Source organism: Lycorma delicatula, chromosome 6 (assembly GCF_047948215.1).
Source record: "Lycorma delicatula isolate Av1 chromosome 6, ASM4794821v1, whole genome shotgun sequence".
In the NCBI taxonomy this organism is placed as follows: domain Eukaryota; kingdom Metazoa; phylum Arthropoda; class Insecta; order Hemiptera; family Fulgoridae; genus Lycorma; species Lycorma delicatula.
In genome coordinates, this window is record NC_134460.1 from 380863 (window position 1) to 525041 (window position 144179).

Here is a 144179-nt window from a genome sequence, read left to right on the forward strand (position 1 = left end):
AGGTAGAAGAATTTTGTTATTTTTTAAGTAAAATTGCTAAAGATGAACGAAGCAGGAGCGATATAAAATGTCGAAAAGCACAGGTGAATCAAGAATATAATTTCCTTACATCAAATATGAATTTAAATGTCAGGAAATGATTTTTGAAAGTATATATTTGGAGCATAGCTTTAAATGGAAGTGAAACTTGGACGATCGGAGTATCTGAGAAGAAAAGATTAGAAACTTTTGAAATGTGGTGCTATAGGAGAATGTTAAAAATCAGATGGGTGGATAAAGTGACAAATGAAGAGGTATTGCGGCAAATAGATGAAGAAAGAAGCATTTGGAAAAATATAGTTAAAAGAGGTACAGACTTATACTAAGGCATCCTGGAGTAGTCGCTTTAATATTGGAAGGACAGGTAGAAGGAAAAAATTGTGTAGGCAGGCCACGTTTGGAGTATGTAAAACAAATTGTTAGGGATGTAGGATGTAGAGGGTATACTGAAATGAAACGACTAGCAATAGATAGGGAATCTTGGAGAGCTGCATCAAACCAATCAAATCACAAGACAAAAAGAAAAAACAATTGTTTCCATTCAGATTTGTTAATTTATTTTTTAAATTTTGATTAAAAAAAATTCCTATTTTATTAAATGCTGTGTTCGACCGAATATAGGTAGAGGTTTTCCCTTCATTTTTTCCTTTTAAAATGGAAGCTCACTTAACGTAGGATTGGACAGGGCTTTTAAGTTGTTTCGTAGTTTATTTTTGTTTCTATATTCTTGATGGCAGACTTATTACAGATTTTGTCTTCAGTTATGCGACTGGTTTGATGCAGCTTTCCAAGAATCCATATCTAGTGCCACTCATTTCATTTCGGTATACCCCCTACGTCCGACATCCCTAAAAATTTGTTTTACATATTCCAAACGTGGCCTGCCTACACAATCTTTCCCTTCTACCTGTCCTTCCAATATTAAAGCGGCTATTCCAGGATGCCTTAATATGTGGCCTATTAATCTGTCTCATCTTTTAACTATATTAATAATTGAAGAACATAAGAAAGAAACCATAATAAAAAAGGGAGTCGGACAAGGATGTTCCTTATCTCAGTTACTTTTTAATCTTTACATGGAACTAGCAGTTAATGATGTTAAAAGATGAAAAGATAAAGATGCTAAAAATTAACACCGTAATTTTTTGAGTATTTATTGAATAAATTCGGTAATTATTGCAATTATTTATTATTTAAATAATCAAAACACTCCTGTTAATTAGTCAAGGTTAGCAAGCATAGGTTAAGTTTGGTTAAATTATAATTATAAAATAAATAACCATTTATTAAAATTAATAAAGCCTGTTTTGAATCTATGTTAAACTATATCGGCCCATTTTCCACCGAAATCCGACTGACTACTTTGTTTTTAATTAAATATGTAGCTGCGGTGGCGTTAATATGCAAGTACCAAAATTGTATATAAGTTAGTTATGTTTGTTTATCATATTACTATAATTTTTTTTGGAAAAAAGTCTGTGTAAAGTTCAAAAAATGCTTATCTGAGAAATATATATATATATATCACTTGTAGGGTTAAAGCAACATTAAAAAAAAAATTACAATTTTTATCTTTTCAAAATAATAATGTAAATCTAAATTACAATTTTTAATCTTTTCAAAATAATAATGTAAATCTAATTTACTTTACCAATTATAGTAATTTTTTACTAAATAAATTAAGAATGAAAATGATAATTATAAAAGAGCCAGTATATGTTTTTAATTTCAAGCAAATGTAGTAGAAACAAAAGATTTATTTTTTACATCTTTATATAATTACCTAAATCTTACATTAACATTTAAATACTAAAACAGTGGTAATAAGCCTCACACACACGTATATGTGAGCATGCTTTCAAACTATTGTAAGAGGTAAATCAAAGAAAAGTGGAATTGAAATATATTCATAACACTGGTAACAAAAATCATTAAGTGTAATCTAAATATTGAATTGGTAAATGGTGTTATAGAGGAAGTTGAAGAGGAAGAAATGGGAGAAACAATACTGAGATCTGAATTTTAAGAGAGAATTAAAACATTTGAATGGCAGAAAGGCTCCTGGAATAGACAGAATATCTGTAGAATTACTGCACAGTGCAGGTGTGGAAGCATTTGATAGATTATACAAACTGGTGTGTAATATTTATGAAAAAGGGGAATTTCCGTCAGACTTCTCTTCATACATGGTCTTTCAAAAAGGTCTTATGCATTTGTAAGAAATTTTCATAAAGTCTTTTATTAAAAGATTCCACCGATCTCCTTGGTGGAATGATAACATCTCAGCCTTTCATTCAGAGGTCCTGGGTTTGAATCCTGATAAGGCATGGCATTTTTAATATCCTACATAATTCGATTTCCATATCCCATGCACAACCTTGAAGCTTATGTGGCGATATCAAGCAACAAAAAAATGACCTATACATAATTGCGACCATTCATGAATCTTTGTGAATGCAAATTTACTATAATTCAGTACAATATCTCAATGGAGATCACTCGAATCTCTTTTAAATCCTAATCTTCAGCTAATTAATAATATGAGGAAGATATGAGACAACTAATTTTTTTAAAAACCTTAATTAAATGAAATCATTTACTCAAAGACTTAGTGATCCTCCAGCAACAGGTTAAATGTTCTCTAAAACAATAATATATGTTCTAGAAAGAAACATAAAAAACATGATACCAACTTGATAAAAGTAAAAATATACGTAGATGCATACACAGGTTCAACTGAGAGAATCTTTGTTTGATGCATTAAATAAAAATAATGTGTTCTGACACAAATAATAAAATGGGTGCTTAAATAAGCATGCATACCTTTCTGTTTAGTAGATTTCTTCTTTTGCTTTTTATCGCTACGTTTATTATTAACAATATCGTTATCATAATTTAGACCTGATGCATTATCATCGACTAATAATTGGTGATCGTAACATGTTTGTTCACTGCTAGATTGAGGTGGAGTAAGTTCTTCTATCGACATCCACTTATGAATATTAGAAATTAATCTACTGCCAGTCGAACTGTTATCATCACTGCCTCCTGAATGTTGTCTTCTTAATGAAGAAGCATTGTTCTTTGTATTACTTGCGCTGTCTTTATTTCCACCTAAAAAAAAAGAAAAAAATTAATTAACAGAGACAAAATAAATTAAGCCTTTTGATTTCATACTTTACAATGTCTTGTTATAATAACCGAATTCTAATGATATCCTTAATTTATCGATAAAAAGATGGAACGAGCATGTTCAGCAAATAGTGAAAAGTTTATTGCCGACTACTCGATTGGGGACTGGAACTGGCCCCAGAAAAGATTAAGGTGTTGGTCACGGCTGGAAGACAGAAACTGAGATACATTGCTTTCCAAGTATACGATGTGCTTCCCAGTACTTTGGTGAAGTACTGCGACACGGTGCTCGGTTAAGAGCATTAAACACATAGCGGTAACTGACTGACCCTTGATTGGGTCCAGAGAAGGATGTCTACAAGTCTGCTTGAGTTACAGAACTGTCTCCTCTTAGGCGGTGTTCATTATTGGCAGTATGGTGCCGACAAACTTGCTGGCACAGTACAAGGGTGACTGTTACCGTTGGGGAGGGGGTGATATGGCATTGTCGTATAGTGTTCTCCTAGACAGGTAGCAGTCCAGATGGGATGCATCTGACAAGGGAAGATGGACATACAATCTAATTAAATATGTCATGCTGCTGGTTAGTAGGGGATTTAGAGAGGAAGACTATTTCCTTACTCGGTTTCTGTTAAGTCATGATTGTTTCAGGTGCACTAGGATTAATCTGTACACTAGGAGCTCAGAAAAAATGACTTGTGCCGAAATTGTGTCGCTTTTGACATCGAGCAAGTGATTTTTGTATATTTGTATATTATAGGTGCGTAATGATAATGGGCCTGCTAGAGACAGATAAAATAATCGGTGTCATGCTTGCCGAGAGGTGGAATGCAGTCTCTGAGATGAGAAGCATCATTATTGGGAATGGGAACTAGGGAATAGGATGGGAGCCAGCCTGTGCAGGTGGGGGTGTTTTTATCTGCATCAGTTAGATTAGATTAACCCACCGGATTGGTCTAGTGGTTAATGCGTCTTCCCAAATCAGCTGATTTGGAAGTCGAGAGTTACAGCGTTCAAGTCCTATATTTTTACACGGATTTGAATACTAGATCGTGGATACCGGTGTTCTTTGGTCGTCGGATTTCAATTAACCACACATCTCAGGAATGGTCGAACTGAGAATGTACAAGATTACACTTCATTTACACTCATACATATCATCCTCATTCATCCTCTGAAGAATTATCTAAACGGTAGTTACCGGAGGCTAAACAGGAAGAAGAAAGAAAGAAAGTTAGATTAGATTAGAGCAGATTAGATTAGATTAACCCACCAGGTTGGTCTAGTGGTGAATTTGTCATCGCAAATCATCTGATTTCTAAGTCGAGAATTCTAAGGTTCAAATTCTAGTAAAGGCAGTTACTTTTATACAGATCTGAATACTACTAGATCATGGATACCAGTGTTTCTTGGCGGTTGGGTTTCAATTAACCACACATCTCAGGAAAGGTTGACCTGAGACTGTACAAGACTACACTTCATTTATATTCATACATACTATCTTCACTCTTCAACTGAAGTAATACCTTTTGGTGGTTCTGCAGGCTAAGCCGAAAGAGACAGAGAGATTAGGTTAGATTACACCAGGCTGAGTTAGGCCCAGATGTGAATGTACATGTTCCGTCGATACCCTTGGGAATCGGCTGATTTCCTTGCTGCCCCTTTCTGATAGGTGACCTGTGATTCAGAGACTGTGTTGTGCTTATGGTATTCTTCACTTGTCATAGAAGGGAAAAGGTTTTAGTCAGTGAGAGCTCGACACTATCATCTGTGCAGGCAGATGTCTGTTTAGAGATTTTCCCTGCTCCAACATAAAAAAAAATTTTTCTGGCAAACACAGAAGATGAGAAGGGATATGTAGAAGAAAAATCAATACCTCAACAGGAAGATGGCAAAGAAGAATAAGATGATGAGATCAAGAGTGAGACCACCATTAGAATAAGAAGTAATGGAAACAGTAAATTCTCTGTCAAATAATAAAGCCCCAAGATTGGATGGGATGGAATTAAAGCTATAAAATGTATACTGCAGAGGTGCATATAAAATGGATCCGAGAGCTTTTTGGAAGAGGTGTAGCTCGAGAGAGAATGTTAGTGTTGGATGTTAAATGATCACTCCATTCATAGGAAGGTAGATAATATGGATGTGAGAAGGAGAAGAACCGCAAAGATATTATGCTGCTGAGCATAATATGTAAAATAGCTTGGAGGCTGGAGATGGTGGAAAATATTTTCAGAGAATAAAGGAGGATTCCGAAAATACCATCTTAGAAGTCTCATTAAAATGATATCATGAGAAATAACATGTAGAATTACAATGTAAGGTGAACTATGAGAGAAGTTTTGTACTGCAACAGTTTTGAGGGAAAATGTATTTTCAATCCCCTTATTTAACTTAGAGCTTGGAAAGGAAGTTAGTAACCGAATATACAACCATGAGGGATAATTTTTAATAGAAGTATCCATGTATTAACTTACAGATGATGTAGCTTCGTTATCTAGAAATTAAAGAGACTTAGAGGATTTTAATGTTTGATATGGCAGCAAAAGTAACATGACTTCTAGTCAACTTGGAGAATACTTCCTTCTGTCTTACTACTTCGTTCTGGAAGTAGTAAGAGGAATAAAAAAAGGGGAAAAAATCAAGATGGAGATACAAGAAAAGGTTGCAGTGGAAGATGCTGCTATTATGCTATCTAAAGCATTTCTGAAGAAAAAAAATTACGAAGATGCTCTGGGTCGTACGCAATGTTACAAATCGTTTTCAGATTTAAATGTGGTCATCAGTCAACTGAAGATGACCCTTGACCAGGAAGGCCTTTGACTTCAACTGATAAGACCTCCATTGAGAAAATCAACAAACTGGTGCACGCAAATCACTGACTGACTGTCAGGGAACTTGCAGAAGAGGTTAACATCTCGACTGGATCATGCCATGACATTTTGACTGAAAAATTGAATATGCATTGAGTTGCAGCAAAGTTTGTTCCTCGTTTGATGACCGAATAATAGAAAGAACATCAGGTGGATATTTGTTAGCAACTTCTTGAACAAACCGATAACGATAAAACATTCACGTAAAGGATTGTAACGGGAGATGAAAGCTGGGTTTATGGCTTGACACTGAGACAAAAGTTCAATCATCACAATGAACTGGAAAAGGATCCCCATGGCCCAAGAAAGCATGTCACTCTCAATCTGTCAAAGTGATGTTCCCTGTTTTTTCAATTTTAATGGAACTGTGCATACTGTGAAGGCGTTTTAGAACGGTTACGTGAAAAAATCTGCATAAAGAGACCAGAGTTGTGGGAGAAAACTCATGGTTCATTCACCACGACAATGCACTCTCGGCTTTGTCAATTCATCAGTTTTGTACCAAAAATCAGATGACTGTTCTCCCTAAACCTTTCTACTCACCAAAACTGACTCCTTGCAATTTTTTCTTATTCCCAAAATTAAGTCAAAGATGAAAGGATGCCATTTTGAAACTACCGATGGCATTAAAGCAAATTAATCACGGTCCTTAAAGGTCATTTCAAATGAAGCTATCCAGGGAACTTCACGAAGTAGGAACACTGCTGGGAAGTGTGTGAATTGGGGAGGGGAGTATTTTGAAGGGAACAAGGACAAATAATCTGTAAAATTAATAGTAAAGATTAAGAAAATAAAGTTCGGTTATTTTCTGAACAGAACGCATATACAGTTTTTCAGGAAGTTTCTATTTTACTTTATAGCCTACTCAAATAATAAAAAAAATATACAATAAAAAAGAAAAAAATATTCAATAAAAAATATAAAGAACTAAAAAGAGTATAAAAGATATAAAAAAAACTACACTAAGATGTGCAGGATTTCTTCTGTTTTACATTACTGATTTTTTTATCAGTGGTTCCAAAAATTTTATTCAGAAAACATGCTTTTTAGATTTTACATAAATTTATTTTGCTTGTATTAATAAAAAAAAAAATCTGCCAAGTATCTAATTAGGAGAAAATTTATGTAATAAGTCAATAAAAACTAAATAAAATTTTTAATGATTATTTTTATCGAAAGCCAAACACAAACACGTACACTAAGCTAAATGAACATCAAATCTATTCCAAATATGAAAATAATTCTCTAAATTTTATTGATAGTCTATTTACTTGATCAACAAAAAGGCTCATCAGCCTTGAAACCAAGAACACGATACACTAATTAAGTATACAAACTGTTATGTGTAATTTTTTCTGTGTACATCGCATTGGATTTATACACAAAATATTAAATAAACAAGCAAAATAAAATTAAAAAAAAAAAATCTGACATCATACCTGATTTATTAGTTTTATTGTTGTGCTTTCGTGATTCAGATTTAGGTGTAGAATTACCACTTTGTGTCGTACTATTGGATGATGGAGTCGATGTCGCTTTTGAAGAACTGTTATTGTTACTTATTGGTGGTGGTGATTTTGTTAAAACATCTGAATATGTCAGACGCATAGGACGAACTTCAGCTACAGCTCTCGGCTTTCTATTCGAGTTATTCGATGAAACAACTCCTGATGTAGTAACATTTGAACCAGCGTTATTTAAACGTATTCCTACATTATCAATACCTAAAAAAAAATGCAATATAAGAAAGGTATAAATACTACAAAAAAAATTTTTTTTACATAATATAGGTAGTTAAATTTACGTAAGAATACTAATACTGTCAAATAGAAGTTCAATAAAACAAAAAATGTTGACTAAATTTTTATGCAAGTGCTATTAGAAATCATAATACTACTGATTGCTTAGTTACTTAAGTAAGTAGCATGAGTTAGATTAATAAGGTCTGTTCAAAAAACATGATTACTCGTCTGGTGCTTATACACATTTTGAGATATATGGTTGGTATCGCTACATATAGCAACTAACAAACATACCCCTACCGCCTGAATGACCATGACGATTAATTTTTATATAGCATTTTTTGAAGTAGGTGTTGTTTGGTACCTTCTGTGATTTTTCCAATGAGTAACTTAGATGTTCATAGAGTTGTACGGAAATATTCGGTTAAGTTTGGCAAAATTTTTATTAAAACACAAAATGATTCAAAAGGTTTATGAAAAGCTGTCGCTTGCACATTCTGGTTAAAATGCCTAAAGCGATCGAGAAACTACTGAAGATGATGCTCGTCCAGGAAAGCTATCGACGTCAACAAACATGTCCCATGTTGTTACAACGAATGATTTGTGAGATGAAATTGATATTCAATAGTACACAAGATGGCAGAAAAGACTTAGATTTCAGTGGATTTATGTCACTAAATCATAACTGAAAAATTAGGAACGCATCATGTCCAGTTAAAGTTCATTCTTGGAACTCCTCCTGACACAAGAGCAGAAAGAGTGGTGATCTGTCAAGAACGTTTGAATCATTAAATGTTGATGAAACCTTCTTGTCAATAATAAATGACAATCAAACATGAATACATGGAAATGATGTGGAAATACATCTCGGGTATTACAAGTCATAAAATTGTCACAAAGACAGGCAAATAACACGAAAAAGTCATTCAAACACAAAGCGTGTTGTTGACAGTATTTATTGTCATCAAAAGATGTGTTTTACTACTTGGAGGACAGAGAGTCAACTACCAATTCTATCAAGAAATCATCAAACAAACATCTCCGCCAAAATTCGAGGAAGAAAATTGAGTCTGGCAAAATAACTCGTAGCTCCTTTACAATGACTATATCCCAAACCCATGTGTTGCTGCTAATTTGAGTTTAGTTTAAAAAAAATTTGCCGAGTCTCATCCTCATCTGATTTAGTCCCCATTAAATTTTTTTATTCAAAAATTAAAATTTCTATTAAAGGAGACAACAGATTCATAAAAAAAAATTGTAGAATACCCTGAAAGCTATTTTGAAAAGTTTTACAGCTCTTTTCAAAGTATAAGTGGTGTTGGGAGAAGTTTTGCGATGGGGAAAAAAATAGGATGTTATTTGTATAATCATCCTATAAATACTCAATAAAATGAAAAAAATTATTCAAATTTGAAAAAAAATTGTATTTTTTCAGAACATGAAAACATTTTTTACTTCGCATATTAAAATTGATTAAGCATATCATCTTTTAATGAGAATCTTCAACTTTAATATAGCTTGATTAGTATTTTTACATCAAAGTTATAAATTAAAAAAAAAAAAATCACACATCTAAGGAGAAAATCTCTGTTTTTATTCTATTAAAATGGTTAATATAAATTGATGAATACAAAAGGCAGAATTTGAAAGTTAACTAAATATATTTTATGAAAAAAAAATGGGCACAAATTCATTTATCACATTTTAGAAGATAATTATTACTAACAAGAATAAAAAAATATATATGTAGTATAATTTTGATCCCCATATAATTTTCATAATACAGTGGAATGCTGATTATTGAGATTGAACTATGCACGGGTGAATCTGAATAAACAAAAATTTTGATATTTGGAAAATGAAAAAGAATTGATAATACATACTGAACATATTTTAATGTTCAATGGATATCATACTTAATAAAACGACAAAAATATTTAAAAAAATAAATGTATTTTAGTAAAATTAAAACGAACTTAGAACATAACGTACAATGTAATATAAAAAAAATACAGATATAATTTGTGAAAAAATCCAGAGAAGAAATTTGCTAATAAAACAATCAGAATTTACAAAAATTACCTGAAAGAAATTGAAATTTACTGCCCCACCTTTTAAAAAACTTACAAAAATGTATTGAAGAGAAACTGAGTTAAATTACTGTACAGTATATTTTTTAAAAATTACAAAAAAATAGAAAAAAAAATGCAGTATATTTAATGGAATAAATGTTAACAGTACTAGAATTAATTATACATTCAGGACTCCTGTGAATTTAGAGATTTCACAGTGTAGGCTTAAAATATCCCAGCGAGTAAATCTGTGTGAATTTCAACACGATAACATAAAAATTATACAGCTTACCAAGCGTAAAGCTATGAAACTTAGACAAGGCAAAGAATATAATAATGACATCATCTGTTTTGACCTTTTGTACAGACACAGCAGAATAAAAATAAATAACATCACATGTTAGTTCACGCTTGACTGGGCCAATTAATGTGTTACCATTAATCATTTGAGAAAGTAATTTTATAATTAGTTTAATAAAGGCCTACATTTACAAATGTTTTGTACTGTATGAATTAAAAAACCCTGTAGAACTAAGATCAATAAAGATAAATTTCTTATTGAAGCAAAAATTTACTTGAATAGTATTTTAAATAACTTTTTTTTTTTAACTGTCTAGTGTGGATGTAAGCAGTTCAGATAGTTTCACGACTGGATAATCGGTATACCACTGTAATTAATTTTTTATTTTAATGTAAAAAAAGGATAATTAATCGTTTGAATAAAATAATTACCATTATCAACATTATGAGATGATCTTCCACTGGTACCACCAAAAGGACTGTACGTTCCACTTTGATTCGGCAACCAATTACCGACTAAATTTTCAATAAGTTAACGATTCGGTTGAATCGATGGATTTGATGTAGAAGTATCTTTATTAAAAAGTCCATAATCCCTTCTTTGGTTAGAATTATTAACAGATGGCGGATGCTGATATATATAACTAATCTTATTGTTATCGGCAGTTGTAGGTATGGTTGTTTGATGTTGCGGTGGTATGTTAGTAGTACTAGCTGAAGCGGCAGCATACTGCGGGTGTATTTGCGGTGGATGTGGATTATCTGTTGTATTAAATACAACATTAACAAAATTTCCCCCTCCAACATCAACCATGCCGATCATTTCACCTCCAGCAGTACCATCTTGTATTCTTTAAAAAAAAATATTTTTTTAAATCATAAAACCACACTACACTAGTAACACAAAATATACTAATGTCATAAAATTATTATTTACAAATTCTAAGCAGAAAAGTAAAATCATACATGTAGCACTGGATTTGGAACGGATAAGGGCATGCAGGATCCGATTGGGGTAATTGTATTCTATATACAGGATAGAAAAAATTCAATTTCATCAAAAAACAAATAATATGAAAATAATTAAATGATTTTTTTTTTATTAAAAAAAATAATTAAAATCTCAGTTACTTATAATCAAGAATAATAATTTAATTTATAAAATTGTACATAATAAACAATTTTAAAAAAAATTTATATGTAAAACTTTATAATATAACATAAATTTGGGCCGCATGCAGCACCTAAAAGATTTTTGATCATGTAATGCTTCAAAAATATAATTAATTAATTATAAATATAATAATTATTCTTTGAATGATTATCACCGACAGATACCTAATTATTTATGTTTTTATTTATTTGTTTTATGGTTTAGCGTTGAGTGTCATGCAGCATCATTTTATTTACAACTTCGGCTGTAACATAAAAACTTATTAACTATACAAACTTGTAAGTAAACTTCAAATACATAAGTTATTTTCTAGCAATGAGAAATGATAATATATACTATTACTCAACAGACTACAATTTAAGAGGAAAATTAAACGGAACATTTAAGTATTCAAATACACAAGTAAAGAATTACATAAAAACATTATACGACTTTTAGAGTACAATTTTGAGGTAGGAGACCATTTGCCCCACCCTCACTGACAGACAGTAACCAAAATTTAATGGCACAAATGATCCATATTCAGAAGTTACCTTATAAAATTTCATAAAAATCAGTTATTCTAGAATGAAGATACAAACAACACAGTAAATAAAATAAAAAACTGAAAAATTAGGTTTATTATCCTCCTGAATGAAATAGGTCAAATACTTAGCTAAGTTTTAATACTAATGTAATGGAATCATGAAATTAAAACATGAATGTTAATTTGAGTATCGAAACCACAAAAAAGAAAAAAGTATATCCCCCAATGGGTATTTGAATAAGCCTAAACACTATCAGAAAGTATTTTAGTTATGTTTAGTGAAAAAATGTACATATTCTTTGAGTAAAATGCTAAAATATGGGACGACAAGGTCCACACCTTCCTAACCGTTTGATTGTGAGCAAAATTAAATGGAATCAAGCCCAATAAATATAAAGCATTATGACAAATCGCTCCACCTAGTCTGGATGGATCAAGCAAAAACCAGGCCAACATACATACATTTTTCTACAATTTTTCCATGGTAAATTTGTTTCTGATTACAGGGGGTCATAAAACATCAGTCTATCATAATTGTTTTGTTAAATGTTTGTTGTGTGGGTATGTAAAGTAAGTTTATAACTAAAGTAACAAGTTTAACAAATCTAGAATATTATCTATTCTTTTGGGAAACTAGTCTATGAGAATTCCAAGAAAACTGTAGCCATGAGTTTCCTGTACGTGGAACTGTTATCGACTTTTTTGGTGTACTTTTACCTATCACTTTCTGGTCTCTGATGCATAATGAATAATCCACGTTTCATTCACTGTTAAAAAATATCAAAGAAAGTAATGTTTAAATAAGTAACACCCTTCTGATGTGTTCAGTCAAATGCAGTTTTGGATTACTGTTGACAAATGCGACACCAATCGAGCGGAAAGCTTTTTCATAAAAAAATATATACTAAAATATTGTGTAAAATTTGGTGGATATGATCAATTAAGAAGTCTGTGATGTCACCAAGCTCACATATTTTCAGTTGGCAATCAATTACTACTTAATAGATTTCTGTAATGATTTTGTTCATCGTAATGGTTTTTGGGTTCATCATATTGAATTTGAACCTGTAGCATCCCACTTTAAATTCAGCAGCTCACTTTTTACTATCAAAAATGAAGGGAAAGAAACCTTTAAATTGGAATCTATCTTTTTTTCATGCTTGTCAAGGGTAAACCTTTAAAAACAAAGTTGTTTAAAGCAGTTCGAACTTCAATTTTCATCAATTTTTCAAAACTTGTTTGCTTTACTCGATCGCAACAAACAAGCCACTAAATGCATGCATCTGTAACTTTACGGCAAGCTACTTAAAGGATCATACTTGACAAATATCACAATTAATTTGGTCACACTTGCGCTATGTGAATGTCAGGCTGAGAACTTTCTGAATGACCCTAGTATGATACGGTAATGTGAAGAAGAGAATTTTTGAGCGAGGTTAAAGCGATAACCAAGGATAGAACTTAAAAAATGGCTACAGGAATTCTGATGTCTTATGACATAAAATGAAAGGCAAAAAAGAACAATCAAATTAAAAACAGAAAATCATTTTAATATAGAATTTATCAAGCATACGTACCTTGCCGCTGGATTAGTATAAAAGAGACCACTGCATTGTTGTGACTGGTAATCAACATTGCGATCGTGTAATTCGTATGGAGCTGGTGGTGGTGGTGATTGTTGTAAAAATATTGGATGATTACTGACTACTTGCGATAACTGAACTTGAGTAACAGTATCAGGTTGAGTTCCATTATTGATGACCGTATTAGATGCAGTAACACTACTAAGATGATTATGGTTACTATTACTATTATTATTATTGTTATATTCAGACCAAATATGTTGTGAATTATTATGTGGAGATCCTAAAACGATATACTGCCCGTCATAACTTTGTAAATCAGCCGTCATATGGTCTATTATGTCATCGATTGAATAATTTTTACTATTATTATTGACTCTAACTGAAGCAGGAGAAAGTACTGCTTGTGCATTGTTAGTATTACTATTATTAACATTTGAAACATTCTTGTCACATTCCTCCAAATACAAAATATATCTGAAACAAAATAAAAAAAGAACTAATTACGATTTAAGTTTAAAAAAAATGCTCATACAATTAAAAAAAAACAATCATTATTAGCAAGTACAAATGATTTTCGATGGTTTATACAAAAAACAATTTTTCAAATACACAAATTATTACTTGTATAGTTTTACAGGAAATTTCTTAAAACTTATAACTGTTTTATATGTGCAACAGATATCAATATTTTAGTCAAATTTGTCCCAAATGCGTGAAACCATATCCTGTATAAAACTAGCAACAGTGTTTATGAAACATTTTTAACTTACAATATTTTCTCATTTATACTTATTGTCTGGATGTAAATGAACATAGAAGACCTTGAAAAGAAAGAGAGAAAAACCATAAGATAAATCTTAAGACCGATCAAAAATAAAAATTAAGACAAGTTTTCAGATCAAACAAAGAACTCTATGCCATAAAATAACTGATGAAATCAGAAAAAAGGATGAGTTATCTTTAACACACCTAGAGAATAAATTTAAAAAAATTTTGAAAAAATACATATTTTTTCAAAACAGTAGTATGCAATTTCTTTGATGACTGGATAATTACTCGTGGTCTATGGCCTCCATGTTGACCGTACCTAAGACCTCCCGATTTCTATTTGTGGGGCTTTTTGAAAGATAGTGCATACTTAAACAACCCGCAAACACTTGATGAACCTAAACAAAATATTGAGGACTACATATAAAATATCACTGCTGCCACACTGAAAAAGGTCGCATACAATGTAAGAAAACTAGTTGATGCATGCACTGAAAATCATGGTGGACATTTCCAGCACTTATTATAAACTTGTAAGTAATACTTTTGTAAATGTTATTATTATTTTGTAAATTAATAAAACAGCTTTCTAAAAAACAATTTGTTGTCTTTTGGGTTGCGCAACTTTACGATCACCTGTTATAATAAATTAAAAAGAAATCTAACCCCAAAAAAAAATCAGTCAATATTATAAAATAGTTTATGCAAAAAATAATGGTGAGATATCAAAGTCATAATTTTGGAACAAAGCATGACAGAGACATGAAGTAAACATCAAAATGTAGTGAAACTTCCTAGGTTTTGATATATAAACAAGTTTTACTATGAACAAATATGCACAATGTTACAAGATGTAACAATGTTACAATAGCCACATGAAGCTCATTAATCACTATGATTATGTTGAGAAGATGATTCATTGTTTTGTGGTTTGCTAAGTTTGAATCGGTTAGGCGTGAATACCATTGTATGTTCATTGAAGAACCACCACACAAAAGTAACATTTACCGAAGAAACAAACAACTCAGAGAAATGTTCTAGTAGGGCAGCCTACTAAAATAGTCACATGCAATAAAATCATCAGTGCTTGATGAGACCAATGAAGCTTTATGAATAAAATATCCGCATACCCTAAAAAATCAAGTATGAAAATTTTCTGTAAAGTTAAGCATTCCAAAAACAACTGCAACGATAATAAAATTCAGTTTTTGACATACAGTTCATCCGTAAGACAAAATTAAACGATTTGAATTCATTGGACATTTTGAATACGTTAGATCATGAGAGGTAATTTTTTAATAAGCTTAATTTTCAATGATAAAACAACATTTCATGTTTCAGGACATCAGCATAATGTTTGAATACAGAGTATTGAACCTCCACATGTCACATATAAAATATTAAAGTAATAACCCAAAAGTTAATGCATCATGCGCACTTGATGAGACAAGAATTACTGGTTACTTTTTCTTTGTTTTGCTGAAAAATCTACAATGGGACAAATTTCCTGAATATGTTAGAAAGATATACTAAGCCCTGAATACTGGAGAATTCCATTTTCAAATTAGATAAAGCTGTATTTGAACAGTTACATAAATAAAATATTTCCTGAGCAATAGGTTGCAAGGTTGTAATTTAACCCGACCCAAAAAAACACAGGTGGGTTTTTTAAAAAACCATCCTTTTACAGTTCACCTTCTGACATACCAGTGATACAGGAGGTTCATCATAATTTTATAATATAACAGTATATTTTCTTCGAAAATCTTTAATACTTATCAAATCTTAGTAACCTAGTAACCATAAAAATTAAGCCCTTTCTAAACAATTTACTGAAAACAATTGTATTGAAACTTTTGCTGGGAATGTAAATAATGAAAAGAAAATGTGTTTTTATGATTTTCGCAAACGTTATTTAGAAAATAACTTTAGGCAATCAAAAAACAACTCCAACGATAATAAAATTCAGGTTTTGACATACAATTCATCTGTAGGATAAAATTACACGATTTGAATTCATTGGACACCTTCCTCAGATGTTACATTCAGAAACATCAACAGGTTCAGGTTCTGTTACATAACATCTGAGGATATCGTCCTTTAAAATTTTTTTTTTTTGTCTTCAGTCATTTGACTGGTTTGATGCAGCTCTCCAAGATTCCCTATCTAGTGCTAGTCGTTTCATTTCAGTATACCCTCTACATCCTACATCCCTAACAATTTGTTTTACATAATCCAAACGTGGCCTGCCTACACAATTTTTCCCTTCTACCTGTCCTTCCATTATTAAAGCGACTATTCCAGGATGCCTTAGTATGTGGCCTATAAGTCTGTATCTTCTTTTAACTACATTTTTCAAAACGCTTCTTTCTTCATCTATTTGCCGCAGTACCTCCTCATTTGTCACTTTATCCACCCATCTGATTTTTAACATTCTCCTATAGCACCGCATTTCTTTAAAATAAAATTTCAAAATAATATATTTATAATAAAGTATATTTCTTGTCATACCTCAGATATAATGTACAGAAACCATAGATATTTCTGTACGTAACATTGAGGAAACTGATTTGGTACACCGAAACAGCTGTAATTTTTAAAATAAATTTTGTGAAAATCAAAAAGTATATCTTGTTTTCATTTTCTCTCTGTTACGATGGATTTCCATCGAGTAAAGACTTTATCCAATGATTATAAATAATAAAAATTTAGTCTTTTTCATATGGAGAAATTTGAATTGGCTTTTTCTTCTCCTGAACTGTTTCCAAAATTTTACAACAAGCCCACAAGTGGAGAACATCCTTTTAATGGATGCAGCACTTCCAGGACGATAAAGGAGGCTTTTTAAGAAAGCGTCTATATACGACTCTTTTGTAAAAAAAACTCCTTTATCGTCCTTTATCATGCTAAATCATTGTAACATACACCATTTTTTAAATCAAATTCCCCTCAATTTTGTTCCTTTATATTAAAAGCCTTAATAAGTGAAAATAACCTCCAATATTTAATATTAATATTTAATAAAAACCACTTTTTTAGAGTACAATTGCAATGAAGGGGTGAAATATTAAAGTTGATTTTTATTATTTCTACATTTGCTACCAGACTCACCGTAGTTAGAATAAGAACATCGATAAGTGTTTCCTTCTTTTTTTATGAATTTTTGAAAATTAAAATTTTTAAAGTTTTTGAAAATTTGAGTCTTAATGTCTGCGATGGAGTTTGGGATAAAAATCTAATTTTTCTGCGTATTATTCATCTATATAAGAACAAACTCAATAAAAATTTCAACTTTATTTCTTCGTTCTGAATTTTCAAACTTTGCACAAATAAAGCATTTATCTTAAACTCATCCGGTACACTCACATTAATAGATCTAACAATATAGTACTACAAGTTTTCAGGAGATATTATTTGCCCAAAAAAAACAAAGCATGCAGAGGGTTTTTCCCTACTCTGCTTGGAGTAGAAGAGTGGATAACTTGGCCTCTATGGTTTCCAGGGATTTTCATTTGTAGTGTTTTGTAAAGAAACAAAACTGTTCTATTTTCAAATAAAAAATTTGGATAAAAAAATGGATCATTGAAACAGTTTCACACCAAATATTCTCTATTGTATATGCCAAGAGGTTGAATATCGTCTTAATGTCTTCAGGGTAACAAAAGAAGCACATACCAAAATCTTCTGAACAAGTAAGATTTTTGGAGAATTTCTCTTATTTTGATATACATACTTCACGTATCATTCACGTTTTGTTTAAAAACTAACTGTTCGAAACCCAATTAATATTTTATGGCTACACTGAATAAAAATTAAGTAAAGCAAATATAAAATGAATATTTTTAATATACGATACAAAGGGCAAATTAATATACTACTATAAAGAATAAAAAAGAATTAGATAACAATAGATTAAAAAATAAGAAGAAAAACGGGCTAATGAATGTAGCTGTTGATGCCCGATCTTTCATTAAAAAAAATAATAATAAATAAATAAGAAAAACATTGCAATAGAGAATGGTTTTGATTAAAAATTAAATAAACAAGATATTCAGAAACAGTTATTACAGAAAAAAAATTAAAACTATTTATTAAATGCGTTTGATAATAATAATAAAAAAATAATAATAACAAACATGAGCATAAATAAAATTATAAATGTATTTGATAAAAGAAAAACTCATACATACATATAAAACAAATAAATACGTGATACATTAATAATAATAATACTGATAAATGCTGACTTGTCAGATATAAAAGACTTGTAGTAATTGCAATAATAAACACAGCGATAAAATGAACAGTACATTTAATATTTGATTTAATGAACACTATACAAAGCATTTCAAAGAAATGTTTAAAATAATTCCGTCAAGCAGAGCCACTAAATAAAAATAAAAATAAAAAATGGTATTACACGCACATTTCAGAAATAAATTATTCCACTTATTCAATGCAAGCAGAAAAATACTATATATATATATATATATATATATATATATATATATATATATATATATCCAGATATATAAAAATTTGAATCGCTGATCACTATAATTTGTTTAAGAAGAGTATACACACTGTTTGATATTTTTAGTAAAACTCTTAATGTCTTCAGGGCAACAAAAGAGTACATACCAAAATCTTCTGAGCGAGTAAGATTTTTGGAGAGTTTCTCTTTTTATGATATATATAATTCTTGTATCGTTCATGATTTCTTTCAAAACTAACTGTTTGAAACCGAACCGCTTTTCATTGTTTCTTTTTTTCCAAAAAAACAATCAGTTAATTTCAAACTGTGATGGAAGGTACATATGAATTTTATTTAATTACGGATTAAGGCAATGACTTCATCTATGCCGTTCATTAAGACAATGAACGGCATAGATGAAGTCCTACGAAAGAACTATCGCATGAAAATAAACAAGAACAAAACAAAAGTAATGAAATGTAGTAGAAATAACAAAGATGGACCACTGAATGTGAAAATAGGAGGAGAAAAGATTATGGAGGTAGAAGAATTTTGTTATTTGGGAAGTAAAATTACTAAAGATGGACGAAGCAGGAGCGATATAAAATGCCGAATAGCACAAGCTAAACGAGCCTTCAGTAAGAAATATAATTTGTTTACATCAAAAATTAATTTAAATGTCAGGAAAAGATTTTTGAAAGTGTATGTTTGGAGTGTCGCTTTATATGGAAGTGAAACTTGGACAATCGGAGTATCTGAGAAGAAAAGATTAGAAGCTTTTGAAATGCGGTGCTATAGAAGAATGTTAAAAATCAGACGGGTGGATAAAGTGACAAATGAAGAGGTATTGCGGCAAATAGATGAAGAAAGAAGCATTTGGAAAAATATAGTTAAAAGAAGAGACAGACTTATAGGCCACATACTAAGGCATCCTGGAATAGTCGCTTTAATATTGGAAGGACAGGTAGAAGGGAAAAATTGTGTAGGCAGGCCACGTTTGGAGTATGTAAAACAAATTGTTGGGGATGTAGGATGTAGAGGGTATACTGAAATGAAACGACTAGCACTAGATAGGGAATCTTGGAGAGCTGCATCAAACCAGTCAAATGACTGAAGACAAAAAAAAAAAAAAAAAAAAAAGGATTAAGGATATATTAGTAAAAATATAAAAGCGCTTTTGAAGTCGAGCCGTTTTAAGAACTAATTAAATTATCTACCTCTTATCGATTAATTATTCATTAAATATAAATATAAAAATAAATAGTATATATAAAAATCAAGCAGCATCTGTAAGTTTGTTACTCTTTTATGCAAAAACTATTCGACTGATAGTGCTGAAATTCTGTATGGAAATAGTTTTTATACCTGGAAAGAACACAGGACAATTGCCATTAGAAAATGTTTCACGGTTTCAAAACGGTGATCATTTTAATGGTTCGCAGTAACAACTGCATTATGTTCCTTGCTGATATTTAACTTTACTATGGCCAAACCGTCGGTCAAATTGAATTCAGAGATTGCTTGCAGTATCTGAAATTAAATTTTCTACAAAAAGTCTTTTTGATATCGTTTTCAATCGTTGAGAAAAGTAGCTTTAAAGGTGCGACGGTGTACAACATACATTCCTTTAGACTTGCTCTTTGCTTTCAAGCATCTCTAGCTTCCATTTGAAGTTGCTTTTTTGATGGTAAAAAATAAGTCACAAGGGCAGATGCTTCAACAACTGACTGATCTCTACTTTTTGGATGGGCAATCATATATGACTTACTCCAGGAAATCCTGTTAGAATAATCTTTATATATATACTCCAGAGAGAAAAGCTGTAAATAAATGTTATATACAAATCTATTCTTTAGACTATGTTGTTCACAAAAAAGTTAAAATCTTAAAAAAAATAAAATAAAAATTGAGAAACAAAGCACCACAAAGACCCTTGTGTTTGTCGGGTAATGTCAAGAACCATGAAAAAATACACTTTTTTACCCACATGAAAGATGGATAACCGGCTAACTTCTATTTTTAAGATGGGGCTGGCTATTCTTGAACTTCAGATCGCTTAACGTTTCGAGTCTTGCGCTGAACAACGGTTGCTCTGAAGAAATTACAGTACAATGACAGTTTTTATAAAATGAATAGTCTTTAGCATGTTGAGTGCCACGTCTCCAATTGGCGCTACTAGCCAGTTATATCAGGGCCTGTCGGCACCACCTGGTGGCCTATACATAAATCATATGGAATGCATTCTACTTATGTTGGCCTTTCAGTTCGATTTCACCTTTATGTAGCGTGTTAATTGAATACTTAGGTGTTATAAAATTATTTGAGGTCCCAAGGTTTTCTGTTATTTTTGTAACAGCTGAAATCCTGTATCCACCTCACTCAAAATGACAACAATTTAATGTTAAAAGAAATTATCCGCAAAAGAACTAAAACATATTTTGGAAAATGAGAGTATTTACACTAGATATGAATATTTAGATGACAGCGATGTCGAATCAGGATGACAGCGATGAAGATGAAAATTGTACCGACACTCAACTGTGCAAACTATACACAGAGAAACTGAAACCGATGATGATGGTATTCAAATGACTGAAAATAACATCGATACAAATATACATCTACCAAAAATCACTCGATATACAACAAATACGAAAGCGGAAAGGAATGTGAATGAATGTGAGTAATATTGTGAATTATGTTAAATTTAAAAAAAAATTGATATTGAAAATCCCAGTTCCAACTGATGGTAAGCCAATTAATTATTTTCAACTACTAGCCGATAAGTTTTTTAACTTGCCTGTGAAAGAAATTAATAATTATGCAGAACTCTCAGAACAAAAAATTAATCACCCTATTCCTCATTTATCATGGAAACCTGTAACAAAAGATGAATTTTGTATGTTTCTGGGATTTGTTTTACACATGGGGAAAATTAAACTGAATAGAATAAAAGATTATTTTGGTGTACCCATCATTTAATGTAATGGCTTTCCGTAATTATATGGGGCTGGAAAAAATATAGGGTAATTATGAGGCTCTATATTTTTGTAATAATGAGCAAGCAGCAAGTAATGCTATGGGTATGCATAAGATAAACCTTTATTTTTTAAATGAAAAAACGGCTAATTTGTACTATCCTAAAAAGGAATTATGTATAGACGAGTCTATAGTTTTGTGGCATAGGCACCTAAATTTTTGACAGTATATTAAGAATAAAAAACATAAATACAGGATTAAAAATATATTAGATAAACCAATAATAATTTTCATAGTAAAGTAATTAATTATATAGTACATAAAATAAAATTAATTATTATCACAACCATTTAATCCGGTTGGCGCCAAATGGCACGTGTGGTCCTACAGAACATGTATTTATTCAGGAGGCAAACAGCGCCAAGAGGTGTTGTACACATATATGGATTTATAAGCGATAGCGTAAAAATAGGCTCCTGGAATAGACGGAATACCTGTAGAATTACTGCGCAGTGCAGGTAAGGAAGCGATTGATAGATTATACAAACTGGTGTGTAATATTTATGAAAATGGGGAATTTCCATCAGACTTCAAAAAAAGTGTTATAGTTATGATACCAAAGAAAGCAGGGGCAGATAAATGTGAAGAATACAGAACAATTAGTTTAACTAGTCATGCATCAAAAATCTTAACTAGAATTTTATACAGAAGAATTGAGAGGAGAGTGGAAAAAGTGTTAGGAGAAGACCAATTTGGTTTCAGGAAAAGTATAGGGACAAGGGAAGCAATTTTAGGCCTCAGATTAATAGTAGAAGGAAGATTAAAGAAAAATAAACCGACATACTTGGCGTTTATAGACCTAGAAAAGGCTTTCGATAACGTAGACTGGAATAAAATGTTCAGCATTTAAAAAAAATTAGGGTTCAAATACAGAGATAGAAGAACAATTGCTAACATGTACAGGAACCAAACAGCAACAATAACAATTGAAGAACATAAGAAAGAAGCCCTAATAAGAAAGGGAGTCCGACAAGGATGTTCCCTATCTCCGTTACTTTTTAATCTTTACATGGAACTAGCAGTTAATGATGTTAAAGAACAATTTAGATTCGGAGTAACAGTACAAGGTGAAAAGATAAAGATGCTACGATTTGCTGATGATATAGTAATTCTAGCCGAGAGTAAAAAGGATTTAGAAGAAACAATGAACGGCATAGATGAAGTCCTACGCAAGAACTATCGCGTGAAAATAAACAAGAACAAAACAAAAGTAATGAAATGTAGTAGAAATAACAAAGATGGACCGCTGAATGTGAAAATAGGAGGAGAAAAGATTATGGAGGTAGAAGAATTTTGTTATTTGGGAAGTAAAATTACTAAAGATGGACGAAGCAGGAGCGATATAAAATGCCGAATAGCACAAGCTAAACGAGCCTTCAGTAAGAAATATAAGTTGTTTACATCAAAAATTAATTTAAATGTCAGGAAAAGATTTTTGAAAGTGTATGTTTGGAGTGTCGCTTTATATGGAAGTGAAACTTGGACGATCGAAGTATCTGAGAAGAAAAGATTAGAAGCTTTTGAAATGCGGTGCTATAGGAGAATGTTAAAAATCAGATGGGTGGATAAAGTGACAAATGAAGAGGTATTGCGGCAAATAGATGAAGAAAGAAGCATTTGGAAAAATATAGTTAAAAGAAGAGACAGACTTATAGGCCACATACTAAGGCATCCTGGAATAGTCGCTTTAATATTGGAAGGACAGGTAGAAGGGAAAAATTGTGTAGGCAGGCCACGTTTGGAGTATGTAAAACAAATTGTTGGGGATGTAGGATGTAGAGGGTATACTGAAATGAAACGACTAGCACTAGATAGGGAATCTTGGAGAGCTGCATCAAACCAGTCAAATGACTGAAGACAAAAAAAAAAAAAAAAAGCGTAAAAAATTTAGTAAATCCCCCATTTTATCCAAACTATTATTATTACTAAAAGAAATTAAAAGTCGGGTTGCAGAAAAATTTTATTTAAAAAAATAATAATTAATCAGTATTAGCTTGTAAGCATGAGAATAATGAACATAGCATGGTGGTCCAGAGGATGGAGCCGAACAAAGCAAGCTCTGATCGGCTAGTAAAAAATATATTTAATAATTATACATGTACCCCGTGCTTTAAAGTTATTTGCTGGCAATAAATAAATCAAATTTAATGCAGATATAACTACTATAAATACATGTATTTGCCTCACACAGTAATATCCTGCTATAAGATACTCTCTCGATGAATTTTCTGAATATCTGTTCAATATATACATAAGTATGTACTCAAATTTTTCATAAATGCTTTCTGAACGGTGAATTATTTTTTATGTCTACTATCTTCATGTATTTAATCTTAACAGTATTTAATGTATTTTTATTTAAATGATAAATATGGCTTTTAATCGCATCAATTCTTTTATTTTATAATTAATTATGTAGTATATTGTGATGCTTCTCTCATCAAAGTTTTACCCATAATTTCCCTTGATCTATCCAGACAAATGTTGGAGAAATTCCTTTTTTATATTGTATTGCCAATCAACCTGTTCCTGACATTATTTATATAATGTGTTATTATGTACTCATCAAAAAAAAATTTATTTGTTAAATAAAAAATAAAATTATTACACGACTGAAATTTAAAATATTTAGAAAATGAAGTGGTTTTCTAAACAAATTTTCTGCAATTAAGGATTTTCTTTTACGGAAACAATATAATTTAATCAAAAGTTTTTTAAATAATACTGATTTAAGTATAGAATAAAACCCTAAATTTTACGCATCCAGTTCAGCGTATATATAAATGTATGTTCAAATAATTCTCATTAGTACCTTCGGAATTGTGTTTTTTTTTTTAATATTTAGTATATTCATGTCGTGTTTATATTTTTAATAATAAATAAGAACTTAAATCACATAAATTTTCTATTTTATAATTGTCTATTTTGTTGTGCTGCTCTGATTAAAATTTTACCGTGGTTTTCCTAAATGCATCCAGGCAAATACTAGCCCAACCTTTTGTTACCTGTGTGTAGAATATCTATTACATTCTTGATGTGATCTACGTAATGTACTATTACACATCGAACAGAATGAAAGATTTACTTATTTAACCAATGATTCCAAAATATCTAACATTTAAAAAAAAATAAATCTAACTACCCAATGTGAAATAACATTAAAGAAATCAAGCGCTGAAATTCATAATTGTCATTACCTACCAGGATTGTAATCTTTCTCTTTCAATTAGCGTTAATTTCTCAATTTACATGATGTGTTTCCAGTCTGATAGGATATTCAAATTTTAATTATTATTTTTTAATATTTACTTTCCCGTCTATATAGCAGCTATAGCTATACAGAAGGGAAAGTGTGGTGATCGGTCAAAATTGGGCAATCCAGTTTCCACCGAATCTTGATGAATTGACCCCTAAGGATCCCATAAAACTGAAAAAATGGCATTGAAATTTCCACGACAAAATGCGTGTACTTGTGTGTACGTATGTTGGCATATAAATTACCTTATACCACTAGAACTATTTCACAATTTTCAACAAATTTAACTATAATATTTCTATAGTAAGGCCATTGATGCTATTAAATTTTCAATTCAAAAGGTCAAAGGGTGGAGAATACATGGAGGAAAACGAAATCATCTCCAGATTTTGCATGAATAAGATTATAAATATTTTTTTTATTATTTTGTTAATATTAATAAAGTAAACAAATTTTGTAAAAAAAACTTTTTGCCAAATTTAACCCTCACCCCTAAAAATGGTTTTCGATGTTAGCTTACAAATCACCTTATGTCTCCAGAACTACTTGACCGATTTTGACCAAACTTGGTCAGATTACTTCTACATATGGGGAATTGATACTACTAAATTTTCAATTCAAAAGGTCTGGGGAGGGGAATTCCCAAAGAAATTGTATCCAGATTTTGCATAATTAAGGTTATACATATTTTTTGTAATAATTTTGTGAATATTAATAAACAACTATTGAAAAAAAATTTTGCTATATTTCACGCACCCCTAAAAATGATTTTAATTTTGAAGAGTTATTGAAGGGGTGATTTTCATTGCACTCTCTTAAAAAATATTTTTGTGAGCAATTATAAAAAAAACATCTTTTGTGTAAATTTTTTTTTCTAATTTGCACCCTCACTCCAAAAAATAGTAATAATTTTGAAATGTTGTACAACGGGTCTATTTTGTTGCAGATTCTTCTATTAGCATCTCATTGGATCCACAAATTTGTTCCGCATCAAAGTGGGGTCTCTACCACCTCCTTATACACCTCACATCCCACTTAGTGGCTGGACTACTGCTGTAGTCGACTGCTATGTGTTGTGAAGTCACAGGGAGGGGGGGAGAATTAAATATACGAATAATATTTAAAAAGTAAAAATTTATTTAAAGTGGATACTAGTACTGCCACACCCGCACAAATGAAATACCGTATGCGCACACACTTTAGTTAGAATCATTGAATTAAATAAACAAAAAATATTATATTTAAATAAAATGATAAATAATTTAAATTAAGTTGAGTGTGTGCATGTGTGTGTAAGCCTTGCATCAGAAAAAAGCTGCATGATGGGAAAAATTTGATATAAGCATCCTTAATTCTAATAAAAATTTTTTAGAGAATCTTTCCTTTAGCAATTTTACTTTCAGCCAACTGATTCTATTCTCAGCTAAGGTCTCTGTTCTTAACTTAAAAACATAAAACTATAAGGACTGTTTTCAATTCATAATATACCAGTGACCTTTACATCAATGAAATTTTTGCATGGGAACTGCAATGATAATACAGGTTTTACGTGGTTTGAGTATAGCATTCATTAGAAATCAAATAAAATGACAAAATTATTATAAGATACAGAACATTCGGAAAATCATTGTGCAATATGCTTTAGAATTATGTGGTGTATTCTGTTCTTTCTGCATCAGATTGGTCGCCCTGTGGGTTTGTTGAGCGTTGCTTAGTAATAAACCATCAGTTGTCGAGTTGTGATTGAACATGCTTAGTTTCATTTTGTGTTGTTTCATTCATCTGAATCAACAGTTGCAAGAAACGTGATGGTTCTTTTGGTATAGGAACACATTTTTCTCGTATGCATCTTCCATAAAATTACAAGTATAATGATTTAATGAAGCACATATTTTTTGAAAAGTTTCCAAATACTCCTGTAACTCAGTACAATGCAGTTTGAACTCTTTATCAAAAGATTTCAGCCTCTGTTGATGGGACTGATCAAAGTGGAAGACTACTTAAACTAAATGAACAGAGGCTGCTAGGTATATCAGATGCTACAGCTGAAAGTCTATCAAAGTCAATGCATAAGTTAGCACAGCAGCAAGACATCAGACTTGCTACCGCATATAAAGCTGTGGGAAGAGACATGAAACTTTTCCCCTACAAAGTAACGTGCGTTCAAGAACCGAAACCTACAGATTATGCCAAAAGACTAAATTACTGTCAATGGTTTAAACGTTTTATTAACCAAAAAGTCTGTAGGTATCATCAACATTAAGGTTTTTTTTACTGATGTATAGTGTCATTTGGAAGGATATATTTAATTTATAAATACACAACTGTGGTCGACAACTAACCCTCGTGAATTACTCGAATGAGCTTTACACAAAATGAAAATTGGAGTCTAGGTCGGTGCAAGTAGAACATACTTTGTGAGTTCAATCTTTTTTGAAAATACAGTCAATAGTGACTGTTTTAACAAACTTTATTTGTCACTTAACTAAAGTCTAAATCAATCACGATTAGTCCCAACAAGATGGTGCCAGAGCGCACACGGCTAACAGGTCAATGACTTTTTTATGAAATGTCTTTGGTGAACATATTATTTTGAGTGATTTGTTCACCAAATAACTTGATGCGTGATTTGGTTACAATGATGATACAGGCTGCATGATCGCCTGATCTGACTATCCCAGATTACTTTCTATTGGGGGCAACAAAACAAGCAGTATATTGCAACAGACTACACATAACTGACAAACTGAAAACTGCAATAATGGCATATGTACGTGACATTCCAGTACATCTGATTAAAGGTCACATCTGGTCAAAGGTGATATAAGGTGGTCAGTGGTCACCATTATAATGTATAATAAATATACATTATAAATGTAAGCTGCAAAAAATAAATTTTTCCTCCAGGTGTTAGTCACTCAAGAAGTATGGCCTAAGAAAAAACATAAAACTGGTAAAAGAAAATTTACTTAAGATAAACTATCATTCAAACACAGAACTGTAAAACACATAGTATTTCTTACTTGGGAAATGCAAAAACACTGAGAAAGAAATATCACAACACGAGAAGACCTAGGATGTTGATACAAGACTATTGAACAGGGCTGACTAAAATTTTAATAATTTACATGAAATGTGAATTGGATGAATAATAAAGGAGATTTTTAAAATATATCAAATAATAGTTTTCAATTGAATAAAGAATCTGAGGAAAACTGACGAGAGAAAGATGGTTAGGTTAAGTAAAAAAGAATAGTAGTAAAAAAAGTTCTTCAAAGAACAGTGGAAACATCAAATTAAGTGAAAGTCTACAGGGTTCCAAAAAGTTCCACACCATAGGAGAAATGCTAATATTTCTGTGGTTGCAAGTAATGATGCTGTCCCAAGAGTAATGTGTGGAAATCATCCTGCTGTACAGCAATGAAGATTATTCACATCATGATATTAGTAACGAGTTTAATCGATATCATCTAGAATGCCAACCAATATCACACAGCACTGTGGGAAAATTACTTTACAAGTTTAAGGGGATGGATAGTGTTGGCAATTTGCCCTGATCAGGAAGGGTGTAGCCTGTTGACTCAGTACAAGAAGCTGTGACTGCCAAGGTTAACAGCAGTCCAAAAAAATCGTACCAACCCGGCAACATATAATTCAACATTCCTCAATCCACCACCCACGAAATCCTTATGAAAGGAAACGTTTTACTCGTTCAAGCTTCAATTCTGGCAATAATTATTGGAAGATAATCCGGTTTAGAATGGAAATGTGTGGGTGGTTTTTGAGCAGAATTGAGAACGTGTATTTCCTATTTCTGTAATGTTTTTTGATAAGGCTAATTGTTACATGAAAGGTGAGTTAACAAATTAAATGTGCACTATTGGTCGCAAGAGAACACCCATCAGTAAAATCACTCCACACAGTGGAAGTCTGGTCTTGTAACAGTGTGGCTTTTGGAATGACTGTATTATTGGTGTTATTTACTTTATTAGGTCTGTACTTTCCTGAAGGAATTGTGGACAGCCAAAAGTAACTGCAAATGTTTAGAGATTGGCTGATGCCCACATTGGTCATCATTTGAGAGGATCTTGAACAGTTCATGCAAGCTCATCACACTATGAAAGAAACTAGTGTTGTACAACAATGGCTGGATCAAACCTATCCTGAACACTGGATCGGTTGCAGAGGGCTTGTTGAATGGCTCCACAGTAACCCGATGTGAATCCAATGAACTTTTCATTCTGGGGTAAATCACAAATGTAAAATGTGAAGATTCACAATGAGACCCATCTACACACCAGGAATGAGCAAAAATGCCACAGCAAGAGCAATCATTATGGCTGCAGGACGGTAAACAATCTGAAATTCCACCTACCACCTACAGACCAGTCTGGAACTTCAGGGAATGCACATTAAGCAAATTCTGTGATTTCACCTATGGTGCAGTACTTTTCAGACATAATGTGTAATCTACACTCAAACCCAATAAAAACTGGATAAAGCGAAAAATTATGATTTCTATATAATTAACAAAGGGATATTTTATAAATTAATGAAAGTTTTGTAAAGTATAATTAATATCTGCAAAAAACATGTATCAATAATTAAATAGTATTGATCTGAAAGTTAATTTGAACAAAATATGACTGTCACACTGGACTATCCATTGGACATAGGATATTGAGAATTGTCCTTAGAGTCTTGGTTTTCTTATTGTTTTTTAATGATCTGGCTAAAAATTTTGTACCATTAACTCTTACTCTCTTCACATAAGAAACAAATGCATCTATACACAAAGATAATTATTTAAAAGGTCTTGAAAATTCTACATTAGCAGTTCAAAAATATATTAATTGAATGGATTGTAACCACCTAACTACGAGTATAAACAAAATCTCAAATTCGAGACGGATTATGCTTCTCGGGTAAATATAACATCGTTAATAGAGTGTATTGATTTCTCATCAGTGATAACTAGATTATTTCTATTGACTATAATGCCAAAAATATAGGTTGTGATATATTCTCCTTATATCAAATTGATTTTGTTTGCAAAAAAATCAGACTATACTATTTTATTTTGAAGCGCCTTAATAAAACGCCAAACTTGAAATCAATGTTAAATATTTCTTATGCTTATTTTCTCATTTACGTATATCATCTTTTGGGGAAAGATGAAAAAAGTCACAAATTTTCAAGATACAAAATGCGCTGTCAAGTAACTGTTTGACGGCCAAGTATGAATCATATAGATTGATATTTAGAAAATTAAAAACATTACCTTTTCCTTCTGTTTATATTTATGAATGTGATTTCTGCTAATAAAAATAATCAGTTGTTCTAAAAAAATGGCAGTATCCAATTCTATCAAACCATATAACCCAACTGTTTTTTTTTTATAACTCAACACAATACTTCACGTTATTAAAAAAAGGCCTTATTATGCTATAATTAATCATTGAATCGTTTAAAAATTCTTCTACCAATTTATTCAAAATAAAATTAAAAGATTTTTCTTTTACAGAAACAATATTATTATTTTACACACAAATTTTTAATTACACTAAAAAAAAGAATTTCAGCATCCTGTTCGTTATGTTCTCAAAATAACTCCCATTAATGCCTTCTAATTTAGAATAATTTTATTCATTTAGTAGTACCTTCACATACTTATCTAAATATTACTTAATGTGTTTATATTTTAAATAATTAATGTAGCCTTTCATCACTTTTATTTTATAATTATTAATTTATTTTTTTGTGATTTCTCTGATCAAAGTTTTACAATGGTTTCCCTTGATCCATCCAGGTAAAAAAATGGACAGTTCCTATTTTTTATTTGTGAGGTACCTTATTTATTAATTCCTGACATGATTTATGTAATTCATTTATATGTACTGACAGAATTAAGGATTCTAGAAGTTGAAGTTAGCAAATTTTTTAGTACTTTGCAAAAAAAGAAAAAAACACACATCGACTAACACCTATTAGCATACGCTGAGCATCTTATGTGCAAATTCTATAACAAAAATTAAGTTCCGCTAATTTGATCGTAAATCACCCATATTTATTTAGAATTTAACCAGCACCCATCTAGTATACTAATTTAGTTATATTCATACAGTTTCTTACATCATTACCTGAGCACACTATTTTAAGTGAACACTTTTTTTAATTTGATATGGTTTCTTTGGTCCAGCTTTTCTGACAAAGTTAATTATGATTCTTACCCTGCTAACAACAGGTCTGTGCTCAATTATAGTCGCCCTATTCTTTTTGAGAACGATTAGAAATTACATATAGCGTGAAAAAATGACAAACTTGACTAGGATTTGATAAAAGAACCTTCTGGATCAAAGGCAGAGATGCTACCACTTTGCCGTAAAGGTCAGCTAATTAATAAAAATAATAAAAGTATGTTTATTTTCTGTTTCTTTTCCCTCTAAATTTATAAATAAAAATGCATTATACTGTCAACAAAATAAAATACTACATACTTCACTGATACGATATATAAATCATTGAAGTCAAACATTTTCTCACCAGAATAAATGATAATAATCGAATAATATACTCGTGGAGATTTTAATATGGTTTTTATACCTTATTTCATTTTAAGCATTTTACGGAAGTTAAATAACATTCAAACAAATATTATTTGTTAATATTCCCTTTACCTCTCTTAATATAATAATGTAATCCATGAATATTGTTTTGGAACGTCTAAATTAAAAAATTTACATTGTAAATATAATTTTTTTGATTGTGGAGGAAGATGTTCAAAAGTCTTACGGTCAAATTATTATGCACTTGAAATAAAAACTACCTTCATTTCTTTAGTAAGAACTCTGCCCACAACAATGACAAATTCATGCTTTCACTTTCTCCAACACCTTTTATAAATCCTCCACCACCACAATTTGCATAAGTACCTTGAAAGTTTAAAAAAAAAAACAATAGTTTTGTAAACCAGAATTTACATAAACTTTATCTAAATAAAACCTAAATAATCAGTAAAGGAACACTAATCTTTAATATAAATCATTTATATACCATTACTTACTAACCCTCTTGGTTTTTTTTTAGCAAATAACAAGATGTTTAAAATAAGTGTAAATGCAACCAACAACATAAATTGTTTGTTTCAGTAGATGCAATATACTAGCTATGCTTGATAAGTACATGCAAAGATGGCAAATGTAGTATATTAATTTTCCACATCTCTACTATGAGTGTACATCAAATTTCAATCAGATAAATTCATAATTTTGTTGTTGGTAGCTGTTTAAGTGTTTGCTTTTTTATAGATCAAGTGTTACCGTAATTCAAATAGTATTACAAAAATCGCTACTAATACTTAACATGTTGCACTCAAATAACAATAACACGAAAACTAAACGAGATATCAACAATCCAAGAATATGCGGTTACAGCAGATGTTATGCGGAACACAATGCTGCCAACCGCACGTGACTAAATATCTCCATTGGTGTGCAATTAAAAAAGTTTGGTTATTTTCTTAACAGACCTTGTACTTTATGGTTACCAAGGTCCTCACTCCTCCTCAGGAGACTACTTTTTAAGAGGAAAATGACATAAACCATTAAAATCTTGAGTGAGAGATCCATGGTGATTAAATCTATCTCCCCGCTCCAAACCAATTATAACCAAAATTTAACATCAATTACCCCTACTCAGATATCATCATAAAAATCAGTTAATCCAGTCTAAAGATATAAAACAAACCGATAATTGATGAAAAAAAAATCCTAAATCTGAATAAAATTTGTCAAATATACATTAAAAATGACACCCTAATGTAATAGAATAATCTAATTAATACAAGAATGCAATTTTGAATCCAGAAATGACAAAAAAGAAGCTATTAGCTCCTACCTATTTACGAGAATTTCAGTAAGACCAAGTGATCTGTATCTCCCTGTCCCTTTGACCAACTGTTGCTGAAATTAAACGGCACAAATGTCCCATAAAACAGAAATCATTATGCCAAATTTTCAAATTGGTCCACCCATTCCAGATATTAAAAAAAACACACAGGCCGACATAGATACATACTTCTTAACTCGTATAATTCCAAAATGCTAAAATTAGATTTTTAGATAAAAGGGAATGATCAAACATGAAGATATGCAAATTCCTGACATGCAAAATTTCACCCTTCATACTTTTCCCTTACATACAGGATGTTCAACTTAAAAGAAGTCCAATCACTTAGTTTGGTCTGTAAATAATAGTTTATTGGCACACATTTACATAAAAATTTACAGCTGTTGAAAATGATGTCCATTCACTTCTACGCACTTGTCAACACATTTGAACATGTTCCTGGCTACTCTTGTTAGCTGTACCATATCTATTTCCTGGATGGAATTGGTAATGTTTGTCTTCAATTCCTGCATGGTGTGTAGATTAACCATAAACTATTTCTTTTAGGTAACCCCAGAGAAAGAAGTCTGGACTGGTCAGATCAGGGGATCTTTGTTACAATCCTTTAAAAATTATCCTTCCACCGAAAAATACTGTAGCATCTCCATAGCAGAGTGAGATAATTGATGGGTGTCCTGTTGCAACCAGCAGTCATGCTCATGCTCTTGCAGTACGACTGAACTGTGCATAGATGGTAGCATCCACTGTTAAAAAAAAAAAAAATGGTCCTATTACTTGTTACCACACATCTTATGCCTATTTTTTGTAGGCGTAGGGGAGATTCAAAGAAAATGTGCGGGTTTTCAGTACTCCAAGTCCAGTAGTTCTGACTATTAACATACCCACAAAAGTGAAACCATGCTTCAGCTGTGAAAAACACTTGATCTAAAACTCCAATGTTGCTGCTAATAAAGTTCTTGAACTACTAACACAGCAAACCTTTTAGCATAATCAACATTCATTAGCTTATGGAAAACTTGCGTTCGATATGGATAACATTTCAGCATTATCCTCCTCATTTCAGTGTGGGCTGAACCTAATGAAATATTCTTTTCCTGTCTGCAAAAATTTATGAGGAGAACTTGCAACTGCTGTTTTAATGTCCTGAACGACCTGATCGCTGTACAATCATTAAAACTGACCTGTCACGCACGTTTGTGGTCTAACACAAACCTGTTTCCCAAACTTTTTTAACCTTTTCCCATCACAATGATCTGCGGTTGATTAGCGCTCCACGAAAATATGTTGATATCTGATTGCCTCCCTACATAGTCTTATCCTACCCTGTTGTGAAAAAAATTTCAAAGAATTACAGTATGTTAAAGAGATTTAACAGATTCTGACAAAAAAACCGTTACGATTGGATATTTTTTATGCCTGTAACAACAATAAAATTGAAACAGTACAAAAATTACGATAATTTAATTGCAGAATTTGTTTTGCACATTTCTACCGCGTTTTTTTATTAGCGAATTTTTTTTTTTTTTTGCTTTGTGTTTATGAAACATAGTTTGCTGATTTAAAAAATAATACTTTCAAGCAAATCGGTTGAAACTGGGCAAAATATGATGAAAAACCCGTGTCATAAATCACAGATTAGTAACATATGTTAGTATAAGTGAAAGTAGATTCGGAAAACTACGTTTTATAAAAATTCCCACCACTTAAAAGGCTATTCAGATTGACAAAAAACCATTTTTACTGTATACTCTTATTCATTACGAATCAATATGTTACATGTTTACCAATATCATTTGTCAGAAAAGATATTTATAGACCTCAAATAAAGTGACGTATTTATGATCACAAATTCCTTTTTTTTTTTGCCGTATATCATAATTTATTATGTGTTTCAATACATCGATATGTTGCTAGTAAGATAAGCTATTTTTATAAATAATAAATAAATCCGTAACCCTCATAGCAATTATAATACACAAGTCACACACAAGCACATTTCTGAGAAAAAAATGGTCATATTCTTTCTAGTCTAAATAAAACATTTTACATCGTATAAACATCATTAATATTGTGTAATAAAACCGATTCCTTTGTGAACATAAAACAAAATAACAAACTTAGATGCCATATAAAATGATTCTGTAATAGCGTTTTAAAACTGACGCCGTACATAGCCAGTTCCAAGGCTACATGATCTGAAAAGATTAACTAACTTCTGAATAACACACGTTTCAATGGTGCTTCCTTTTTAAATTTCTCCCTTTCACCGACATACCTTCAATCATGAATACATGTTCTTTAATAGTTAACCGCATTTTAATAAACAACATACGATTACACAACCTTGTTCAAAAGCCTATGCTCATCATAGACTGGTAAAACTCAAATGTGCAGGCAATAAACAATCCTCCCCACTCCACCATCAGTTGTATCGACATCTTTCACATAATTTTATCTCGCACACGCAATTTAACAAAAATATGCAAACTACTGAGTGATGAGGCCTCTTTCAAGTTGAACACCCAGTAGTACACTACATAGCTGAGAAAATAAAAATGAAAGCATGTATTTATAACCAATGATTCAATGCAAAATGAATTCTGCAACAAAATAACAACCCCTTACCACCTAAAGCCCTTCGGGGCTTCGGGAATTCCAAGGTTAATGGTATGTGACTTCGGTTACTACCAATTCTTGGAAAGTGCAGGCCAATGAAGAACGAAGAGGTCTTCGGAAGAAGAAGAGGGAGAAGAAGAAGGAAGACCAACCACTCGCCTCAACATCACGGACTGGAGTCCGGAACAGAGCCCAGCAGAGATGCGTCCTGAAGGGCAGCCATACCAGAAGCGGATGAAGAGCTTCTACACAACCTCTCCTATTTCAAAACTTACAGTAAGATAAAATAACCTAGCAATTGCGACTCCTCCGGAAAAGGAGATGCATTGCTCCCTCCTTACAGGTAGTGCCCCGTTGTGGCGTATTCCTGCTAGCCTATTAAAGAGTTAGCACCGAAAGGACTTCAGTGCACGGTCTGAAGGGGAATTACGTCGGGAGGACAGGCTTTATAAGCCTAGCCTTCCGCGGTCGGCCCATGAAATGGGTTCGATAACGCTGGTTTAACAACGGATTGGAATGCAATTAAATCCGTCTTAAATTCACTAAAATAATAATAGACAAAACTTGAAAAATTAGATCCGAGATTAAAAAAATAACCCTTTTAAAAACAAGCCCGATTAGAATGATCCAGCAGCAAGGGACTCTGTCCAGGTTCTGCGATAAAGTAGGGAGTAATAGACTCCTGCCAACTTTGCATTCCATTCCATTCCATTCCATTACCACCTAAGTTTCTAGCTTTAGTGCAATTTTTTACTGACTGTACATTCCAAATCAGTTGTTCCATTACTAAAAAAGTAATACTTGTTGCAGTGTAAAATTTAAACATATAATTTTTCTATAAATAAATCTTTTAACTTAATTATTGGACAAAAGGGACTCGACTACCCTAATTTCTAGACCTGAGATCACCTGGGTCGCTAAAGTTTTAATTCTGAAAATTATAAATGTAATAAATATAAAAAATATTTTTAAAATAATAAAACTGTTCTAAGTCTAAAAAAAGGGGGTTCAGGATTAAGATTCGCATTTCCGTAAGTTTTTTTTTTGACAAGTTAAGATCTACACAACAGTAATTAAGTTCCTTTCCGTGAACATATAGATTGGTTAACACAATATATGAGTATAGTCAGGTGATAGTGAAGATTAATCACTTGATTTTATTTATGCAACAAAGTAACGGGTTTGTTAGTAGTTGATGTTATTTCACATGTGCTATTTAAAATTTGATTTGTGCATTAAGTTAAAATGGCAGACACAATTTAAAAAAAAGATGCCAAATTTTGAGTGCATATGTATTAGTGTACAAAAACAACTGAAAATTACAGACCCATAACAGACAAATTCTTTAACATTTTGTATAGTAAGATTAATCAGTAGTAACCCTCCAAAAGCGATTTAAAAAAAAGTTTTTTTTTCTCACTAAATCAGTCCTTGATTTGAAATGATTTAGATCTTCTTCCAGTCAACTGAATACTTATGATATTGTTGAAATTTTTTTTTTATGATCTCTTAAAGTCAACCAGGAAAAACTCTTCAGAGCTAAATATTCCCTATTCAACATTTCAGGAAATAATAAAAACCGATCTTGGATTTAAACTCTTCAAGCCTCCTCATGTTAGTAAGCTTTATAACTGGAACATGAACAATTAACAAGTGGGACATACTGCAAAGCTCTTCTAAGGCGTTTTTCCAATGTTTGAGTACATAAGTCTTCTTCTCTGATGAGTGTATTTACCAAGTAATAAATCTTGCTTGGAACATGCATGTTTAAAAAAAAACAATTTTTATCACGAAATCACAAATTAGCAACCACATGTAATCATGCGGGCATGATATCTATAACACATATGACAGGATCATACTTTTTTGAAATGTTAATAGCACTTCATATCTTAATATGAATGAAAACTATTTTATTCCTTGGGTTTAAAATTAAATGCTGTTTTACAGCAAGATGAAGCTCCAGTACATTAAGCACAATCAGTAAGGGAGTTTTTAAACAAACATTCTGTAGAGGATGGATCAGTAAGAGCTTTAAAATCTAGTAGCCGCTTAGAAACCCAAACTTAATAAGAGACAACTTGCTTTACGTTAAAATCAAACAAAATAAATGTTCCATTTGTGACTAAAGAAACTTAATGAACTAAAAACTGCTGTCATAGACTGTTTTTTCAACTCTGATCCTTCAAAATGTTAGAGAATATCTAAATGAAATAGGCATCTGGTAAAACTGTGGGTAGACAGTGTAGGAGTGTATAAAGATGCAATTTTGTAAATTTTATTTATAAAAATATTAATTAAACTAATGACAAACAAAATGAGTTTTTGATTATTTAAATAATAAATAATTGCAATAATTACTGAATTTATTTAATAAATACTCAAAAAATTACGGTGTTAATTAGTCAAGGTTAGCGAGCAAAGCAAGCGTAGGTTAAGTTTGGTTAAATTATATTTATAATCCGATTGACTACCTTGTTTTTAAATAAAGTTGTAGCTGCGGTGGTGTTAATACATAAGTACCTAGGGTAGTATAGAGTGCTTGGTGTATTTTCAAAACAGGAGAATGTTTCAATAAATATCACCTATTGCTTGAAATTCATTCAACAAATCACTACATATATCAACATGACTATGTCTAGAATTCATGTTGTTCAGTGCTTTGCTACTCAATGGCAAAGACACTTGTAATAGACAGGATTCCAAAGAGATACAATCATTCATCACTAAAAAAGCACAGCTGACTAAATTATTATATTTGGAGTCATCTGTATATACAGTTGACTCTGTAAAACCAGACAAAATTCTTAACAAAAAATAACAGGGTTTGTTTTTATTTGTCGTACCACCTCACCATCAAGTCAATATATTTATAATATCAAATATTTACTTATTTCCAAGGCGGATAAGGGGATAAGTCATATGAAAAGAATAAGGGGAGCTCAAAATTTAACAAAAAAAAAAAAATAGGTGAACAGTTTTAACATTAAGTGGAGCAAGTGATAAAGGAGAATCCTCGTACTGACAATATTGGGAATAGGAAAAAAACTTCAAAGTCTGGATCATCTGGATGAACTTTGATTGACATTACATACAACACCATCAACTGGTCTCGTCTGTTCCAAAGAGATGATTCTCTGGAATCAACAAGAAGGCTATCATCAGATTCAAAAAGGAAGGCGCCTGCAACAAGATGAAGAAATGTTATGCACAGTAACCAGCATCTTTAATGCAGTAGACTGGGCAGAAGAGGCTATATCGCCATAGTCTAATCGGGATCAGAACAAAGCATGTTCAATCAAAATGTCAGTACATAATATAACCCCTGTAAAATAGAGTGTCACAGAGTGATCCATTCACTGAGTGACTGGATCGAGTTCAATCCATTTATCTTAATGTACGCCTATAACAAAAATTACCATGTCAAATTTCATAATTTTAGGTTAACTGCTTCTGAGGTAAAAGACAACTAAATGCATACAAACACATACACAGTAAGTGTTTTAACAAGGATTTAATTTAATACTTTTGGTCTCAAAAATTTCTGAACACCAAGAAATATAAAAGTCTGGTACATCAATTTTTACTAATTGCAATATGACCATCTGTTATACATTATGTGAAAAAGTTACTCATTGAATCTCCAATAATGCTCTTCCACAAAGAAATTAAGTTACAAAATGTATTATCCAGTCTAGAATATTATGCATCATAAACCAATTAATGTTAACAAATCAAATTTTATAAATTATGAATAAATATCGTTAACAGCATACATTTTAATATTTTTAAAAAATCAATCGCAACATAAATACTGATTGCAGTGGAGAATTTTACCCGACAGAAAAATTTACATTTTTGTACAAGCTAATAAATAAATAATCATATTAATCTGATCGCTGATACGATACATAAAACATTTGCTTTAAGGAAACTTATTACTATCTTGGAAAATAACAGTAGCATACTGCTATTACAATTTGGATAAAAAATATATAAAGACAAATAGTTTAATCAAATAATTGGTATTAAAACGGTTTTCCGGTAAAATTAACGTCATTAGACGCACAACAGTAAACTATATAGATTTGGGAACATTGGCAAAACGTACACAATAAGCTTTAAATTTGTCAAATCAAAAACGCTACGCTCGTGTGCATTACCAGAATGAAGTTACGATCAAGATATAAAATAAAACATATAATCAACTGAATGAAAACAATTTACTTAATTTACATGAGGTTACTGACCAACATTTACATTATTGATTACTTAGACGACCACTATTTTAACTTAATAACATTATAACAAATTTAACAACACGTTAAAATAAAACCAATTATCTCACCAGAAAATTAAACTAAAAACATTTATTTCAAGAAACAACATCAATATGTCACAACTACTATCGGTAAACACTGTAGCTCACACCGAAGCCATTTCCTTCTCACGTCTCACAAAGAAAGGGAACGTATTATATTCAACTTGGTTTATTTACACGTTTTACTACACAATCGATATATAAGGATTATCGATAGATACATAATCGCAATATAAAAATTAATATATAGTAATTTTGTTCAGCTCTTCATCCTTGTAAAATCAGTGTAAAAAAACAATGTAAGTTAAATTTTTTACTAAACTAAAAATATTACAGGTTCTAAGTACGGGTCTTGGAAATATCTTTTTAAGTTCTTTGTTAAAGATGTTGTAGATAGCGTTGTTGTCAATGCCGCCGTCTTGAAAAGGTTATAAAAACAAATGTAAATACAAAAAATAGCCAAGTTAAAGTTGAGCGTACAATTTTGGAGATGATGTTAAACTAAATTTTTTTGTGAAATTTTGTTCTCTTATTTATCAAAATGTTTTTGTTAAATTGCGCTGTTCATAACTATAGGAAGCATCCAGTTATAGTTTCGTTTTCTTTTTTAAATAAATTAATTTTGTAGAATGTAAAAAAGGCAAATTGGATTGACACTGCAAGTGACAAACTGGGATTGAAATTCAACGCTTTCCAGATGAAAGAATACTGTTTCTCTACAACAGAAGCTGACAGAAATTAAATTTACAGAGAAATAAATTAGTCGAGAGCTAATATGGTTAACAAGTAAAATTAATCACAATATAAATCCCATGATTTTTATTAATAATTTTTTCAGTCATTTGACTGGTTTGATGCAGCTCTCCAAGATTCCCTATCTAGTGCTAGTCGTTTGATTTCGGTATACCCCTACATCCTACATCACTAACAATTTGTTTTACATATTCCAAACGTGGCCTGCCTACACAAGGTTTTCCTTATACATGTCCCTCCAATATTAAAGCGACTATTCCAGGATGCCGTAATATGTGGCCTATAAGTATGTCTCTTCTTTTAGCTATATTTTTCGAAATGTTTCTTTCTTCATCTGTTTGCTGCAACACCTCTTCATTTGTCACTTTATCCACCCATCTGATTTTTAACATTCTCCTATAGCACCGCATTTCAAAAGTTTCTAATCTTTTCTTCTCAGATATTCCGATCATCCAAGTTTCACTTCCATATAAAGCGACGCTCCAAACATATACTTCCAAAAATCTTTTCCTGATGTTTAAATTAATTTTTGATGTAAAACAAATTATATTTCTGACTGAAGGCTCGTTTCGCCTGTGCTATTTGGCATTTTATATCGCTCCTCCTTCGTCCATCTTTAGTAATTCTACTTCCCAAATAACAAAATTCTTCTATCTCCATAATCTTTTCTTTTCCTATTTTTACAATCAGCGGTCCATCTTTGTTACTTCTACTACATTTCATTACTTTCATTTTGTTCATGCAGTAGTTCTTGCGTAGGACTTCATCCATGCTGCTCATTGTTTCTTCTAAATCTTTTTTACTCTCGGCTAGAATTACTATATCATCAGCAAATCGTAGCATGCTTATCTTTTCACCTTGTACTGTTACTCCGAATCTAAATTGATCTTTAACATCATTAACTGCTAGTTCTATGTAAAGATTAAAAAGTAACGGGGATAGGGAACATCCTTGTCGGACTCCCTTTTTTATTATGGCTTCTTTCTTATGTTCTTCAATTATTACTGTTGCTGTTTGATTCCTGTAAATGTTAGCAACTGTTCTTCTATCTCTGTATTTGAACCCTAATTTTTTCAAAATGCTGTACATTTTATTCCAGTCTTCATTATCAAACGCCTTTTCCAGGTCTATAAATGCCAAGTTTGTTGGTTTGTTTTTCTTTAATCTTCCTTCTACTATTAATCTGAGCGCTAAAATTGCTTCTCTTGTTCCTATACTTTTTCCTGAAACCAAATTGGTCTTCTCCTGACTCTCTCATCTCAAGATTGCCTGATAAAACACCTTTAGATTTTTCAAAGCAAAAATACATTCTTGTGAGGAATTAATTGTCCGCATTACAGATGCGGCTTAACAACGTAAGGGCAGTTCAGAAGCGTGCCATGGAATGTGTTGAAAATGGTGGCCCCATTTGTGGACATTCATTATAAACTGGTGCATATACTGCACTTGGGTTTAGTATACCATTTCTAAATAAAATTCAAATTTTTCTAACTTCTTTGTTTTATTTTACACATTTTTTTCAGAATTAAATTCTCTACAAATTTTGTTTAAAAGTTTTACATTTTTATTACTCATTTAACAGTTGTTGTACATAAAAAACAGAGATTTACCCTAATTTATTGGTTTTCACCCATGATTTCTCAAAAACTACTGCAGATATGATTCTGAGACCTTTTATTCAAATTTTCAGGTCAAAAAAGATAATAAATCACTAATCCTGCTCCTTAATTAACGTCCTAGAGATTTCAGTACGACCTCATTTCACCAGAGTAGCTGAAATCTGAGCAAAATCTTTCACTAGTTGTAACCTGCAAACCCAGCATTTTAGAACATATGTTTATTTGAACTTTTTTAATTATTCTCACAAAGTAGAGGATGTTATGAAAGTTCTCGGAGAACTTTCCGTGATACGCTATGTATATAAAATTTTAACTTTCGGCTTTATATGTAGGATATGAAAATTTTACTTGAAAAATATCGGTTAATGCAAACAGTGTTTGAGGTTTTTAAATATATTTGAAAATGAAAGCTCTCTTATAAAGCCCACATCCATTTTTAGGCATAGAAAATCCTCCTTTCTCTGGAAGAGGAAAAGAGTAATATGTAGTATTACTGATTACATTATTACCTGTTGGTTTATTGACACCGTTTTAAATCAATTTATTTTTTAGTCAAAACTCAAGAGTGAATTAAAAGTTCACCACCAAGTACTGATCGGTTCAAAACTAATGCTACACAAAAAATACTAAAATCAGTATATAAAAATAAATGAGAAAATGTGCATTTAATTAACGGGGAGAATTTTATAATAATTGTTGGAAATATCCATATCACCTACCTCTAGTTATACTTTTACTCTTTCAATCAAAGTAGATACCTTTTGTAATAATATAATTCTATTATTTTTTAATTAATCTTTTTACTACACTACAGTTCTTTAATAGTATTAGTTTAATTATTATACACATTTTTTTAAAATTCCCAAGGAAAAGATCTGGTTACGTGTGATAAGGGAACCTGGAGAAAAAAATCTTTTTAAAATTAGATGGTCATTAAAAAGTTCATCGTTTCAACTGTTGTATGTGCGGTAGCACCATCTGTTAAAAAAATTCTTATCTTCAGGCTGTAAAACAGCCTGTTAATATTTTAGTTACAGTGTCCTGGTAAATATGTTTTAAGAATTAAAAAAAAAAATTGGTCTGATAATTTTCTTCAGTAAAATGATGCCCTAACATAATTTTTTTCACTTGGTAAAGGCTATTTTTAAAATGCGTCTGGGTTTATGTTATCAAAGTTTGATTTTTCTGTATGTTAGAAAAGCCACTTAAATGAAACCATGCTTTATCACTGAAACGTGTAATTTAATACCTTCTAATTAATCTGTGTTTAAGTTAAACATGATTTTATAGTTATTATTTTAATTATCATTTTATTCTTATAACTGTTTGAGGAATTCTGACCTGAGCAAGTAGTTTTCACAATAACTTTATAGGAGATTAGTATTTAGTTTTTATAGCTATGGACATGTAATACGACATGACCAGTTTATATTTCAGGGCGAGGTTTTGGGTAAAAAATCTAGAGGTAGACAGAGAGCAACCATCATCAATAATGTTAAAGAAGAGACGGACCTTGGTTCATATAATGACTTGAAGAGAGAAGCAGAGAGAGAGTAACGTGGCTAAATCGACAAGGCATAGCCTTTAGAGAATGAAGATGATAGCTTTTATCAACTTCAACCACTGGAAGAGAAGGATGACTAGTATATACATTACTATCTCCTAACCTAACATTTTAAGAATCTATTAAACTGAGCACCATATATTCAATTGATTTGTCATACAAAAGTGTCAGGAAACATATTCTGAAATAGAACTTGTTTCTGCAAGTAGGAATTTTATTCACCGATAGTGTTCTAACATAAAAAGAGCGCATAGTTTGAAAAAAAAGATTTTTAAAGACTCTTGAAATAAGGCAAAAGCACAGCAGAAAATTTGGTTGAAATTGTCTAAAAGAAAAAGTTGAGATTTGTTTACAAACCAAAGTTTGGGAAAAAAGATCAGATGATAGCGATATAAAAGATCATTACCAAAAAAACACAAAAGATTGAATTGCATGGCTAAAGAAAAATAATAAAAATTGTAAGAAATATGGAGGTAGGGGAGCACAATGAGCAAAGTTAACCCCTTAAGTTTTTAAGGAAAATGAATCATAAATTAAAATAATGTTTTGATAAGCAAGTAGATTACTATATAGTTTATTGATTATTTTATAACAATTATTGTTTAAGCACTTTACACACACACACATACACACACACTTTATTTTATTTTACTTTGCATTTTCTTTTCTCAAAGAAAGTAACTGATCTCTTTTGCATTAAATATAATTCTTTGTATATTATACATTTAGAATAACTTTTAACAGTGTAGACTGTTGAAATGTGTTTACATTGTTAGTTAGCAGTGGTTAAACTTATTTTTTTTTAAGAGAATGATATATGTAGCTTAATTGACATTTATGATTACATGCTATTTTATACGTTGCAGCTTGATTACAGGATGTTTGATGTCTCGTCAAAGGATACGTCTACCAAATCCATCCGCTTGCCATATAGATGAATTCTATGATGTGATAGATCTTAATATTGGAAGAAATGTTTAATTTCACGGTAGAATTTTCAAAATTACAAACTGTGATCATTTTAATCAAAATTTTCTTAATCGTCTTGGAATTCCTGTAACTGATCCAATTGAAACACCGGCTGATCCATATACAGAGAAGCGAGCATATGAGGTAAATGCTCTATTAAGAATTTAATGTTATTAATACGTTTTAATTTTCATTCCTTTACAGAGCGGATGAAAAAATAAAGTAAGATAGATAGAGTAAGAAAAAATTAAGTAAATAATTTAAGAAATAAAAATAGGTATTATTACTACAATAATATAAAATAAAATTATATGTAATTTTTTTCTCTGTACATCGATTGATTTTGTACAGTATTTGAATTTCATATGAACTTTTATTTTGAATTTTATGAATTGTTTTTGTAATTTTGAACTGAAGACTTTGACGAGAGGTAGATTTATTACATAGTTTATTACTTGTCTGACTGTTTGTTCTGATACTGATTGATTGTAGAGTATGTTTCTCGAATTATAGATAGAGTTTGGCTAGGCACAGTACATTTTTGTGCTCTTTCATCAGTTAAAGACAATAATCATACGCTGCAATATCTCCCAACAATTCCTGAAATTGATGGTGAAACAATATTTATACAAATCATAAAGGGCTGAAAATTCCTACAACAAAACTACAACAGGGGCTGCTAACATAACTAAGGAGATCAATATTACCTCATTTGCTTGAATTATAACATTTTTTGTCGACGTTTCATTAACAAAGTTGTAATAAAATTACTATCTAATATTTTGTTTCCTGTAGCTATTATACTTATACTTATACTTTGGCAAAATAAGAGAAGAGAACAACAGTCTGCAATGGTGTTTCTAACCTTTCCCAGCAAATAATTTAAAATGTGATCCCTGTTCACATCCAAACTTTATAGTACCAATGGTCTGTTAACCCCCCATCAGAAGCCAAAATTCTCTTATTTAAAAACAGTATATAATTATTACATATAACAATATGAATGTTTAAAACAAGAAATGTTTCAATTCATATATAGAAGGTGAACTGGAACTTTTTATTTGATTTATAAGAGAAAATGAATGATGTTAAAATTTTATTTTGTATTTTTTAACAACATTTAAATATTATTTTAATATTGTTTTCTCTTAGCGGTATAGGTAAACTAAATTAGTCATCGGTAACTAGTGGTAAAGGTGATAAAGTTTGGATCAAACTACAGTAGGTAATTCTTGTAATAAGAAAAGAACTATATAAATTGTGTAAATCTAACAACAATCCTTCCTTCATAAATTATTTACAGTTATATAAAAAAATGTTAAATATGTATATTTATACTGCTAAAAAGAGTTGTATTAAGGTCACAGGATCACTGACTCCAGTAACAAGGCTAAAGCTTCCTCAGTTTTGTGAAGGGTATTAACCCATCTTGCCTGGAAAGAGCAATGACATTTCTCAACTACTGCTATCGGATAAAAATTTTAATGAGAATTTGCAGGAACTTAATAAAAATTTTACATCCATTTACAACTTTGCAACCTAAAGATAATAACTGATCTTGCATTTCCAAAGTATAAAAAAAAAACTGCTAGCTTCTTTCAAATCGGTCTCTTAATCTGAAGTGTTTTAACATATGCTCATGGAAGGTTTATGACAATAATGATATTCCTTGATTTCTTATAATAAGGTGTGCTAAATTCACAACAAGTCCTTCCTAATAAACACCTCATTTAATACAGTAGGTTTTTCTTGCTATAGGTGCGTTTTGTTCAAGCCTTGTGGTAACTCTACTAGTGGACAGTGGATCATTGGTATAGATTATCTGTTCCTACATAGCCTGCATTAAAGCGCAACCAAATCATCCGACTTTTGACTGGCGTTCTTCAAACAATATCTTAATATCGGGAATGGCCAAGATCTTACCTCTCCAGTTACGTGTTTGGCCTTTCAGCAATGCCAGTGTTTTTGACATAAGTTGTTTGCTGTTGATAAAGCCGTAAATGTACTTAGCCTGACATTCCGACATGTATTTGTCTGCTCAGATTCTCTGAGTGCCTTGCAGGCGATTGGTGATGTACTCCAGACGCTTCATGAGTTACAGTCTGTTATTTATGAAATGACTCAACATAATAATACATTTGTGAGCTTCTGTTGGTTTTCCAGCCGTATTGGAATTTCAGGCGATGAGTGTGCGGCAAAAGAGCCTTGTTTTCAGCCTTCTTTCTCTGATTGTGTTTTTTCTGATGATCTTAGCTGTTTTCTGAAGAAGTTGGTTTGTCAATAATGCTACTATCAATAATAAACTTCGTTCAGTTAAGGACAATGTGTCACCATCGGGCTCCTCATCCAGGAAAAACTGATAAGGGAAGTTATTATTTTCATTAGGCCATGCATATATATTCAAATATTTTGTTATTATAATGTGTTCCTTCACTTTTTATCTGTTTAGCATGTACAAGATAGCAGTTTTGTTGTTTTAAGTTAGATTTTTAATATTGATTTTTTGTTGTTTTTGCTTTTAGCATATGGAATAGGCATTTTAAATCAGATAAATTTTTAAGTTAATTTTTACTTGCTTACGATAATATTGTGTCTGGGCACTAACAACGACATCATTTTGTGCCCAGGGAAAAATCTAATAAACATCTCATTTAAAACTGTACTTTTTCTGTATTATAGATATAATAAAATTATTTAAATTTTTAAAAGAATGATTCTTTAGAATTTAACAATTATTGCCACTTATTTTTTTGTCAGTTTATAAAATTTTTGCTGATAATACAATTGACGTTAAAGATTTGTTTCATTTGATTGGTTTGAGAGCTATCTGATCAACAGGTGACAGTGCGTGAGAATAAAAAAAGTAACTTTGCTGGGGTACAATATGGAGTCCCACAAGGATCCATATTAGGAGCCACACTATTCATAATATATGTAAATAGTGTCTGTTCGGCACCGCTTAAAGGTAATGTATATGCGTTTGAAGATGATACTGCCTTGTATTATGTCCGCAACACCTGCATAGAAGTGGCTGAGGACATGCAATCAGATTTGGACGCACTGCGGTTATGCTTTTCAAATCATTATGATCTTGAGCGTTGAAAAAACTTTGTATATCAACTTCTGCTTAAAGGGGAAAATAAAATTGCCACTTACAATAAAATATAAATGTAAAAAATGTGTGATAAATAAATCCGACTGTTTAGAATGTAGCGAGATCAAACAACGTGATATCTGTAAATACTTGGTACTTGGGCATTGTGTTAGTGGTCTAACCTGGAAGAATTATCTTACGCTATTAAAGCAAAAACTTTTAAGCTATCTTAGAATATTTTATTTTTTAAACAAACTATTCCAAAAATAACCATGAGAAAACTTTATTTTGCTATTGCGCATAGTCGACTAGACTACGGCATCGGCTGTTGGGGAGGAACTTATGTTACAAATTTAGATTCCATAATCAAAATCCAAAAAAAGATTCGTTAGAATGATAAGTAAAAAAAAACTACGGATCATTCTTTGCCAATATTTAGGGAATTGTCTATATATTACCGCTAATAAAGTAATGAAAATTTTCTTTATCAGAAGCGGTCATAGAGATAGTACGATAACCGAGTACAAACTTAGAAGTAGAAGGAATGTATATGTCCCCAGAGCAAATAAAACGAGTTGTATGAAGTTCTTTTCAAGTACTGCTCCTAAATTGTATTACATACTTCCTAATCATAAAAAGACCAGTAGGAACATAAACACTTTCTTAAAGCTACTAAGACGATGGCTGATTAATATTGATGATGCTGAAAGTATTTTCCATGGAATTACATGATTTATGATTACATATATAATTAATTATAATGCTTTATACTATTGGTCTTAACGTAGTAATAAATTTTTTACATATATAACTTAACGAGTAGCACTGGATGAAAGGTTTATTAGTAAACATAAATATTTGACGACGATTGATCTTCTCTATACTTAACCGCAGAAAAGATGAGTTTCCACCAGAGTAAATCATGAATTGAACCAAAACTAAGATAAAACTGTTTACTTTTCCCCTTACTCTAACTAAAAAGATTAATAGAAAAGGGATGGTGCCACAAAACAGGCAAGACCCTTGTAGACACCTAATCTTTCATCTTTTACAAATAATATAAATTAAGTATAATTAAGTTAAGTAACAAATATTAAATTGCATTTTAAAACAATGTTAAATTAAGTATGATTAAGTTAAGTAATATTATAATTAGTATTAGGATTACTCCATTAATTATTAATTCTGTAAAAGTGAAAAAATAAAAGAAATAAAAAAAAGATGTTCTGATAAAGACAATTATTTTTTATTAATGCATCGTTCCAAATTACCACCTAAGGTGTGAATTTTTTCCCTTTAACATAATCAGTTGATGAAAAAAGAGTTGTAAATACACTTTTTAATGGTGTGTAGATTTTAATTATATATCTAATGAAAGGTTTTTTTTTCATTGTTTTTCATATATGAGTACCATGTGCCATAATAATCACAACCAGTTTAACTTATATTTTTAACATAAATTTATGTAGTTGGATTAATTGATTTAAGTCGCTTTCCTTTGTGCACACCTACATATTTCTGAAGGAAACATAAAAAAGTAGCAAAAGAGGTTTTATTACATATGTAACATATACATGTTACTTCTCTGCCAAGTTGTTGCAGACATTTGACGCACATTATACTGCAATATCAGCTTCTGCAGACTCTTGTGGAAGAACTCTAATGCTTGGATTCCCAGCCTCGTTGTTAACTGTATGAGTTCCTCATATATTTCAAAATGTTGTGCGGTAGCTATTGAGATCTGTAGATCTTCTGAGTTCCATCACAGCCAAAGATCTGAGCTCAAAATTTTTTTCTTGGCAAAGAGATTGTTGTATCACTTTGCACAAAGATTAGGCAGCTGGAAGATGATTGAAAGTCTTCCACTTAAGCCAACTGCTCCAGTTGAGCCCTTATTAGATTTGTGGAATTTTGTCTTCCTGAAGAACAAGGTCCTTTGTGAGCAGATTGTGCTGTTTGTTTTTTCTGCTTTGAATCTTCTTTAGCATTTCAGAATAAATTTCTGATATAATTTAGGTTTCAGGTTCCATGAATTTTGTCAGAATAATGTCTTTGTGGTCGAAAATGCTATAATCATAATTTTTTGATTCATAGTGTCCAGTTGAATTTTTTTACATCTCATTTGAATAAATATGCATTCACTGAAATGTAAATATCACAACTGTTTTCAGATCCAGCGGTCATTTTGGTTACAAAAGAGAAATCATTTCATTCATTAGCATGATTTGTCTTAGGTGAAGGTGACATTTACAGGTTCCATACTTCATCGACTGTTGTTTTAGCATTACAAAAGAAAAAGGATATCAGATGGCTGTAACTAGATTTCAAATTTACTGGTGACTTTGCACTCGCACTATATAGATATGGCTTATTTCTGATTTTTTGTATTTTTTTTGATTCTTTTTTTTTTGTATCTGTATCTTGTTTGTACATATAAATTATTGTATACAAAATGTACACCATTGTACAGTGGATAATATGTTTGAAAAATTTAAGCTTCTTTTTATGTTATGAGACTCCATTTGTCAGCTGCTGAAATTTATTAACCATCATATATTAGTAAGTCAGATCTCCATTTTCCTGGTGTAGTGGCATTAACCTCTCCACATAAGATCTTAACAGGCTTTCAAGTGCATTTGTATCAAATTTCTTGTCTTAAGGAATATCGGTTCTGATTGTGCGTGAAAGATGCTTTGTGAATAAAGAGTACTCTTTCTTTTTTCTTCAGCCATATTTTTAATGTATCTTTGAGAAACAGTGTAAAATGTATTGTCATATTTAAGCCAAGAGAAACTGTGGGCGAATCAAAGAGTTCTCCATTTTCAAATAAGTCAGTCCTACGCCGTAGGACTGACTTATTTGAAGTAGGACTCAGTTTTGCCTATTACTACATTTTTATTTTCCAGGTTTTGGTATTTTCCAATCGCTTACTCTGGTACAATTTTCTGACATTTTTAAATGTTGCACCAGCCTCTACATGAATTAGCATTGTCTCTGTTGTCATAACTTTTATTTTTTTTTACTTTTATTGATAATGTTTACTATTCTTGTATGCCTGCAACGAAACATAAATTTATATTACTAATCAAAAAAAGATTTACCTACAAAAGAAGTAATATATACTATCTAGTTTGCTAGCATGAAGCGGTTAGTTATAGAGGATACTGTATATTTGCTCGGCTTAAATATGAGCACCGGTAATGTAAATTAATGGTTTATATAACATAAAAGATTATAATTAAAATAATATTTCCAAGTTATTATAGAACATACAAATTGGTCAAATGAAAAAAAAAATGGTGGAGTTTAAAATGCAGTTTTCATTTTAAATTACATCGATTGCCGTGCCATGGTCATTTATAAAATTTGTTAAAAATCATGACATGTCAAAGTATTTACAAAAGTTCATCTGCATTATATCCTGAAGGCTGTTGTTGGCCTTCACTTCCTTCAGTTATCTGGATGCTACTTCGTGAGATGTTAGAGGAAATGTTAAGTATTTAAGAGATGAAATTTACAATTTTTAATATGCGTGTTTAGATGAGGAGGCTCAGTTTTAGCAAATAAGCAAGCCCTGGATTGGGATTTTAGTATAGCACATAGATTAGAAAGTGTTTCTTGGATAGCTCTGTGGACAGAACCGCTTCCTCACAAAAACACATAAATGCAGTAACTGACAGGTCTCACGTGCTTGGAAATAAATCCAAGGATGTTTTGCCAAAATCCACAGATAAGTTTGAAAAGAAGAAAGCAAGATTTAGAGAAAAAGGTTTGATAGTAGGAAGGAATTATCTGCCAGCTGTGGAATTAGACAAACACGTTCAAAGGAGTACTACTGCAAGATCCCTCAGATTGTGGGTGGTTATTCTACCCACAATTCATCAGGAGATAGGGGTAGTTGAATAGTAGAAGCACATTAACGATTAACTATTATGCACTGATCACCCCAAAAATGTACTTCAACAAATTGTTTTTTTTTCCGATTAGAATCAAGAATGAACTGAGTATAGGTTCATACAAGGGGGACTTCGGCCATCACTGAAATAAATATTCTGCTCGACTAAGAAACCATTCGGTCAGAGTAAGTAACTATCGTTTCAGAACCCAAAATTTAGCCAAACTTAATTTTCAGCAATTATACAATACAGTATTTTTCATTTGAAAGTACGTATTTCAAGTTTTTTGGCTCATTACTGACACAATATGATCAAGAAAGTCGTCATGTTATGTTGGAACATTTTGATCGTGAAGCCAGTACAACATACGGTCCATGTAAAGAATTTATGCATCCTGCGAAAAGTTTTTCAGTGTTGGCTTTTTTTATAAATGGAAATTTAAAAAACCTTAACACGTCACATTAGTTGTTTTTTTTTTTTTGTAATTTGTTGTACTAAATTATTTACATTTATTCATAAACATAGTTTTTGTATTTAACATTTTTTAATTTTATTACAAACATATACTTTCAAATATCTTTTCCTGATGTTTAAATTAATTTTTGATGTAAACAAATTATATTTCTGACTGAAGGCTCATTTTGCCTGTGCTATTAACCATTTTATATCGGTCCTGCTTCATCCATTTTTGTAGCACTACTTAAATGAACAGTTAAACCTGACCCTCACTAGAAATTTGGTTGAAGCTAGATGATCAGTACAAAAAGGGAGTGTTTGGGAAGTTTGGGGTTGTACACTATCTCATCCAGGACTCGTGTTTAAATATTAAGAAGGGTGATATTTAGGGCAGTTAAACAAAGAAATAATAATAAAAACTAGGTTATTTTAAAATGATGTTGAATGAGAGACATACTTCATACGTGCAGAGGTAATAGTGAGCTATTTGGTTCTGAGAATTCATATTTTTAAATATTATTTTTTTTTAAAAACATTAATGATTTAATACTTAGGAAAGTGAAATAAACTACCAACATGTATGCGGTAGTTCTTTATTACTGAATCATCCACATAATAAATGATGATAGGAAGGTTTTAACGGAACAAATTTTATCTAAGTGATGAATAACATTTTAAAGTGTAACTAAAAGTATTTCATTGTAAATTTAAAAAAAAACAAAAGTAAATTGGCACTTGCGCACTTTAGATGGTACCGCAGTTTGAAATATAATGGTTATATCGGGTGATATTAATAACAAAAAATTTTGCCACTTATAATTATAGATATAAATTAACCAAATTTAACTTCGCTAACTACGACTAATTAATGATTAGTTGAAACTTTAATAAAAAAAAAATTTAAACAATAACCCAAAGTTTGTCACTTATAATTACCAGATTTGACAAATTTCTTTCAAACTGCGGTATCACCTATTGTGCACAAGTGCCAGTAAATTTCTTCTTAATTTTTTTCTTTAAAATATTATTATTTAATATTTGCAAAAAGAAAGCTATCAACAAAACCTAACCGCAAGATCAGCTGAACTTTTTTCCTGCAAATAATTTTCAAGTTAAAGTTTTCAACCGGAGACAAATAACTTGTATTGATATATATATATATAATTTGGTTTTGTAACTGTTATACCTGCAATTTTCTAGCCTATATTATACTAAGTTAATCTTTATACATTAGTAAAATTAGTATAGTTGTCGGATTCTTTTTTTACCTTTACTACTTTTGAAGAAACTTCCATCGTTATTAAAAAAAATAAACTTTAATGTTAACTATCAAACGCCTGTGTATCTGTTACGGTAACTGGTTCGTTGGTATCACCAGTTTACCTTCTTGGTCTTGTTGTATACTACAATTTTATAGGTTTCAGATTAATAACGACTCATCGGTCTTTCTTTACTCTTCTGACTGTGTTAATCCGTTATCTTGCTACATTATAGCTGCAATTTGACTTTAATGATAAAAGTCATTATGAATGTGATAATGATATGGCTCCACAGGGGGCTGTCCGTCGCCCCTGGCACCTTCAACTCACTTGTTGGTGATCTTCAGTCCTCTTATCTCATTCTCTCGCTTTATATCGTTATAGCTTAAATCGTTATTGAAAAAATAAACATACGGCGTACAATCACTACTTTCTTACAAAATCTGATCAATTTGGCAGTATCCTTGACATCGTACAGATGTTTAGAACGAGTCAGAGGTATAAGGAGAGAAAATCATCATCCTTCCCTAAAAGGGAATACCCATTCCTAAGAAAAAAAATCCACCCCCCACTTTGTTACAAATACCTAAATTAAAATTTCCTGTCATATTATTTTTACCTGTCCTGTCTTTTTTACCTGACCCTCCCTTTTTACCCGACCTAGTAATAATCCTATGCTTTTACCTATCCTAGTTTGGGTTAATACCAATGACTCAAGTTTTTTGACTGTTGCAAAAATGATCAGCTGTGAGAAAGAGTGAGTAATACGTCGTTAGTTTTTTAAAACGTCGTACGCGACTTTTCACAAAAGTCTTCAGCTCGGCTAGTCTCTTTTCTAACGTGTGTATATTTATATATATTGATCGACGTAAGGACTTCGTAAATATAGGTACATATAGTTTAAATATATATATATAGATTATAAGATTAATTAGTTTAGAAACATGTGAAAACTCTGCTTCCGTTTAATTTTGTCCGACGAATAAGAGAACAGCCAAAGTAATATCTAGACTTTCACAAATTTATAAAGAGAATACTGAAATGTAACCACGACGGAAGTAGAAAAGTACGAAGAGAGAGTTCAAAGAATTACATAGAAATTTTGAAAGCCAAGAAAAGACAAAAACTTAAAAATAAAAATGGAGATACAAAACTATGATCGTACCAAAGAATAATTACGCCGGAGGGAGAAAACAATATATTATACCTAAAGGTAGACATCCTAATACCCGAGACAAGTAATCTCTGAAAAAATCGTGTAAATAAATGACCGATATATATAATTTCCACTTTTGTTATCGTACAAGAAATTGTCGAGGAGGTAGATTATAAAAAAAGCATGAAAATTGAGGTCACGGACACGGTCATTTTTATTATTCTATTATATGAAATTACAAAAAAAATACAGTTATAAAGAACTTTTCGGCAGGAATATATATGTTACTGTGTATCGTACCGGGTACAAAAAGAAAGTAAGTTATTTGAGCAAAATAATAGCTACTTATAAAAAATAATGATAAAAGTATCAACGGTAATTTTTTTTTAAGTAGCTATTACGGAACGGAATCCAATCCGTTTTTACCAGCGTTCTCGAACCCGTTTTACAGTCCGACCGCGGGAGGCTAGGCTTTTGAAACCTGTCCTTCCGACGTGATTCCCCTTCAGATGGTCCACTGAAGTCCTTTCGGTGCTAGCGCTTCATAGGTTAGCGCAGGAATACGCCATAAGGGGGCACTAGCTGTTTGGAGGGAGCAATGCGCCCCCTTCTCCGGAGGGAGTCGCAAATTGCTCGAATGCTCAAGGAGAAGATCTTCACCCCCTTCTTTAATGGCTTCTTTTATTGTGTCGTTATAACCGATTACTTCTGTAGACCGAACATATTTTGTTCACAGATTGATTCTTCTGCCTATGAACTTCTTGCCGACTATGAACATGTTTTGTTCTGTTAGATGTAACCAGTTAATATTTTCGTCTAGGTTTTTGCAAAAAGATGTTGTAAACCAGTATTTCCATTAAAGTTTCTTTTCAAAAATGCGTATTCTATTTTATCTACAAATTAACGATGAAAAATAATTCGGTTTTTCAAATTCGTATTTAAAATGTTTTTGACACTTTTGACCATTCTTTTCATATTATTTAAATGAAAAGGTAGATAAGTGGTGTGTGGTGTGGCGTAGCGTAGCGTAGCGTAGCGGGGGGGGGGGCGGCAAAATTGTATAATAAATGTCGTAATCTGAACTAAAAATTTGAATAATCTCTTTTCATATTCTTTACGCACTACAGTTTTATTTAATTATTCAAGTGATTGTAGTCATCTAGCTCGCTCTAACGACTGGCAAAAATGTCTGTTCTAACCATTTCCTTATTCTACCTGTCTCGTTTATTAATTTGTTTAAGCACCCTCGGGGCGACCAGAACCGCCGTTGAGCAGTATATTTATCGCGCCAGGATGCCGTGGCAGTCTATGCCACTAAAACCCATAAAAAGGGGTTACAAAGTTTGGACGCGAGCGGATCAGACAGGCTATATCTGTGACGTTATACTTTATTTCTTCCCTACCCGGCATATCTGCCGAGCGTTCCCCTATCTGCCAACTCGGGACGCGCCCGATGGTGGACAGAAAAACTTTCACGGGTAATAATAATAATAACTCTGGCGCAGGTAAATATAAACTTATAACTGTTTTTATATTATTATTAACGCTACACCGATTGAATATTTTACAATTCTCTTTCCTGATACATTAATTGATTATAACGTATATCAAACAAATTTGTATTGCACCCGACAAAGAGGAAGCTTGCAATTACGTACTAATAAATGCAAAAGAAATTGAAACATTTCTGGAGTTAAACATCTTGATGGGCATAAAAAGATCATCCGGCTATAGGAACTACTGGTCGGTCATCTGACTCTGCTTTACGTTATTGCTTCAGCAATGTCAGTAAACAGATTTGGGTGGTTTTTGACAAATCTTCATCTGAACGATAACCAGACAATGCCAAAACACGGCGACCCTGGACTTGACAAACTTTATAAAATACGTCCTTTTTTAGATACAATATCAGAAACATTTCTTAGTAGTTATAACCCCGAGGAATTTCAATCTACTGATGAGTCTACGATTAAATTTAAAGGTCGCTCAAGTCTCAAACAGTTTATGCCACTAAAACCCATAAAAATGGGTTACAAAGTTTGGACGCGAGCGGATCAGACGGGCTATATCTGTAAATTTCAGATATATACTGAAAAAAATAAAAATGTTATCGAGAAGAGCCTTGGTGCTATAGAAGGATTTGACATCAGATATAGCCGGCTACAATCGTAAAGTTTATTTTGATAATTTTTTTACTTCAGTAGACCTACTGAAAGATCTACAAGGCCAAAAAATCCAAGCCTGTGTAACTATCCGCTAGGATAGAAAACATTTACAAAAAAGACAGTAAACTAAAACAACGGGGTGACAGTGACTGGAGATCAACAACGCCAGACATTTCGATAGTTAAATGGATAGACAACAAGCCTAGTTTTTTCATTTCTAATTATCACGATTCCAGGCAAATCACCAGTGCGACTAGAAAACAAAAAAGCTATTCCCATGCCCTCCACATGTTCGGGAATACAACTGTCATATAGGTGATGTAAATAAAGCGGATCTGTTGAAGAAATGCTATGAGATTCAGCGACGGAGTAAGAAGTGGTGGCATCGCATCTTCTTTTACTGTTTGGATGTGTGTATTGTAAATACACATATTATTATTAATACACTAAAAAAAATTGATTCTTCAAATAATAGAATAATAAAATTTCTGTAAATTTTGGAGCCTAATTTGTGTAATTTTGGGCGGTTGAAAATCATTCTACGACACCGGTATTATCTGATATTGAACAAAATATGAAAAGTGTATATTTTTAAAATTAAAAAGTTTTTTGAAATAAAAAAAAAAAAATAAAATTTTAATTTTGAAAGTATAATTTAGATAATGGATACATTAATTTTGTTTAATTGAACAAAATATGAAAAGTGTATATTTAAAAAATTTTAATTTTATAAAGTTAAAAAGATTTTTGAAAATAAAAAAAAACAAAATTTAATTTTGAAAGTATAATTTAGATAACTGTACGGTAATTTTGTTTACCTTATTCTCCAGTCTTATCAGATGGTGGAACATCTGTCAAAACTGGAGAATCGGTAGTACTTTCCTTATATTCGACCTGGTCGAGAATGTTTTGCACGATACTAAAAATAGAAATGTCATCGTTCATCTCATTACATTCTTGTTTCATAATACTTATATCAGATAATAGGGTGTCTACCTTATCATTTAATATATCATTTTTGGCCTCTAACGCAAGTACTGCATTAGCATGTTCAGTTTTTATTTGCTCAATTTTTAATGTTAAATCTTTAATCGTTTCATTTTGGATTTCAAACTCCCTTCGCAATTCATCGAGATCCAACCTCATTCTCTTAAACTTCATCGGTGACAAGTCATCATTCTCTTGGTAAATTAACCCAAGTCTAGATATTTGTTTGGGTTCTCGTCGACGGAAAATAGAAAACGGAAAACAGCATTTCCACATTATCTCTACCCTAATGTAATCTTAAACCTATATAGATATATTTAACTTAAATAAGTACCTGTATGCCTATGGAGTCTTTAGCGAGTTCTTAGTCCTTTGAAGTTATTCAAATAATAATGAAAATTAGATTTTTTAAACGCAACTTTAAATGTTGCGTTGCGCGGCAACATTTTTAATTAATAAAAAAGTTGATAATTAAGAAAAAATACAAGTAGTGTAGAAATAGGAGTACGGCTTCTAAACCAAGATGGCACACAGTCCACCATCTTGGACGGACGTCACGAATCCAAGATGGCTGCGATCGGGCATCTTGGATTGTGTCGTCAGTGACGCTGTAGTCCGTTACTGCCATTTTGGAAATTCCCTTTTTCCCTGTGGGATTTTCCCTTTTCCATTAGAGGGATATTTAAATACACACACACACACACACACACACAGTAGCAGTAGAAAATAGGCATACGGGCGCCAAATCCAAGATGGCGGCCGTCCCTATCTTGGATCCGCCATCTTGGAATCTAATATTCCAATATGGGTATTTCCCTTTTCCTTTAACGGGATATTTCAAATTTTACAGGGATACCAGCTTGAGTAATATATTCGCTTTGAATATTATTTATAATAATTAATTTAAAGGTTGGTACCGCTGTTGATCAGCTGTTGTATACCGGTCGGTTTGAATTATATAAATAAATAAAATTTGAAGTGAAAAAACTTCGGCTAGGACTCGAACCCAGTCATGACGGGACGCGATTGACTGACGCCTTAAAACGATCGGCTGCAGCGGTTCCCTGATGTAACGAGTAAAAAATGTTCTACATAAGTTGCGAATCTTAACGTCATATCAATCTGTACACTAACACACAAACCTATCTACCTACACACAACTATACCGTGTTCGCGTGCGTGCGTTGACGTAGCGGCACCGAGTTGTTGACATTTCGAAGTGTGACGCGCGACTGACGAACATGACCTAAGGTTGAACATCCTATTTTGAACAGCCGTTACAGTGCTATACCCTTCCGTCCAATCACAGCGTAGGATTCAAAGCGGTTACGCATGCGCAGCACAGATACAAGGCCTTTGACGTTGAAGCAATCGTGTCATTTTACGAGTGTTAATCGTTTAATTCTAAGAAACGACCGTGGGTACTCCGCACTTTTAACAGCGTAAGTAACCGGAAACGGCATACCATGTTACACAAACTAAGAAACGACTACTATCGTAAAATTCTAAGAAAAAAACAAAACTTGACGTCACACACACACACGTCACAATCAATAGGAACATAACCGTCTAAAGTGCCACACCCAAACTGACGTTAAATGAAGCCACTTATCATTTTACGAGTAACCTTGAACAATGTTAATCGTGTAATTCTAAGAAACGATTATGCATAGTCAGCACTTTTAATAGCGTAAGTAACCGGAAACGAAACTTTCGAGATGTTACTGTATGCTAAATCCAACAAAGGATATCGAACGCCGCGTTTACAATTTTAATTAGATGTAGCAATGTCCTTACACGACGTTAGGAGAAATAATCTAATCCGATGCGGCTATATCAACATCCATCTTGAAACTGTACCTATTTACTAGTTGCATTTCCACACCATCCTGGAGGTAGCAACCGCGGCGCGTTGAGGTTTTTTTCACATGAGTGAAATCTCCCCTAAAGGCCTACTATAAAACACTCAAACTGGTTTATATTTCGTTTTTTCCATTTTATATATTTTTTAAAATTTTTATTTTCTTCTTGCGAATGATTGTATGTTATAGACAAAGCAAGCATAACATATAAACTCACTTAACCCCCTCCACTTTTTCTTCTACAAAAACATCATTATGATAACGTAGTAACATCATCATTTTTATGTATATGTAACGTTATGTTAACATAGTAATTTCATCATCATCATTATGTAGATGTAACGTTATGTTAACATAACTTATGTTAATGGTGCAGAAAAAACCAGTCTACATCGTATCGGTTTCATGCGAAAGGTCTCCCATTAATAGTTCGATTTTAAATACCTCCCGCATTACATAACCTTCTTCACTATTCCCGAAAGCGGAGTGTATGTGACGATGGTATCATGTATAATGAGACAGTAGGCGGTCGTGTGGGCTAGTATATTGTTTTTGGTCTCGAAATCGATACGTACATCTACAGTACCTGTTTTTAGCGAATCGTTCTGACGGAAACAGTCGATAACTATTAACGGTAGACTGGTCTTAAAATCTTCCAAACTGTAAGTAGGACACTCGTCCTCCGGTTTGTTGTAATAACCGGACCGAAAGCTGGCGAACATTTCTTACATCATATTCACATCACCCTGTAGATTGTCGTACGGATAGTATTGCGAATTCAAATACAGACGAACGTTTACCAATTCGGACATATCGAAGTGTCAGTGACTTTGTAGCTTTACCTTTTCTGTCCGTCTGTAAACCGAATATCACGTATCTCGGTTTCTCCGTTTGTGCACATGTCTTTACCGTCCATGAATGTGTTTGTTTGTGGTAGAGCCGGATATTCGTGGATTTGCCATGAACGAAAAGCTATCGCTAACGGTCTATCTTGTTCTACTACCTTCAACAACTGCAATCGCATCGTATCAGCAACGTGAACATACGGAATTTTCCACGCTAACTTAGTCGCTTTCAACTTGGAATCGGGTGCCTCCTTGTTAGATACTAGTGCGTTCACGTCGTTGGAAGATCTAAGCAAAACCAATTCTTGTTTGACGTTCAATATTATGTGTGTGTAGTCTTCGGCAAAACCCATCGGCATACGCAACGGTACGTAGAAACAAAATCTTCCCGTGGTATCATCCAAAACGAATTTATTCGTCACATCGAACTTCCACCCGAAATTTTCCAAAATATTTTTTTCACTTTTACGCAACGATAGGATATTCTTTATCGTTGTCGTTATTCCAAAATTTGGACACGACACATATCCGTTCCGTTTATCTCGTATCGTATCTTCTCGAAGAGAAATGGTATCTCGTTGTTTTTTAACTACGATTCTGTTGCCATTTTATCACCTGCCTTAGTAGTTAGCGTCCTTTCGACCATCAAAAAGCTTTCATGCGGTAACGTGTACACATCCTGTTGGTGTATCGGTATCCGAATTTCATCGTTGTTGTTGAAAGTCGACGAAGCGTACGGTAGATGAGTATGATATTCGTACTGGGTGATGTGTTATCGAAAGAAACACTTTCACCAATGTCCAACATATTCGTCCCTATTGCTGCCATTACAGTTCACTACAACTGTAAGCTTTTGAAGAAACAACACGTTACGCGATGTTAACGCTTTGGCGTTTGCACGTCGACTGACCAATCTGCGTTTCATTTCGCTACTACTACTACCATCGTTATTGTATATTATTCCCATCGGTCGGTCGGTATTCCTTTTATTTTGATTTTTCCAGTTTTTTGATCAGTTTTCCGTCTTGATCGGTAAATTTTATAGCGATCTCGTCTAAACTCTTTGTATTTACCGGTAGATATATTATATTCTTCGGCGATAATTATTATTATTATCATAATAATCTTGTCAACGCATATCATAAATGTTATCGTATCATAAATAAGTGGCATTTATGATATGCGTTTCAATGTTTTATTATATCATAAACCATACATCCATAACTTCTTTATTACTAATAAAGAAGTTATGTATGTATGGTTATTGGAAATTCGGGTATAAATGTTGTTATTCCTGATCCAAATGATGTATTTAGTATTTTTACACTTATTATAACTGATGAATCGGTTGATATAATTGCAAACCATGCAGATAATTTTCTGTCAAATAAAGTTCTAAATCGGTTTTTATCATTTCAAGGGTGGAAACCAGCAGATAGAAATGAAATCTTTTTACTGATTGAAGTCTACATTTTGCACGGAATGATTTGGTAGCCCAAAAATTATAAATATTAAACAAAAAAATTATTATTTGCGATCCCAGGTTTTGCAGCTGTTATGGTACACAAACGTTTCAAACTTTATCTAGATTTTTACATTTTACATATAATGTTCCGACTCAAAAAAAAACCAGATTACATAAGATAAAACCTGTCGTAGAATGTAACTGAAAAATTTTCTTCCGTTTACGCACCAGAGAGGAAACTATCTATCTATGAATGCCTTTGTTGTGAAAAGTACGGTTGAGTTTCGTCCGGTTATAAGAATCAAACGAGCTGCTAGATTTACAATCAAAATCTATGTTTTGTCTGAATAAAGTCAGGATTCATTTATAAGCTGGATGTACAGAGTGATTCAAAGAAACGGGATATTTTAAAAATTAAATAACGTAAATGAAAGATTTTTTTAGAAATTGAATTTTATTTCATGGAATTGTACAAATGTTGCCATTTTAGGATACATACATTTCAGTTTATTTTTTAAAGATGATATCTTGCAGGTGACCTCTTCTTCTACGTAAACACTCACGAAATCTCTTCGTTAAATTGTTCATGGTTTGACGTAACATCTCAACTGGAGTTTCCGCATCTTCCGTTGTAGCAGGTCTACTGTGGAACACTTTGCTTTTAAGGTGACCCCGCAAAAAGTAAAAGCGAGTTGAGAGATCAGGCGATCGGGGAGGCCATCTAATGTCACCGTTTCGTGAAGTGACACGTTGTCCAAACAATCGGCGTACAGCTGCCATCGATATTCGTGCAGTATGTGACGTTGCTCCGTCTTGATGAAACCAGGCTGTGTTAAGAATCGGTGGAAATCTCTTTTGTTGTTCCACAACAAAGGTTTCAAGCACGGCTACGTAACGAGCCGACGTCACTGTAATCGCAAGACCGTTGTCATCCTCAAAAAAATAAGGGTCTATAACACCGTAAGGTGACATAGCACACTACACGGTCACTTTTTGGCTGTGCAACGGATCCTGGTGTAGCTGCGTAGGATTTTCTTGTGCCTGGTATCTGAAATTTTGCTCGTTAACAAATCCACTGAGGTGGAAATGGCTTCGTCTGACATCCACAGTTCGTGAACAAACTCTTCGTTATCGTTTATCTTGTGAAGCATTACATTACAGAATTGTGCTCGCACAACTGCATCGTTCTGTTTCAGTTCCTGGACGATCTGCAACTTGTTCGGATGGAATTGCAAGTCCTTCACTAACATTCTTCGAACACTTGAACTATGCGATTGTAAAGATGCTGAGAGACGACGGATTGACCGATGTGGACTTCGTGTGACAGCAACTTGTAAAGCTTGAACGTTCTGTGGTGTACTGACGGTTCGCTCACGGCCTGGAGGTTTCTTTTTCATTGCCGAACCGGTTTCCTCAAAATTAGATATCCATGTTTTAATTTCACGTGCTGATGGAACACGGTCGTGCCGTCCCGGATTAAAATGTCGGCGAAATTCTCTACGCGCTTCTTCCACACTGTCATTGTTTTTGTAAAATGCTTTGATAGCAAATGCACGTTGCGCACCGCTCCAAGGATCCATGACAACTAAATGGCAGGTTAGGTTAGAGAGGCTCGCGCCACTTAACAAGTGGTACCAAATCAAGTGGCTACCAACACAACTTTCAAAATTTCCCGTTTCTTTGAATCACCCTGCATATATCGGAAGTGAAACAGTAATAAACAGTAAAACAAAAATAGAAGAAAAATTAAATGATAGCATCGAATGAAAAGTCCGATCAAATGATGCTATTGAAGTGGTGTAAGACAAGGGATGTGCTGTGCTTGTCTCAGCACGAAGTTCTTCCAGTTGATGTAACAAGAAAAGGGCAAAATGTCATCATTCCTTCAATTATAAATGATTACAACATTTATATGGGGAGTGTTGATAAAATGAATCAGATGCTTGGGGCATACTCTCTTGAACGAAAAAGACACAAAATTTGGTATTAAGGAATTCAAACAACACCTAAATATGTGCATATTCAGAGCGCATATTTTGAATCAAAAATGTGGAGGACAGTACACACACATCTGTAATTTAGAGAGGCTTTGGTGGAATCAATTTTTGAAAAACAATATGTGGCCAAAGCGAAAACAGGAAAACCATCGCTAGAAGATGATCCTCTGAGGTTGAAGGAAAGTCTTTATGTATCTACAAACGGAAGAGAGCAAATGTTTCAAGAAGATATGTTGTGTATTTACACGATAAAAAGCGTAAAGCATAAAGATACCAGTGCACGAAGTGCGATGTTGGGCTAGGTGTAGCTGCGTGTATTAAAATTACTTATACACTAAAAAACTAATAACAGTCAAAATAATAAATAATAAAACGTTTAGTACTAAAGACAATGATTTCAATCGCAGTGTAAAATAATTTTAGTGTTATTTATAGGCGATATGAAAACATCATTAACATATTCTAGTTAGGTTAGGTAATAAGGATTTTATAAATATAATAAAATATATTTTGCATTAAAAATTACCCTTTATTATATGTATACTAAGCCATCATTTGTTAAACAAAATTTTTTAGTGTATTTTATGTTGGTTTTATTATTTAAAAAAATAACAGTATTTCAGAAACAAATTAAAAAAATATGAATGTAAGACATATGAATGGAAGACAGCAGTGAGTCAGGCTGAACGTTATTTGACAGCTGGCAGTTGAAGCTACTAGATGTGCAAAAAATGTTGCAATTCTTATACTTGGACGTATGGTATTATGCTATGAAAATCAGTGGACGTTCAGCAAAACTGATGAACATCTTACAATTTTATTTTGATAAAGATGCAAATGCTGCGCAGGACCGTGAAGAAACTTGTGCTGTTTATGGGCAAGATATGTCATCAAAAACAACAGCCAGAAGATTGTTCAGCCGCTTTTGTTTTGGAAATTTTGATGTCCAAGATGCTCCTTGCAGTGGAAGACCAGCCACAAAATCACAGAAAAAGTGAATGATATTCTGGCAAAAGTCTAGCCGTGCAAGCCTTCATGATATTGCCAGTGGCCTAACACCCATCATCAAACACTGTTAGTCCATTCAGAGAAAGCCAGTTACAAAAATAAGCTTGACATTTGGGTGCCACATAATCTGACTGAAAAAACTTTACTCAATTGAATTTCTATCTGTGAATCTCTACTGAAACGTCACAAAACTGAGCCATTTCTGAAGCCGGATGATCATGAGTGATGAAAAGTGGATAACCTAAGAACACAATGGTGAAAAAGATTGTGACTACAACAAGGAGAAACTCCATAGTCTGTGACAAAGCCCACACTGATAACCAGGAAGATTATGTTGTGTTAGGTGTAACTGGAAGGGCATTGTGTATCACAAGCTGCTGCTGCCAAGTAGTATGATAGACTCAAACCTGTACTGATGGCATTTAGTGTGACTGCACTTAGCAATTAAAAAAAAAACGACGAATTACTAAACAGAAAGGATGTCATACACCACAGTGATAACCGCCAGACTGCGACATCTTTAACGACCTATCAACAATTGCAAGAACTTGACTGGGAGGTTATGATGCATCCACCATATAGCCTGGACCTAGCACCATTAGCATATTACTTGTTTCAGTCTCCGCAATAACTCCCTGAATGGTGTTAAATTAGTTTCAAAAAAGGCCTGTGAAAACCATGTATCACAATTTTAAGAACGGAAACCTTAGAAGTTCTATAGTGTAGGATTTATGGTGTTGACAGAAAAGTGGCAGAAGGTTATCGAAAAATATGGTCTAGGTAGTCTCATAATGTTTTTTTCAATAACAATAAATGTATTCTACATTTTGGACTCCAAAGGCTCATTACTTTTTAGTCAACCGTAAATAAAGGAAATATGAATCATGGAATGTGTAGTTATTACAAAGCTTTTTAACAGAATTGTACATAATATAAATGGTTCCAAATGATCTTATTAATAAACTAATTAGGTTAGAATAGTGTATGCAATAATGTAAAAAGAAAAAACTAGCCACAAACTGCCAAGACCCTATAACAGAGACAATTTATATCACTCTGTAACCTAATTTGACTTTTGTGTAAAAGTTTTTACTTAAAAATTACATATGAAATTTTCTAACCGGTATGAATAGAGAGATGTCTTTTTAAATTATTCCTGCCACTAAATGTTTTCTTACAAAAATTACAAGTGAATTTCTTCTCACCATTATGAACAGAGAGATGTGTTTTTAAATTACAGCTTCGATTTAAAGTTTTTTTACAAAAATCACAAGTAAACTTTTTCTCACCAGTATGAATAGAGAGATGTGGTTTTTAAACTACAGCTTCGATTAAACATTTTTTTACAAAAATTGCAAGTGAATTTTTTCTCATTTGTATTAGTAGAGATATGTATTTTTAAATTACTGCGTCGAATAAATGTTTTTTTAGAAAAATTACATGTTAAGTTTCTTTTGACAACATGAATAGATAAGTGTGACTTTAAAGTAGATCTCTGAGTGAAAGACTCCTGACAAAAACACATGTGAATAGGAAGATGAGAAGAGATTCCTTTCTTTAACTGGTTTTTCTGTAATTTGCAAGCACTTTTCTTTAAAAGAAAAACAGTTGAATTCATAAATTCATCATATTCTTCATCGATGTGTAGTCTCATTGTGTTCTGAACTTTGACCTACAGCTGAAATGCACTGGTTGAATGGCACTTAATTTCCCATCATAAGATTTGAATAAAAAATGATAGCCTGCGGTTTCCCAAGGTAAAAGCTAATGCTGAATACAAGAGAGGTTTGGTTCTTCTGGAGGTATGTGCATATTGTTGTTGCACAGGGAAATCCACAAGAATGCATTCTCCTTAATTCAACTTTAGTTGAACAGTAATTTAATTTGGTCATATTTTTTTCTATTGCACAGTCTTTTGGTCTCTATTTTCAGTAATGTAAAAGTATCAAGTATTATATTTGATAGATTTTTGTGATTATTAGCAGATTACATTAAAACATTATCAGTGGAATTTTAATATTAATCTGTATACTGGACATGGATCTCTATTCATAAAGTTCTTTTTGTACCATAAAAGCTCGATGAAGTAGCTTAGTTGTCTTGGAGAGTAAAATTTCCATATAAATTCAAAGAAAGAAGAAAAACACTCAGTAATTAAGGAAATTCAGTTTTTGCATGTTGTTGAAAATGAGTATGATTTAAAAAATTCTGCTTAGTTTATGAATATATATCAGCTTGTTTTCTAGAAGTAACATATTGTTAATAAATGAATCATTTGATACATTTCATTTTTACATTTTTGGTGAGTTTAACAAAACTTTCTGATTAACTTTATTATGCAGTATTTATTTATTTATCTTTATTTTTATTTAAATAAATAGTCAAGTCTCCTGGGATGATTAAATAAATCTTTCCATAAATTTACTCCTTAATATTAAGTCTCCTGTTTGAGAGTTACTCAAAGATTTGAGTAGAATTTGATCCTTATTGGATTATGTTTCATTCTAGAGGTCTTATTTTGTATTTAATGAAGGAAAGCTGTCAAAATTAGATGTTAAATATCCTGCCTGTACAAATTAACCAGAACTTTCAATTAACTGTTCGTATACTTTAGCTTATAAATCGCAAAAGTTCATTATCAATAAATTCAGTTGATAACAAAGAGATGTATTAAATCTGGTACAAAAAAACAGAACTCAGAGCTTTTAAAAAAGTAGCATAGAAAAATGTCTAATGTGGTAGATCATTTATTAAAAAATAAACAAATGTTCTATGAGAATATTGAAAATAACGAATCAGAAGGTATGAAAATAATAATTTAATGGAGATTTGATATATTTATAAAAAGTTATAATACTTTTAAAAAAACTTACATTTACCAATTTAAAAACAAATTAATAAACTGCCAGTCAGAATTTGAAACTTGCTTTAGTTTCAAACACTAATAACATGAACTGTATGGAAAAGATAGTTGCTTTCATACATGATTGTATGAAAAAGATACATCCTCTGTTCAGATTGATTTATCTAAGAACAAGTCTTAATGATTTGATGTTCACTGCATTTAAAATAATGTATCATGTTACGCAAATATTTTAATTTGCATTCTAAAAAGTAAAAAAGTTTGGGATTAAATTATTTTTAGTAATACATTAATTTATAATAAAGAGATATTTTATAGATAATAAAGAGCCAATTTTCTCCTCCCACTTCGTTCTCAAAGACTATTTATTTATCATCTTAAAGTTCTTTAATATGCTTTTAATTAATGTTTATTCTCCTCAGTCATCAGTTTCTCTCCATTTTTTTATCTTATCCTATTCTTTTCTCAAAGGAAGTTTTAATAGGTTTAATGCATTCCATATTTGTTTTTATTTTAAACTTCTTAACAGTATCTAATGAAACTGCATCATCAAGCAAAAACTATAGATCAGCAGAGACTAATTTATTGAATGTGAATTCAACTATTAGAATTTTAGCATTTCTTCACAGCTTTCAATTTCCAGAATCCTGTTCCCTGAGATCTTCCAAGTAATGTGGGATGTACCTTTTTTTTTTTGTAAAAGTTATTCTAAATTAATAATCTATTTAATCTAAATTTATAAAGATTATTACTTTGACTTACTAGTATTACAGTTCAAATAGATTAAACAAGCCAAATTCTGGACAGACTGATGTAAAAATCTTCTTTTTTTATCAAAAGCAAGTCCTAATCACATTTTTTTTAAATCAATCCGATTAAGTAAAGTATCCTTTTGTAAAGGTTTAAACATTATTTTACAGCTGCCAGTTCTTATCTAAAGTAATTGGTTAAATTTGGAAAACTAGTTAAATTTTTGGGATTAAATTCATTTATGGTTAGCCTTTTGAATAATTACTGAAATAGGTTTTTAGAAACAAACCCAGTTTAAGTGAAATACTTTTCTTTTAATCAAGATGGATTTCCAGTTCTCCTGTATCATTAGAGACCAAAGAATTTCAGCTGTCCAGTCTTGAATGTTATCATGAAAAATGAAAATTCTTATTTCTGCTAAAAAATTCATATATATATATATATATATATATCAAATTATATACAAATTAAAGCATTTACACTGGAAATTGCAAACTGTATAAAAGTTCTTTTGTTAAAAAGTAATATCTTCTTTTAGTTGTTACTCTAAAGGTCACTTTTTATGTAGATCTCTACAAAATCAAAAAAAAAATGTTTAATCAAAAACAAATTTTGTTACTAGTTTTAGTTTTTATATCAATTTATTAATGCAATTTAAAAAACCTGTACAAGTAATAATTTAAAATAAATTTACATTGTCTAGTGGTTAGTAAAAGATAAAATGCAAAATTTAATTCTCTTCAACAGTTTGGAAAATGTTTACTTTCATTCTGTATTTCAACTTTTATGGAAAATCATTACTGTAAATTAAAAATAATAGGATAGATATTCAAAAAAGAAACTTCAAACCTTCTAATTTTAAGTATAACATGAAATGAGTATCACCATATTTCTAAAAATGGATTAGGAGCACTCTTCAAAATGCCAAAATACTGTAGGCGTATGTGAGAGCATAAACTGAAATCTGTTGCCTGAAGCTAAGGAAGGATGTTTCCATTGAATTGAATCGTGCTTTGATTGAGAGGGATGAATGATGCCTCATTGTTACAAGCCCATTTGATTTGTGCTGTGTTCCACAATAAGTTGTCAGAGCACCCAACATGGGCATATACTTTGGAAACTCAATTTAAACTATCATTATGTAGGCAGCTACACCATATAAATACCATATTGAAGTTAATAACCTTGTTATTTATTTGTTATTTTTTACATACCTTTCAACTGAAATAATCTTCTCCATATGACAGTTAGTTCTGTCACAATATGAAGGCAGAACAGCAAAGTTGGTCTTCCAAAGATGTTGGATGTTGATAAGAGAATTTATAACCCTAGTTTTGCAGTATTTTATGTAACAAACATTTTTCACCATAAATAGGAAGAAATTCCTTATTAATAAACTTTGCAGGAACCAAATTGTTAAAAATAGTACTGTATGTAACTGTAGTACAGTATTGCATAATAATATTATATATACTGTATATAGTATGAGTACATGCTTAGTATGAATGTGAATATATTGCATGTATTTTTGCTCACAAAAGTACGTTTCTCTTCTAATACACATTCTCAAGCATGGTTCCTATTTTTAATACGAGCAGTTCAAATATGCATTTTTTAACTGATAGCAGAGATTGATTAATATTTTAACTGTCACACCCTCAGTTTGTTGTGACCTATTTCTGGCTTTCTAATAAATAAAAAAATGAAAACATAATTCTTGTACTAGTTAGTGAATAAAATTGTTGTGAAAAAGATTAATAAAATAATCATTTAAACAAAATAACAACATATATTTGCCCAACAGCAACTGTGCATCGCATGAAATGCTACAATACTGTTTGAGGTTAATAAATCTGCAAAATAAAAATTAATTAATATCTTGAAAGATAGAGCTAAGTTGTCAGTTATGAGGTATTGTGAATCACACAGAGTAACCCAGAAGAAAGAGTGAGTATAAAAAATGCTATACAAGGTAAAATAATAAAACGGAAAGATCCAATTCAACTTCCTGATTCTCTTATCTAGTTAATAGCCACCAAATAACAAATAAATCCAATATTATCTTCCCAAAGCATCACAATTTTCCTGTTACCCTAGTCTTCCTTTATTACTAATTACAGTCTTTTTATTATCAAACATTATTAGTTAAATATTATTTTATTTATTGATTTTAGACTATACAAGAAGACATTATCTGTCTTAGGACATTAAAATTTTATCACAGAATTTCAAACTTACCTTCACGACATATATATTTATAGTTCATTTGTATCTCTACCAGTTAAGCTCATTACATTTTCTAGACAGGGCTAAACTGGCTCATTAGAGTAATAAAAATATTGGATGAAAAATGTTCTAAAATATGATAACATGCTTGTACAGTTGGATGATTCTCGTAATTAATAAATCTGAGTATCTTTAATGAAAGAATATTTTGAAAGCATTAATGTTTATTAATAACAGGAAGAGAGATTGCATATATGTAGATCTGTAATGGGGCATGCATGAAACTTAATATACTACATCCAGGAATTTCTGGCCAGTAAAAATATCAAAAGAATTGTTATATCAAGACTCTGTCTTGATAACTTGCATCCAAATGGCTGATTACTTATCTTATAATGTTTCTATAAAGACATGATGACTCAATTACATTAGCATGATGTACTTACATGGAAAGGAAAGCATATATATTTATATAACAATAATATGAGTCAGGCCAGCACTTTTGCATTCTGTGCTTCCACGTCCAACTCATGAATCCTTTAAGATAATACCTGTGTAGCAAATGAGTGATACATTAACATGACCTTTCAAGATATCTAATTAATTTTTATTTTGCAGATTTATTACCATCAAACAGAATTGCTACATTTCATGCAATACACAGCTGCTGTGTTGGGTTAATACATGCTTTCCCTTAAAATTATTATTTTATTAATCTTTAACACAACTGATATATTGCCTGAAGGTGAGGAAGGAAGTTTCCATTGGATTGAATCATGCTTTCATTGAGAGAGGTCGTGATGCTCCATAGTTGCAGCCTTATAAGTTATCTTCTTCATTGACATACTCAGATAGATGTTACTAGTCCATTTGATTCGTCTTGTGTTTTGTAATCAATATATGAAAATCTGATGCAGACACCAAATGACTTCCTTGTACACCTCTTAAATTATATATACACATTTTTTGCTTCAAACTTGTTTCATTTGAAAGTGAGATTTGATCCTCCATTCTTTAATAAAGTGTACAGTTACACAATTGCTGAAATATTAGTTCTTATTAACATCAAATATTTACAAAAGTAAATATTATTAATATTGTTGATTAATTCAACAATCTTACATGAAATATTAGGATAGAGTAAAAGTCCCTTTATTACTAGATCAGTATTATTCGTATCTTTGTGAGTTGTTGATCTGAAACAAAAGTTTCAGATTTCTGATATGTCACATAAATAAAAGTCAATAATGATTAAACTATTCAGTTTATTTATATACTGGTTACAAATGTTAATTTCAACCTTACGATGTAAAATATTCAGTTTTTATTATTGGATTATTTGGTGAATAATAAAAATGAAAAAGAAACAATCATACAGGAAAAAAAAAACATTTAGAAGTATACAAAAAAATGACAAGATGAATATGAAGAGAAAGAAAATATTAAGAAGGGAAGAATAGAAAAATTAAGAGATGATAAATATAAAGAGAAAGAAAGTGTTAAAACCAAAAAAGGAATAAAAAGATTAAGAGAAGATGATAAATATAAAATAAATTTGAAAACTAGAGAACTTGTACACTAATTAAGATCAGAAGAATTATATCAAACCAAAGAGTGATTAAATGATTGGCAACAAAAAACAAATAAATGAAATGATGATCAACTCCAACTTAGGAAGTATATTGTCCGACAATATCAGAGGAGTAATGAACAAAAAGATAAGAATTTTTTGCATTTTATTAAAGATCAGGCATCTATGACTCAGTGAGGGTCTATGTTGATCTTGTGAGGGTCTATTTTTCAGTCACTATGTAGTTAACTTTAATGTAGATAAAATTAAACATAAATTCCAGAATAATTAAATAAAATTAAACAGAAGTTAAACTAGAAAATTAAAAAATAATACAATTCTAAATTATAATTTTCAATAAAAAATTATAATTTAAAAATATATATATTATATTATATTATATATATTACATTTAAATTTATAAATTAAATAAATCAGATGTTTCACCAAATATATTACATATACACACATATGTAATAATGTCTATTAAGTTATACATACATATTTTTAAAAGTACATAAAATTTTATTTCACTAACTTCTGATTTTTTTAATTTTTTTTTTTATTGTTATTGAATAATTACTTATTGTAATTTTTTTACAATTACTAAAAAAAAGAAGAAGTCTGATTTGAACTGATGTGCCTTCACTTCTAATATCCAAATATTTCATTAATTAAAATTGTACTTTGCTATAACTCTGGAACCAATGAAAATATCTACCACTTATGATATAATGTTGAAAAGCTTTTATCTACGACTTATTACTGCACCTAAAAAAAAGTCCAAAATCCAATTTTATTTTTTATTTTTGGCACTTTTGGTTCAGTAATTGCAATCAAAAGTGCAGGTGCATAACTAGATGTTACAACAGCCCTAAATCCAAAATTTCAACATCCTACGGCTAATAATTTTTTAGTTTGTATGTATGTACGTATGTATATATCTCACCTAACTCAAAAACAATTATATACTTACATACGTACATACAGAAGTCACTCTGAAACTAGTCAAAATGGATTCAGGAATGGTCAAAATGGGGTACTTCCGTTGAAATCAGCAAAACAAAATTTTTCACGATCATCAATACTACTTTACTTTGTACAAGGCAGTAAAAATTTTGTGGCTGAGATAATCCTGTTGAACACTCCTAATTATCCCTGCAGGATAATTGATCCCTTCTGAATTATCATAAATGTTTGAACATAAATAATTCCCAAACTCAAAAATCTTTCCACTTACACCTTTAGACCCTAGTTTATCTTTAATCTGACATAATTGAATCAAATGCCTCATAAATATCCACAAAATCTCTTAAAGGGACTTACTACTGGAGCAAAACTGAATTAATTTTCAGGTGATCCTCCTTCAGTTTTTTTATCCATTAACGTAATTGGGATGTGACTATTTTTGACAATGTACTAATGAGTAACACATTTATTTGGATCACTTCAATTTTCTTTTCTTTTTTTTATTATGCACCAGGATTTAAATGTTCTTGGCTCTATTCTACCTTCCAAAATGATATTTTATATAAAATCACCAATCCTTTAGGGCATGTTGTGGAATTCATATAGCATTTGGCCGTTTTTTTGTTTTTTTTTGAAAAAATGTTTTAAATACCTTATCATCTTGGTAATCAAGGTTTCAATCTAGGTAGTGTGTGTTGTTTTCACACTCATCATATGAACAAAACTGTATACCTGTGTCATCACTTTAGCATTCCCCCATTATGAAATGAGTTACACTCCATCAATCAACAACTAATTTTTTAGCATATAATATTTTAATCCCTGCTCATGAAAATATCTATATAATTAAGTTCACCTTCTGCCACTGAACTAAATTTCCTATTTTTGTGTTAAAATTGCCCCTTAAAATTACTGGTAACTTGAATAAAAATATATTAAGCTCCTCTATATAATCTGCCACCTTTTTTACAATTGACAGAATTAATTCTACCACAATATTTACACATTGATTCTTAATTTAGAACAAAAATGTATAATTTCTTTCGTTAATTTCTGCTTTAAAAGTATTTTTACATAGTACTATAAAATTCTCCTTACTGCTTTTAATATTTTTGCTAACAAAATAATTTTGTATTAAATTAATTTTTTTCAACAAAACTTCCACCTGTACTAGGTGGTTTATATTATTAGAATTTAAAATGTAATTTAACAATACAGAGGAATAATATGAATCTTAAAAAAACAAATGATATCCTCAATATACCAAAGATTACATTTCTTTTCTTAAGAAATACTTTTGAAATTTCCACATATTTTTAATTAAATTATAATTAATCTAGATATTTATTATAATTGATTGATTCCACTTTTTCTGATCTATGTGGTTTTTCAATTTTCTTTCACTTACGAATAACATAATTTATGTTATTGCATCTTCTCTTAAGTTTTTTGCTATTTTTTCTTCGCTGTAGAATATTAGAGTTGATTTACCATAATGATTTCTTAAGTTTTTATTTTTTTATTAAGTGCATATATTTTTCCATCTTCTTGCAGTTTCCATTTAGTATTATCATCTGTTAATTTAAGAAATAGATTGTGTAAAATTGGACACTGAAATTTTTATTTCACTACCATCTGATCTTAAATCCCCCTACAATCCAATTGTTTGCAAGCATCAATATTAATGATCAAATTTTGCAGCCTAAGATTTAGTTTAACATAATGAGTTTTGAATAAACATATTATAACTGTATTAACATATTCACTCAAAAAACTGAACTCTAGGACTTGACATATAATTAAAATATAAATTTATATTACTACTGCACCATAAATTCAATGCACACTTAAATGTACTTTAATTGTTGTAAATGACCTGTACTTGCAAAAAACATGCTTTCATTTACTTAATGTACATGCTTTATGTGTTCTTTGCATATCCTTTTCCTTCAACCCTGTGTTCATCTTCAGGTATACAGAAATATAAGTAGCTAATATTGTAAATATTTTAGGTGTCCTGATGACAAAATCATTTTAACATTTGGTAAATATATCACTGAATGACTGAGGACAAATGTTACTGATTTACAATGGAAAATTATTACATAATAATTTAACTTATTGTAGAAAAAAAGGAAAGCAAAGCAATTCCTAATCAGCTTTGTAATTTGTTTTAATAGACTATTCCAAAATTCAGTATTTTAATGATCCCTTAAATAAAACCTTTTTGGTGGTAGAGAAAAGAAATGTTATCTGTGTAGATAATTCTACCCTACTAAACGACATTTTTATGTGTACCTGTCTGTGCATCCCTTACCTTAGTATCATAAGGTACCGATCACTAGCGGAAAATCCCAATTCGTTAGTACGTGTCTCGTGATGGTCAAGTGTATACTTATGTTATTATATATCGAAGTTTTGGAAAAATTTAGTACTTTTAACCGGATCCAATTTTCGGACGAAAATCGCAAATATCTCGAAAACGCCTTAAAAAATTTTTCGACCCTCTCGACGACGTCCCATCCGTGCTCGTAGAATGATAATATTTTCAAGTGCCCTCAGGGCGCTGTTCGGAAATTGGGGAGGTGGTGCGGGCTACCGTAATAACTCGGCAACTGCTCGTACGATTTTCACGATTCAAACGGCGTATGTATCAGCAGGTTAATTGCTAACTGTTTAACGCATCGGCTATACTCCTGATCGACCGGATCTTGATTATCCGGAAATTAAGTCGTTTATCCCCATGTTTGATTGCACTCACCCACCGTAAATCGTACCGCCCGATCTTTCGCTAAATACCCTCAAACTTGTACGCTAGCGCAGGTGTAAAATATAAACTTACGAGGACTAAAAAGTAGAAAATATAATATATGTAAAAATAAACACCACTCTTAAATTAAACGCACTAAAATGTCAAAAATAATTTTAGCACGGTATCTCAGAATGGATTTGACAACAAGCTTTGATGGTGATATGTAAGATTATGTGAAAGTCATAGCTTCAAATTAAAAATTTGATGCTTTTGCCAATTTTTTCTTATGCGTGCTTGCACCCCACTCTTTAGGCCATTCATCACGCATAAAAAAGAAATTGGCAAAAACATAAAATCTTTAATTTGTAGCTGACTTTCACATAATCTTACATATCACCATCAAAGCTTGTTGTCAAATCCATTCTGAGATACCTTCCTAAAATTATTTTATCATTCAAAAAAAAAAAAAACTTTTATATAAGAGGTAATCAATTTTGGACAACTAATAATCTCATTCCGAGACCCCACCCGGAGGGCCTAGCTGCGGAGGCTGGAGGAGTGCTGTAGGCATGCCCTGCAGCTAGTAATAGTTATAAATGTGACAATTTTATATTTATGTCTATTTATATATTTCTAATTTTCTCTTAGGCAATGCAATAGTAAAATAGCATTTTTAAAATAACATCAGTTACAGAAATTACCACAAACTACATAGAAATGAAAACATTCAGTAGTATTTATTATATTGATATACAACAGCAATAATACATTAGCTATTATTTGTTCATTAGCTGATTCATACATATTCCCATATTAAAAAAATTGTTCAGTTAATGAAGGCTATTAAATTAAATGTTTTGAGCTTTTTGTTTTTAATTTTAAGCTGTTGTACTCATAAGACAGTTGTAATAGTCTTTACTGTTAACATCAACTATGTGGATCAATATTAGCCGAAGATTTGTCTTGATTACTGTTTACATACAGAGTGTATTATAATATACATAAAAGCAAGTCTGCCCAAATATGTTGTAAATAAATTTATTCCAACATCCAACCTGAGGACTCAGTGATGTTTGTTCTCTGAACAGCAAAAGTGTTGCATGTGAAGAATGGCTCCCCACATCAGTACACTAAATTTATATGTTATGAGTATGTCCAAGATATGCAATTTTAAAACATTTAAAATAACTGATCCTTATGTTGCAAAATGGATTAATGGAATTGATGATATTTTTATATTGAATTCTGTGAGTAAAGTCAAAATTAAAACCAGGCCAGTTTTAACTTCTAAAAATTTAATATATCTTGGGTTCGAAAGAACATTACAATTTCTCAAACTGAGTAACACTAAATTAGTTTTTTTGGTAAACATAAATTTGTTATCGAAATAGTTCATTGATGGATTCAGTTTTAACAGTTGCGTTGGTATCATCTACAAAACGTACAGAGTGAAAGTTAAATCATAAATTAATATTAAATTAGCACTGGCCAAAGGACTGAACCTTGGAGTGCATCAGCTACTTCTTTTAGAATGTTTGATTTCTTTTTGTTATAAAAAGAAGAGAAAATCCCTGCTTGATTGTATTATCTATGTAATAGTTATCAAACAAGCTCATCTTTCAAAAAATACAACAGACTTTGTTTTCATTAATAGATGTGACTTTCTGAGTTAAAAGCTTTTCCATAGGTTTTATTTGCATAGCTTTTCTTGCTCCAAAACACTGTAAAATATACTTTGTAAAAAACTGTATTAAACAATATTAATAGTAATTAATAACACTGGTTTTTAATTAAATAATATTCTATTTACATATGATTTCAAAATAACTAGTTGCCTATCGAAGGTGGTTGTTATATGAGATTCTTTTTTAGCATAATATTCCTTTTTTATATAATATTTGTTTTTAGTGTTTTTGATGAATTTATTAAAAATATATTATAATAAATTTGGGTTGATCAGGTTAAGTTTATAAAGTAAAAGGGCACTAATATTAAAAACAGAATATTAAGTAATAAAAAATTCTCAACATTTAAAAATTTGAATGCTGTAATGACAAAATATTAACGTCGCTGAAAAATTATTATTTTTTTATTGAAATGAATTTATTAAATACCTAATGTACTAGGTGTAAAAAAAAAAAAGAAGAATATTGGGGTTTTAATTTAATATATCTCTAGGATGATGTGTACATCAAAGAGCAAAATGGGTAGTTTTAGTTCTACACTGTAGATTGAGTCCTACTTTTCTACTTGGTAGTACCACTAGCAAAGATAGCAAATCCTGAATAGAGAGCCTACTGTGTTTTGCAGTTTGCTAAATGTAAATCTATAGTTAGATTGATATACGTTTTGTAGAGAATTTAATTGCGATCCTCCAAATGACAAAAAGATTTGTGAATGGCATAAACAGTTTGAAAAGACTGTGTAAAGGGAAGATTATGGGACGACTGAGCATATCTGAAGAAAATGTTAAATGTATCAGAGAATCTTTTTTGGGTAGTCTTAAAAAATTTGTTAGGAACGCTGGGCACAAACTCCCAACGCCAGTGTGGAATGTTTAAAGAAATGTTGCACCGTGAAGATTATATTTACTTTCTTGATTATATTGTGTTTAGTGATGCGTTAACATTTTTACTTTTTTTGGAAAAATTAACACACAATGTTTGTACCTGAGAGTCAGAAAGTCCTCCGATGGCAAGTTTACAGGCTGTTTTTTTTTCGGCTGAAGTAAGCATAATAGTTGCTTATTTGGATATACTGCATATAATGGCTCTTTCCTCAAATGCAACATGGACCAGAGAATTTTATATGGCAACAATATGAGACATCTCCTCGATGGTATAATTCCATGATATCAATTAAAAGACATTTTCCACAACCGCTGGATCAGACGGCATGAATTTGATGAGAGCTTGTTTGCGTAGCCTCCAAGGTCCCTGATCTTACCTCATATCAATTTTTGCTTTGGGGTTTTATAAAGGTTCTTGTGTATATGTCTCCACTAACTATTGATCTATCTAAATTGAGACACTGAATTGAAGGAGCTTTCACTTCCATTACTCCAGATATGTTGGTTGAAGTATGGGATAAACCCTCCTATCGGTTGGATGTGTGTCTCATGATGAAACATGCTCACATTGAACACTCATAGGGAAAAACTGTAGAGTTACTCTTTCACTTTATTTCTGATTAATTATTGTAACTTAAAGGTTTCGAGATAATAAAGCGCTTGAAAACTTCTATTTTATTTTTTTCTACATCTTTATAATGAATGAAATATGATATAAATCTAAGTTCCTAACAGAAAAGAACATTTTATTTTTGAATATCAAATAAATATTTCAGTTTGATGAAAGTACTGCTTTTGGAAAATAACAATTACTTATAATGGATTGCTTAAATTAATACCTTTTTTTAAGGACTATTTCATAAAGAAATTGTACTTTCTTGCAAACAGACCAACCTTTGACTGAAATTTTTACATGAATCAGTTTAATCTTATATATTTGAATTACTGAAATTAATGCAAATAAACAAAACTTATTTTGTATTAATTTTTTTGAAGTTTAATTAAGACTGAAGTAGTAAGTCCAGAATCCACTAAGAACTCTGTGATATCTAAATACATAATCAGGAAAATCTTTTACTGATAAAAAAGATTTGACTTTTTAATATATGAAGAGAACGAGATAGTAAACTTATAATTATCTGTATTATTAAGGAATAATAATCATTATTGACGATATTGACAACAAATAATAGCTCTTTATTCTTGTAGTAACCAAATTTTTTTGATCTTAAACAAAATGGTAAACTACCCTGATCAACCCCAATCAGAAGCAATCTATCTATGGTTTGATTGGGCTTTATTCTTTTTCCTTGTTTGAGGACATTTCTTGTTTACGGATTGTCCAAAATTGAAACTAGTGATTGACGTATCAATAATAAAATTATAACAATAATAAAAGTAAAATTTTGGTTTATTTTTCAAATACTGAAAAATATCAATTTAAATGCTTTAAATTCTTTACTGTTTAGACTTTAGTATACAAACACAGAAGATCAAAAGTAAATTTTACACTTGATTAAGGGAATTTTAAAGAATAAAATTAGTAAGTTTTACTGTGTAATAATTTCTACACATTGACTTAGAAAACATAACATCAAGTTGAAATGTATAACTTACAGGCCTCTTGACAGACTAGAATGAAACACAGATTTCTTCAAACTATTCACAAATGAATCTACAAAATGTTTGATTATGAATTTTCTGAAATTGACATCAATTTTTGATAATGCATACACAAATGTGTTCTATACAATGAAGTTCATAAGAGCCTGATTACAAATTGTTTTTTAAAAATACATTTTCAGGTTTTACTTCCTGAACCAATGGAATGCAAGATGAATATTTCTGCTTTAACGAATTCAGTACAATAATCATAATTTTCTTTCAATTTTATTTCTTTCCTTATAATTCAAAATCTTATAAATTAGACTGCATATTTTTTTCAGAACCTCATTTTATAAGCAAATGAAATACATTTAAATTAATACTTTTTATTTTACCATTTATTGTAGTGCTCACACATTTTGATATGAAAATCTCCAAAGTAAAACAAAATTATTCACTAAAAGAAACAGCAATATAACTGTATCGCATCATTTAAGAAGGTGAAAATTGAGATGAAGTGAATAGATAATGACATATACACTAAGTTATAAATGAAAAATGAAATTACCGTTCAAATAACTGAAGGGCATTCAAGTAACATCTTCAGTTTGCATACCATACTGCAGTTAAAAGCAAATAATATATCATCCACTTAGGTTACTTTGTAATTTGTTAATTAAAATTATTATAAGTGACATAGTAAAAGTCATCCTCTGAGTGTAAATAATGTTATCACATATATCACTTAGCTCTTTTACCATCAGTGTCTATTATTTATGTACAGAGTAGTGTATGCTTGGTCCACCAAAATTCCAACATTATTTTTTAAAAATGCCATTTTCATCAGTAATCATTTAGATCAGTTCTATTTTTGGCCTTACCTTGTATTATTCAAAATGTTTACAGATATATGCGCATGCTTTTAGAATGGTACAAAGAAAATTTAAAGCTACCAATATTTTGAATAAACCTTTTTGTTTGACAGTACACACAAACCCACACGGGCTGTACCTGATAAGAATAAAGCGACTACTTAAATTATAAATGTCTGAGAAGTAAGAAATTATATTTTTAAGAATGTAGTAAAAAAAAGGTATCATTTAAGACAACATTATCCTTAAGATCCAGTTCTGAACTATCCAAGCTGGTTGCAGTTGTGATTCTCGGTTTTGCTGTTTTTGCAGCAGGGTGGGAAGCATGACCGTGATCTGTTTTACTGACCTGGTTGGTCTAGTGGTTCGCGTCTTCCCAATCAGCTGATTTGGAAGTCGAGAGTTACAGCGTTCAAGCCTAGTAAAGCCAGTTATTTTTTTACACGGATTTGAATACTACATCGTGGATACTGGTGTTCTTTGGTGGTTGGGTTTCAATTAACCACACATATCAGGAATGGTCGAACTGAGAATGTACAAGACTACACTTCATTTACACTCATACATATCATCCTCATTCATCCTCTGAAGAATTATCTAAACTGTAGTTACCGGAGGCTAAACAGGAAAAAGAAAGGATCTGTTTTACTGACGCTGAGCAGAGTGTGGACAGGGAGTGCTCATCTCTCTTCTTGGTTGTGGAGCCGGGTTGAGGGTATGGTGCTGTGAGCTTGCTCTGCCGAAGTCTTGCGCTACCCAATGTGTATCAGTCATTTCGGCCCTTGGCAGGGATTGTCCCATGAGTAAGGGTATCAGAGCCCTTATTGCTAGGTGTGACACCTGGGGTGTCAGTATCCTGGATCAGGCTGTACCTGACTCCCCAGCCTGGGCTAAGTTTGTAGGAGGTGGCAGGATCACTGATCCAGGGTACACCCAGCAATCTCTGTCTGCATCTTGCAACATATTGACAGGCAAAGAATAGGATTATGGATAATTCAAAATCCACAACTTCCATGGCAGAGGGTCCACGTAAAAACCCTCATCCTGGTGGCTCATTCTGTCTTCACAGAGGAAGAGGAAGAAGAGTGTCAAGTTTAACAACAAAGAAGAATTCATTGTGTTGTGGAAAAGATGGATTGAACAAAGTTTTAACCAAAGAGTAGTGAATCAATTCTGAAATATTTTGTTATCAATAAAAAAGAGGGTGATATTACTAAGACCAGCCTTTTCATGGTAGCTAGAGCAACACGAGATCACAGAAGCAACAATAGATCCAGTAAAGGATGTTAAAACTGCAGTTGCACTATTTGTAGAAGCTGTGAAGAACTTACAATTGTCACTGTTACTTAAAGCCAAGAAAATTGAAGTACTAGACGTTGAAGTCATGCCCAATGGTACATTAAATACCTCAAAGGGTGTTGTTGCATGTAGAGAATTATTGAATTGCAGTGAAAAGGAATCATCAAAGAATTACATGCTCAGAAAGTTGTTACTTGTTGACGATTGAATACACTATGAAAAAGTTGTTCCCTCTGCATCGCACATCCTGACCTTCAATAAACTGAATTGTCTGGAAAAGATTAAGGCAGGATTTCATAGACTGGATGTATGTACTTTAATACTGACTCCACTGCGATGCTTTGGATGTCAACAATTTGGACATACAGCAGCGAGATGTACCAGGAAACAAATATGCATCTGTGGTGAGTCATTGTATCCTCATGACCCATGCAGGGACCCACCTGTATGTGTCTACTGTCATGGACACCACTCTGTTAGATCTCAAAATTGTCCTATTTACAAGGAAGAAGTAGCTACTCAGGAAGTCAAGACAATACAAAAGGTTAGCTACTTGGAAGCTAGTAAGATTGTGATCAGCAGAACACCAAAGGTTTCTTCATATGCAAAGGTTACTGCAGCTCCTGTAGCTTTAAAAAACATATCGGAAATAGCACCAATACTTACAAATATGGTTGAACAAATCATCAATCAAAAAATGAAGATGACCATCAAGAGGAAATAGTCCAAAGCCGAAGGAAGCACAAGTTTCTGTGGAAAAGAACGCCATAAAGCCAAAGTTTGAGCCTACAACTAGTACACAAGTTAAGCCAAAAAAAACAGTAACCGAAATAAAAACTGAGCCATTACATCTAAAGTAAAAGTGCAGGAAGAAAATAATCCTCATTGAGGGATCCGTGAAACCAGAAGTGATAATATTGAAAAAGGAAGATTTTAAACAACCAACAATGGAGCCTCTGAAAGCACGGAGGCCGTTAGCCAAGAACTTCGGCTGCCCCACATGTTCTAGTGGTGAGTGTATCCAGTCTCGAGTGCAATGTACTTCTGAAAAGTAAAGGTGTCATTTGATGTTGGCAGCAGAAGATACTCAATGACTAATGGCAGAGGATCTGGACTACATTTTCGAGGGCTCAGATACCTTGGAATTCGACATTGAGGCCTTTAGGAAGATGGAAAAAAGAAGCAAAAAAGGATGTCCTAAAGGGAAACCCAGGCAACAGAATTGAAGAAGAATTGATTGTATGTTTTCAAGAAGAATTTTATAATAAAAAGTGTATTTTTATTTTTTGATTAAGAAAATAGTTTTAATACGTGTTTTTGATGTTTCGTTATAAGTGATCTGTGTGATGTTAAGTGGTATCTTATGTTTAAAAGTTTTTCCAATGTGTGTTTTAATTTTTATCACAGTGAAGTTTTGTTTGATAGTTTTGACAAAGTTTCAAAAGAAATAGCTAGAAAGGTTTTAAAATAACAAGGGCCTTTACACCCTTGTTATGTTGTCTTTTCAGGCTTTCAATAACCATTGACAAGTTTATTTTTAGATTCTCTTATTGCAAGACTATGTTGCTTATGTTCTTTTTAGGGGAGGAAAAGATTTCTTTTATTTTTCTCTTTTGATGTGGAAGGGGCTAATGACCATAGCATCGATGCTTCTAAAATTTCAACAAAAAAAATTATCCTTTATATTTTATATCAGATCTGTAGAACTTAGATATTAAATATATATAACTGCTTCAATCTTAATGCATAATAATTGAGCATGCACATAGCTTACTTTAGAGTTTACTTTGAGAAAGTACAAACAAAGTTGGTATGTACAAGATAGTGAGCAAGAGATCAAATGAAGGAGAAAAAAAATACAAAAATAATTCAGTGACTTAGGTTTTACCTCCTTCCTTATCTCAATTAAAAAAAAACCTTAATCGTAATAAACCTAATAGGTAAATAAGCTAGATTTTTAAACATTTTTATTATTATTAATTCATAAAACTTGCATGACTTACTTGGATGCGTGAAGACACATGAATTATTCATTAATTGGTTTCACCAATTAATGCCATAACCTAGCTGAGTTTCATTTCACCAAGCTGAGTACATGTATCTTCTGACCACAACTTGAGCACACCACTTCTGCAAACAGATACTAATAAAGGTTGCACTGGCAAAAATGCCAATCCACAAACCCAATCCTTGTGGGCATTACTCACAGACTGAAAATAAAAATAATTTTTTCTGGTTGAATTAAATTTCTATAATGAACAATTTTTTATTTTAATGACAGAATTATAATTATATGACAAGGAATATAAAATGTAAGAACAGAAATTTTTTTCAGAACTAAAACATCATACAAATAACTTCATATTTAAAATAAATTTATCTAAACTATTTAACTTTGGATGGCGTAAATACATAGATGGTTCAAATAGATTAAAATTTATACAAAATGGTTTTAAATTATTTTGAACGTAAATTTTCAAGGTGTAACAATTACCTGTAGCTATAACACTTTCACTGCCACCAATTGTTTTCAGTTGATAAAAGACAATTTCTATATTTAGTTTTCTGTACAACCATAGATGAAAAACCCTTTTCATAGAGGTAAGATGTGGCGAAAGAGATTAATATTTTCAATGCTTCTGTGACTAAATTTCTATTCACTTTGACAAGCAAGCCAAAACATATCTAAATTTTCACATGTGAATTGTAGTTGTAACATTTTATCGGCAGACACTTTGATAAGCTGGTCATGAATTTTAACTGGTAACATAGCAGATGCAATAACGTTTTCACTAAATGGATTCAATCCCCGTCTCTTCAAAAAATCATTTTTATCTCGTGGAAAATACTATGCCAACTGAATTTTTAGCTTATACAATTACATCTTCATGCTAGCCAAACAATGGTGAATAATGTCTTTTTCATCCAGATTTTTTTTAATATAATCGGAAGCGAGTGGAAACATATCAAAATTTTTGCTTTGAAGGCAAATATCCAGATATCAAGCTTTGTAATGAAGGCATGAACTTTGTGATCAATAAAATTTTTTTATCACATTATTGTAAATTCACATTAAAGTCATTTAAATGTGAAAATACATCATCTAAGTAAGCCAACAACATCAAATACTCATTATTCTGTAAAAACAAAGAGAATGGCATTTGTTTGTACTTGATATATATTATTAATTCATCTCACAATTCAAATTACTGGGTTAACACTTTTCCCTGTGATAACCATCAGAATTCTGTATGGAAAAGAAGAAATATTTTATTTTCGCCCATTTCATTGCAGTCTAGCAAACAGCCTATTTCGTAATGGTTGACTTTTAATGATGGAATTAACCATTTTTACAGCTTTACAATGAATTTTTTTGAGGTTTCCCAGCATACTTTTTGTGGCAAGAGAATGTCTGTGAAAGAAACAGAGTGCATCCATTCCACCCTTATTATAAGGTGATTTTTTTTTTTTAATTTTTTAGAAATTCACTGTGTTTTCCTGTTACTGTTTTTGTATCATCACTAAATAATGCAATTAATTTTGTCCAATCTATGTTATAGTTTTTAGTAACTTCACAAAAAACATCAAAAAGTTTTCCTGTTGCATGACCAAGAATTGATTTGCAAAACAACATATTTTCTTTGACTGATCTGTCCAAATCACATTCATATCTCACAAAAAATAAGAACTGAGAAATGTTTGCTACATCTGTTAATTCATCAAACTGGATACTAAAAAATTCACTTGATAAATTTTCTTTGAAACTGTCATTAGAATGCAGAATCTTTTCAATTTTTTTGCTTCTTTCAAGCCTATTAAAACACTGACCATACCAATTGCATCAGGCAGTATGAGGTTTCCTGTCATCGTATGGGGGTTTGGACGACTTATCTATTCTTAATGTTATGAGAAAAGATGCTTCAACTGTCTCTTTTATCAGTATAGATGCCATACTTTTGTCAGTATGGCTTCATATACAAATAGAAGCTTGTATATTTCTCAAAGTATGCAATTTTCTTTTGAAAAATTTCAAGGGAATTTATGACCCAGATATTTAGTTTCTAAGTGCTGAATTAATTTTAAAGTTTGCATGCTTTCATCGGAGAGGAACAAAGCAAACAATGTACTATGGCTCTCCATCCAATAAGATATAATAATAATTTAAATGTCACTGTACAATCTTATCTTTTTAGCAATCAATTCACTGGATATAAATTGCTCACTTCATTTTTTCTATTTATCCATTTCAGAAATTTGTCCATTTTGCACAAGAATCTAATAGAAAAAACGCAGTTACATCATTTGACTGCACCGTAAAAAAAAACAAAATCTCAATTATTATTTTTAATGAAATTACACTCAGACGCATGCTATGCATTCAAACTAAACTGGCAGTCTGCAATCCCTTATGCCTCTTTTATGCTGCTGAGGGCACATGTTCAAACGTATCATATGCATGTTTAAATATGACACTCCCACAGCAAACATTATGCATGCAGACCAAATTACATGAAGCACATACATATCAAGTTGGAACCTGTTCCAACAGGTTCCTGCTCATGTTTGTACACTTCATACATGCATGTTCATACCTGTCGCTATCAACACAGCTTAATTTTAACTAGACTTCATTGGGTTAACCCACCAGCTTGGTCTAGTGGTGAACGCGTCTTCCCAAATCAACTGATTTGGAGAACACTGGAGAGTTCCAGTGTTCAAGTCCTAGTAAAGTCGGTTATTTTTATATGGATTTGAATACTAGATCATGGATATCGGTATTCTTTGGTGGTTGGGTTTCAATTAACCGCACATCTCATAACGTTTTCACTAAATGGATTCAGTCCCCATCTCTTCAAAAAATCATTTTTATCTTGTGGAAAGTACTATGCCAACTGAAGTTTTAGCTTATACAAATACATCTTCATGCTAGCCAAACTATGGTGAATAATAGTGTCTTCTTCACCCAGATTTTTTTTTAATATAATCGTTAGCTAGTGGAAACATATAAAAATGTTTGCTTTGAAGGCTAATAATCCAGATGTCAAGCTTTGTAACAAAAGCATGAACATTGTGATTAATAAAATTTTTTTATCACATTATTGTAAATTCACATTAAAGTCATTTAAATGTGAAAATACATCAGCTAACTAAGCCAACATCAAATACCCATTATTCTGTAAAAACATTGAGAATGGCATTTGTTTGTACTGGACTACTGTACAAGACTACACTTCATTTACACACTCATACATATCATCCTCATTCATCCTCTAAAGTAATAACTGAATGGTAATTCCCGGAGGCTAAACAGGAAAAAGGAAGGCTTCATTGGGTTGAGGTTGGGAGTCGCAAAATATTTAAATATATTTTTGTTTTCTTTTTGGGGGTTGTGGAGCTAAAAACCTTGAGAATCACTGCCCTATACTATTACACCATTTTTTTTTTTCATTTTTCTACACACTGTTGTAAACATAAATTCATACCTATGTCAAATATAAAAGTTACATAATAAACAGTGCGCACCCCATATGAAGAGAAGTGAAATGAAATGAAAAAAAAAAAACAAGAAGTACTTTAATTGATGATAAATTCTTTTTTTCATCATTTTAACGTCTAAAGAAAAAATTTAGCAACTTTTTTAACCCTATACTGACAATGATTTTACCTAAATTAAAACCTAAATTTTAGGATCATGCAGTCTTTTTTTAAAAAGATAATGTAATTTTTCTCTTACATGTAAATATGTATATAATCAAATGCAGGGAGCCATATATAAGGCATCCAGGGTAAGTGAATATTGTTTTACAAAGAAGTATAGAGCGTAGTGAAGGAAAACAACAAAGAATATATGAAATAGATAATAGAGTACGTAAAATTAAGAAGATATTTTGAAGCTAAGAGACTGGCAAAAATTAGAAAAAATGAAGCATCAAACCACTCACATGACTGATACCAAAAAAAAATTAACAAAAATAAGTGGAAATACGAGCCACATTAGGCTGGTAAAAGAAATTATTCAACAATAGTACAATTTTACAAACACCTTTCCTTGATGACATAACAAATATTTAATTTCTATTTTAACATGCTGAATGGAATAATACATGTAATTTTTACGTGTTATAAGATTATCCAGTATTTATGTTTCATTGGTGCATTACAGGATACCCATATCTTGTAAGCTTTCACCTCTTTTAATGGTATCTGTCATAAACTATTTGTGAATTTTACATTCAAATGGTTTGGTAATGATCACCCGGGTCTAGTACAAAATTAATCCATCTAACATTAAAATTTAATTTTTAGAATTACACCTAAGCATAAAAAAAAAAAAATAAGGACAGAAGAAAAATACACTTACTTATAGAAGGGAGATGGAGGGGAAAGTAGGACGCCTCACTGCAAATGCTCATACAAGATATTTTTAACCGATCCATAGTCAATATATAAATATATAACTGAATACATGATAATAAAAGCAAAATGTTTCTGATCAAATAATAAAACATGAGACTAAAATTTTGGTTTTTGCAAATAATAAGAAATTTTTTATATACTCATCACACATCTGGAAAGAGGATTCTTTTGATGTCCAAAATACAGTACAGCCCTGCTATAATGTGGCTCAATACACCGCAGATACAGATATAATACGAATTATAACCTTCCCCCAAAAAATATCTGAAAAGATTAAATAGGATGAAGAAATACTACTAGTCACCCTACCACTGTATTCAATATTGGTGTAAAACCCACCATAAATCCTTTAAAATTGTCAACAATACACTTTTAATATAACTTGTGTCAATTAATTACAAACAATTTTAAAGCCCTGGAATTTCCAAAAACACGATTCAATAAAACCAAACAATGATTCTAATACAGCAATAAGGCAAATTGTTATGATATACTGCACATGACTCATTTCCTGTAACAGCAATAAGACCATCAATGTGCTGCCTGTACAAGGGGCACAGTATACGGTATCTGAATGTAATTATGTATTGTGATTTATTCAGAGCTGCTTTTATTGTGTTTATCAGTATCGTTACGTTAGTAAATTTATTGAATTTTGTAGTGTTTGTTTTCGTTCATATTTGTCTAACATGTCATCTAAACAAAAAACATATTCTTTAAAGGAAAAATTAGAAATTATTGAAAAGGTTAAGGCAGGTCGTTCAAAAGCCAGTTTATCCCAGGAATTCGGTGTGCCTGAAGGTAATATACGTGGTTGGGTGAAAAAAGAAGATAAATTGCATTCTTTTATTGAATCAGTAGATGAAACAGTTGGACTTGATCACAAAAAGATTAGACTCTGTGATGTTAATGTTGTAGATAACTGTATGTACCATTGGTTTTTGCAAAAACAGAGTGAAGGAGTGCCGCTATCAGGGCCAATACTTCAAGCTCAGGCATTAAATTTTCATGAACAAATTAACAATGGAGAAGAATTCGGTGCTTCTAGCAGTTGATTATCGCGATGGAATCAACTATGGCATAGGCCAAGTAAACATCGAAAGAGAATCTTGTTCAGCAGATGCGACAGCAGCCGAACATTTTTCACAAACAATATTACAATCGGTTATAGAAGAGAATAACTTCAGTAATGAACAGTTGTATAATTGTGATAAAACTGCTTTATATTATAAACTATTGCCAACAAAAACATTAGATGCAAAGCAGGCACCAAATAAGTCTGATATGAAATGAACAAAGAAAGGGTAAATTTTTTTTGTGTGCCAATAAGTTAGAAAAACATAAATTGAAGCCGTTGCTCATTGGCAAATATACCAGCCCATGTTGCTTCAAACATATTAATATGTTTGAAGGTAATATACGTGGTTGGGTGAAAAAAGAAGATAAATTGCATTACCAGTTATTTTTAAAAAAAGTAAAAAGCTTAGATGACGTGTAATATTTTTTTAACATGGTTTAATAACGAATTTGTGCCTTGTGTTAAAAATTATTAACAAGTTCGAAAATTGGAAGAAAAAGCTTTATTACTTCTTGACAACTGCCCTGTTCATCCACCTACTGACTTGCTGAAATCTAAAGATGGGAAAATAATCGCAATATTTTTACACAAGAACATCTACTGTGTAAGTACTGTGAACATCTACTGTGTCAGAGACCTACTGAACGCTATCGTTAACTCAGAATTACAAGTAAAAGAATTTCTTAAAACTGTGTCATTAAAAAGTGTTGTATACAGTGCTGGAACAGAATGGAATAACGTAAATTCTATTACAATTAAAAATTGTTGGTCAATGTTGTCACAGAGTAATACAGAAGACATTGAAACAGAAAATGTTCAGGAATTGTCAAATTCAACCGAGCAAGAATTGCCTGTAAGTGATCTCAATGAGTGGGTTCAAGAAGACAAACAAACACCCGTTGCCCATTACATGACAGATGAAGAAATTGTAAACTCCATTCTACAACCTAATTATAATTTGTTGTAGGAAGAAGGGGAAGGTGTTGCAATAAAAGACGTTCTGGAAAATATAAATAGTGTAATAACATGGATGGAGCAACAAAGTGATAGTGATGATTGTCATTTATTACATTTACAAAGCGTAAAGTTATATATTATAAAGAAGAAACATACATCAGCAAAAGAAAAAAACAATAACTTCTTATTTTAAAAACTAGTACAAAGAAAAACTAACGTATCTTCTGCATTTAACTTGTTTCAATGTACATATTATACTGTATTGGCTTTTTGTATTAAATCATTATTGTTTGATTTATGACTATTTTTTTAATCGATCCCTTTGTGATTTAAAATTTACTTCTTGAAATAACGTGGTTAGCCTATACAGGTGTCATGTAAATCCTGATAACCATGTTATAGCAGGGTATACTGTAATATGATACAGTAGGTTGAAATATGAAACAACTATGAGCTTGTTGATAAGTGAAACTTTATGGTGAATACGCTATGCTACTCAAAAAAAGACTGTATAGTGTGTACAGAAAAGCTGTTTGGCACTCAGTGCCAAACTGGTTAAAAAGTAATGGTAATTTTGTTAAACTTACGTATCAGCATTAGTAGGTGACTGTGATCTGGATGAAGCATTAGAAGAATTAGAACTTTCTTGTGATTACCAGAAGTAACAAGACCTCCTTGCTTACCAACAATATGTTCTAAAAGCTGTCTTTGTGTTTCATTTTCCTTCTCCAGCTAAAAAAAAACCAACCATATATAACTATGATTAGTTAAGTAGCACTTTTCATTAGATGTCTTACTAAATTAATATCAGAAAAAAAATTTTCAATTGGATATTACTTAGTACTTATTCATCTAAATGCAAAATACTACCAAGTCAAATTGAAAAATGTCATACAGCAGAAATTTCATAAGCTTTGGCTTAAATTAAAAAGAAAATATTGTTCTAAGGACCACCACAAACCTATTTGTTACATTTTTTGTGTTGTAACTACTGAAATTTATTTTAAATCTACCAACCTGAAGTGGTTCCTACACTATTAAGTAATAATAAAGGAACCACAACTAATTGCTAACAGTTTCATATTTCTTTATTCCTACCATGTATAATGAAGCCTTTCTTCTGTAGCCTAAAACACTGAACGTTTTGCTTAGACAATGATAATAAAACAATACTAAGTACTTTATATTAAAAGTTATCTATGACATACTTCTGTCACCAATTTAATACCACCAAGCTTAGCCTAGAGCTGAGTTTTAGGTCAAAAAGTTGACCATATTTTTTCAAATTTATATATTTAAGGAAAGGTTATATGATTAATTATTTCAATGAAAAGTTCATTAATGATGACAGCCCCTGTATTTCCTTGATTTTGGGCATAAAAAAATTTTAAAATGACAAAAAAATAATTTTTCCTCGCTAATCGAGTTTGAATATCTTAGGAAATTCACTCAATGTAACCATTTATACTTATTTATTTTATAAATATAATTTAATCAAACTTAACCTACGCTCGCTTCGCTCGCTAACGTTGCCTAATTAACACAGTAATGTTTTGAGTATTTAAATAATAAATTCAGTAATTCTGACAATTATTTATTATTTAAATAATGAAAACATTATTGTTAATTTCTCGATGTCAGCGAGCGTACTCAAAAAATATTTTTTTTCCTTAATTCTCGCCTAAAAATTGTTATTTTTAACAAAAAAAATGTGTGCTTCACACCGCACGGCCGAAGTGAAAACTCGTATAGGATCGCAATCGTTTCGAGTTAATATATTATATTACAAGTAGCGTATAACGATTACATTCAATAGCCGCTTTAACCTTTCACCCCTAGAACCAATTTGAACGTGTTTTTTTCACGATTATCCCGTTTGTAGTAAAATTTTCCCGGACAAAGACTGGATTTGCTGCAAAATAATTTTTAATTTTTTATAGTTGTGATAGCTAGCTATTGACAGCTGATGTTATTTTATTTATATTATACATAAGAAACGAGATCGCTCGGACATATCTTTTGTTAAATAAAAAAAAAAAAGGGCGTACCTCGAAAACGGCGCGTCGTAGAACATTTTTAACGCCATTTTAAAATTCTTAACCCGAAAGGAACTTTGCCATCGCCCGGATCGATCGGTCCTAACCCACGCGTCTAGCGGCTACCGTTCTCGAAATACTAGCGCGAGCGAAATTCGCCCCCGCAGAATTGCAGGACCAAAATATTTCATATAAAGTAATTTTTTAACGGTAAACAGCAATCTTTACCGACAATATTTTCAAGGTTAGTGATATTTTTAACGCGTATAAATAAGGAATTTAAAATCTTCACTTACACTGACTTAAAGAATTATTTTTTTTATTATTATGAGCGATAGAGGGAGAATTATTTTGAATCGCCGGCACTTTTTTCTCCCACCTGGCAACCTTTATACTACATATTACACATCAAATGAAAAGTGACCTCGGAAGCCGAGTCGAATCGGAACGGCATATTTTTTCACGTATCGATAGGCCTAACGGTTGCCGAGTTATTGGCGGTGAAAAATCGGCAAAAAAGCTCCCTTAGCCTAGAAAATCGCCCTTACCGCGTCGAAGCGATTTTTCCAAAATCGTTGTCGTCAGTTAAAAAGTCGAAAAAAACCCAAAAAATACTAGATTTTCTGCTGAATTTTTTGACGGCAAGCACGTTTTTGTCGCGCGACGAGAGTCCGGGCAGTTAAGTTTTGAAAAACGGCCTTAAGGGCTGATTTATCAAAAAATCGTAAACGAACGAACCGAGCGTCAGAGTAAGAAAAGGAAGCTACCCAGTAGGTAAAGTCGGCTCGGAAATCCGATTTTTCAACTATAAATGGATTATCTCTAACCGTTATCGGTATAGAACAGTGCCGTTAATTGAACCGAAACCGATAGTAGGATCGAGTTGAAAATACGGTAGACTGTTGAAAGCGATCGGTCGGCCGGTTTATCGGAAATTCAAGTACGAAATCCGATTTCACGTTGTCTCAGGCGAAATCCAAACTTACAGCGTTTCCGTATACCCGATATATGCATTATGACGGAGAAACCGTTCACGACTAAAAACGAGATTCGCCCAAGATAGGGTCAGGAATGATGAACTAAAAAAGAATTCTCAGCCGGCAAGACAGACAGGCTCGCTCTGTCGCGAGAGCAAGTGTGTGTGTGGGTGTGTATGTGTACATTAAATAGTCAATTGCCAATGTCTCTCTCTCTATCTGTGTCTGTGCGTGCGCGTGTATGTGTTAATGTATATATATGTATATACATATAATGTATATATATATATATATATATATAGTGTACATATGTACTCTGTTGTCATATTCACTCACTCTCTCTCTCTCTCTCTGTGTGTGTTTGTGTGCGCGCGTATTTCTATTGTAAATATGCTTTCTGTAAACTCAGTAATCGGGAGAGTGTGTGCGTTGGTGTGAGGTTGAGGCCGGGCTAGACGCACATTCTTACTCTGTTATTATTGGCGCGGAGGGGATAACGTGATGCGCACTGCTACTCTGCGCACCTCGCTGCAGACCGTCTTGGTCGGTTGTTAGGGCTGCAGGGTCTGCAGGCCCTAGCAACCGCCTCTCCTTGTAATCTCCAGCTGTTCCATTGAAACGGCTTTTCTATAATTACCACCCTTTTTTGTTAATGTAATAAGATTAAATAATATTTAAATTAAATTATCATAATTCCCTATACGTAATCTACAGTATCTTATTATAATAAATAAATAAAAATATACATATAATCCTCATTCATCCTCTGAAGTATTATCTGAACGGTAATTACCGGAGGCTAAAACACGAAAAAGAAAGTATACATAATAACATATGTTTTGCATCAAAAATTACCGTTTATTATATATATATACTAGGACATCATTAGTCGTAATAAAATATATATGTAAAAATAATAAATAAATAAAAAATAGCATTATTTTATGTGAAATTGCAAAACCGGAGTACCAAAAATAATGTGCAAAAATGCCAACTGCAGAGTAAATCGTTAGTCGCGTAAACTGTATACATTAAGTAACTGCCGGATAACCAAGTATTGTTAATCACTTCCTTTATTTACTTTGAATTAATCATTACACTGTGTTACAATAGTTTTATGCTTTTAATTAAGTTTACATTTTTAAATATATAAATTACATTTCACAATGCACATTTTTAAATATGTTGTCTAACTAGAACACATATAGAATTTAGTAATATTATCTTTTCAGCATTTTAAAGGAAAGGTGAAAATTCATATATTAATAGTTCTAACAAATATTAGATGAGCTGAAAGATGAACAGAAAGTACACTTATTTTAAATTATATTAAAATAATATAAAAAACATCTTACCTCAACCGATAATGAATGTCACCTATCTAAAACAATGTATAAGAAATAATAATAGTTGATAATAAATCAAGAGTGACCGCAGACGCAAGGATCAAAATTGAACTGCGTACCGGACGCCATCTGTAATCTTTTCTAACAAACCCGGACTGACCGTTACATTTCACAATCTCATTCTGTCCAAGTAATTTTTCTGTCGCTCCCCACCACTACACTACCGCAGTGGTGGGGAGCGTCTAGACAAACAACAATATCTTCAACTGCCAGAGAAAATAAATTATGAAAAAGTATTTCACGCGCACATGCGCGTGTACGGGCAGCAGCAGTTTAACCTTGGACACAGCTGCTGTTTGATAGAGAAGGTTAATAACCTCTCATAGCAACAGGATTGTAGACAACATGTCGCCGAGCTCTTCCGTCGATTATTGCTGTATGATTTACAAAGTTATCTCGCACTAAATTAAACTAATTTTTATAACCGGTTCTTTTTTATATTAATTTATTTTACTCGAATTGACAACATCTATATGAGTAAGAGTTAAATAAAAATATAATGTGTGTGCGCGGGCGCGTCCTCCATTATTCTTTAATTACGCAACAGACTCAAAATTTAACGAAATATTTTTTGTACATCGCAGATCCATTCTTTTGATTTCATCGACCCAAAAATGTAAGGGAAAATTATTTTTTTTACAGAAAATTTACTGCATTAGAAACTGTCAGGTCAATTGAGGCGCTTAACTAACAGACAACAGATAATACGTTTTACAATGGCAACAGGATACAATTTTCCGGTTATTTTTTTAGTACTACCGTTATGGTTGACAAAAAATGTACATTTCATTTTACTTTATCAGATTAAATGTATCACGTAACTGACTTATATCCGAAAGGTTCTTGATACGAATCCCGTTAATTTTTTACGTACGAAAATATTTATCTACCTCACTGTCATATTTAAAAAAAAAAAAAAACAATAATTTAAATTTTGGGCATGAGCCTGTAGGGGTTAACAAAGAAATAAACATCGAACTTATAAAAATAGATAATAATTTTATAAGATGCAAAAAAAATGATATGCACCAGGCCCCATAATGTACTATTGGTGGAGACATTAATTTTGAAAGTTTAAATAATTTTTTGTAAAAAGCCTTAAAATATGTTTTTTTTTGTCTTCAGTCATTTGACTGGTTTGATGCAGCTCTCCAAGATTCCCTATCTAGTGCTAGTCGTTTCATTTCGGTATACCCCCTACATCCCTAACAATTTGTTTTACATATTCCAAACGTGGCCTGCCTATACAATTTTTTCCTTCCACCTGTCCTTCCAATATTAAAGCGACTATTCCAGGATACCTTAGTATGTGGCCTTATAAGTCTGTCTCTTCTTTCAACTATATTTTTCCAAATGCTTCTTTCTTCATCTATTTGCCGCAATACCTCTTCATTTGTCACTTTATCCACCCGTCTGATTTTTAACATTCTCCTATAGCACCGCATTTCAAAAGCTTCTAATCTTTTCTTCTCAGGTACTCCGATCGTCCAAGTTTCACTTCCGTATAAAGCGACGCTCCAAACATACACTTTCAAAAATTTTTTCCTGACATTTAAATTAATTTTTGATGTAAACAAATTCTATTTCTTACTGAAAGGCTCGTTTCGCTTGTGCTATTCGGCATATTATATAACTCCTGCTTCGTCCATCTTTAGTAATTCTACTTCCCAAATAACAAAATTCTTCTACCTCCGTAATCTTTTCTCCTCCTATTTTCACATTCAGTGGTCCATCTTTGTTATTTCTACTACGTTTCATTACCTTCGTTTTGTTCTTGTTTATTTTCATGTGATAGTTCTTGCGTAGGACTTCATCCGTGCCATTCATTGTTTCTTCTAAATCCTTTTTACTCTCGGCTAGAATAACTATATCATCAGCAAATCGTAGCATCTTTATCTTTTCACCTTGTACTGTTACTCCGAATCTAAATTGTTCTTTAACATCATTAACTGCTAGTTCTATGTAAAGATAGAGATAGGGAACATTCCTTGTCGGACTCCCTTTTTTATTACGGCTTCTTTCTTATGTTTTTCAATTATTACTGTTGCTGTTTAGTTCCTGTAAATGTTAGCAATTATTCTTCTATCTCTGTATTTGAACCCTAACTTTTTTTGCTTCCCTTGTCCCTAATAATAAGAATTAAATCTTATTGTGAGAAAATTATTAGTTAATTTGATACTAATTTACAATACTAGAATTAACAATAAACAAATAAAAAATTAATATTTAATCGAATTTAACGTAAAGTGGAGAACAAGATTACAGATACAAAATTACATCATTTTTCTGCCATAATTCGGCTATTTATTAACCGATTTAAAAAAATAAAATGTCACTTTCTTTAAAATAAGAAGCTTAATATTTTATCGAGTAACATACATTTTGATAAGCTAATATTTACGGAGATAAAAAGAATTGAAAAATAATAAGTATGACTGCCATTTTTTTAATTTGCAAAGGTATTTCATTCTTGATTTTTTTATAATTTTAAAACTTTATAACCAAGACGCTTATCAAATATTAATGTGATTCGTCTATCCGAACTTGAGATACTAATTTTTATATAAAAATAACAAAATGTACGACAGGGGGAGAAAGAAGGAAAAATCGTCATTTTTTCAAAGGATATATTTTTTTACCAAAAAATATATATATATATTTATAAACTTGAGAAATGTGAAATGCGCAGATATTTCGAAATTTTCCGGAAGTCGAATCATATATCCATTACAATAGATAGCTTTCTTATGAAATCTACTTAAAACATTAGATTGTTCAAAAATATAATGAAATAAACTATTTTGTAATTTGGGGTGTTTTACCCATTTACAACCCCTTAAAACTAGATAATTCATTCGGTTTGAAAAAATATATATTTTACTGATTTTAAATAAAAGTCCATTTAAATCCATCACTTCGTTTATATTAAACATCGGACCTTTAATTATTAAATATCACCTCATTATTTTCAAGTCATTTAAATATTAAATGATGCGTTATTAAAGTGTAAGCTGCCCAAACCTAGTCCTATTATAATATAATATTAAATTTAAACTTCTTTTCATATTATAATTTATTACAAACGTGTCATTACACGTGTATTATTCGTATTTTTTTTTAAAATAAATTTTGTTTTTATAACTTAAGCATTTTTAATATTATTACGTTCTATTAAATGAAATGTTTTATCGATTTACTTTTGAAATAGATAATTTAATTTTTAAATAGAGAATGTAATATTTTTTATTACATATTTGTTTTTTCGAAGAAGACACCACATCAACACCCAAGTGATCCGATTTTGGCCGTTAACGAACTTGACCGAGATTCTGGGCCGATTTTTATTTAGGGAACAATTTGAAAGTGATTGACGCAAAATTACAGCAGTTATCGTGTACACAAGAAAGTGATACATATATATATATAAAACTTTGTGCTGATTGTGATTTTGGGGTCTCCAAAATCACCATGTTTAGCCTTTTCCTGTTTAGCCTCCGGTAACTACCGTTAAGATAATTCTTCAGAGGATGATAAGTAATGAGTGTAAATGAAGTGTAGTCTTGTACATTCTCAGTTCGACCGTTCTTGAGATGTGCGGTTAATTGAAACCCAACCACCAAAGAACACCGGTATCCACGATCTAGTATTCAAATCCGTGTAAAAATATCTGGCTTTACTAGGACTTGGGAATGTGAAACGCGAAGATATGTCAAAATTTTCCGGAAATCGAATCATGGTACTCTACAATATGTACCTTTCTTATGAAATCTACCTAAAAAGATTACTCTTAGACTGAATATTTAAGGGTTTTCTAAGCTTGGAAAAAGTCGCAGCGTAATATGCTTAAGCATATTACACTGGACATGACAAGGATTCAGTCCTTGAGCGTGTAATATCCTCTATACTGTATTTTGTAGAATATTGAGTAGCGTAGAAATTCTTCGCGTGCTCGTTTTAGAACTAAACTGTACTACTTGAAGATTTTTTCATCATCTTGTACCGGTTGGCGTTCAAATGAAACACGAGTGCTGCGAAGTGTGCTATTCTCACGAAGATTTTTAAATTCTACAAATCAGTTTGTTGTTTGCGATCTATAAGATCTATAAGAACGAAACTATATCGCACTGTAGCAGGAATAGTTTACAACCGACAAAAATAGACGATTAGCAGTGTTAAACGCGACGCTAAAATAACTACACTTCGAGCCGATTAGGTTCTCAAAAGTCTGTATAAGTGTATATTTATTTAGACATCTATTCAAATATTAATCCTTTTAGGCAGATTTTTTAAAAAGCGTGCTTAAATTAAAATATGAATTTAAATAGTAATATGTGAATTTTTGTTTTGTACCGATAAATGATTCGTGTGATTTAGTAAATTAAAAATTCTGATGTTTCCCCATTTACGAACGGTAACATTTGTTAAGAAGTAAACGTATGTAATATTTTAATAAAAATTAAAAATTGTAATTATGTAGTAAGAGATTTGTGCATTTTTTCGCGCGCGCGTGTGCATGCGTGCGAACTCTTGCATTACTGATAAAAACATATACACATAGTTTTATCAAGCTGGAACATTAGATTTTATTAAATAACAAAAAAGCTTCATACCGGTATGGTAGTTCAATTTACTTTTGAAAGTACAGTTTTATTTACTGTAATACATAATTTGTGCTAGATTTTAAAAAAATCAGATTATGATAAAAGCGAAATGTTTAATAAAAAAAATATATATAATAAGTAAATTCTTTATGGTAATAAATGCTTTAATAAAAAAAACAGTAGTTCGAAGGCCAATGATAAAATAAAACAATAATTTATAAAATATGCTGACAGACGAGCTAAGAGAAATAAATATTAGAGGTAATTATTTTTTCGTTTAATTTTTTGGGGGTGACGCATCTCTCAGTCTGACTATGCGATGACCGGTAGAGGGGAAGGGGGTTTAAGAAACACAGTTGGCTTCCTTCGCTCTGATTGGCTACCGTTGGACAGTACAGTATCAGGCGATGTAAACTTGCTTACATGTGTGCGTGCGTACGTGTGTGTATTGTTGTCGTCGAGTAACAAAATTAATATCCATATTTCTTATATAGACGTTCGATATAATTACATAAAATCAAAATTTGTCGATTATTTTATATTTACTACATTTTATTTAAAATAATAATAATCTCTTCCTTAATTTTTATAATTTTTTTTTAAATATTACGATAAAGTTTATCCGTTTTGTAAAGTAATTTAAAAAAAAAAAGATTCTAATATTGCTAATAGCAGATAAAATTTTTCCAGTTATATTTACAATTCGACCCCCTAATACCTTACACGTGTATTTTAACGAGCGAAGAATAAGCGGTACATGACATTGTCTACATGAAATTATATATATATATATATATACTGAAATCTAGCGTAGTGAAGAAATTGCCGGTTCTGCTAGTTAAAATTAATAAATTATTTAAAATATTTTAATAATTATTAATTTATTTTACTCGTATTGAAAACATACTAAGTATCTACAATTTTTTTCATTTCCACAGCGCCAACCGCTTATGTATCACCGATTCGAGTACTTAACATTTTTAATAAAATTTTTATTATTATTTTTTTTTTTAATCTAATAATGAATCATATTATTATTTTATTATTTATATTTATATATTAAAAAAAAAAAAAATTAAATCGTGTTTAATTCTTTGTAATAGTATTAGAAGAGAAGAGAGAAGGAAGAGAGAGAGAGAGATCCTCTCTCTCACTTCCTCTCCATCGTTGATCCCCCTATCAGCCCTCTCTCAATCACCCTCGCTCTCTCTACCAGCTGTGTCTCTCACTCTCCCCTCTCTCTCTAAGTCACTCTCTAACTCATCCCCTCCATCACACTCTCTCTCTGTATGCGGTGGCTACTTAAACATGTTTGTATTTTTTTAATTTTCTCACTCAAAGTGCATTTTTACAAAAACTTTGTAATAAAAAAATTGACCGTTAAGGTTTTCGAAGCTTTTTAAATTTATTAATGCCTTTCCGTGAAAAAGCTTTAAAAATTTCTCGTTGGAATTAAAACAAAAAAACGGAAACTGTAAATTAAAAATTTACGTAAAATTTAACCTCTGATCCCAATATTTTTCCCGACGAGAAGAAAAGTTATAACGGCGTTTGTAGTTATAAAAAATTACTCGTATAGAATTTTATTTCGAAAATACGATCGATCTAAGAAGGGTCGTTAAATTTTTCTTAAAAATAGTGTTCCTCTAAAAGAACAATCGACTATACATTTTCAACAATTTTGTGATTTTTTTTTTAAATTTAGCTTAAAAAAATATAAAAATGTGTAATGAACTGTTTGTTGTATATATGTCGTACTGTTTACGAATAATTTCTGCTTTAAATATTATGTACGCATAATTATTAAGATGATACACGATTATACCAGGAGTCGAACTCAGAACTTCACATAAATTATCAAATATCGGTCGCCTTCTACAAATTCACTACCGATGTTTTTTTCCTTTCTTACGATTAATTATTGTTAAATATATATGTTAAATAAAAAATACGCCGATAGATTTCTGAAAATATTTTTACAAATTTATTAAAATGTTTATTTGTAGCTTTCTTTCCTATCAAAAATTATTTTTTCCAAATTTTCGTGTTATTCCCGAGTATACATTCATTTATGAATATTTAACGACATTAACTAAGATCGGTGAAGAAACGGTAAGCTATTTTGGGTCTCGAACCCAGGAGCTCGAGTCAATCAGAATATTCATTATAACGATACAGATGCGAATTATATTCTTGGTTAGCACGATTCATTCTCATTACCAGACTTAAAACTTAATATATCTAGAACGAAATATATCTAGTATATCACTCACGAAATAAATTTTGCTTATATTAGTTTAGTTAAATATATAATGGCCAAATAACCTAAAATTACAACCGAACATATAACTTGTGTTTCTCTTTATTATTTTTTCGATATTGTTTAAAACTACTTGGATAAATTATTAAGAGATAAACACAGCAAATTTATTTATTTATTTTTATTAATTTATTCTGTAAAAATCAATCGGCATTAACTGGAATTTAACATTTTTAATCTAATAAGTAATTTGTAATACAAACAAAGAATAAAACAACTGCAAATTATTGTTTCAAAAATTGTATTAATATTTAAAAAATAAATAAAACTCACCTTAATCAGTAATAAAGAATATCTCAATAAAAAGATGAAATTTGGATGATGTTACAACTTAGGTTAAGAAACAATGTTAACTGGAGGCAATTGCATTACGTATTCAGTCGCCTATCTACCGATAATTCCCGCCAATAACTAACTACAAGACAAAACATCTCGGTGAATTTCTTTAGTTACACAACACAATGCTTCTCTTCTTCCCCCCACTCCGGAATGACGTCATCGATAGACAAAATATAATGAAAAATTATTCCATCTAAAATTTAGTTCGCAAACTGTTTCATTCACAATCAATTTTTTTAACATTACACGCCGTCTAATATTAAATTGTTTTTAAAATTTACTATCAATCTTGCCGAACTTATAATTAGATAAAATATTAAAGAGAATAAATTTTCCCTTAATCTATAAATGGACATATTACTACAACCGCCAACCATACACGAAGGGGTTATAACGAGATTTTTACTTATTATTTAATTACATATAATAATTATTTTATATACGTAATCAAGCTCAAGATATAGTACATGTAAATACGGACCCGCACGCGCGCGCATGTACAATTTTGTTTTAAGTGTTACTATATTTTTAAATATCAAATCAGGAATTAAAAAAAAAATAGTATTAATCTTTTTTAGATGTAACATGACTTCCATGCTATTAAAGACTTGCTAGACTAAAAGTTCCAGATTCGATACCCGGTTAAAATCTAAGAAATATATAATAGTGCAGTCTCTAATGACTTTCAGTCATCTTCAAAAAGAAGAAAAATAAAAGAACTGCATCTTTTATGATGTAGATTATAGAAACCGCGAATGGTACGTAAGGAGGTAATGAACGATTAGTATTATTTCTAAATTTCAAAGTTATCGCATCTAGCCGACCTCCATATTTCACGGTTCAGCCCGTCTACAATATCCAAATCTAATGGGTGTGTAAGCGCGTACATACACCCGTAGATCTATTTATTAATTCACTTTATTATACATGTAAAGCCTAATTTTATTTTATTTAGATATTTAAAAATATATTTCGTCGTTTTTAATTAATACTTGGCTCTCAATGAATAAAACAATTTAATCCAAAAACGTTTGACTTTATTTAATTGTTTTATAAGATAACACTCAATCCTGCTATTGCGTAAGAGATTTATAAAAGCAATAGACTCTGTGTTAACCTTGAACGTTCGTAGACGGTGGAGTGAGGAATGTTTACAAAACAACGAAAGCCGGCTAGACAGCGCGCGCGCAAAGAACTTTTTTTTATCTTCCATCACGCATTATTAAAAGAAATATTATTTATCTATTTTAAATAAGGTATTAATTTTAACTAGCAGACACCCGGCAAGCTTCAATACGCTAGATTTATATATATATATATCAGCTCCTTATATAGTTCCTTATATATATAAATGAACACAATTGAAAGTTAGATAAAGCATTAACAAAATTCACAAAATTTAACCTTTCCTTTTTACCCTTTCACCCTTTAACTTTTCCTTTCCCCCTTCCCAATTTTAATTTTACCCCGTTCCATTTTCCTTTTCAAGGTTTCTCTTTCCTTTTTCTCCCTCCCTCTTCCTTTTTCTCCTTCTTCCCTTTTTTGATTTTTTACTTTTCCGATTTTTTCCTGTATCGTATCATCTTTATCTTTTCATCTTGTACTGTTAACTCCGAATCTAAATTGTTCTTTAACATCGTTAACCGCTAGTTCTATGTATTGATTAAAAAGTAACGGGGATAGGGAACATCCTTGTCGGACGCCCTTTCTTATTACGGCTTTTTTCTTATGTTCTTCGATTATTACTGTTGCTGTTTGGTTACTGTAAATGTTAGCAATTGTTCTTCTATCTCTGTATTTGAACCCTAATTTTTTTTAAATGCTGAACATTTTATTCCAGTCTACGTTATCGAATGCTTTTTCTAGGTCTATAAACGCCAAGTATGTCGGTTTGTTTTTCTTTAATCTTCCTTCTACTATTAATCTGAGCCCTAAAATTGCTTCCCTTGTCCCTATACTTTTCTTGAAACCAAATTTGTCTTCTTCTAACACTTATTTCCACTCTCCTCTCAATTCTTCTGTGTAGAATTCTAGTTAAGATTTTTTTTAAATTAAAAGCGAACCAAATCGAACTGTCAGTTACAAATCCTTTTGTTTTTTTTGTGAAAAAATTATTAATTATACATTTAAAAAATACATTTTTAAATATATTATATTGATAATAGTTTAAAAGTATTTTAATATAAAAACTATTAACTCGAACATTAAAACTAATTAATGCAGATTAATAAGGAAATAATAGTAAAAAAAAAAAATCTAACAGTATGAAATAAAAAGGTGGCTTCTGAACGATATAGGGGAAAAAAATTAAAATTGCGGTAACTTTGTAGTAGTGGTGATTGTATATTGAATGGGGAAAGAACGTAACAGCTGAAGTGTATCCACTCGCTCGCGCATCATTCGTCAAAACAACTTGACAACAGTGTCAAAATTGAATGTGTTTTGGCAACAGTGTCAAAATATGTGTTACATTGTTGAAAAATTGTATCACTTTATAATATTATTATTAGGTGCTTCCAATGTATAAAGCGATGTAGTGAAAATAAACAAAACTGACAGTAATATTTTCTTTCCGATAACTACTTATTAATCTAATATACGTATTATTAACGTTGTCAAATCTAACAGTAAATAATATCTATTTATCGTTATTAATATTAAGTAAATAATAAATATTTCTTTCTTTGTGGCGTTTTTAAAACAGTATCAAATTTCGTTTATATGATTATTTGTAATTAGCGTATTCAGTATATATTAGAAAAGAATTTCGACGTGTAAACTAGGGAAGTTCTTTCAGTAATAATATTTTATATTAAGAAGTAGTACACAATTAAATAATGTGATTTGCATTTATGTTAATATTAATTACAAGATTAGGAATAGGTTAGCAATAATTAAGAGATTTAATGACCTAAACGTTTTATTATTTGTACTCTTTGTAGGCTTTAAAATATTATTATTTTTAGTTTAGCCGAATATATTTTAATTAAATAAAATAAAATTTATATATATTACTTTATAAAAATATACAATAAAGCAAAATAATTTTCTTTCAAGTACCGAAACACTAGAGAGGGATTGGTGGGTGATTCATTTGTAGATTTGAATTGCTGAATATTTTATAGTAATATTTTTTACAGTATTAAGTTAATATTTTATGAACTTGAAAAAACATTCTTAGGTAAGAATAAGTTTTCAAATATGTATTCTATTCATAACCTGAGTATAAATTCCCTCGTTTGCAAATATTATGTATAATAATGTTTAATCTGTTTTTTCATTACATGTCAGTTATTTTTTTTTTTTAAATTTAAACTGAACATTTTCATTTTTCCATCTATATATATATATATATTTATTTTTTTGTCTTCAGTCATTTGACTGAAGACAAAAAAAAAATTCATAAAATGTTGAATCTTACAAAATTTATATTTTTACAATTTGGTATGTATCGATCAGATATAACATTATAATTAATCATAGGTAACGTTACCTCTAAAAGTAAATTATATTTATCACTATGAAAAATTTCACCGTAAACAATATTAACATTAATTGTAAGATAAGAAAAAACTGAATCATGAGAATTATCGCAACAGTTGAACAAATTATTTGGTTGAAATATTGCAATTTGTAGAAAAATCTGTAAGAGCAATTTTAATATTTAAATTTGGATGATAAAATTTGGTGTAAAACATTTTCTAGATTTTACCATACAAAACCCGCTCCATTAAAGTCACCTAATAATAATAATAATAATTTGACTGTGGCTGCACTGTTAATGTATGCGGTAAGGGAACAATTTATTTTATAAATTCTACAGAAAATCATAAACATATTTAATTTGTAGCTTTAAATTATTGTTTTTTTTCTGTCTTCAGTCATTTGACTGGTTTGATGCAGCTCTCCAAGATTCCCTATCTAGTGCTAGTCGTTTCATTTCAGTATACCCTCTACATCCTACATCCCCAACAATTTGTTTTACATACTCCAAACGTGGCCTGCCCACACAATTTTTCCCTTCTACCTGTCCTTCCAATATTAAAGCGACTATTCCAGGATGTGGCCTATAAGTATGTCTCTTCTTTTAACTATATTTTTCCAAATGCTTCTTTCTTCATCTATTTGCCGCAATACCTCTTCATTTGTCACATTATCCACCCATCTGATTTTTAACATTCTCCTATAGCACCGCATTTCAAAAGCTTCTAATCTTTTCTTCTCAGATACTCCGATTGTCCAAGTTTCACTTCCATATAAAGAGACACTCCAAACATACACTTTCAAAAATCTTTTCCTGACATTTAAATTAATTTTTGATGTAAACAAATTATATTTCTTACTGAAGGCTCGTTTAGCTTGTGCTATTCGGCATTTTATATCGCTCCTGCTTCGTCCATCTTTAGTAATTTTACTTCCCAAATAACAAAATTCTTCTACCTCCATAATCTTTTCTCCTCCTATTTTCACATTCAGCGGTCCATCTTTGTTATTTCTACTACATTTCATTACTTTTGTTTTGTTCTTGTTTATTTTCATGCGATAGTTTTTGCGTAGGACTTCATCTATGCCGTTCATTGTTTCTTCTAAATCCTTTTTACTCTCGGCTAGAATTACTATATCATCAGCAAATCGTAGCATCTTTATCTTTTCACCTTGTACTGTTACTCCGAATCTAAATTGTTCTTTAACATCATTAACTGCTAGTTCCATGTAAAGATTAAAAAGTAACGGAGATAGGGAACATCCTTGTCGGACTCCCTTTCTTATTACGGCTTCTTTCTTATGTTCTTCAATTGTTATTGTTGCTGTTTGGTTCCTGTACATGTTAGCAATTTTTCTTCTATCTCTGTATTTGAACCCTAATTTTTATAAAATGCTGAACATTTTATTCCAGTCTACGTTATCGAAAGCCTTTTCTAGGTCTATAAACGCCAAGTATGTCGGTTTGTTTTTCTTTAATCTTCCTTCTACTATTAATCTGAGGCCTAAAATTGCTTCCCTTGTCCCTATAAATTTCCTGAAACCAAATTAGTCTTCTCCTAACACTTCTTCCACTCTCCTCTCAATTCTTCTGTATAAAATTCTAGTTAAGATTTTTGATGCATGACTAGTTAAACTAATTGTTCTGTATTCCTCACATTTATCTGCCCCTGCTTTCTTTGGTATCATAACTATAACACTTTTTTTGAAGTCTGATGGAAATTCCCCATTTTCATAAATATTACACACCAGTTTGTATAATCTATCAATCGCTTCCTCACCTGCACTGGGCAGTAATTCTACAGGTATTCCGTCTATTCCAGGAGCCTTTCTGCCAATTAAATCTTTTAATGCTCTCTTAAATTCAGATCTCAGTATTGTTTCTCCCATTTCATCCTCCTCAACTTCCTCTTCTTCCTCTATATCACCATTTTCTAATTCATTTCCTCCGTATAACTCTTCAATATATTCCACCCATCTATCGACTTTACCTTTCGTATTATATATTGGTGTACCATCTTTGTTTAACACATTATTAGATTTTAATTTATGTACACCAAAATTTTCCTTAACTTTCCTGTGTGCTCCGTCTATTTTACCAATGTTCATTTCTCTTTGTTTTTTATTACAGCAAATATATTTTGTACAACTGAAAGAAGAACCGCTTGACATTATGAATGGTGAAATCGAAAAAGATTCTTTAGCAATTGAAGAGACGAACTTAGTTAAATCAGAAAATTTACAAGTTGAAAATGAAGTGGTAAGAGCGTTAGATTTTGTATACAGTGGAACACTAATTATCCAGATTGACCTTGCAAGACCAAATGTGGATAATTTAAAAGAGGTTTATCATATATATATATATATATATATATATATATATTGCACATATCATTCTATATTTAGTGGGTAACACTAAGGAAAACATTAAAATTAAAAAAAGTAAACGTATTTCAGTGAAATTAAGAAGAAATTTGGAATATACAATGTAAGAAAAAAGAGATGTAGTAATGGGGTACAAAAAATACAGTTTGTAGAAATTTACTTTTATAATTATGATAAATAAATGAAATTATTATATATAAACGAATTGCAAAAAAGGCAGTTAAAAAACCCAGTATAATAAAGATTGATAAAAAAATTCCTATTGAAGCAAGGGTTTGTTTGAATAGTTTAAATTTTTCAAATAATGTACTAGCGTTTTTTAAGTTGCCTAGTCTGGATTTAAGTAGTCCAGTTAGTTGGACATCTGGAAAATTGGCGTCCCACTGTATTATCTTTTCATTATAATTTTCTAATATGTAAATTTTGGATTACATACATAAAGTTCACTTTTCAACTCGTGTGTGTGTGTGTGTATTATTATTATTATTATTATGCTTTTACGGCCAACATGGGACCACTTAAGTCAATTTTAGTTGGATCTTCGAGAAAAGCGAGAAAAGCGTGTTATTTTACTCTTTCGAGCTGCCCAGTATTTCTTCATCCGTTCAGATGTTGCTTTCTTTTCTTCATCCGTAAACACCCTCTTCGTTGTATTTTGTCGTTTGTCTGTCTTTTGTTTAAATCTAATGCTTTTATCTTTTAGCTTTGTAATTTTTCCAGTTTTATTCTGTAGGTCGGTCAGGGAAATTCCCAATTCTTTCATATCTTCTCTAATTTCTTTGATCCATCCTACTTCTAGCTTTTGGAACCAGAGCTTTTCAATGATATTTCTTGACGGTCTTGATTGCGGTGCCCTTATGAGATGACCGAAGAAAGAGATTCTTTTTTTCCGCATAGTATCAGTAACAGGCTCTTTTTCTCGATACACCACCTCATTTGGCACAATCCACCATCGGCCTTCTTTTTGGTGTTTTTTATCGATACACGTTCTGACAATTCTCCTCTCTATTTTCAGAATTTTTTCAATTCGGTTTTTCTGAGTGATTTTGAAAAGGGTCTCGCTTCCGTAGGTGACTTCTGGCTGTACTACGGTTTTATAATGTTTAAGTTTTGTTTTAGCAGAAAGGCATTTTTTGTTATATGTTGACCGAGTTAATTTTTGGGATTTAATCATTTTATTTGTCCTGTTTTGCCATGTCACTTTTTCATTTAAATTATAAGTTATTATTTCCCCTAGATATTTAAATCGTTTTACTATTTTAATTTTCTGATCGTTTACCGTAATGCGCTCTGTTACCAGAGGATCTATGGCCATCAGTTCAGTTTTTTCGAAAGAGATATGAAGCCCTATCTTTTGTGCTAGGTTTTGAAGGCTCATGATTTGTGTTTTGGCTTCTTGAATATTATTTGCTAAAAGAGCGAGGTCATCTGCAAATCCTAGGCGATTTAGTGCGATGGAGTTTTTCTTAGTACCCATTTTTATATTTTTGGGATTTATTTCATACCATTTTCTCATGACAAATTCGAGGGCGCAGTTAAAAAGGAGTGGCGAGAGGCCGTCTCCTTGCCTCAATCCAGTTTTTATGTAGAAGGGTTGAGAGAGTTCACCTCTGAATTTCACTCTGGACTGGGTATTGGTTAAAGTTAATTTTATCATGTTTACGAGTTTAGGGTGAAGGCCCAGGTTTCTCAGAATATTCAGCATGGATGGTCGGTGTACACAATCATACGCTCTTTTAAAGTCGACGAAGGTGATTATTAGTTGTTTTTTCCGTATTTTACATATATATATATATATATATATATATATATATATATATATATATTTAAGTCAATAAAAAAAAAAAACCACAAAAAACATCTATCAACATCCCTAGAACTATCCAGCGGTCAAATCCACTTCTATGCTAAACTTGAAACTGTGGCTTTATCAAATGTATATTTTTGTTCTAGATTTTGACATGCAGCAACAAGTTGGCCGTTTTCTACATAAAGATCTTTAACTAGCACATCTGCTTTTGTCAATCGATCCATCTGAAAAAAAAAATGTATAAGTTATAACAAATCTTGTTATTCTTTTTACTATGTACATCTACCGTAACTTAAATCTAACCGGTTGAGTATTTGACTCTAGTAAGATGAATTTGATAAGACTGCAAAGAAAGGGACAGGATATGCATTTCTATTTTTCTTACAACATAAGACCATATCTTAGAAAATGGCTCTACATTTAACATGTTATGTTTTCAGAATACGACAAATTTTTGTTTATTGGAATGCTGAATAATTAGTCGCCTAAATGTTTAAGTAGCATATTCCCAATTCATTCGGCCAGTCAATTAGTTTTCAAGCAGTCTAAGTAGTACTAAACCATCTTGCAATTTATCATCCGTGGCCCAATTTTCTATTTTCTTATTACCTTATTTCTAATGACAAAATATGGTTACAAAAAAGTCTCAGCATAATAATTTCAAAACTAAATTTTAATTTTTCTAACTTTTTTAACGTTAAAAAATGTTAACTTTGAAAAATATAAACTTCAGCTAAAAGTATTGTAAAATATCAGTTAAACTGTCTATTAATACGTTTCAAATCATTATGTTAATTAAATCTGAAATTAACATTTATTTTAGTGTTTGGTTTAAAATCAGACACTCAGTGCTGCCTATGGGCAGCTTTAGTATTAAGAACATTCTGTTATACTAGTTAGTCGGAGTTGGACAGTGTTAGAGTAATCGTGCATGCCAGTACGGCCTCTGCATCATAGTAATATAGTTTAGTTTTTTTTTTTTTTGGTTGTTTGTGGGTGAAAAACGCTTGGGCGTTTATCGCCCGGTAGTTATTATTAAAATGGTAATATAACTCCAAAATAATAAGCTATACAGGGTGTAAACATAATATTAATCGTATAATAAAAATGTACTAAAACAAGCCAAGAAGGCAAAATAAAACCCGAGTTGATAAAATAAAAAAAAAGTAGATAAAATAATAGAATAAAGAAAGTATAAAAACTTAGCTAACTCTGATGGGTTGTGCAAAAATCCCCACCCCGGATAGTAAAATTAAACACGTAGAACTAAAAAATCAAATCGGAAATAAAGGTTAAAATTATTAAAAAACTCTCCTTACAGAAAAACATATATAAGTATATTAAATCCTTTGCAGTAACCCAGTACTATGCAAAAAGAGATACATTCGCTCCAAAACCCTGCCATCATTGCCCAAGACATCACAAATGCTGCTGGATATATTAAACTGATGACGCAACGCCGCATAACATACGCAGTCCACGAGAATGTGGTGCACAGTCGTGCGGCAGTTGCATCGTGTGCACAGGGGTGGGTCTCCTCCTGACATTAGATATTCGTGTGTGATCCTCGTACGCCCCAACCGTAACCGGCAGAGGACAACTTCCTCACGACGAGAGTTCCTGCAAGAGGAGCCCCACGGCAACACTGAGTCTCTAATCCGTCCAAGTTCACTATCGACGGGGCAGCCGTCCAGCCACTTTGCCACCTTGCTCGCAGCGATTGTTTTATACGATTAATAAAATCAAAGGTAGTAACTCGGGTGGTGAAAGGAGGCTGAATACACGCATCTTTCGCAGCAGAATCTGCCCTCTCATTACCAAGACTCCCAATGTGGCTAGGGATCCAGCAAAAACCTACCCCCTTGTTTCGTTTTTCTAACTCAGCGATTTTATCATAAATGCCAACGACGACAGGATGTCCAGAATAAAGGTTTTCCAACGCCTGGAGAGCACTGTACGAGTCACTGCAAATAAGAATGTTCCTATATTTAGGGCCAATGATACTTAGAGCCCTATCCACAGCGAGTAGTTCCGCAGTGAACACACTCGTAACACCGGGTAGGCCAAACATATAAATCTGTTCATCGAAAACAAAAGCACAACCAACGTTACAGTCATGCTTCGACCATCAGTATATACCACTACGTCTGGGTTCGACTTGGTGAGGAGAAACTGGAACACCTGCTGGTAAACAATAGGTGGCGTTGATCGTTTATCATACGTTGTAAGATCACACGTAAAATTTACACGGTTTATTCTCCACGGGGGATTCGAGCACGGACATGATGGAAAGAACGAGGGAGTGCCAACATTCATATGCTGCAGCAGAGGTCGTGTACGGACACCCACAGGCGCAGTACAACGTGGACGGTCCTCAAATTAGGATTCTTAAGAACCGGGTCAAAAGCTGGGTGATTCGGCTGTCCGCTGAGACGGGCAAAATAAGATAACAAAAGCCGGTCTCGTCTATCACAAAGCGATGGCTCGCCACCGTCTACAAGTAAGCTTGCGATAGGGCTTGATCTAAACGCACCCGTGGCAAGCCGAAGAAAAGAATGATGCACACCGTCCAGCATCTTAAGTACAGTTTGACGAGCTGAGGAATAGGCGACACAACCGTAATCCAAACGGGAACGAACAAGGGAGTAGTAAAAACATAACATACACGACCGATCGGCCCCCCAGTTGGTGTTACTTAGGACCCCCATCATATCTAAAAGTTTGGAACACTTTGTCCTCAAATCCCTCATATGTGTGACCCAAGTAAGACGGCTATCAAAAAGCAAACCCAGAAACCTGACGTAAGTAGAGACAGCAATAAGCTCCCGGTTCAGAAAAACCCGTGGATTAGAACGGTTCCATAGCCGAGAAAAGACTACACATTTCGTCTTGTCGGGTGAAAATGTGAAACCAGTAGTCCCTGACCAAGCCTCAAGGTGAAATATAGTGTTCTGCATCAGTCGCTCCGCAGTGGGTGTAGAGTGGCTCGCAATGTAAATAACAAAATTATCAACGAAAAGACAAGAGACAGGCCTACACAAGTGGTAATGCTGTTTATGGCCACAGAAAACAAGCCGGCACTTAATAAACTACCTTGCGGTACCCCATTTTCTGAGACGACACTGTCTGAAAGTGAATCGTCTACACGAACACGAAACGTCCGGTGATTCAAGAATTCCCGGATAAAAGCAAGCATATTGCCTTTGATTCCCCACCTCCTAAGGGTGTTAAGAATGCCACGTCACCAAGCCGTACGCCTCACGTCACGTACGCGGCGTCACGTACGCCTTTTTTATATCGAAAAAGATAGCAACGAGGTGTTGGCGGTTCAGGAAGGCGTTTTGTATGGCCGTCTCAATCGACACCAAATGGTCAATGGAAGATCTTTCATGTCGGAAACCACACTGTTCCGAAGAAAGAAAGCCATGTTTCTCTAAGTACCACGCAAGCCTGCGGTTCACCATCCTCTCCATTACTTTACACAACACGCTTGTTAAAGAAATAGGGCGGTAGCTTAAGGGATCGGTTTTCTCTTTGCCAGGCTTTAGTACCGGTATAATAAATGCCTCCGACCAGTCGGGCGGAAAGACTTGTCCGGAGAATAAACCGTTGTAAATACTCAAGGGTCAGGAAGGTGCAAAAGCATACAAAGGCGAACGTTGTCCGGTCCAGGGGAAGTGTCACGTGAGTTCCTAAGTGCGTGCAACAATTCTTTAAGTAAGAATGGGGTGTTCTATTCACCATCTGAAACACCAATATTCAACCCCATCCGTGCTTTGTACCTCTGAAAGTCGTTACTATATGACGAGGTGAGAGACACCGAACGGAAAAATATCGCTAGAGTATTTGATACAGCCGAAGATGACGTAAGGAGTTCCCCCTCATCGATGAGACCGAGAAAAGATCGCCCTGGCGACCTGAAAATTGCATGGATTTTCCTCCACACAGTAGACGTGGTAGTAGTACGTGAGATGGAGTTCACATACTTCATCCATGAATTCCTCTTAGCGGTCAAGAAGACTCGACGGCACACTGCCTTAGCCCTACGGTACATAACTAGATGTTGAGTTGTAGGTCTATTATTGAATTTGCGTAGTGCTCGCCGTCGATTCCGAATAGCACACTTGCATTGAAGTCTCCCACTATTAATGATGGAGATGGTATTTGTGCGAGGAGGTCTGAGATATCCAGAGCACTGAACTCAGTGTTCGGCGACAGATACAGATTGCAGATATGCCACTTGAAGGGGACAGAGATCTTCACTGCAACAGCAGGAACGAGAGTGGTCAGTCAAATCCTTGTAGCCGATATTATATATTCATCCCTCATGAAAATAGCCACTCCACCACTCTCTCTACCGTCCACTACACAGTCGAATCTCTCACAAAAGTATCCCCTGAGTGCGATCGGGTCATGTCGCAGAAGATGAGTCTCCTGGAAACACATGACAATCGGATCATGCAGCTGCGCCAGTACTCCAATATCTGCAATGCGGGACCGTACACCCCGAACATTCCGCTGAATAATGTTCATAAAATTAAAATAAAGTAAAAAATATAAATATAATAAACAATATATATACTCAGGAAACCATATAGAATTCAGTTGTACGTGATTCTATTTTCTACGTGATTCTAAGGCGGCTTTGTCAACCGCCGAAGGCTGGATGGACATTCAAAATTTAAAAATTTCTGTGCCCAAAACGAAGTTTATGCTTCTAAAGGGCGCAGACAAATTATCATGCAGTCGAAACCCCCACATTAAATATAAAGGCTGTGTAATCAGCCGAGTAAGGGTTCATAAGTACCTAGGTGTTTTGTTTGATGATAAGTTGCTGTTTAGTAACCATATTGAGCAAGTTGCGGCGGACGCCGTCTCTGTGATGCACAAACTTAGACGGATTGCTCGGAAAGACTACGGGCTGTCGGGCCGCCAAATGTACTTGGTGTACCGAGGCGTCTTCGAGAGCATGATCGCATACGCGGCGCCGGTTTGGGCGCACAGGTTGGAAAGAAATAGAGCACTACTTCAAAATTTAAGGAGTGCCCAGCGCAGAGCCATGATTGTATGCACTGGTGTATTTAAAACAACCTCCTACGAGGCTACTACTGTATTGGGAAAGGCTCTCCCAATCGATTTAGTGGTGAAAATTCGGGCAGTCATGTGGAAGTTGCGTAGAGGTCGGGAGGCCGAGGCATTTGGGATGCGGTTTCGAGCCGGGCCAGAACCGGATCGGAACGGTGATCACAATGCACCGGAGCAAAATTTCGTCCAGTTGCCCATCTCCCGTCTGCGGAAAAGGCTTCAAAGCCTCGCGATGGAGGCATGGCAGCTTGAATGGCACACCACGACTAAGGGTAGATCCTTGTATAATTTTATACAGGATTTGGGGGGATGGTATGCCTCGAGTTCTTTCTTGAGGGCGTCGGGTGCCCAGGTGCTCACCAACCATGTGAATCTAAACCAATATCTGTTTCGGTTTCGCCTGGTGGCTGATGAGTTGTGTGTCTGCGGGGAGGTCCAGTCGAATGTACATATGATGTACGACTGCCCGGCCCTTGGGGGGGCCAGAGACCGTGCCACCCTGGAACTTAGAGGTCAGGGGGAAACCTGGCCGCTCACAAGCGGCGAGGCAGTGTGGCGAGAGCCGCACTGTCGGACCGTGTGGGAGTTCCTCGATGAGGTTGCTATGTTCAACCGTCATCGGTAAATTTAAGGGATTAAATGTAAATGCATTTAGACTCCTAAAGCTTTGCTGCTGGAAACCTATTACCTTGGTAAGAGGGCTGGCCACCAGCCAAATCAGCTCCAAGCGCTGTTAAATGGTGGACAGGTACTAGCTGGCATACAGCGACCGAGGCGTGGCAGCCAAAATTGCTGTCTTTCATTTTATTGACTCGTATAGTTTTAAATTGTTACAAGGGGTGCGCCTCCCCGATCTAGTTTTATGTTTGACAAGTGAGCGATTGGGACACTTCAGCGGGTGCTGTATGGCGCCCTGCTTGATTCGCTCACGCACGTTAGGTAGCTCATTAGGAGCTTTTAGGATTTGGGTCGCTAAACAGTTATGAGGCACAGTAGCCGTTCTTGGCACGGAACATTTGGTCTATGCTCTAGGGCGACCGAATGGGGTGGTGGTGGGAGAAATGCCAGTTAACCAAATACTCAGGAAACCATATAGAATTCAGTTGTACGCGATTCTATTTTTCTTTTTTGTGTTCTTCACCTTAGATAACTCCGACGCCTTTGGGTCGGGAGGAACCTCAACCATATCCTCCAGTATATGGGATGATGGCGGAGGAGATTTATGAGAACGGGATTTCGCTACTGACATCCCAGAGGGGGTGGCCATGCGGGTCACTTTCGTGGGGACCTTGTTAGTCGGCTTACCGCCGTCTGTGGTAGCCTCTGCCCGTACCGGCAGCACGTTAGGAGCAGGAACTTTTTTATGAACCGCACTGTTGGATTCAGTTGTCCTGGACAACTGAAGTCCTAAAGTCCTGTCAGTCCTGGACACAGGACTTTTCACTCGCCCTTGTCAGTCCGGAAATAGTGGCTATCGGCAGCACTTTGGGAGTAGGAACGTTTGTACGGACCACACTGCTGGATTCGGTTATTGAAACGGAGGACTTTTCACTCATCCTCGTCGGCCCGGAAATAGTGGCCGTAAGCGAAGTAACCTGATCAGAAAGCATCTGAACGAGCTTCAACACATCAGGTTGAACGAGATTACGTGAGTTAACTATCTTCCTATACTCCCTGCATGCAGCCGGCAAAAATAGTTTCTGCTCAGTACAGATCTTGAGAATCCTCCCCTTCTCTTCGTTAAATACTTACACATGTGTGTAAGCTAGATGCGTGTGAAAGATTTGTTGTGAAAAAATGATACTGTTGATTTACAAGTTTTGATATGTATTTTTTGTATATGAGATATTTTAGAATGCGTCCTTTTATTTTTTCATGTTTTTATTTATACAAATTTTTGGACAGGAGTATTTTAAAATTGTCTTAAAGTTCATAACAACAATGCATTTATGTATTTTTATACCTGCGAGTTGGGAAGCTTTAGAGCAGATTTATTTTAGAAAATAATTTAGTGTTTTCTCTTACTTTTAATTACCACATTTGTGTAACCTCTCTGATTTAAATATTACTGCATTATCTATTTTTTATAATACATTTTATTGTGTATGTAATGTACTGTTAATTAAAGCTACACCGAATAATGTTTCTGCTTTTAATTCAATTTCATTTCCTAATTTACTGCTAAATCAAATTTTTCTCCCGTTTTATTTCTTTTAAAACTTAATTTGCGTTTACAGGTCTGGAACAAAGTATATCTTGACTTTTTTTTTTTGTCTTCAGTCATTTGACTGGTTTGATGCAGCTCTCCAAGATTCCCTATCTAGTGCTAGTCGTTTCATTTCAGTATACCCTCTACATCCTACATCACTAACAATTTGTTTTACATATTCCAAACGTGGCCTGCCTACACAATTTTTCCCTTCTACTTGTCCTTCCAAAATTAAAGCGACTATTCCAGGATGCCTTAGTATGTGGCCTATAAGTCTGTCTCTTCTTTTAACTATATTTTTCCAAATGCTTCTTTCTTCATCTATTTGCCGCAATACCTCCTCATTTGTCACTTTATCCACCCATCTGTTTTTTAACATTCTCCTATAGCACCACATTTCAAAAGCTTCTAACCTTTTCTTCTCAGATACTCCGATCGTCCAAGTTTCACTTCCATATAAAGCGACACTCCAAACATACACTTTCAAAAATCTTTTCCTGACATTTAAATTAATTTTTGATGTAAACAAATTATATTTCTTACTGAAGGCTCGTTTAGCTTGTGCTATTCGGCATTTTATATCGCTCCTGCTTCGTCCATCTTTAGTAATTCTACTTCCCAAATAACAAAATTCTTCTACCTCTATAATCTTTTCTCCTCCTATTTTCACATTCAGCGGTCCATCTTTGTTATTTCTACTACATTTCATTACTTTTGTTTTGTTCTTGTTTATTATCTTGCGTAGGACTTCATCTATGCCGTTCATTGTTTCTTCTAAATCCTTTTTACTCTCGGCTAGAATTACTATATCATCAGCAAATCGTAGCATCTTTATCTTTTCACCTTGTACTGTTACTCCGAATCTAAATTGTTCTTTAACATCATTAACTGCTAGTTACATGTAAAGATTAAAAAGTAACGGAGATAGGGAACATCCTTGTCGGACTCCCTTTCTTATGTTCTTCAATTATTACTGTTACTGTTTGGTTCCTGTGTACATGTTAGCAATTGTTCTTCTATCTCTGTATTTGAATCGTAATTTTTTTAAAATGCTGAACATTTTATTCCAGTCTACGTTATCGAATGCCTTTTCTAGGTCTATAAACGCCAAGTATGTCGGTTTGTTTTTCTTTAATCTTCCTTCTACTATTAATCTGAGGCCTAAAATTGCTTCCCTTGTCCCTATACTTTTCCTGAAACCAAATCGGTCTTCTCCTAACACTTCCTCCACTCTCCTCTCAATTCTTCTGTATAGAATTCTAGTTAAGATTTTTGATGCATGACTAGTTAAACTAATTATTCTGTATTCTTCACATTTATCTGCCCCTGATTTCTTTGGTATCATTACTATAACACTTTTTTTGAAGTCTGACGGAAATTCCCCTTTTTCATATATATTACACACCAGTTTGTATAATCTATCAATCGCCTCCTCCCCTGCACTGCGCAGTAATTCTACAGGTATTCCGTCTATTCCAGGAGCCTTTCTGCCATTTAAATCTTTTAATGCTCTCTTAAATTCAGATCTCAGTATTGTTTCTCCCATTTCATCCTCTTCTTCCTCTATAAAACCATTTCCTAATTCATTTCCTCCGTATAACTCTTCAATATATTCCACCCATCTATCGACTTTACCTTTCGTATTATATATAGGTGTACCATCTTTGTTTAACACATTATTAGATTTTAATTTTTAATAGTAAAAATCTATCTACTTTTGCAGAAGATATAATCTTTTTTAAGGTTAAAGAATTCTGCTGTAATATAGATTCTACAATATTACGTGTTATATGTACAAATAAAGCTGTTATTTTATACTATCAGTAATTTGCATATTCATGGTTCTCACAAGCAGGAAAAGTCAGGAATTTTTAGAAAAAATGAGGAAAAATTACAAAAAAATTAGGAAAATTGCATTCTTTCGGTGAATTAAGTTTAATAATGTTGGTTATTAATAAAGTATTTTTTACGTAATGACAAAATATGTTTGATATACTTTCCCGGCATCGGGAAGTGGCGATCCCAATGCACCCAGCTCATTGCAAGTACGTGCATCAAGCAGCTATTCATGTCCTGTTCTTACTTACATTCCCTAATTATTCTTTTACATTAAAGGAGGAATAAAGTTTTGTTTGGAAATCGTTGCCGGAATTGTAGACAACGATACGGTTTTAGACGATATAATTTTTAGTGATGAATCAACGTTTCACGGCATCTTTAACTGCCGAATATGGGGTAGCGAAAACCCTCATAAAAGTTTGTAGCACATTCGTGATAGCCTTAAGGTAAATGTTTTTTGTGCCCTAAGCAAACTAAGACTATTTGGCCCGTCCTTCCAGGAGACAACCGTAAACGGTCTTGTTTATCTGGACGTGCTTTAAATTTTCTAATTTCGCAATTAGACGATACATGATTTCTTGATACACGATTCCCAGATCCGTGGGTCGGTCGTATAGGTGCAGTTGCACGGCTACCTCGCTTCACAGATCTGACAACACGCTCGATTTTTTTCTCGTGGGGTTTCATTAAAGATCGGGTTTATGCACCCCATTTAACTGTCGATCTGAAACGCCGCAGCTGCAGAGGTAACCGGAATGTGCGGAATGAAATTGACTTAAGGTAGATATAAGGTGATATGGCATTACAAATGGAAGCTATATCGAATCAAAGTTTATGTTGTGTGGCAAACTTGATCTATTTTTCTCTGAAATGAGACCTCAGACGAATCTGTAAATTATCTCAATAAGTTTTAATAAACTTTCATCTTTGTTAAATATTTTTTGAATCACTGGGTATGTATGTGTGTGTATATATATATATATATGTATGTATATTTTTTTGTCTTCAGTCATTTGACTGGTTTGATGCAGCTCTCCAAAATTCCCTATCTAGTGCTAGTCGTTTCATTTCAGTATACCATCTACATCCTACATCCCTAACAATTTGTTTTACATATTCCAAACGTGGCCTGCCTACACAATATTTTCCTTCTACCTGTCCTTCCAATATTAAAGCGACTATTCCAGGATGCCTTAGTATGTGGCCTATAAGTCTGTCTCTTCTATTAACTATATTTTTCCAAATTCTTCTTTCTTCATCTATTTGCCGCAATACCTCTTCATTTGTCACATTATCCACCCGTCTGATTTTTAACATTCTCCTATAGCACCGCATTTCAAAAACTTCTAATCTTTTCTTCTCAGATACTCCGATCGTCCAAGTTTCACTTCCATATAAAGTGACGCTCCAAACATACACTTTTAAAAATATTTTCCTGACATTTAAATTAATTTTTGACGTAAACAAAAATTATATTTCTTACTGAAGGCTCGTTTAGCTTGTGCTATTCGGCATTTTATATCACTCCTGCTTCGTCCATCTTTAGTAATTCTACTTCCCAAATAAAAAAATTCTTCTACCTCCATAATCTTTTCTCCTCTTATTTTCACATTCAGTGGTCCATCTTTGTTATTTCTACTACATTTCATTACTTTTGTTTTGTTCTTGTTTATTATCTTGCGTAGGACTTCATCTATGCCGTTCATTGTTTCTTCTAAATCCTTTTTACTCTCGGCTAGAATTACTATATCATCAGCAAATCGTAGCATCTTTATCTTTTCACCTTGTACTGTTACTCCGAATCTAAATTGTTCTTTAACATCATTAACTGCTAGTTCCATGTAAAGATTAAAAAGTAACGGAGATAGGGAACATCCTTGTCGGACTCCCTTTCTTATGTTCTTCAATTATTACTGTTGCTGTTTGGTTCCTGTGTACATGTTAGCAATTGTTCTTCTATCTCTGTATTTGAACCGTAATTTTTTTAAAATGCTGAACATTTTATTCCAGTCTACGTTATCGAATGCCTTTTCTAGGTCTATAAACGCCAAGTATGTGGGTTTGTTTTTCTTTAATCTTCCTTCTACTATTAATCTGAGGCCTAAAATTGCTTCCCTTGTCCCTATACTTTTCCTGAAACCAAATTGGTTTAAAGAAGAGTATTATATATAATTTTGTATATATATATATATATATATACAAAATTGTCGCCCGCACGCTCTTCCTATATCAGTATTTATCTTAAATTAAGGAGCAATTTCTTTTTTTTTGGCAGTCGTGTTTTTTTAATTTTTGATATTAATCTCTTGCTTTAATTTAATTTTATCTTATTTTATAGTCACGGTGTTAGTTGTGTAGATTACAACTATTAACCGGTCATTAATGAAAGGTCTAGCAAGATTTTCCCGAACAAACATTATTGTTATTATTATTACTGTTTTCTCAATTATTAATTAATGTCTAACCAAGTTACATTATCTTTCAACTTACGTATATTTCATGTTTGTTTAATTTATTTGGTTTAACGCGATTGATATTTATACATTTTATATGTATATGTTTTTATATTCTAAAGTTCCCTTCTTTCTTTTCCTGTTTAGCCTCCGGTAACTACCGTTTAGATAATACTTCAGAGGATGAATGAGGATGATATGTATGAGTGTAAATGAAGTGTAGTCTTGTACATTCTCAGTTCGACTATTCCTGAGATGTGTGGTTAATTGAAACCCAACCACCAAAGAACACCGGTATCCACGATCTAGTATTCAACCAGGTGGGTCCTAAAGTTCCCTTAAGTCACGTGACCGTTACCTGGTGGCCGATTCAATCGGTAGTCGCATATTATGTTAATCATTACTTATAGTCATCTGTGATGTCGGTTCATTTTCACTACATGTAAAGATTAAAAAATTACATATTTTTTCTAATTTTAAAATAAATAATTATTTTTTTTAAATCTGCAGGTGGCGCAAACGAGTTTGTTACGGTTTTAATAAATTTCTATCTGTGTTCTACATACGCTAAGTTAATATAATTTACTTACCTCGTGTATTAGCGGTTTTACGGCATACATATTTATTTCAATTATTACAAAATAGCTTTTCCACCGCTTTGGGGTGTTACACGTGATTACAAAATTTATATTTATATATTTTATACGGTTTAGTGAATTTTATATTATTACCTTTGGACCGACTTGATAAATTATAACAATGTTTCTCAACCTTATATAAAATTTTAAGCGAGCATTAGAATACAGCGAAGCATCAACAAGTGCACAGACAAACTCGGTTCCGAAAATGAAATCAAGGAAATATTCTCAAGAATACTTAAATTTTGGGTTTGCCAGTACTAAAGTAAATGATGACGATAGGCCCCTGTGTGTCATTTGCTCAAAAATTTTAGCGTGAAACCTAATAAACTTAAACGACGTCTGGAAACGCTTCACAGCGAGTACGATAACAAACCAAGAGAATTCTTCGAATTAAAATTAAAATCGTATGAAAAGCAAACGAAATTTTTAAAAAAAGTTTGTCTGTGAATGAAAAAGCTTTACTTGCCTTTTTCAAAGTTTCATGTAAAACAGCCGGATTTAAAAAGCTTCACGCCGTGAAGCTCTGTAAAATAAATTCTAAAACGATGGTTTTCTTTTGAAATAAATCGCTGTAAAAAGTAGAAAATAATTTACCGGTGATCGTAAGACAATCAAAACAATTTTCAACATTTGTTGAAAAATTTTGCGCTTATAAAATATTTCTTTGCGTTATCGATTTAAATGATAAACGTTCACGCATTTTTACTTTTATTAATCCTTTTATTAAAGCGATTTTTTTTTAAAAAGAAACCATCGTTTCAAAATTTTTTTATTTTTTACATTTTAGACTCCCGCCCGCACTTATTCATTCACATCGGTTTATAATTTTTTCTCATTCTTTCTTACGCTAGTAGCGCTCCGTAAAAAATAAAATAAAAAATTACCTTTCGCCCGTCAAAAATCAACTCTACTCTTGCCCGCTTCGCCTTTTCAGTTTCATTCGCTCGCTTTTCACGGTATTTTTGATGCGCTTTCTCCATTCATAATATTTATGAAAATGGGGAATTTCCATCAGACTTCAAAAAAAGTGTTATAGTTATGATACCAAAGAAAGCAGGGGCAGATAAATGTGAAGAATACAGAACAATTAGTTTAACTAGTCATGCATCAAAAATCTTAACTAGAATTCTATACAGAAGAATTGAGAGGAGAGTGGAAGAAGTGTTAGGAGAAGACCAATTTGGTTTCAGGAAAAGTATAGGGACAAGGGAAGCAATTTTAGGCCTCAGATTAATAGTAGAAGGAAGATTAAAGAAAAACAAACCGACATACTTGGCGTTTATAGACCTAGAAAAGGCTTTCGATAACGTAGACTGGAATAAAATGTTCAGCATTTAAAAAAAATTAGGGTTCAAATACAGAGATAGAAGAACAATTTCTAACATGTACAGGAACCAAACAGCAACAGTAACAATTGAAGAACATAAGAAAGAAGCCCTAATAAGAAAGGGAGTCCGACAAGGATGTTCCCTATCTCCGTTACTTTTTAATCTTTACATGGAACTAGCAGTTAATGATGTTAAAGAACAATTTAGATTCGGAGTAACAGTACAAGGTGAAAAGATAAAGATGCTACGATTTGCTGATGATATAGTAATTCTAGCCGAGAGTAAAAAGGATTTAGAAAAAACAATGAACGGCATAGATGAAGTCCTACGCAAGAACTATCGCATGAAAATAAACAAGAACAAAACAAAAGTAATGAAATGTAGTAGAAATAACAAAGACGGACCGCTGAATGTGAAAATAGGAGGAGAAAAGATTATGGAGGTAGAAGAATTTTGTTATTTGGGAAGTAGAATTACTAAAAATGGACGAAACAGTTGTGATATAAAATGCCGAATAGCACAAGCTAAACGAGCCTTCAGTAGGAAATATAATTTGTTTACGTCAAAAATTAATTTAAATGTCAGGAAAAGATTTTTGAAAGTGTATGTTTGGAGTGTCGCTTTATATGGAAGTGAAACTTGGACGATCGGAGTATCTGAGAAGAAAAGGTTAGAAGCTTTTGAAATGTGGTGCTATAGGAGAATGTTAAAAATCAGATGGGTGGATAAAGTGACAAATGAAGAGGTATTGCGGCAAATAGATGAAGAAAGTAGCATTTGGAAAAATATAGTTAAAAGAAGAGACAGACTTATAGGCCACATACTAAGGCATCCTGGAATAGTCGCTTTAATTTTGGAAGGAAAGGTAGAAGGGAAAAATTGTGTAGGCAGGCCACGTTAGGAATATGTAAAACAAATTGTTAGGGATGTAGGATGTAGAGGGTATACTGAAATGAAATGACTAGCACTAGATAGGGAATCTTGGAGAGCTGCTTCAAACCAGTCAAATGACTGAAGACAAAAAAAAAAAAAATTCTCCAGCCGGCTTTTACGTTGCGTTGCAGTTTTTTGTTTTGTACTCTTTAGTTTCATCTTTTTATTCCCGCGAGAATCTTTACTATCTTCACACGAAGAAAAATGATTATGTTAAAATAACGAATGACGGGATGACGTATGATTTTGTGATATTAACAGAATTAATTTACTTACGATAATAACAAATCGGTTTTTCCTCGTAACAAAATCAGATATTTCCAGTAACGATATCACAACGTTCTCCTGCACCTTTCATAACCTTTTCTAGTCGTGAAAATAATGGAAAAATTTCATAGAAAAATATGTCCTAAAACGCTTCGTTTGCGATTTACGACTAGTGAAAGAGCCGTGAAAAGGTGGTTTTCCTTTGTTCGATTCGACTTGCTATACAGTTTTGTTCAGAATTAAATTCTCTACAAGTTTTGTTTAAAAGTTTTACATGATTATTACTCGTTTAACAAAGTTATTGTACGTCTAACATAAAAAAAAACAGGGTTTTTACCCCAATTTATTGAATTTCACACCAGATTTCTTTATAACTACTGCAGATACGTTTCTGGGACCTATTTTATTTTATTTTCTAAGTCGAAAACCAAACAAAACAATTTTGTCCCGTAATTAACGTTTTACAAATTTCAGTACGGAATTATTTCACCGGCGTTCATAATAATGTGACATTATTTTAATATAAAATATATTTTTATTTTAATGAAATAATTCATTTTATGTCCTAAAATGAAGCGTTTTAAGACATATGTTTATGACGGATTTTTTTCATTATCTTCGCGAGTAGAATAGGTTGTGAAAGTCCTGAGAGAAATTCGTGATACACTTTGCGTATGTAATAAATAATTGTATATGTAATACGTAATATATTACCAGGAAGATAAAAATTTAATTGAAATTCAGTGAGATTCAATCGTATCGATTCTTTTTTCTATAACCGATGAACGATTCACCGTAGAAGCTCACAAAGAATTTATTACAAAGGAATGTGAAAATGGAAATTTTAAGCGTACGCAAAATGTTACGCCTGACCGGTATTCGAATCCCGGGACCTCTAGATGAAATGCCGAGACGCTACCCCTCCGCTACGGTGATCAGAGGAGTGGTAGCTTAATTTATTATATCAGTTGGTTTTCTAAAAACTGGGTTCAAATTTTTAACGGTTTTTTAATTTAATTTTTTTTAAAATAAAAATTTCTTAGCTACGTAACTTTTGATAATAAATAAAAATATTTATATATAAAATGAATTTTAAATTACGTTTTATTTTAGTTTATTTTAACAATTGATTTTATTATTTTACACGTTTAAATAGATGTTGAGTGTATATGTGAGGGTGCGCGCACGCGTTGTATATTGATAAAATAAAACTTCAACACCGTTACGTTAATTTATATTTCACAAGTTAAGCGGTCGAGTTTCATACGCCGAAGATCGCCGATTGTACGCGGAGATTTACGAACGCGTACACAATAACTCAGTCCATCAGTCGCTTATAGTTGATGGACAATAAACGAGTTTTAAACTTACGTTTAATTAATGCGTGTTGCTTTATTTATGCAAACTTATCGTCTTTATTTTACATTTTGGTATGTATTTTTTACATATTTTATTTGTTTTATCTAACACATATTTATTAAAACATAAGATGTTAATTAAAAAAATTCAATACGTATATATTTAATTTTTAAACGGGCACTTATGTTTCGCTTTTTAATTATATAGTTAATATTAGTGTATTAACCTTTATGTATTATATTATAAAAAAATCTCTCTCTCTCTCTCTCTCTCTCTCTCTCTCTCTCTCTCTCTCTCTCTCTCACTCTCTCTCTCTCTCTCTCTCTCTATAAATATATATATATATATATTTATTTGGTTATCTTATAACAGAATATGGATATTGTCCTTTTCGTTATCTTCAACTAATCATCCACATAATCTACGAACGTTCCGGCAAATTTTTTCTCTCGTTTTGTCTTCATAATATAACAAACATATTATAATACGGGAAAAATTGAGGTCGGGGAAATAATTGCTCACAATTACCAAATTATATATTATATAACTAAAGTAATTTCACAACTTACATAGAAAAAATTCGCCTGTAGGGTCGGCATACTGGTGTATCCATGTGGCTTAACGCACCAGGTACGGAGTCGACCGGGCGATCGATTTAGACATCCCGCCAGACCGAGTGACTTTTTACATTTTAAATATTATTCATTTATCTAATTCTACCACTCACCTGTGACGTCAGAACATAGCAGTAAATTAGATAAATTTTTGCGGTAAGGATGGGATTTTAAAAAAGTTTTTTTGTAAATATTGTTACAATTTTTTAATCGTTAAAAAATTCGCCTAAGTAAAATATGACGTTAGGCGAAATCTCGAGATTGAGGGTGACCTTGCTATACAGTCTCTCATCTTCTTGACCTTTTAAGTTGAAAATTTAACGGCGCGTGCCTCATATGAAGAAGTAATCAGACCAAGTTTGGTCTACATCGTTTCAGTAGTTCTGGAGATATAAGGTGATTTATATGCCGACACCGAACGCATGTTTATACGAACATTAACATCCGGTAAATTTCCATTCGATTTTTCGGGTTCCTTAGGCGTCAAAATGTCAAGATCCGGTGAAAACCGCATATGCCGAAATAGGACCGATTTAAATACATTCCCTTCTAGAGCTGTAAAGCTATTTAGACGGGAAAATTAAAGCTAATTTAGTAACTCTCCTTTGCGTTTGTACTGTTAAATATCGTGTGACGTATAATAAATTAACTATTCTAATTAAAAACTTGCGCTTATAGATTTATTTATAGGAAAATTTCTCTATTTATGAAAAAGATACAAAATTTAAATTTAACTATATCTGTTCCTGTATATTTTACGTTCAGATTTAATAATAACTTTGGTAATTATATAAGTTAACTCCCCTCTATTTTTGATGAAATTTGGATTATACTTTTCGTAAAACAAAGTTATTCGTTACTATTAAAATTACTCGTCGGAACGCTTTCCATCGAGTTAGTCTCTTCCGAGTTACGCAGCACCCTTACCGAAATTTTGAAATATTACAAGTGTAATATACTTTATTTTGGAACTAAATAAATCGGTTTCGATGAAATTAAATTCTCTTAAGGTTAAATTAATTTTGGTTTAGCTTAAGATGTAGGTTTTGATAAACGTACGATATGCATTATTTGCGGAGTAAAATGCTTGGTTTAAATGAAATTTAATCGAGTTTAGTTAGGTTTACGAGTAAGTCGATTGAATTTCGCGTAGTTTAACGGATTAATTCACACTTCTGGTTAAATCGACTAAGTAAATCTAATCGTATTCTTAACTGAATTTATACGAAACAAAATTTTAGTCGGCAATTAATGTAGTTACCGTGAAAGATCGATATCTGACAAATATGAATTTTCTCCGGTGAATAACGTCACGTACCAAATACGTCGGTGAAAGATTGAAATATTTGCTTATTCGGACCTTTCCTGAATTCGTGACAACATAGATAATCCCTGGGGAGGGGGGTCGAAACATTAACTAGAAATTAAAAATAAAATCGTTCCATACCAGTGTCTAGAGTAAACAGATTACGAGAAATCCTCGTAAAACAAGTAAGTTTAAATTTTCTCCAGACATAACCTACATTTGATAATCTCGTCAAATTAACGTTAAATTTACAAATTAAGAATGTTATTCTCCAACATCGGAGGCGATTAATCAATTCACCGCATTTATAAATAAATCAAATCAAATTTTCAACATTTTATATACCGGAAGGGCCTATCAGGATATACAGATTATTTTACACGAATGGATGAATAACGGATGTAAATGATCGTCAGATGGTTTGCTCTTCGTTCACTTTTTTTATAAAAATGTTTTTATTCAACATTCACCATCAGAGTGCGCCCTGATAGCGGTGAATCTGTTTAATCGGCTCCAATGTTGGAGAATAATATTTATAATTTGTATATTCAATTTCAAATTCAAATCTATTCCGATAATACTTTTACAAATATATTCACGATGTTCCATTATCTGGAATAAACTAAAGCGACAAAAAGCTGCATTTTTTTTATTCTTCGGAACAACCTTTAGGTATTTCTTCAGAGGATGAGATGAATGACAAATTTTGTAGCGCGTGAAAATTCCACGTTTGACCGGGATTCGAACCCGGGTCCTCCGGATGAAAGACCGAGACGCTATCACTCGCACCACAGAGGACCGCAAAAAAGCTCCGTTGCCAAAGGTAATTCTATCCTATTTAAACGGCATATAGTTTCGGGGAAATTTATACCTTTTTAACCGGATCCGAACTTTGGTATAAAAATCGTAAATATCTCGACAACGGCTCGTCCTAGCGCTCTCGAACCCCCCAGGTATAATTTTTTTTTTGTTTAACTTCCGGGTCCGCAGTCAAGTAATTCATACCGCAAGGATGAGATGAATGTTTTGTAGCGTGTGTGAAAAATGCCTGACCGGGATTCGAACCCAGTAACTCCAGGTGAAAGGGCGAGACGTTACCACTCGCGCCACGGAGGTCGCTCAGGTATAAGTCTATCCGCTCCCGTTGGTATCCGACGATCGATAATATTTTCAATTCCCCCCGGGGTGCCGTTCGGAAATCGGTGAGGGGTTGCGATGGGGTGCCACCGTAATATTTCGGCAACGTATCGGGGACACCGTTGTTCGACCGGATCTTAGTTATCCGGAAATTAAATCGTTTAGCCCTACGTTTTGATCGCACTCACCCCCGCCGTAAAACGTACCGATACGATCTTTTGCTAAATACGCTCAAACCTGTGCGCAAGCGCAGCTATAAAGTATAAACTTATGAAGATGAAATATAGAAAATAAGATATATATTAAAAAAAAATCTTTTTAAAATACCGCTATTAAATTAAATACACTAAACGTTATTTTTTTTTTTTGTCTTCAGTCATTTGACTGGTTTGATGCAGCTCTCCAAGATTCCCTATCTAGTGCTAGTCGTTTCATTTCAGTATACCCTCTACATCCTACATCCCTAACAATTTGTTTTACATATTCCAAACGTGGCCTGCCTACACAATTTTTCCCTTCTCCTGTCCTTCCAATATTAAAGCGACTATTCCAGGATGCCTTAGTATGTGGCCTATAAGTCTGTCTCTTCTTTTAACTATATTTTTCCAAATGCTTCTTTCTTCATCTATTTGCCGCAGTACCTCCTCATTTGTCACTTTATCCACCCATCTGATTTTTAACATTCTCCTATAGCACCGCATTTCAAAAGCTTCTAACCTTTTCTTCTCAGATACTCCGATTGTCCAAGTTTCACTTCCATATAAAGCGACACTCCAAACATACACTTTCAAAATTCTTTTCCTGACATTTAAATTAATTTTTGATGTAAACAACTTATATTTATTACTGAAGGCTCGTTTAGCTTGTGCTATTCGGCATTTTATATCGCTCCTGCTTCGTCCATCTTTAGTAATTCTACTTCCCAAATAACAAAATTCTTCTACCTCCATAATCTTTTCTCCTCCTATTTTCACATTCAGCGGTCCATCTTTGTTATTTCTACTACATTTCATTACTTTTCTTTTGTTCTTGTTTATTTTCACGCGATAGTTCTTGCGTAGGACTTCATCTATGCCGTTCATTGTTTCTTCTAAATCCTTTTTATTCTCGGCTAGAATTACTATATCATCAGCAAATCGTAGCATCTTTATCTTTTCACCTTGTACTGTTACTCCGAATCTAAATTGTTCTTTAACATCATTAACTGCTAGTTCCATGTAAAGATTAAAAAGTAACGGAGATAGAGAACATCCTTGTCGGACTCCCTTTCTTATTATGGCTTCTTTCTTATGTTCTTCAATTGCTACTGTTGCTGTTTGGTTCCTGTACATGTTAGCAATTGTTCTTCTATCTCTGTATTTGAACCCTAATTTTTTTAAAATGTTGAACATTTTATTCCAGTCTACGTTATCGAATGCCTTTTCTAGGTCTATAAACGCCAAGTATGTCGGTTTGTTTTTCTTTAATCTTCCTTCTACTATTAATCTGAGGCCTAAAATTGCTTCCCTTGTCCCTATACTTTTCCTGAAACCAAATACTTTTCCTGAAACTAAACGTTAAAAAATAATTTTCAGGACGGTATACAAGAATGGATTTGACAACAAGTTTTGATAGTGATAAGCAAGATTATGTGAAAGTGATAGCTTCAAATTAAAAATTTGTTTTTGCCAATTTTTTCTTTGGCGTGTTTGCACCCCGCTCTTTAGGTCATTCACCAAGCGTAAGAAAAAATTAGCAAAAACATCAAATTTTTAATTTGAATCAATGCGTTCAGTTTTTGATGAAGGTTGCAGACGTAACGTAGTTTGAGACTTACTCGACGTAGAAATATCGGGCTAGAATATATGAAAAACATACTACGGAAATTACATCATCGATGTAACACAATATTATTTATTAATATTTCAATACTTTTTCCTACATCCCCGGGCCGGACATCCGATTAAGTATACTCGGCCCAGGGACGTGTACATTATTTCAATACTGTTCAGAGTGGGGAGTGACGATGTGAGCTGTCAGTCTAGCTCAGAGGTGTCAAACTCAAAAGCTAACTTGGGCCAGATAAACAACGCTTAACTTTAGGTGGGCTGCAAAAAAAAAAATCGATCTTCATAGAAACAAATATTTTTATTTTGAATAGTACATTTTAATAAACATATGTAAAGTTAAATTATTGTTTAAGTCCTGACACTTGACATCTCTTCTCTGCTACTATCTTTCCTATTTCGGGAGAAATTTTATCGGCCGAGACTACTATCAAAATTGACCCGACGTGAGCGTCATTAATACGGTTTCGGACAGGAGATTTATTTCCATTCATAACAGAAAATAATTGCTCGCACCGATGAGTACTTCCAAACGTGGAAATAATTTCTGTGTAAAATTTACACGGTTAAATAAATAATTTTTCATTTTTCGATAACATTTTCGATTAACCGTTCGTTATCTGTTAGATCGAGAGTTTACGTGATGCATGCCAAAGTTATCCTTCAATCGTCTAACAAATACCCGAATCTTGAAAATCTGACGATTATTTAGAGAGATATCATAAAAGCATCCCGTCGCACCTCCCACTGGATAAACTGGCGGCCATTCACATCATTTACGCTCTTAAATATCATCCTTTGAAGTAATATCTGAAAGGCTAAACAGGAAAAAGAGAAGGTAAAAAACTACTTCCAAGGCCAAAAACGTTTAAAGTATCTATAATTTAAGCTCTTAAAAACTGAATTTATTTGATTAGTTACAGCTACAAACCCAAAAACGGTTAAAACGGGCGGTTTTTTGCGAAGCCAATATTTATTGTAAAAATAACTTTTTTGCTATTAGATAGATTTTATAAGAAAGCTACCTATTGTAATGGGTATCATGATTCGACTTCCAGAACATTTCGATATATTTTCGCGTTTCATAACCTCCAGACCTCAAAACCACCGTCAGGTTTAAAAGTTTATATATGTTTCACTTTTTTGTGGACGTAACTGCCGTAATTTTGAGCCGATCACTTTCAAATTGATAAATAAAATATACCGACCCAAACTCTGGGTCGAGTACGTTAAAGGGAGAAATCGGACCGTGGGAGTGGAAATCGGGGGCTTTTCGAAAAAACAAAATTATCTTGTAACGTAAAGTTTTTGATGTCACTAACCGTCGGTCCAGGGGGTGGAAAAAATGGGATTTCGAAGACAAAAAAAATTATACCTTCCTCAATCGGAAGGTATCGAATCGGTTTAAACCGGTCCTTAATCCTCGAAATATTACCTAAAACTTTCATCTGAAACAATTTTTGATATGACCAACCCTTACGGTAAGGGATGACCGAAATATTGCTGGAATTGTAAAAATATGGGGTTTGTCGTATGCTAAACATGCAACCGTTGTCGTATCGATTAAATTTGAAGTTTTTCTTAACTTTAAGGTGGAAATCTTTTTTATCCACTTCGTATCACCGGCGAAATTAACCTCCGTATTCCGACGTGCCGAAATAGATTTTTTTTTAATATTTATTTTTCAATGAACTGTAAAACAATTATTCAACTCTTTCCTTTTTTACTGGCGGAATCTTTATAACGCGTTAAAAATTTGGAATTTTGAAAAAAAAGGTGATTTTTGTGGTTTTTGTGTTTATATTTTATTTATTTAGTAATTTTTCACATTTCATTACTTTTGTTTTGTTCTTGTTTATTTTCATGCGATAGTTCTTGCGTAGGACTTCATCTATGCCGTTCATTGTTTCTTCTAAATCCTTTTTACTCTCGGCTAGAATTACTATATCATCATCAAATCGTAGCATCTTTATCTTTTCACCTTGTACTGTTACTCCTAATCTAAATTGTTCTTTAACATCATTAACTGCTAGTTCCATGTAAAGATTAAAAAGTAACGGAGATAGGGAACATCCTTGTCGGACTCCCTTTCTTATTATGGCTTCTTTCTTATGTTCTTCAATTGCTACTGTTGCTGTTTGGTTCCTGTACATGTTAGCAATTGTTCTTCTACCTCTGTATTTGAACCCTAATTTTTTTTAAATGCTGAACATTTTATTCCAGTCTACGTTATCGAATGCCTTTTCTAGGTCTATAAACGCCAAGTATGTCGGTTTGTTTTTCTTTAATCTTCCTTCTACTATTAATCTGAGGCCTAAAATTGCTTCCCTTGTCCCTATACTTTTCCTGAAACCAAATTGGTCTTCTCCTAACACTTCCTCCACTCTCCTCTCAATTCTTCTGTGTAAAATTCTAGTTAAGATTTTTGATGCATGACTAGTTAAACTAATTGTTCTGTATTCTTCACATTTATCTGCCCCTGCTTTCTTTGGTATCATAACTATAACACTTTTTTTGAAGTCTGATGGAAATTCCCCATTTTAATTCATTTCCTCCGTATAACTCTTCAATATATTCCACCCATCTATCGACTTTACCGTTCGTATTATATATAGGTGTACCATCTTTGTTTAACACATTATTAGATTTTAATTTATGTACCCCAAAATTTTCCTTAACTTTCCTGTATGCTCCGTCTATTTTACCAATGTTCATTTCTCTTTACACTTCTGAACACTTTTCTTTAATCCACTCTTCTTTCGCCAGTTTGCACTTCCTGTTTGTAGCATTTCTTAATTGCCGATAGTTCCTTTTACTTTCTTCATCATTAGCATTCTTATATTTTCTACGTTCATCCATCAGCTGCAGTATATCGTCTGAAACCCAAGGTTTTCTACCAGTTCTCTTTATTCCGCCTAAGTTTGCTTCTGCTGATTTAAGAATTTTCTTTTTAACATTCTCCCATTCTTCTTCTACATTTTCTATCTTATCTTTTTTACTCAGACCTCTTGCTATGTCCTCCTCAAAAATCTTCTTTACCTCCTCTTCCTCAAGCTTCTCTAAATTCCACCGATTCATCTGACACCTTTTCTTCAGGTTTTTAAACCCCAATCTACATTTCATTATCACCAAATTATGGTCGCTATCAATGTCTGCTCCAGGGTAAGTTTTGCAGTCAACGAGTTGATTTCTAAATCTTTGCTTAACCATGATATAATCTATCTGATACCTTGCAGTATCGCCTGGCTTTTTCCAAGTGTATATCCTTCTATTATGATTTTTAAATTGGGTGTTGGCAATTACTAAATTATACTTCGTGCAAAACTCTATAAGTCGGTCCCCTCTTTCATTCCTTTTGCCCAGCCCGTATTCACCCACTATATTTCCTTCCTTGCCTTTTCCAATGCTTGCATTCCAATCTCCAACTATTATTAAATTTTCATCTCCTTTTACGTGTTTAATTGCTTCATCAATCTCTTCGTATACACAACAATAAGTAAAAATAAAATTCTATATTAATCGAATAATATAAAATTAAATTTTACAGAAAAAAAAATTGGTAAATTTGGTAACTACCCCTAGTAATTACCTCTATTAAGTAAGGGATGAATAAAATACCGAATTTACCATTAACAGTTATTAAAAACAGGATTAACAGTTTAATTTCTTTTCATTAGATTATAAAATAAAATTATTTATCTAGGATAACAAATATCTTTTTAGAAACACCTTAAATATAATGAAAAATATTAGGCATAGAGAATTTAGATTTTCAAAACGGTCTAATTTTTACTTCCTTGTACGAAGTAAAGGAAGTATTGTAATCGCGAAAAGTGTAGCTTTTTAAATTTCAACGGAAATATCCATTTTCATCATCCCTGATTTCATTTTGACTAGTTTCGGTGTGACGTCTGTACGTACGTATGTATCTCGCGTAACTAAAAAACGATTAGCCCGTAGGATGTTGAAATTTTGGTTTAGAACAATTGTAACATCTAGTTGTGCACCTCTCGATTTGATTGCAATCAAGTGAACCAAAAATGTATAAAACAGCCCAAAATCCAATTTTTGTTTGGATTTTTGAGGTTTCTTAACTGCAGTAATAAGTCCTCATCGAGAGCTTTTCAACGATATATCATTAGCGGTATTTATTTTCATCCGTTCCACAGTTATAGCGAAATAAAACTTTAATTAATGAAATATTTGGATCTTACAAAGGGAAGACACATCGGTTCAAATCTGACTTCATATACATATTTATTTATTTATTCAAATATATTGATTTATTAATAATTATTAACCTCTGATTGTAATAATAATTTTACAATAAGTATGAACGGCATAGATGAAGTCCTACGCAAGAACTATCGCATGAAAATGAACAAGAACATAACAAAAGTAATGAAATGTAGTAGAAATAACAAAGATGGACCGCTGAATGTGAAAATAGGAGGAGAAAAGATTATGGAGGTAGAAGAATTTTTTTATTTGGGAAGTAGAATTACAAAAGATGGACGAAGCAGGAGCGATATAAAATGCCGAATAGCGCAAGCGAAACGAGCTTTCAGTAAGAAATATAATTAGTTTACATCAAACATTAATTTAAACGTCAGGAAAAGATTTTTGAAAGTATATGTTTGGATTGTCGCTTTATATGGAAGTGAAACTTGGACGATCGGAGTATCTGAGAATAAAAGATTAGAAGTTTTTGAAATGCGGTGCTATAGGAGAATGTATAAAATCAGATGGGTGAATAAAGTGACAAATAAAGAGGTATTGCGGCAAATAGATGAAGAAAGAAGCATTTGGAAAAATATAGTTAAAAGAAGAGACAGACTTATAGTCCACATACTAAGGCATCCTGGAATAGTCGCTTTAATTTTGGAAGGACAGGTAGAAGGGAAAAATTGTGTAGGCAGGCCACGTTTGGAATATGTAAAACAAATTGTTAGGGATGTAGGATGTAGAGGGTATACTGAAATGAAACGACTAGCACTAGATAGGGAATCTTGGAGAGCTGCATCAAACCAGTCAAATGACTGAAGACAAAAAATAAATAAAAATAAAAAATAATAAATAAATAATAATAATTCATTAATAACAAAAATATATATATGAAAAAAATCAGAAGTTATTAATGAAGTAAGATTTTATGTAATTTTCATTTAAAAAAAATATGTATATGTAATATAATAAGCGTACAAAGAAGTCTTGTGGTGTCCAGATCAGATATTTCCTGTATGACACAAGTACATCAGGGAGGCTTCATGGAGAAAATCTGAAGTTTTTAATCGAAAGAGTACCATAACTTAGAGGAATACAAAAAACTATTTTCAAGTTAAAAAAAAAATTAATTAAATCTTTGAACGGGTGGGGGGTGGATTGTTTCTTTACCTTCTGTTCACTAAGGATCACGTTTCCAAAATTTTGATTTCTTTTGCTTTCCAAAATGTCACGTTTCTTCGGTCCATCTATTCAGGTTTATACCTTCTTTTTTCTTTTTCACCGGAAACGTAGATTTTCAAATGAATTTTCTAAATTTATCTCTGTTTTTACACAGATCATTATAATGTTTATTATTTTTAGATCTGTTTATTTTTCTTTAAATTAGGGTGGTGTTTGAGGCTCGTTTATGTAGAGATTAAATAGGGTTTAGTCATGCATCGATTCCGGTGGCGGCTCGTACTTAAAATTACTGGGGGTGGTGCTCCAGAAAACCCTTTTCTGGACCTTTTCAAGGCCGCGGTCAAATTTTTATGAAAATTAAAAGAACCGACAAAAATGAATCGAATTCGGTTTAACCGAATAAATAATAAAATATCGATACGGATAATATTTTTCAGTATTATTAGATAATAACTTAATAAAATGTCGGTTTAAAAACACTATAATCCAACGGTGGTTAATTTAAATTTCTATTACACAGAAACAAATACGTAATTATTTTTTACTAATTACCTTCTCTTTTGCCCTTCCAGCGTATTTTTTGACGGTTGTGGCGATCAAAGAGTTCTTGCTTTACACACCATCTTCTGATCGCTACTGAAAAACAACTAAACCGCTTTCGTATTCCTTCCGCCGACTAAACTAGAAAAGGGAACGATCGAGGAACGTTCCACACACGCGCGGAGTAAAAACAAAACTACCTTCTACCGGCACGTAAGGGTCAGAACTGCGGGAGCGACAGTGCTTTCTCTCCCTCAAAGCATCGTTCAGCGTTCTTTACGCGCACGCGTTGAATAGCCAAACAGCACGCCGCTGTAACTGTGAAGTTCACAGTTCCATATAAAGATTTTTGTATGTTTTCATAAACCGCGGCACGGCTACTGAAATTAAGCGTAAGGATTATATATTGTACACGTATAAAAGGAATCGTTATATTAAATGTTATCGATAATACCAAGTGGAAATAGGGGGTGCTGCAGTTCCACAGTGCCTGTACGAGAGTCGCGTGTCGCTACTGAATATTATCGTCGCGTAATTTCTTTTATACGCATCGGGATTTACAGGAGATGCTTGCGAATCGGCCACCTGAACACTCACACTTGAATTCTATAAGCTAACCGAATAAGATATACATGAAAAATTGATGATTTGTGACATCGAAGTAACTTAACTAGGAAGATTTCCTTCAATTTTAACGCGATTCAATATAATTGTGTCAAGAATGCGTAACTCTTGAAAAGATTTAAATAAAACCTCTTTCTGCAATTCTAAATTATTTTATCAGAACAAAGGTATTTTACTTTTCACTGAAAAAATAATAGAATAACAAACTGTAGTAAATCGTAAAGATGCCGTAATAAATTTAGACAGATCTTAGAACTAATAATATGATTCGACACCCCCCCCCCAAATTTATTTTGTATGTAATCGTATAATTGAGGGTACAAATTAAAATAAAGGACTGTATAAATTTTATAATTGAATTTATTCATACGCATAAGAAATTTTACACCGCAATAAATTCATTAAATAAAATGCCGAACTTTAAATTCACTTGTTTGATTTTTTCTCCTGTTCTTTCTATTTTTATTGAAACATTCATTCCTTTCTTGATTGTAATTAGCTTAAATTGTATGACACCCTACCATGTAACGCATAGAAAATTGAAATATAGCATCTTTTTAATGACAATTGAACGCCTACCGCAAAAAAGTTGACGACACAGTTGTAGGATTTTCTCGTCACGCGGAATTTCTCTGATGCACGGCTTACACACGCAACTTAATTTCAAATATTTATCTTTTTATTTAAATATAATATTTTTTGTTTATTTAATTCGGTGATTCTAACTAGAGTGCGCGCGCATGCAGTATATTATTCGCGAGTGTGTGGCGGTACTAGCGGTCACTTTAGATAATTTTTTATACTTTAAACATTAATTCATTATTTAATTCTACCGCTCTCTCGCTCACTCTCTCTCTCTCTCTCTCTCTACATATATATATATATATATATATATATATTATTATAATAATTTAATTGTTACTTAAATTTTATATACTTTAAATTTTTATTTATTGTAATTGAATTTTTTTTTTTTTCACTAACTATTTTGTGTGTGTGCATATATAATATATATATACGGTTTATGGATATATATATATACATAATAATAAAAACAATTGTAAAAATTAAAAAATTCACAGGAAAAATATTAAAATAACTTTTTAAAAGAAAAAGACAGTTGAATGTTATTCAACTAAATAATATTAAAAAAGAAAAAAGATATTTAAATAAAGAAGGAAACAGCTACGCGGTATTTAAATATTAAATCAACTTTGAGAGAGATTTAATTTTTAAATGTATTTCTCTTGTAGAAATAGTTTTTTCGATTAATCGAAAAATTCAATTTTCATAGAGCTTCAATTTTTAAACAGATTATGACGTTGTAGAAATAGCAGGTATTTAAAAATTAATGTCCTCACCTGTCTTACATCAATAAGAAAATATTTAACTGCAGTTATTTAAAATTTAAAGAGCTCTTTAATACGATTAAACAAAAAAAAAATACTTTCAAATAATTTTAATTTTTATACATATTTTTAATGGGGATGATTACGTGTGTGAATACAGAGTGTTTCTAAAATACTGGGCTGGCAATATTTTTTCGGATTCTACTTGTAAAACTAAACGAAAAATATCCCAAACGAATAAACCGTAGAGCCATAATAAACCACATGAATAAGCCACAAATAAACCAAATTTTACGCCAAATCAGAATATGTGAAAGACAGAAACTACTCGTTTTGAACGATTTAAAATTTAAACACCTAGTGCAGTTCAAAAATGTCTTTAATCTGTAGTAGGTTTTTAAATTTTAAATACCATTTATTTAAAGCTGAACATTTAAATAGACTATTATTATATATATATATATATTATATATATACTTCACTTTCTTGTGGACACGATAACTGCCGTAATATTGCGCCAATCACTTTCAAATTATTACATAAAATATAACGACCCAAAATCTCGGTCGAGTACATTAATGGGCAAAAACGGACCATGCAGGTGGATATGGGGTGGTTTTTTTTCGAAAAAACCAAATATCGTTATAGCGTTCAATATAATTACTTTCAATATAATTTATTATAAATGTATTTTTTAAATGTTATTAATAATTTTTTTCACAAAAAATGCTTTGTTGCCACTTCTTCCGTCGTGGTCCCGTAGCCGCCGAGCTTGACCTCAGACGAATCTGTAAATTATCTCAATAAGTTTTAATAAACTTTCATCTTTGTTAAATATTTTTTGAATCACTGGGTATGTATGTGTTTGTGTATATATATATATATATATATATATATATATATATATATATGTATATTTTTTTGTCTTCAGTCATTTGACTGGTTTGATGCAGCTCTCCAAGATTCCCTATCTAGTGCTAGTCGTTTCATTTCAGTATACCCTCTACATCCTACATCCCTAACAATTTGTTTTACATATTCCAAACGTGGCCTGCCTACACAATTTTTCCCTTCTACCTGTCCTTCCAAAATTAAAGCGACTATTCCAGGATGCCTTAGTATGTGGCCTATAAGTCTGTCTCTTATTTTAACTATATTTTTCCAAAAGCTTCTTTCTTCATCTATTTGCCGCAACACCTCTTCATTTGTCACTTTATTCACCCGTCTGATTTTTAACATTCTCCTATAAAACCGCATTTCAAAAGCTTCTAATCTTTTTTTTCTCAAGTACTGTGATCGACCAAATTTCATTTCCATATAAAGCTACGCTCCAAATATATAGTTTCAAAAATCTTTTCCTGACGTTGAAATTAATTTATGATGTAAACAAATTATATTTCTGATTGAAGGCTCGTTTCGCCTGTGCTATTCGACATTTTATATCGCTCCTGTTTCGTCCGTCTTTAGTAATTCTACTACCCAAATAACAAAATTCTTCTATTTCTAATCTTTTCTCTTCCTATTTTTATATTCACGGTCCGTCTACATTATTTCTACTACATTTCATTATTTTCGTTTTGTTCTTGTTTATTTTCATGCGATAGTTCTTGCGTAGGACTTCATCTATGCCGTTCATTGTTTCTTGTAAATCCTTTTTATTCTCGGCTAGAATTACTATATCATCAGCAAATCGTAGCATCTTTATCTTTTCACCTTGTACTGTTACTCCGAATCTAAATTGTTCTTTAACATCATTAACTGCTAGTTCCATGTAAAGGTTAAAAAGTAACTGAGATAGGGAACATCCTTGTCGGACTCCCTTTCTTATTACGGCTTCTTTCTTATGCTCTTGTATTATTAGTTGCCATTTGGTTCCTGTAAGTGTTAGAATTTGTTCTTCTGTCTCTGTACTTGAATCCTAATTTTTTTTAAATGCTAAACATTTTATTCCAGTCTACATTATCGAATGCCTTTTCTAGGTCTATAAATGCCATATATGTCGGTTTGTTTTTCTTTAATCTTCCTTCTACTATTAATCTGAGGCCTAAAATTGCTTCCCTTGTCCCTATACTTTTCCTGAAATTAAATTGGTCTTCTCCTAACACTTCTTCAACTCTCCTCACAATTCTTCTGTATAGAATTCTAGTTAAGATTTTTAGTGCATGGCTAGTTAAACCAATTGTTCTGTATTCTTCACATTTATCTGCCCCTGCTTTCTTTGGTATCATAACTATAACACTTTTTTTGAAGTCTGATGGAAATTCCCCTTTTTCATCAATATTACACACCGGTTTGTATAATCTATCAATCGCTTCCTCACCTGCACTGTGCAGTAATTCTACAGGTATTTCGTCTATCCCAGGAGCCTTTCTACCATTCAAATCTTTTAATGCTCTCTTAAATTCAGATCTCAGTATTTTTTCTCCCCTTTCATCCTCTTCGATTTCCTCTTCTTCCTCTATAACACCAGTTTCTAATTCATTTCCTCCATATACATGTTCAATATATTCCACCCACCTATCGACCTTTCCTTTCGTATTATAAATCTTTTTTCCCTCTCTTTAGACAATCAGTGTATCGCTCAGAATAAATACTTTTCTATTTACAACCTATTAAATTGAATTGCTTTTCTTTATTTGTACGAATATAATTTCAAAAAATGTTATTACAAACATTTTTCTGGGAATTATTTTTCGGAACTTCTTTTATACAGTAAATAATTGGAAAATAAATTTGAAAAAAATTTCATAAGACATACGCAGTAAATTTAACGTAAAACAAGGGTTTTACGTTAAATTTACATCAATTTTCTTATGTAAAAAAAAAAAAAACGTTCTTACACCTCGAACGGCATTCTCCGCCTTTAAACAAAGTATTTGTTTAATAATTAACTCGGATAAATACGGGTCATCAAAAAAGGTTGCGGCAATAAAGAGAATCACTTCTCCCTACGTAACTGAGATAAACTATCGATCGGAATTGCAAAACAAGCGGAATGTCAAGTTTTTTTTTTTTATACGTGATCGGTCGTGACCTTGAGCGATGCGCACAATCACTGATCTCGTTGAATAGAAAATCCATGTATTGGAATTAGTAAAATTTGAAGTTATACTTTCAAAAATCTTTTCCTGAAGTTGAAATTAATTTTTGATGTAAACAAATTATATTTCTTACTGAAGGCTCGTTTAGCTTGTGCTATTCGGCATTTTATATCGCTCCTGCTTCGTCCATCTTTAGTAATTTTACTTCCCAAATAACAAAATTCTTCTACCTCCATAATCTTTTCTCCTCCTATTTTCACATTCAGCGGTCCATCTTTGTTATTTCTACCACATACTGTCACTGCATTGAATGTGAACATTGCCTGATGAATTTGAGATGGTTCAATGTCAAATTCAAATAGCTTGATTTGTGCTTTGCCTTTTTGCACTGTTAAAACCCCCTCAAGAGTATCAAAGATAATTCTTTTAGAACAACCAGCATTTTTTTCTAGTCCAGATTACCATTTATAGCTGCAATATACGCAAAGACTAAAGAAATTATGTAAGTATCCAAAAATGTTAAATATTAAATGGAACTGAAAAACTTGTTCAAAGGCTGTTAGATGAATACATGCAGCTGGCCTGACAGATCTCATTGGTCTTTAATACTTGTCATTAGTAATGTATCTGTAATCTAACTTGAGCTGCTGTTCAAAAACTGACCTTAGAACGTGTATTGTATGTAAGTAAATAGGTTACCTCCTTCCACCCGCTTCTGTTAAACAATAACAAAAACACATTTCCCTTAATGGTCTGTCAGACCACATGGATATTTTGCTGGGATAAAAAAAGATATTAACGTTGTACAGTGGAACTTTACAATTGTTTACTTTTCATCCAAAACAGTCTGTCTACTACCTGTAACATCTAAGTTTTGTTTAACTGAATTTTTGGAAAAATTGTGTTCTTTTTCTGGAGTAAATGATTCAATTATATTTTTTTAATTAACTTGCAAAACATGAATGATGAACTGATCATGTATCGTTTATTGGTGTTTTGCTAGACAAATTATACCTTTTCTTTCAGTTTTCACTTTAAAAAAAAAATCATTAAAGGTTTTGAGATTGTTCATTTTTTTTCAACTATTACACAGACAATATATATATGACTTTATATCACTTTTCCAATTACATATATATATATAGGGGATAAAACTAATCTGGAAAACTACAGAGGCATATCTCTCCTGGATTGCACATATAAAATCCTGTCGAGAATCATATACAACCGATGCAAAGACCAACTTGAACTGGAACTTGGGGAATACCAAGGGGGATTTAGACCATGGAGAGGTTGCCCGGAGCAAATAATATCCCTAAAACTTATGATGGACTTATATAAAAGACGGAAAAAACAACTAATAATCACCTTCGTCGACTTTAAAAGGGCCTATGATTGTATACACCGACCATCCATGCTGAATATTCTGAGAAACCTGGGCCTTCACCCTAAACTCGTAAACATGATAAAATTAACTTCAACCGATACCCAGTCCAGAGTGAAATTCAGAGGTGAACTCTCTCAACCCTTCTACATAAAAACTGGATTGAGGCAAGGAGACGGCCTCTCACCACTCCTTTTTAACTGCGCCTTCGAATTTGTCATGAGAAAATGGTATGAAATAAATCCCAAAAATATAAAAACGGGTGCTAAGAAAAACTCCATCGCACTAAATCGCCTAGGATTTGCAGATGACATCGCTCTTTTAGCAAATAATATTCAAGAAGCCAAAACACAAATCATGAGCCTTCAAAACCTAGCACAAAAGATAGGGCTTCATATCTCTTTCGAAAAAACTGAACTGATGGCCATAGATCCTCTGGTAATAGAGCGCATTACGGTAAACGATCAGAAAATTAAAATAGTAAAACGATTTAAATATCTAGGGGAAATAATAACTTATAATTTAAATGAAAAAGTGACATGGTAAAACAGGACAAATAAAATGATTAAATCCCAAAAATTAACTCGGTCAACATATAACAAAAAATGCCTTTCTGCTAAAACAAAACTTAAA

General features: G+C 32.3%; 1 protein-coding gene across 3 annotated transcripts; it reads right to left on the reverse strand.

The window, feature by feature from the left end:
* Positions 1-7631: 7631 nt before the first annotated feature.
* On the reverse strand, positions 7632-102570 carry LOC142325989 (uncharacterized). 3 transcript variants are annotated; one of them, XM_075368022.1, is made up of 6 exons: positions 95217-95270; positions 91436-91580; positions 84400-84606; positions 13436-13918; positions 10591-11009; positions 7632-7768 (listed from the first exon to the last, which is right to left on the reverse strand). In XM_075368022.1, the coding sequence occupies exons 3-5, from the start codon at positions 84417-84419 to the stop codon at positions 10691-10693; spliced, it is 822 nt and encodes a 273-aa protein (XP_075224137.1). In that variant the 5' UTR covers positions 84420-84606; positions 91436-91580; positions 95217-95270; the 3' UTR covers positions 7632-7768; positions 10591-10690. The 3 variants fall into 3 exon arrangements, with proteins under 3 accessions (XP_075224137.1, XP_075224138.1, XP_075224139.1); XM_075368023.1 differs by lacking the exons at positions 91436-91580; positions 95217-95270 and adding an exon at positions 102462-102570; XM_075368024.1 differs by lacking the exon at positions 91436-91580 and having other exon boundaries at positions 95217-95267.
* Positions 102571-144179: the final 41609 nt, after the last annotated feature.

Excerpts from the sequence above, each read along its gene's own strand:
- LOC142325989 (XM_075368023.1), bottom strand. The coding sequence starts at position 84,419 with ATGTGTCTTCACGCATCCAA. Across the intron at positions 13,919-84,399 it reads ATGTGTCTTCACGCATCCAA|ATATATTTTGTATTTGGAGG; the intron begins GTAAGTCATGCA and ends ATTTTGTTTCAG. Across the intron at positions 11,010-13,435 it reads TATACTAATCCAGCGGCAAG|AATACAAGATGGTACTGCTG; the intron begins GTACGTATGCTT and ends TTTTTTTTAAAG.